General features: G+C 51.8%; 2 protein-coding genes across 4 annotated transcripts; one reads left to right on the top strand and one right to left on the bottom strand.

Annotated features, from left to right (window-relative positions):
* Nucleotides 1–1,455: 1,455 nt before the first annotated feature.
* OTOG (otogelin) lies at nt 1,456–84,974 on the bottom strand. The gene is made up of 55 exons (XM_069554723.1): nt 84,907–84,974; nt 84,430–84,490; nt 81,584–81,662; nt 80,589–80,681; nt 80,273–80,427; nt 77,677–77,795; nt 76,024–76,229; nt 75,058–75,188; nt 74,687–74,793; nt 74,175–74,284; nt 73,655–73,783; nt 72,687–72,795; nt 72,375–72,421; nt 71,748–71,893; nt 69,447–69,579; nt 68,402–68,579; nt 66,611–66,735; nt 65,517–65,729; nt 64,745–64,937; nt 63,329–63,403; nt 63,050–63,093; nt 61,402–61,555; nt 53,593–53,700; nt 52,024–52,162; nt 50,200–50,334; nt 49,761–49,907; nt 49,336–49,455; nt 47,431–47,547; nt 46,586–46,742; nt 42,437–42,463; nt 39,709–39,876; nt 35,185–35,463; nt 32,968–33,085; nt 32,324–32,403; nt 30,035–31,836; nt 29,057–29,225; nt 28,628–28,773; nt 27,985–28,074; nt 25,935–26,118; nt 23,397–23,617; nt 23,042–23,180; nt 21,166–21,360; nt 20,728–20,940; nt 20,052–20,156; nt 19,763–19,870; nt 18,798–18,899; nt 15,661–15,759; nt 14,448–14,488; nt 12,917–12,992; nt 12,613–12,791; nt 11,786–11,890; nt 11,472–11,591; nt 6,277–6,322; nt 3,584–3,663; nt 1,456–3,460 (listed from the first exon to the last, which is right to left on the bottom strand). The coding sequence occupies exons 1-55, from the start codon at nt 84,972–84,974 to the stop codon at nt 3,260–3,262; spliced, it is 8,691 nt and encodes a 2,896-aa protein (XP_069410824.1). The 3' UTR covers nt 1,456–3,259.
* A 4,944-nt stretch (nt 84,975–89,918) lies between these two features.
* On the top strand, nt 89,919–139,429 carry USH1C (USH1 protein network component harmonin). 3 transcript variants are annotated; one of them, XM_070289326.1, is made up of 26 exons: nt 90,301–90,453; nt 101,823–101,890; nt 102,691–102,834; nt 102,977–103,115; nt 107,626–107,734; nt 107,862–107,886; nt 108,079–108,136; nt 108,427–108,521; nt 110,104–110,188; nt 111,126–111,185; nt 111,347–111,403; nt 111,704–111,846; nt 112,901–112,966; nt 113,565–113,689; nt 117,884–117,933; nt 121,741–121,893; nt 122,951–123,067; nt 123,600–124,082; nt 127,295–127,414; nt 128,560–128,610; nt 131,334–131,375; nt 131,850–131,903; nt 132,243–132,342; nt 135,320–135,426; nt 136,792–136,847; nt 138,971–139,429. In XM_070289326.1, the coding sequence occupies exons 1-26, from the start codon at nt 90,418–90,420 to the stop codon at nt 138,981–138,983; spliced, it is 2,556 nt and encodes an 851-aa protein (XP_070145427.1). In that variant the 5' UTR covers nt 90,301–90,417; the 3' UTR covers nt 138,984–139,429. The 3 variants fall into 3 exon arrangements, with proteins under 3 accessions (XP_069410338.1, XP_070145427.1, XP_069410337.1); XM_069554236.1 differs by lacking the exons at nt 117,884–117,933; nt 121,741–121,893; nt 122,951–123,067; nt 123,600–124,082; nt 127,295–127,414 and adding an exon at nt 116,702–116,775; XM_069554237.1 differs by lacking the exons at nt 117,884–117,933; nt 121,741–121,893; nt 122,951–123,067; ... (1 more) ...; nt 127,295–127,414; nt 128,560–128,610 and adding an exon at nt 116,702–116,775 and having other exon boundaries at nt 89,919–90,453.
* The last annotated feature ends 2,119 nt before the right edge of the window (nt 139,430–141,548 follow it).

A 141,548-nucleotide genomic window follows, 5' to 3' on the forward strand; every position in this document is an offset into this window, starting at 1 on the left:
TCTGAGAGCAGGATTGGCTCCCCTCTAAGTGAGGGCAGTAAAATCAGCATGTCGCCTCCAATTTGCTCCGGCCTGACCTTGAACGTGAATCATTCCATCACAATGTCCTTATTGATTTCCACAGGAAGAGGATTAAGCCCAGAAAATCAGGGCGGGAACTTGAGCCTGAAGCACGGAAAATGGGATAGTTCTGGAGCTCAAAACCCCTCGTGTTGGCAAATACGTCACAGGGGGCTGCAGGCTGGACGGCCGCCCAGCTCGGCTACCAGCTTTCTGATGGCCGGGCCCTGGGCTTCTGTTTCCTTACCTGTCTGGTGTGTGGCCTCCAGGGTTCCCTCAAGCTTTAAGTCATGTGCAGAGAGTGGGGAGGAAACCAAGGATGGGGGAGATGCTATAGATATGCCTTGAGGCTCTTCAGGGGTGGTCACTTCAACCTTCTGTATGCAATGGCAGTCTCTGGGACCCTCAGAACCCAACAGGCTATTCCAGAACCAATGCTGACATGGAACCAGCCAGCCCAAACAGCCAGGAAGGGCCTCCTTTGTCCTAAAAACCCTTCAAGGGAATGAGAGGGATATGGTGGGTAGGTGGGGTGTGTGTGTGTGCGTGCGTGTGTGTGTGTCCCTGCATAGGTGCATAAAGGAAGCAGGTCATTCTCTGGGAACTGACCCACAATTTCCTTCTTTCATTGAACATATCCTGAAAAGCCAACCATACCAGTTTATTAAAAGGCTATATAGTATTCTGTGGTGGAGAAGGAAATGGCAACCCACTCCAGTACTCTTGCCTGGAAAATCCCATGGGCGGAGGAGCCTGGTTGGCTACAGTCCATGGGGTCTTGAAGAGTCAGACACGACTGAGCGACTTCACTTTCACTTTTCATTTTCACTCATTGGAGAAGGAAATGGCAACCCACTCCAGTGTTCTCACCTGGAGAATCCCAGGAATGGGGGAGCCTGGTGGGCTGCCGTCTATAGGGTCGCACAGAGTCGGACACGACTGACGTGACTTAGCAGCAGCAGCAGCAGCAGCAGCAGCAGTATTCTATGGTGTGACTGTACTAGGTTATTTTAATCATTCCCTAATGATAGGCATTTAAAGTTATCAATTTTTTTTAACTTAAGACAATGTGCCATAAACATCCTGGCACATGCCTCTTTTTAGGAATTTCTTCTTTAGATGCTGTGTTCATTTCCTGATGCTGTAACAAATTACCATAAACTCCAGCCTCAGCTTCTATCATTGCATCTCTTCTGACACTTATCCTGCTGTGATTCCGTTGGGCCCACCTGAATAATCTAGGATCATCTCCCCACCACAAGATCCTGAACTTAATCACATCTGCAAAGCCCCTTTACCATGTAAGGGACACATTCAGAAGCTCCTGGCACTGATATGTGGATGTTTCTGGAGGACCGCTGCTCACCACAGCTTCCTAGAAATAAGATGACTGAGTCAAAGGGTATGTGCATTTTTAATGTAAATCAACATCTCATAATTGTATCAATGAACACTCATATCAGCACTATGGGTACTGGCTTCTTGAATGCCATTGAGCAGTGTTGATTGAGGTTTGACATCCTCACCTTTCGCTATCTTCCCCCAGTGCAGAGCAGGAAGCATGCTGGTTGGTGATTTGCTTCTTGTTAATCTTTCACTCATGTCTTAGCCTAAAAGAGTTGGTTCCCCAGGAAGAAGCTAGGGGAACAGGACTGGGAGTTTTAGCCACAGAGTTGGGGTGTGAGGTGGGTTTCTAGGAGAAGCAGGCAGGAGGGGGTACCTGGGTGGGGATGGAAACCCAGGAACACTGTGATTCCAGAGACCAGTGTGATCATCATAACGTGTGGCGACCTATAAGTGTATAGTGAGGGTGGAGCAGGAGAAGTCAGGATGACCTCCAGGGTCCTAAAATAGGGTCTTGTCTTCAGAGTTGAAATTCCTTCAGATTCAAAGCAAACCTGACACCTTCAGAGATGCTCAGAGGCCTGATGGGTTCCTGTGGTTTACTGGATGTACAAACAGAGTACAGAAACAGGAACAAAGAGGTGCAGGAACAGCTGGGCACCATCCTGGCACAGGGCCCCGATCCCAAGGGCGCCAGGGCAACCACATGTCTCCAGACATACAGGGCAGTGCTGGGTCAGAACACCCTCATGTTCATACCCTTAGGACCCAGCAGCACAAAGTGGCACGTGGTGGGTTGTGGAGGGAGCCCCAGGCTGGCTTTAGGAAGGACGCTGTGGTTCAGAGACCAGGCTCTGACAGGCTCAGAGATGGCTGCACACGTGTCAGGCCTCACTTCCCACTGACCATTGCTCTCCTACTGGACAGTCTCATGAAGCAGAGAGCTGGGCACTGGCAGAGCTGGGAAACCCACACTTGGGCCACTCCAGAGACCATGTACTTGGGAAAAAGGCACACAGCAGAGCCAGGTTCTGCCCTTGCAGGCTGAAGGTATCATTAAACACCCTAAGGCCCTTGGAGGGATGGACTGTGCAGCCACATGGGGCTGAGTGGAGCTGGACCCTCACGGATGGTCCTCCCATCACACTTCACCAGAGCCACTTGCCAGGGAGGCTGGTTCTGAGGGGTGAGAGTGGAGTTGAGTATGGCCCTGTTCTTCTAAATCCTTTCCTGAATTACAAGATCAATGACAGAATACCAGGGCTCCCCTCTCTGGGCTATGGGAAACTTGAAGGTCACTGAACACACTCCCCAGTCTCTGGACCTGACCTTACAGATACTGGTGAGAGCACATGGACTTGGGAACCCACCCGCTTTGCTTCTGGGAAGCCCTCCTGGACAGCACTGCACAGATACAGGTGTTGCAATTAAAGCCCTCTTTCCTTTTACTGAGTTTGTGGTTCTTCCGTGGTCCAGAGGGCCAAGGAGGAGGATGGGTCATCAGATCCAGGCTCTCTGCTGGGTCTTGGGTACAGCCTTGGTCCCAGCTTCTCAGGAAAGCTGTCTCCTCCTCCACCAACATTGCAGCCAGAGTCTCCAGTGACAGAGGGCCCTTCCCAGACCTCAAGCCAGGGACAGAGTTGAACTCCCTGAGCCCCAAGCTGTGGCACTCTCCCACAGAAGGGAGAGGCAGGATGGGCCAGTGCGGCCGGTTCTGGTCGCTCTCTGTGCTCTGCCCACCATTCCACACTCAGCACTTACCAGCTCTCCATACTTTCAGTGCCCCACCCCCCGCCCACCCTACACTAGGCCAGCCAGAGCAGACAGTGGTCCGGCCAGCCCCTGTCCCCAGGCCTCAGGACCACTGGCAGGCACAGTCGGTGGGCTCCTGCAAGGTGTAGGGCACCCAGGTGGCATTGGTGGCGCAGAAGAGCTGTATGGAGCGCCGCTGCAGGCCCACCTCGCGGCAGCACTTGCAGAAGCGGGCGTAGGTATTGATGTTATAGTTGTAGATGCTGGCGGACGGGCACCTCCCGTCACAGGACACTAGGTTCACCTGGAGATAGGCAGGCCAGTGAGGCAGCCTGTGTGGCTTCCTTCCCCGCAAAGCTCCCTCCATTCCCATATTTGGTTCGCCCCCACCCCACCCCACCCCCACCGTCTCGCCAGGGCCACGCACAGGGGTGTTGCTCCTGCATTCATTCTTGCGGATGGTCATGCGGATTGTCACCTTCTTGCAGGAGCGCCCGTCCTCTTTACCTGGGGGGACAGGGTGAGTGAGGCAGCTACGGTTAAGGAGGGCTCCCGGGGCTGCAGGGTGGGCCAGACTTGGGGGGTTAGTGTCATGCTGGAGGGCCCCTCCACCAGCGTTAGTGCCCCACATTACAGCCCCTCCCAATCAGAGGAAAAGCTCGTGACCCAGTGCCCCGGAAGGACTTGGGGGCGGCAAGGCAGGGGAGATGGTGAGACAGAGAAGGATGCCTGAGATGGCCTGGGGGCTCTGGGCTAGGGGAGAGGAGGATCTGGGGACAAAGCAAGCTGCCCCTCTACCCAAGCCCCAACGCCTATCTCTAACCCATTGGTGACCCTGGGTGTGTATTCTCCACTCTCTGAGCTTTTGATTAGGCATTGAGATTTTGCAGTTTGTGGAGTGAACGGAAGCCCCAGTCCCTAGCATAGTCAATGCTTGCACATAGCAGGATCACTCGGCTTCCATAGCTATCAAACAAGACAGGCCCACCTCACACGGCCATTGCAGAGATAGAAACTGATAAGCATGGACCATGTTTATCACGGTCCATGACACACCCTCTTCCTGGACCATGCTTCCCACAACCAATCACATGGCCCATGCACACCCTCACCTGCTCAAATATTCCCTCACTGAGGCCTTTCCTGATCCTCTTCTTAAACGACAGCATCCTCCCTCCACCCAACCTCCTTCCTTGATCCCTCCCTTCCCTATTTCTACCCAGGGCACTGTCACCATCCTGAGAGACAGATTTGAAATGATGCTCTTGACACATAAGCTTTAGGGTCTTCTTTTGCACAGGCTCCTTCCACAATTTGTTATGAGTTCTCATTCTAAGTAAATCTTCACTCTTGTAAGTTTGGGATCCTTTTCTTAATGAAGCCCACCGCCAAGTGCATAAATTTTAACCCCCATAAAACCAGTTACATCCATCTTACAGTAATTTTACTTGCCATTCTGTCTCTCCCACTAGGCAATATGGCTTCCCTTGTGGTTCAGCAGGTAAAAAGAATCTGCCTGCAATGCAGGAGACCTGGGTTCAATCTCTTGGTTGGGAAGATCCCCTGGAGAAGGGAGAGGCTACCCACTCCAGTATTCTGGCCTGGAGAATTCCATGGACTATATAGTCCATGGGATCGCACAAAGTCGGACACGACTAAGTGACTTTCACTTTCTTTCACTCTCCCACTAAAACGTCAACTCCATGAGACTGTGTCATTTTTGCTCTATCTACAGGGCCTAGAACAAGGCCTGGTGTATTGGTGCTAAACAAACATTTGCCAGATGCATAGACTCCCTCTGTGACCCCAGTGTGCCCACAGGAAATGGGGTGAAATCCTCTCTTCCGGCCTCTGGGCTTCACCACAGTGGGTTTCTGACTACACCTGCTGGAGGTCTTCTAGCCAGAGCTAAGTTCACTTTTTCCTCCTTCTCTGCTCCCAGGAAGCACAAGAACCAAGGGCTGTCCTGGCCGTGGCATCAGGGTCCTGGACTGAGACCAACTGAGTGACCAGCGGGAGCAAACCACTGGGCCTTGGTGGGCATGCGGTGCCAGGAGAGCGGGCACTGCTGAAGCATCCCCATGCAAGCCCAGGGTGCAGCCTGCTACCCAGCATGCACTGCGGGCCTTATGGCCTTTGCCAGAGGCAGGGAGCTGGGGCACCGTGCCCCCCTCCCCCACCCCCAGGGCTTGGGGCTACCTAGCAATAGGGACACTGTCGGAAATAGCAATGCAGCTACATGCCTCCAGTCCCATGGGCTTCCGAGAGGAGTACCTGGGTGGCAGTGGACAATAACACGTGGAGGAGAGGCGGGGCTAATGGGGACCACGGGAAGCAGGGTCCCCGGGAAACCTGGGGAGAGGGACATGGGTCACAGGTCACATGGAGCACCTGGGACATTCAGAGAACATGAGCTGTGCCAGGAAACAGACGCACAGGGATCACAACAGAGTTGTGATCTCAGGGAACAGAGATCAGCCAATGAGGCACTGAGCTCAGTGTCCTTGGAATATGTGAGTTGGACATACAAGGGTCCCATATCCTACATTCCTTCATGGGAGGGCCGAGGGCCCTGGGGGATTGGAGGCATGGGGTCAAAGGTCCTCAGGCTGATGGGAACACGCACACACATGCAGCTGGGGCTGTGGGTTCCTGGGGTAAGGGTGAGGACAGATGCTCAGAGCTCTCACTCAGACCTGGTTAGGAAGCCCGTGCGCCTGAGGCCCACACAGGAGGCACCTCCAAGACAGGGCTCTGGAGCATAGGGAGAATTCACGTAGGGGCATCTGGGCTGGAAGTCATGGCATGCCCAGAGGAGGCAGAGTAGCTGGGGAGTTACTGACCTCCTGGATCCAACATCCCAATGCCCCCCATGTCCAACAAGAAGCAGAGGCCTTTTATTGGGAAAGGGATGTGAGAATGGCCCCTGCCCACCTGCAGCCTTACATCAGCTCTGTGAACACCACGGTGGGGGTGTTATCTCTTCATGTACTCCCCCAGAAAGAGTCACCACCAGAGGTGCCAGGCCGGGAACCTGGCCCTCTGAGCCCCAACATGACACCCTGTACCCCCGACCAGAGCCCCCTCCCCACCCCCAACAGCCTACATTTGCTCACTCACATGTCCTGCAGCATCCTTCCAAGGAAGGTACCACTGAGCCCCCAACCTAGAGGGAGAAGAGAAGAGGTGGGTGGCAGACTCTATCCAGGCCAGGAGCCAAGATGCCAGCAAGAGGCACAAAGATTGCAAGAGTCTTGACTTGTTTCCTCCCATGATGCTCAGGGCAGGAGTTCCAGGAGTTCCAGTGGTCCAGCAGGCCCAGGCCAGAGCGGGAAGGGCCCCTGGGCTGGCCATCACTGAGAGTCACAAAGCCTAGCCTGACTGGTTGGGACACTGGATCTAAGACTACCTTAGCCTCCAGCGAGGCTGGAGGCTGGGTAGAGATGGGGCAGGGTGCCAGGGCCTCCTGTCTGTGTGGTGGTAGCTCTCCTTACATACCCTGCCCCCAGCACTGTCGGCCTGCTTAGTGTTTCCTGCACAGAGGGTCAGGGAAGGAGGAGGGAAGGGACTGGCCCACTTGGAGCAGTGGTCTGGGCTCTCTCTCAGTCTTGGATAAGATACCTCTTTCCTCTGGACTTAGTTTTGCCATCTCTTGCGCTTGTGCTTCTGCTCAGTCACTAAGTCGAATCCATGGACTGTGGCCCATATCTGTCCATAGGATTCTCCAGGCAAGAATATTGGAGTGGGTTGCCATTTCCTACTCCAGGGGATCTTCCCAACCCAGGGATCGAACTCACATCTCCTACTTGGCAGGAAGATTCTTTACCACTGACCTATCAGGGAAGCCCATTCTCCCACCTCTAAAATGGGACAATGGTCCCTGATAGCCCTTCTCCTCTACAGTGAAATGGATAAAAAGAATGGACGTGACAGTTCTTTGTAAATAAGTATGTGTGTGTGAGTGTGGGTCTCAGTATATGTGTGTGATTTTTGTGATTTTTGTGTGATTTTGCATATGTGTCTGTATGAATGAGAAAGAATGATTGAATGTGTATAACTGTATTCTAGGTGAGACTAGAAATCGTTAAAAGCTCAATATTAAGGTCAATGTCCAGGAGTCTCTGGCAGAGGCGTGGGTTGACGGCGGCCTGCATCAGGCTACATCAGGGGCACTGAGTGCAGCGGTGCGTGCATGGAACCTCTTGTGGGATGTCCCCATTATCTTCATTACCTCCACTATAGCTTGGCTTCAGGTCAAACAACAGGGAGGGAACACAGCCCTGGCCATCAACAGAAAATTGGATTAAAGATTTACTGAGCATGGCCCTGCCCATCAGAACAAGACCCAGTTTCCCCCTCAGTCAGTCTCTCCCATCAGGAAGCTTCCATAAGCCTCTTATCCTTCTCCATCAGAGGGCAGATAGAATGAAAACCAAAGTCACAGAAAACTAACCAGTCTGATCACATGGGCCACAGCCTTGTCTAACTCAATGAAACTATGAGCCATGCCGTGTAGGGCCACCCAAGATGGACGGGTCAGGGTGGAGAGTTCTGACAAACTGTAGTTCACTGGAGAAGGGAATGGCAAACCACTTCAGTATTCTTGCCTTGAGAACCCCATGAACAGTATGAAAAAGCAAAAAGATAGGACACTGAAAAATGAACTTCCCAGGTTGGTAGGTGCCCAATATGCTACTGGAGGTCAGTGGAGAAATAACTCCAGAAAGACTGAAGAGACGGAGCCAAAGCAAAAACAAAACCCAGTTGTGGGTGTGACTGGTGATGGGAGTAAAGTCCGATGCTATAAAGAGCAATATTGCATCTGAACCTGGAATGTTAGGTCCATGAAAAGTGAAAGAAAGTGAAGTCACTCAGTCGTGTCCAACTCTTTGCGACCCCATGGACTATAACCTACCAGGTTCCTCTGTCCATGGGATTTTCCAGGAAAGAGCACTGGAGTGGGTTGCCATTTTAGTTCCATGAATCAAGGCAAATTGGAAGTGGTCAAACAAGAGATGGCAAGGATGAAGGTCGACATTCTAGGAATCAGCAAACTAAAATGGACTGGAATGGGTGAATTTAACTCAGATGACCATTATATCTACTACTGTGGGCAAGAATCCCTTAGAAGAAATGGAGTAGCCATCATGGTCAACAAAAGAGTCCGAAATGCAGTACTTGGATGCAATCTCAAAATGACTGAATGACATCTGTTCATTTCCAAGGCAAACCATTCAATATCACAGTAATCCAAGTCTACGCCCTGACCAGTAATGCTGAAGAAGCAGAAGTTGAACCATTCTATGAAGACCTGGAACACCGTCTAGAACTAACACCCAGAAAAAGATGTCCTTTTCATTATAGGGGACTGGAATGCAAAAGTAGGAAGTCAAGAGATAGGTGGAGTAACAGGCAAATTTGGCCTTGGAGTAACGAGTGAAGCTGGGCAAAGGCTATTAATAGAGTTTTGCCAAGAGAACACACTGCTCATAGCAAACACCCTCTTCCAACAACACAAGAGAAGACTCTACACATGGATATCACCAGATGGTCAACACCAAAATCAGACTGATTATATTCTTTGCAGCCAAAGATGGAGAAGCTCTATACAGTCAGCAAAAACAAGACTGGGAGCTGACTGTGGCAGATCATGAACTCCTTATTGCCAAATTCAGACTTAAGTTGAAGAAAGTAGGGAAAACCACTAGACCATTCAAGTATGACCTAAATAAAATCCCTAACAATTATACAGTGAAAGTGAGAAATAGATTTAAGGGACTAGATGTGATAGACAGGGTGCCTGAAGAACTATGGACAGAGGTTTGTGACATTGTACAGGAGGCAGTGATCAAGACCATCCCCAAGAAACAAAAGTGCAAAAAGGCAAAACGGCTGTCTGAGGAGGCCTTACAAATAGCTGACAAGAGTAGCTAAAGGCAAAGGAGAAAAGGAAAGATGTACCTATCTGAATGCAGAGTTCCAAAAAACAGCAAGGAGAGATACGAAAGCCTTCCTTAGTGATCAGTGCAAAGAAATAGAGAGGAAAAAAAAAAAAAAGAATGGGAAAGACTAGAGATCTCTTCAAGAAAATTAGAGATACCAAGGGAACATTTCATGCAAAGATGTGCACAATAAAGGACAGAAAGGGTATGGACCTAACAGAAGCAGAAAATATTAAGAAGAGGTGGCAAGAATACACAGAAGAACTGTACAAAAAAGATCTTCATGACCCAGATAAGCACAATGGTGTGATCACTCACCTAGAGCCAGACATCCTGGAATGCAAAGTCAACTGGGCCTTAGGAAGCATCACTATAAACAAAGCTAGTGGAGGTGATGGAATTCCAGTAGAGCTATTTCAAATCCTGAAAGATGATGCTGCTAAAGTGCTGCACTCAATACATCAGCAAATTTGGAAAACTGAGCAGTGGCCACAGGACTGGAACAGGTCAGTTTTTGTTCCAAACCCAAAGAAAGGCAATGATAGAGAATGCTCAAACTACCACACAATTGCACTCTTCTCACACACGAGCAAAGTAATGCTCAAAATTCTCCAAGCCAGGCTTCAACAGTACATGAACCGAGAACTTCCAGGTGTTCAAACTGGATTTAGAAAAGGCAGAGGAACCAGAGATCAAATTGCCAACATCCACTGGATCACTGAAAAAGCAAGAAAGTTCCAGAAAAACATCTATTTCTGCTTTATTGACTATGCCAAAGCCTTTGACTGTGTGGATCACAATAAACTATGGAAAATTCTGAAAGAGATGGGAATACCAGACCACCTGACCTGCTTCCTGAGAAATCTGTATGCAGGTCAGGAAGCAACAGTTAGAACTGGACATGGAACAACAGACTGATTCCAAATTGAGAAAGGAGTATGTCAAGGCTGTGTATTGTCACCCTGTTTATTTAACTTATATGCAGAGTACATCATGAGAAATGCTGGGCTGGAAGAAGCACAAGCTGGAATCAAGATTGGTGGGAGAAATATCAATAACCTCAGATATGGAGATGACATCACCCTCATGGCAGAAAGTGAAGAAGAACTAAAGAGCCTCTTGATGACAATGAAAGAGGAGCGTGAAAAAGTTGGCTTAAAACTCAACATTCAGAAAACGAAGATCATGGCATCTGGTCCCATCACTTCATGGCAAATAAATGTGGAAACTGAGACTATTTTCTGGGGCTCCAAAATCACTGCAGATGGTGACTGCAGTCATGAAATTAAAAGATGCTTGCTCCTTGGAAGAAAAGCTATGACCAACTTAGATAGCATATTAAAAAGCAGAGACATTACTTTGCCAACAAAGATCTGTCTAGTCAAAACTATGGTTTTTTCAGTAGTCATGTATAGATGTGAGAGTTGGACCATAAAGAAAGCTGAGTGCCAAAGAATTGATTCTTTTGAACTGTGGTGTTGGAGAAGACTCTTGAGAGTTCCTTGGACTGCAAGGAGATCCTACCAGTCCATACTATAAGAAATCGGTCCTGAATATTCATTGGAAGGACTGATGTTGAAGCTAAGACTCCAATACTTTGGCAACCTGATGTGAAGAACTGACTCATTGGAAAAGACCCTGATGCTGGGAACGATTGAAGGCAGGAGGAAAAGGGGATGACAGAGGATGAGATGGTTGGATGGCATCACAGACTCTATGGACATGAGTTTGAGTAAGCTCTGGGAGTTGGTGATGGACAGGGAAGCCTGGCGTGCTGCAGTCCATGGGGTCACAAAGAGTCGGACACGACTGAGTGACTGAAATGAACCGAATGTCAGGAACTCTAATACTTCAACTATAGCCCTAAACCCTCCAGGCAATCCTTTTCCTTTAGGTGTGTACAGAATGACAGCTCCCCATGCTAGTACTGGACACCCATTAGCTCACTGCCGGACCCAACAATACATCTGTGTGATGCATGTGTGCAAGTGTGCCTTGGTGTGTGGCCTGTGCACTGGCCTGATGAGGTGTTAACGGCCCTGTGGAGTGTGTGGTGCCTGTGAGTGGCTGACTGCCCATGTTGGTGTGTTTGTGAGTGTGCTGAGAATGTGTGACAGTATATGTCTGTGTGCACCTGGACACACTTGTGTGATGTGTGCGGATGCAGTATGATGGGGTCAGAGCAAAGATACATGGAGAGATGTGGAGATAGGGTGGAGTCAAGGTGGCTGGACACGTCCGGGTTCCAGGGAAGCCCTCCTTCCACACATCTCCACACCAAAAGACACCCCTGCCCCTACCCGCCACCACCACTAAGACAGCCAGTACCCCTGGCCTCCAGCCGTGCCGTAGGGAGAGGTGGCTTGCACTGACCTTGGCACACTCGGTCTCGTTGAGCGGTGGGCAGCTGATGGGCGAGCGGACGAGCACGGCGCCCAGGGGAGTACTGCTGCAGTGGAGGCGGGTGCAGTCTGCGATCCAGGACGCCCCGGGCTGGGGGGGACAGAGGCGGGTGATGGGGACTTGGGGACGATGGCCCGAGTGAACCAACAGGGCACAGCTCTGAGGACAGGTGCCGCCCAGAACTTGGCACTGCCCGGGACCCCATGTGGACCCAGTCCTGGGAGCTGGTCCCAGGTGTCTCTGCCTGGGACACCTTCCCTGTAGCTCAGTTGAGGGCTGCATACCAAGAACAGGGAGGTGGTGCCATTGGGGAAGGTGAAGAGGCAGGACACGTTCCTGCAGGAGCCGCAGCAGGCTGCCAGGTCCCTCGGGTGCTCGTACTCCTGGTTCTGTAGGACGGGGCGGGACGCGATGGGCTCAGCCCTGGGGCCCACCTCCACCCTGCTGCACTCCCATTCTCTGCTTGTCCCGGAGCCCAGGAACCAGAGGAGGGGCCCTGGAGACGGTTGGGAAGGAAACTCCCAGCCTCTTTCAATGTCGAGTAGGAAGGCCGTCCTTATGTACCCTGAACCTCCCTTATAACCCTTCCTTGACCCAGCCCCAGTGGACCAAGAGACAGCATTGCTGCTAATTAAGGGTTCCAGTATTCATTCCAGATAGACTTTCGTTTGGGTCCCAGTTCCTGGGGAAATTTTGACAAACAGCTGGACCTCCCTAAACTTCAGTTTTCTCATCTGACAAATGGGAATAATTTCATCATCTTTTACTCGACTAATACCGATCCAGGCCTTACTAGAAGCGAGTTGCTGTCCTAGGTACCTGGGCATATAGAAGCACTCAACAAATGGTAGCAACACAAAGACACAAACCAAGATGATAGGGAATGTGCCAGGCACGAGTAGGTGCTTAATAAATGTGTATTTTCTCTGTCAAATGTCCACCCTTGCCAGGCCTGCACTCTTACTATTCCCCTCTGGCCTCGGCACTTTGCACAGGGGGTCTTGAAGGTCTCCCACCATGCCCATTCTCTAGACTTGTCCAAAGAGCTTGGGCGAGCTTGAAGTGCCCCACTGACACCCAGCTCCCCGGGGCCCCAGCCCCCTCCCCCTACCGCCTCACAGTGGACGTCACACAGCACGGAGGTGGTGTTGATCTGGTAGAAGCTGGTCAGAGGGTCGAGCACGTCAGTGCAGCGGGAGGTGTGGCACACGCCGTCTGCTGAGAGCTCCACCACCATCTGGCCCGGCTGCATCACCCCCAGCTCGCGACTCAGACACACGGGGGCCTTCACTGGATGGGCGAGCAGGGTGGTGACAGTCGGCAAAAGCCCAGCACCCCTTCCAGCCCCAGGCTGGCTGGCCCAGCCCTGGGTCGCCCAACCTGCTCTACCTCCCTGGCTTCCCCTCCCCACTCACCGCACTCATATTTGGCGCAGCCACACACGTTCTCCGCGCTGCGCATGAACACCTCGTCCAGCTGGGACTTCTCCCACTGGGTGGGCAGAGGAGGTCAGCACCCGAGGGCTGGGGAGGCCCAGCCCCACCGTCCGGAGCAGCCTGCCACCTGGGGCCCTCTCTCTGTCAGTAGTTTCCTTGCAGTGGGTAGGGAGGGGTCTGGCAGGCCTGTTGGCCAGGGGGGCCCTTGGCACCCTGTGAGTTCAGTCATCCTCTTATAAGGATGCCCAGGTGGCTCCTCCCTGCTGAGGAGTTGCTCCCCAAATGTCCTCTTCTGGGCCTCAGGCCTCTCCTGTTATCCTGAGGACCCACTGGCCATATCAGTGGGGCCCCTGCATGGCTGGTGGCCCAGAGCCCTGCTCTGCTCATACACTTTCCTTCCTCCTAACCCAGTTAAAAGGAGAAGAGGCTGGGATGAGGGAAAACATGAGAAGAGATGAGGGCTGGGTGGGAGGAAGGGAATACTTCTGATCCAGAAAATCATGTAAACAATATAACTTTAAACACAACTTTCCATTTCTTAAAGTATTTTCAACTTTTCCCAGTGGCCATGCAGCCTGATAGTTAAGGGTATGTTTTCTGAAGCCAGATTTCCTGGGTTTCAATCCTGGCTCTGAGATTTACTAGCTACATTGCATTAACCTTAGTTTCCTCTTTGTACTGAGATAATCATAGACTTCACCTCGTTTGGGTTATCATGAGAATTAATATGATAATGTATATAAAGTCTAGTCAAAGCTATGGTTTTTCCAGTAGTCATGTACGGATGTGAGAGTTGGACTATAAAGAAAGCTGAGCACCGAAGAATTGATGCTTTTGAACTGTGGTGTTGGAGAAGGCTCTTGAGAGACACTTGGACTGCAAGGAAATCCAACCAGTCTATCCTATAGGAAATCAGTCCTGAATATTCATTGGAAGGACTGATGCTGAAGCTGAAACTCCAATACTTTGGCCAACTGATGCGAAAAACTGACTCATTAGAAAAGACCCTGGTGCCGGGAAAGATTGAGGGCAGGAGGAGAAGGGGATGACAGAGGATGAGATGGTTGGATGGCATCACTGACTCAATGGACATGAACTTGAGTAAGCTCCAGGAGTTGGTGACGGAAAGGGTAGCCTGGCGTGCTGCAGTCCATGGGGTCGCAGAGTCAGACACGACTGAGCAACTGAACTGAACTGAACTGAACTGAACTGAAACATTAGCTACTGTCATGAGCATCACCATCATCTCCACCATCCCCACCATCATCCCCGCCACCACCACCACCATCAGTGTCTTCCTTGTAGTACTGAATCCTCATCACAACTCTGAACTATGATCAGACCCACTTAACAAGCGAGGGTACTATGCCCAGAGAGCAGAACTTGATACAAGAATGCTGAGTTGCAGTTCAAGGCTCATGGACCAGATGGAAGGAGTGGAGAAGGGAAAGGGAGGAAAGAAAGGTGGGGGAGGGACCAGGGGGAGTGGGGAGGGGCAGGGTCTTCATACCAGATGGCACCGGGGCACTGGGATTGTGTCACAGTCACATTCTGAAAAACAGGAGGGGCCAGGACCCACCTCACCAGCGATGTCCAGGCGGGAGCCCCCTGGGCCTCCCAGATTCCTCACCATAGGTGCGGTCTCTCTTCTAGCCTCCCTCCATCCCCACATGGGGGCTGCAGCTCCCCTGGTTGGGCAGGTGGGGTGTGATGGGCCCATAATTGAATGTGCAGGGAGGATAAGCAGGTGGATGGGTCAACCCCAGGTTCCCTTCCATCATCTGGGCTTCATCCCTCCCAGTGCTTCAGAACCCACTGAGCAAAGCAGAGTGGGGCCTCTTCAAGAAGGAACATGGCAAGGGTGGAATTTCTGATCACTTGTATTTCCCAAAGTATACACTCAGCAAGCTGAGCTCTACCCTGAACCTTTGCCCAGGAGCAGGTCCAGTTCTAAGCTGCGAAGGAGCTGACTTTGGAGGCACTGCTGCCTGTGACATAGGGCTCCACCAGCTCTAGCTTCAGGGGGAGGAGAAGTCAGGGTCACAGTGGCTGTGAAACACGCTTTGGAGTCACCCCCTCATGCATCAAATAGTTTTAAGCACCTATACGCTGAGATTTTTCTGTGCTTTGGGGACAAATCCGTGGATAAGACAAACTAAAATCCCTGTCTTCATGAAGTTTACATTTTAGTAAACGCAAGCAAAATACCCGGATGCAAAACAGAGTTTTGAACTCTTTTGAAAACCATTTTTATATAAAGTTCACTGGTATTCATTACTGATCACTGCCACTCTCCACCTACTTCCCAAAAGGACTTCAGGTGAATTTGAGCGAAATCATGATTACTATCCGATGGCTGCAATAAAGACTTTTTTTTAGGTGAAAAAGTTCCTTTTTGCAACAGGGAAGTTGCTTATTTTCTCCCTTTATTCTGGGGAGACAAAATCTGTCCAGCACTCAGGGAGCGGATGAAGCCAAGAGGAAGGCCACTTGAAGGCTTCCGTCCGGTGACTCTGGAGGAGGAGCACCTGAGCCAGGTGGACAGCAGTGGCCCCGCGCCCGCCTCCCCCGGGCCCTGGGTCTCCGCCTTTGGGGAGGGGCCTGGGTCGCGCCCGCCTCCCCGGGCCTGGGTCTCCGCCTTTGGGGAGGCTCCTGGGTCGCGCCTGCCTCTCCGGGCCTGGGTCTCCGCCTTTGGGGAGGGGCGTCTCCGTGCAGGGACTTACCGCAGGACTTGTAGGGGCAGCAGCGCTCCGGGCTCCACACCTCCACCAGGGCCGTGCCCATGCCGCACTGCACGTGGGGGCAGCGGAAGCTCTCACACACTGTGCAGGAGGGGGCAGGGGACGCGTCAGACACAGACACCTTGGAGCTGGGGTCCTCAGAAACACATTGGCTAAGGAGGGGTTACCTCCCAGCTCCCCCCGAGGCCCCTCAGCGTCCTCAGGCACCCTCTGGAGTCCAGGGGCGAAGTATGGGCTCCTGAAGTCTCCCCATAGATCCATGTCAGGACACCCTAGCTCTGCTCCAGGAGGTATTAGCAACATGACAACGTCAGAAGCTTCAGCTCGTTCAGCTGGGCCTCCCTCTTGGGATTCTGTGTCACCCTGAGACTAGTGCTCCAAGGGTGGTCAAGGACCAAGGGAAGCTCTCCTGATGGACAGTTCCTCTCTAAGAAGAACACACCTCCTCCCATGCTGTGGAGACTTCCTCCTCTGGTAGCATCTCAGCCCCAGTCTGCTCTGCTTCAGCAGATGCTACACACACTCCAGGACTCACACTTCCCCTCGTCCTGCTCTTCAGCAGGTCCCCTCTTGGTTTAGGATTCCCCAGCCGTTCATTGAGAGACCAAGACAAGGAGGAGGGGATCCCTGGACACAACTTTCTGGTGGGGAGGGAAGGTGCCAGGGACAATGCAGAAGGTGAAAGACTGTAAAACTTACTTTATCTACTAAAAAAAAATATTGGCACAGGTAAGAATTATTAATCAATTTTCATTCATGTTGATGTATGGCAAAACCAATACAATATTGTAAAGTAATTAACCTCCAATTAAAATAAATAAATTTATATAAAAAATAAAATAAAATGATCACTGGCAAAAAAAAAAAAAGAATTATTAATCAATTTTCAAAAACCTAACAGGCAAAAGGTGAGAAGGACATTTGTATAATGTCTAAGTGATAGGTTACTTTCTGTTTGAAAGAGGAAATTTGTAAATGTAAAATGGACAGGTCACCCTAATCCAGGGCCAGCAACCACAGAGTATGTACCTCCTGGTGTGACGAAGCTGAAGAATAGTGTAGATTTTTAGCCTGAATCCATGAAGTCTTGCTTCTAATTTCCAGTTTATGGAAGCACAGAAGACAGAGGAGCAATGTAAAACTTTCAAGAAGAGGCAGCCAGGTAAATCCAGAGGGTGGGACTTCCTGCTGGACCGTAACCCAAACTCTACAATTTAGCATCGCGTGGAAGAAAGGGCACTTACTAGATTCAAAGACACTTATGAGACATAATGTTCATGTGTGAGTCTGGCTGGGATCCCGGATTGGACAGACCAGGCAAATCATAGACTGGGTGTGATAGGACTTGAAAATGTATTAGCAAGAAAAGTAAAGGTCATTCACTGAAAATCTGGCTTAAAAAGAGCATGTACGGTATAAACTCAACTTGGTAAAACACATTCATATTGTATAAAGGCATGGAAAATATCTGGAAGAATATGTACTGAATTGGAGGATATTGACAATGGAATACCTGGGAGGTAGGAAAATTGCGTTTTCATTTTCTTGTCTTTACTTGGATTCAGTGCTTTCTACAGACTAAGTGCTTTTGCAAGAAAAGTGTAGTGAAGACTGGGACAAGGTAATATCAGTGGCCTCTGTTTATTGAGGGTGCTCGTGGTACAGAACTCATCTGCCAGTGCAGGAGACAGAAGAGACACGGGTTCGATCCCTGGTTCGGGAGGGTCCCCTGGAGGAGGGCGTGGCAAGCTACTCCAGTATTCTTGCCTGGAGAATCCCATGGACAGAGGAGCCTGGTGGGCCATATAGTCCACAGGGTTGCAAAGAGTCAGAAACGGCTAAAGCAATAGCACGCACTATATGCCGAGCACCATTATATTAAGGTAGTATGTACATAGCACACACTTCATGTATATTATCTCTAATCTTCACAATATCCCCTTGAGGCACATGCTATTATCAGCATTTTGCAAATGAGAAACCTTGGCTCAGAGAAGTCGTACATTGCCCCAGGCCACGCAGCTAGGAAGTGATTGGCACTCAACACAGTGACTGACTCCATGCCACTGTACTCACTCCACATTATTCGAGTCCTTCCCAAGAAACACGAGAGGGAAGCTGAGAAGGAGAGATGTGGGGAGAGGCTGAAGAAGACGGAGGAGAGGAAAGATGCTGACCCTCTGCTCAGATGAGCTTTGTAAACACTTCATGACAAGTGGCCTCTGAGCCCAGGTGCAGCTGCTTGGTCAGGTACAGCTGGGCCTTTGGGGGAACTCTCCTCCATGGGAACCTGCATTGCTTCAAAGGTGGTTCTAGAAATTGATCCCACTGGGGCTGCCCTTGGGGTATTCTGGAAGAGACCCCTCCCCTACAATGCTCTGAATTGGAGGATATTGACAATGGAATACCTGGGAGGTAGGAAAATTGCGTTGGTGTGGTCCACCTCACATTTCTCCTACAGTTGGTATGGAAAGTAATTTTTGTAAATTAAGTCATATTTAAATTTAACCCTTTTGTTAATGTTCATCCAATAGATTTGCTTAAAGTCGATGATGCTGGCTGTATTATGACTATGCTTATTAGGTATTGTATACAGTAATATGTTACTGTAATTGTATACAGTAATATGTTAAGGTACATCCTATATACATACAGATGCTATGTCTTGTAAAAATATCAGAAAGGGCCCACTTTGATTTATCATTGCAAAATAACAGGGCTTCAGAGGCTTCAGAATGCAGCCTTGTGTAGGGACTACGGTAACAGTGGTAGAGACCCTGAGACAGGGGCCTTGGGTCAGAGAATGAGGACTGTGGATCCAGGCTGGGTGGGTGGCAGTGGCCTAAGCATTTGTGCCTCAACCCAGGCTCTTGGGGGCCTCCATGGAGGAGGACAGGGACCTTCTTTAGGAAGCCTCAGAGCCATCTATGCGACAGCCAGACCCTCACCATTCAGCCCAGCTTCCTCAGGTGGGGCCTCCTTCCAGGGCTTCCCCAGAGCCCACCACTTGGGGGCTCCTTGCTGCCCCCTGTTGAATGCCCATGGATCCCAGAGTAAGGACTTTGTGACGGTCCCCAGAGCCCCTTCCAGCCCTGGCCCCCACGTCCTGCAGGGCTCACCGCACTGGTACAGAGGACAGCAGAGCTCCGTGGTGTTCCTGTCCACAGTGAGCGCCTCCCCTTCCTGACACTCGGGGATGGGATCCGGACAGTCTCCACAAGCTGAGGGGAGAGACGGGCCACCCCTGTCACAGGCAGTCCCCGAGCTGGGAAGGGCGGTCCAGAGCAGGTGGTTGTGGGAAGCCCCTAAACCACAGGTGTGATAGGAGCCAGACTCATAGCATTACCAAACCAAACTTGGGTCTGCTCGCCTGCCCGCAGGAAAGCCAGTCTGCTGACACCCAGTTGTGGTGAAGGGAAGTGCCGCGGTTATTGCAGGCCCCAAGCAAGGAATTCGAGTTTGAGCATTAACTGCCTGTTCTCCTTACGGGCTTCCCTGGTGGCTCAGATGGTAAAGAATCTGCCTGCAATGTGGAAGACTTGGGGTTCGGTCCCCGGGTTGGGAAGATCCCCTGGAGAAGGAAAGGGCAACCCACTCCAGTATTCTTGCCTGGGAAATCCCGTGGACAGAGAAGCCTGGAGTCACACACAGCTGAGCAACTAACTCTCCTTGCCTGGCGCCTGCAATAAAGGCTGCACTTTCCTTCGCCACAACCTGGAGTCAGTAAGCGGGCTTTACTGCGGGCAGGTGAGCAGACCCAAGTTTGGCTTGGTAACACTTGCAGCGTGCACAGTCCCACGCGACCCATCCTGCAGTCAGAGCCGGGGGGACTCTCCCTCACCTCCACCTAAGTTCTTTTACTGAACAAGCACCCATCTTCCTGTGCTCAGTAATGTACGGCTTGAAGCAGTGGTAGTTTCCTCCTACACTTCTTCCTGGTCAGGGGTCTCACCCTTCGCCCTGTGTCCCTTCCACCCGAAGATCCCCCACCCTTGCCTCCCAGCCACCCAGGGAAGCAGGGGTGAGGGAGGTGGTGGCAGTGATCCGGGTGGGCCTGCTGCCATCGGAGGGCACGTTCACCCACCACAGAGGTAGGAGGTGCAACACGAGTCCCCCAGGCGGCCCGCAATCAGGATCTGGTCCTGGCGGCAGCTGGGGGCCTGCACTGCCTCGCACAGGTCCGGGTCACATTCTGGGGGAAACAGAATTTCAGGATTGGGAGCAGACTCTGCGTGGCCATGCCTGGGCCCCCACCCTCGCCCTGCTTTCATTTCCAGCCAGAACCCAGTCATTCCCAGAGCTAGCCATGCTCCCCATCCCTGGGTAACAGGCGCCCCACCGCCCCACCCCCAGCCGCACCCTGGGCCTCTCACCACAGCTGTAGCTGGGGCAGCAAGAGTCCTCCTGGAAGTGGGTGAGGAGCCGGTGGCCGGGGCTGCAGGTGGGGGCGAGGCCCTCACACAGACTCTGGTTACACACTGCCCGGGGGGCCACAGGGCCTGTCACCTGGAGGCCGGGACTCCTCCCAGCCTCCAGCACTGCCCAGCCCGTGGACACCTGGCCCCCAGCACTTCTCTCAGGACCCATGTTCCTGGAGAAGGCTTCTGAGAATCACATAGGGTTCAGAACTGAGACAGACGAGCCATCAGCGCTAACATTCACCCAGCGGGCCACGTGCCACTTGCAGTTCTGCTAGACCAGCATCAACTGCTACAATTCTCCTAACAACCCAGAAAGTGGGCACTATTATCAGCCTCATGTTACAGGAGAATGGACCTCACTTTAAATGATCTGCTGGGGCCACAAGGATGCAAGGTGGTAGAAGAAGCGTCCACCAGGCTGCCTGGCTCCAAGCGCACATCATTAAGTCCTGCCCCACCCTGACTCAGAGGGCACAGCTCCCCTCAACCCCGGTGGTCCTCCACTCTCCCCAACACACCCCCACAAGACACTCTCATTTCCCGAGGCCTTATCCTATCCATCAAGGTCAAGGAGCAGAGCTGGAGTCTTTTAACCATCTAACAGTGTAGGTCTAAGGGTGGGACTCACCGCAAACTGTCCCCAGGCAGCAGGGGTCCTCGGTGGGCTGCAGCAGGGCCACCTCCCCGAAGCGTGGGCAACTTTCAGGGCGGGGACCTGGGCAGCCCAGGTCCACTGGGACGATTGTATCTGGAGCTTGGCACTGGTGCTGGCAGCAGCCACTGAGGGAGCTGTTCCAAGTCTCCCCCAGGGCCCGCGGCACGCCTGTGCTGTCTGTGCAGGCTGCAATGGGCATGGTGAGGTGCCAGGGGTTGACGGGGGTGGGGAGACCCAGACCGTCCCAGGCCAGGCCCTCCCTGGGAAACTGACCACCCCCAGAGCGGACCTGGAGGGATGCAGGGGGGCTCAGTCATGGGCATAGGAGGGCGAAGGAGACTCCGGGGTCTACCAGATTCTAGGGCAGACTCTAGGGCAGACTCCCTCTGCCCGGGGAGGGGAGGGACTTACCACACTTCTCCTTGGGGATGCAGAGCCCCGAGTGGCGCCGGTGCAAGATGGTGCTCTCAGAGCAGACGCAGCCCTCGCCCAGCACCTGGCACTGCTCTGGGTCCAGCGGGCCCAGCATCCCATCCTGGCATGTCTCAGGGGGCTCACAGGCTGACACACATGCCTGGTATGTAGAATCGCTGGAGCACAGGAAGGCTGCAGGGGCAAAGCAGCAGGCACCAGGCCCAGCTCAGACCCCAGGAGGGTGAGCAGGGCGCTCATCTGTGCCTCAGCAGACAGTATTAATTCAAAAGGGTTTAGTGCATTGCTGCCTTCCTCTAGATCAGGAGCCAGCAAAGCACAGCCCACAGCCCAAATCCAGCCTCTGCCTGGTTTTGCAAATAAAGTTTTATTGAAACACAGGTATGCCCATGCCCTTACTATTATATTGGCTGCTTCTGTAGTATAAGAGGAGAGTTGATTAATTGTGACAGAAACAATTAAAAGCCTCAACTATTTACTAGCTAGCCCTTTACAGAAAACACTTGCCAACATCTTGCTGTAGATCAGTGCTTCCAAACTTCCTTGACTGTAAAAACTAGATCTTACACTGTGTTCCAATATACACTCGCACATAAACAGTGGTCCTTAAGCCTGACTGCAAAAGGGAGCTTTGGCAACATCATGGCTGGGACCCCATCCCAGACCAACTGAATTAGCATTTCTCACTGTGGGGCCCAGGCATGAATACTTTTTGAAGGTCCCTGAGTGATTTCAAAGGGTAGCTGGGATTAAGAATCACTGATGCATTATAACAAAAACCTTTTTTCACGAAACAATACTTAACCTTTCTAGGTGTAGTACACACTAGGGTTTTGGTTTTTTAAAAAATTCCATTCCATTTTTAAATGCTGATGCCAACCCCCAAATCAGTAGGTATGCTGATTTCATACCCACTGACTTGGGGTCCACAGTCTGAAAAACAGTGTGCGTGTACGCTCAGCCTCTCAGTCGCGTCCGACTCGTGTGACCCCATGTACCGTGTAGCCCACTATACTCCTCAGGCCATGGGATTTCCCAGGCAAGAATACGGGCGTGGACCACCCTTTCCTCCACCAGGGATCTCCCCAACCCAGGGATCAAAGCCACGTATTCTGCAGCTCCAGCACTGGCAAGCAAATTCTTTACCACTGAGCCACCTGGGAAGTCCCTGGAAAACACTGACCTAGATAAGCTTGTCTTTTCATCTTTTGCCTGTCATATTATAGATGTGGTCTTCCTTTGAGCTGTCTCCAGCCTTTCTGGATGTGTTCACATTTACAAATCAAACTATTCTAGGCTGGTCCAACCCACCTACCCCACCAGTGCAAACATAATGGCGGGTGGGGAGGAATGGCTCTCACATCCATCCTCAACGAAGCAGAGGAAAGATTGAAAGAGAAAGATGACCAAAAACTAAGCGAGAAGGGCTAATATTTACTGGATGGAAACATGTGATGGGCCTGTGAGAGGCACTTGGTACACACTATCTCATGTCACCTTCAAAACAACACTCAAGGGACTGCCCCCATTTTATAGATGAGGCAAGGAAACAAAGAAACTAAATAAAAAATGTATTTATTTGATGTGTTCATATAAATTATAACAAAGGTAAAATTTTAAATTTGTTAGTAGTTTATAGATTTATTTAGAAAATACTTGTAAATGTATTAATTGATATTCATTAGTGAATGAATGAATAACTGCACCTGGGAAAGCCCAGACCTGGACTCAGGTCTGTGAGCCTTTCTCCCACTCTAACAAGGGTGAGGGGTGAGAGCAACAGAAGGCATGGAGGAGACCCTGGGGTGCCCCGCTTCCGCCGCCGCGCTCCCCTCTCCCTTCCCCGACAACTCACGGCAGTAGTCGGAGCGCCGCCACTCGATGCACACGTGGAACTTGTGGCACATGGCCACGTACACGGTCAGTGCCACACACGGCTGCTGCACGTACTTGGTGTCCCGGATCCACAGGTCACAGAACGACTCCGGGGGGACCTGGGCCGTGCGTCAGATGGTGCTGCTACTCTGACCCCCCACGTGCCAGGGCTCAACTCCTCCCAGCCCAGCCCAGAAGCAGCAAGGAGCTTCTGCAGGCTCCCAACCCATCCCAAGATCAACACCTCTGGGGAGTTCGCCTTCTGCACACAGGAGCAGAGGAGCTGCCGTTCTCAGCCCGGGAGGTCCCCCCTGCTGGGGCCCAGTGACACCTACAAAGCGGTGGCAGGCACTGAACGTGCGGTTGGACACCATGCGAAGGCAGGGCGAGCAGTCGGCCGTGGCACAGCTGTCTGGACGGAAGCGGGTCTGGCCAACTGAGGTCAGGGAGCTGGGCACCTGCCAGCTGTCCAGAAAGGGAGCTGGGTCTTCGGCCTCACCCACCACAGAACCGTCCTTCAGGGTGAGGTCATTGGCCACATCCCCATCACAGATACCTGAAAGGGGCAGAATCACCCCCGTGGCCACAGCAATCTCTACCACTCCCAGCTCCCCAGCTGTCACACTGAACATTCCTCGCAATAACTCTTTGAGGCTGGTATTACTGCTATCCCCATTTTATAGATGAGAGAAATACGACACAGAGAAGCCAAGAAACTCCCTGTGGAAGAAACTGTCTTCGTTTAGGAACCACACATCAAAGTACCTAAGGATAAAGGGACCCATGTCTCAAACATATTTTCAAACGGTTCAGAAAGAAATGCATTTATATAAACAGCATATGCATACAGAACTGAACATATAAAATGCACATATATATATATAAATGAATAGATATATATACACATGCATATATACACACACAGACAGGTACAAGGAGAGAGAAAGAAAGAGAAGCAAATGGGCAAAATGTGAACACTTGGTAAATCTGGGTAAAAAGTACATGAGAGTTTCTTACACTAGTTTTGCACCTTCTAAGTTTAACATTATATCAAAATTAAAAGTTACTCCAAAAAATCTGCTTTAGTAGAGATTGCTAGCTAATTATACACCTGTCTCCTCTTCCTCCTGGAAGGTCCGCTAGCCTGCTTCTCCCAGGCTCTCTGTGGCTAGCGAGACCACGTGATGAGTCCCCCACCAAGGGAACGTGAGTGAAGGTGATGGGTGCCACTTCCAGGCTGGATGCATAAAATTTGCCAATTCTTTGCCCTACTGTGCAGTTGGAAGCTTGTGTTGAAAATGGCAGGGCCACGGGATGGAAAGAATCTCCATTTAGGAATTTACGTGTGCAAGAAAAAAACCCTCTATTAAGGCATTGAGATGGGACTCAAGTTCATCTGACACAGCTTCTAACATGACCTTAACCTCCAGCTTCATCTCTCACAATCTAGGCTCTGAACACACACTTCCCTGCCCTTGTTTTCCGTCTGAAACATGTTCTCTTTAAGTCCTTCCTTCACACGCCCTTCAGATGCATGGTCCCTGACCTTCCCAATTCTGTGTGACAGGTTCAGTTTGCAGGTCTGTCTTGCTTTCTGAGTACAAAGATTCATTTTCCTTTATAGTTTCACTCTTTCAATATTTCCCCAAGTTGTCTAGCAGGTGCCCAAGACACCAAGTGTTAGTTTGGATAACATAGAGATAAACTAGCTGACTTCTGCTCTGATGCCTCTAGCCACTAATTTCATGAATATAAAGCATAATTTAACACAAAATCCTCAGATTTTTATCAACAGTCCCAATGGTCAGATTTTTGGTGTCTTGGCATTGAGTGATGGAAGGGTGTCAAAAAGGCATCACAGGGAGTAGCTGACCCACCAGAGGTTGACCACAACACCCTTCACCAGTCATAAACAGTGGAAGGAAGAAATGGTGAGAAAGGATGGCAGAGGAGGTGCTGATGGTGGTGGAAGGGTGTGTGCCTGGGCGTGTGTGTGTGTGTCTGTGTGTGTAAGAAGAGATGGTTATATCAGTAGGAGTGGAAGCTTCATAAGACACCTTTTGCCTGTTTTGCCTACTCCCTAGTGGCTGATACTCGGTACATATGTGGTGCACTAATGAGAGAATGAGCAGGGTGCAGACTGACATGTGTTAGCGCATATGTAGAAGGCATTTGCACGGAGTGTGAATGAATAAAATGGGTGCAGATTTACGGATGGAGGGCATGCAAGTATGTGTGTTTAAGTATTCCTGTGTCATCCATCATTACAACCACGGCAGTCTGTCATGAAGTGTCTTGTGGGGGTCCTTCTGCTTCTGCAAGAAGCAGCAGTTCACGCTCAGACTCCTGTCCCCCCTTTTCTTATCAAAATGCATCCAGGCTCTTAGGGAAAGCGCTCTGTAATCATGCTATGGTCTGAAGAGCACCGGTCTGTGTTGTGGCAGCTCTGCTGTGTGATCTTAGGCGAGCCACTTAACTCCTTTGAGTCCCCTTTCTTCCTTAGTCCAATGGCTATCCTTCAGGGCTATTGTGTGAATAACCTGGAATAAGTGAGATCAGTGTGGAAGTGCTTTGTGAAGTGCCCAGGCATATGCAGACAGGGGGGATTATCTGGTATTAGGAGGCTATCAGGGAAGCTGACAGACCATCTTGGCTGAAGCGACAACTGGCCGAGGCCAGAGCCCTGCACCATCTCCCAGCTGGCAACTTCAGCCCCAGGACACAAGACATTAGGTCTCTGCTCCAGTAGCTCCGCTGGTCCCACCTCTGGCACAGCACTCCATCCCAGCTTTCCCTGTTCCAGGGGAACTGGTGTCTGGGGACAGAGGTGGACCAAGGAGTCACCTCCCTCCCCTAGCTGGGTCCCCTCTCACCGCACAGGCCACGGCCCTGGGCCTCGCTGGCTCTGCTGGCCTCCAGGATCATGAGTCCTGAGCTGTGGAGCCACTGGATCTGGATGTGTGACGGCGTCCGGATCACGTACATGTGGCCTGTATCCTCAATTCTGAACTCGTGCCAGCTCACAGGGGGCCACACAGGCTGCGAGTCCACAGACACCTTGTGAGGAGGCGGGTGTTCAACGTGAGCTCAGCTTGTTTGTTCATTCATCCCTCCACCCATCTATCCAACTAGCAGTTATTAAAAATCTGCTCTGTGACAGGCTCTGTTTCAGGTACATGCAGGCAAGACACAGTCTAAGGCGGCGTAGAAAAATCCTGAAATCATTTTTATGAGCACAAAACAATGAAACAAATGCAATAGCCAGAGGCAGGCAATTTCTATATGCCCAAATATGCACAAATCCTGAGCCCTTCCACTCACTCTCTTCTTTCCTGATTCTTCTCAGGTCATTTCTTCTGGGACAAAGCTCATATGTTTAGCTGCTCAGTCGTGTCTGACTCTTTGTGATCCCATCGACTGTAGCCCGCCAGGCTCCTCTGTTCATGGGATTTTTTCCCCAGGCAAGAATACTGGAGTGGGTTGCCATTTCCTTCTCCAGGGAATCTTCTTGAGCCAGGGATCAAACCCGCATCTCCTATGTCTCCTTCATTGCAGGCGTATTCTTTACAAACACTGAACCATGGGGGAAGTCCTTTTATTCTGGGAGATTTTCCCTAAATCTCCAGCCCCTAGGTTGGGTACTCCTTCTCTGGGGTCTTCCCAGATCTGTGCTGGCCTTTAAGACAGATTTGTTCCTTCATCATGACTTTCAGTGGACCGTGAGCTTCTTAAAGGCAGAAACTATGTCTAGTTACTCACCTCTGAATCCCCAGCACCTGCCCTGAGGCCTGACATAAACTGGGGGCTCAGTGCATGTTTGTTAAATATGCAACACTTTAAACTCAAAGCTACAACCCCTGCTACATACAGACAAGGTTAAATTTGTATGTATTATGGATTCTCAGTTTTATTCTGTAAAAATGTGAGATGAAAAGATTAGGATTTTAAAATATTTATAATGACTTTATACCCTCCCACCCAAGCATCACTGTTTTATTAATCACTTGGCAAATTATCCAGTGCATAAACTGCTGTGCTGAATAGAGGGAGTCCCAGCCCAGCAGTCAGAAAACTTTAACCTTGGGGAAGTCCCTGGCTGTCCCTTATCCTGAGCCTTTTGAGCTGTACCAGACAGTGCCATGGGCTCCATGATCCTGAAGCATGTGGGACAAAACCCAGGGAGTATTATGCTGAAGTCTAAGCAGTGGGTTTTTCTGAGAGCCTCAGAAGGCGTGGACCTTGTAATGTTCATGAGCAGATTCTCATAAGAGGGCAGCAGGTCTTACCTCAGAAAGAGGTGGGAAGAGCGGGGACTCCGGGACCTGAGGAGGAGTAAGCCCAGCTCACTCTCCCACTGGGAGAAGCAAAGGCAGGGTCCTTGGGGCGGGTACCCCACACAGCGGGGGGCTGTGCTCAGGTAAAGGCCTCCTTGACAGAGGTGGGCTTAATGGGAAGCCAATGCACCTTAAATTCAGGGCTCCTTGCTTAGACAGTCCCCTTCTTGGAAGAGCCCCTAGTAGTATGTTCACATGGCCTTCTATTTTTGTAAAAATCGCAAAAGTGAGATATTGGGTTGGCCAAAAAGTTTGTTTGGGTCTTTCCATCACATCATCTTACAGAAAAACCTGAATGAACTTTTTGGCCAATCCAATATTTTAACCACAATCATTTAAGGCTACTTTCTCTTGCCATTTAGCTTCTTTTCAGTCACAGTATTCCTCTTGGCACACTTCCTCCCCTGACATTAGAGTGGTCACAAATATCCTAATGAAAATCACCTCCAAGTATATCTAATTTTGTACTACTTTATTCTAGAGGGTCCCTCACCAACTTTACCCCAAGTTATGAATAAGCTTCAAAGCCCCTCCTGCCCCTCACCTGATTGCTGCCCTGACCTGTGGGCCGGCTCCCTGATGCACTCACCTTGCGGTTGAAGCGGTCAATGGTGACCTCGTGGGTCTTGTGAGTCACATTCAGCATCACTAGACAGAACGGGGGCCAGTTCAGGTGCCCCTACAGAGAGAACCCCGCCGTCATCAACCCAGAGGCCAGTGCTGCTGGCTCCTCCTCCTGGGGAGCAGCTCTCCCCATTCCCCTAAGCCAACACCCCTACAATATGCTAAGAGCACCCACTGCAGCTGTGCAGATGGTGCACAGAATCCCACAGAACGCTCTGGTTCCACCTGACCTCCTGCAAGCCCCCCAAAAAGCTGTCTCCTTCCACCTGGCTCATGGGAGCATCCCGGTAGGTGGTTCACTGCAGCCAGCATCCTTGACCACAGACCACATCCTAGTGATGGCATTCTAGCGCCTCTGAATTTCAGAGTATTTCAGTACCTTTCACAGGGGCCTAGGCTGCTAAGATGAGCAGTGAATGGTGCAGGCCCTAGGAAGGGCCAGGAGGTGGCGCTCCACTCACTCTTTCCAGAAAACATCCACCCCGCCCTTGCCTGAGGAGCTGTGGGCAGGGGCCTCTGATAACCCTCAACAAAGGGTTGCTCAGTCTCCCCTCCAAACCTAGTCAAGTCCCGAGGTCCCAGCAGGAAGGGAAGCAGGGGACAGTCACCAGGTTGGCACTTTTGCAGTCGAGGACGTGGACAGTGACCATTTCTTCCGGTCTCTGGCTGAGGATGTAGATGGCCTCTTTAAACAGGGCCACATGGCTCCCATCAAAGGTGACAAAGCTCAGATCAGGGAAAATTGAGCACCGGCCTGGGGAGGGGAGAGATGAGAAGAATAAACAGATGCCCCCAGGGCCAAGGCCACTCAGGAGCACCAGGCCTTTTCTGGGGTGATCCAGAGGGCCTGGGGGCTGGCTGGAGGGTCCCACAATCAAAGGTCACAGGAGTAGGGAATCTGCCAGGTCAGAGGTCCTACTGCGGGTTCATGTCAAAGTTACCCTGAGAGCCGAGAGCACACAGGTGAGGGGCAGAGGTCGGGCTAGGGTAAGGGTATGAGGAAGACACGGGAGGTGCCGGCAGACCCCACGACTCACAGGCGCACTCCCAGATGGGGCAGCAGCGGTCGCCTCCCACCCTCACGGCGAGGCCCAGGACCCCACAGCGCGGGGGTGCGGCGCCCCGGGGACAGTGCTGAGACTGGTTCACACGGATCAGCTCGCCCTGCAGGCAAATGTGGCGGACGCAGTCCTGCTCGGCGATCGGCTGGGGCACAGGGTGGAGGAACAGCCTGAGTGACCCCTTTGGGGCCCCAGCCACTCACGCCCCCTGCCCTGGCCCACCCCCAGCCGTGAGGGCACAGATCCCTACCCTTGCAGGTTCTTGCAGGCAGGGGACCCTGAGGCACAACGACGAGGAAACGGTGCCTTCACCCTCCCTCCACCCACCCAACACAACATCGAGGGCCTGGGGCTGGGCTGAGCGTGAGACTGGAGTCAGGGACTGAGTCCCAGAGTCTACATAACTGCCTGGCCCTGCAGAGAGCTCTAGGCACAGAGGCGTGCGGACCACTAGCTCAGACTCAGAGAAACCCAAAACACGCACTCATACACACTTTATCTTTTCCTACAAACACACAGACATATACCATCTTGCAACAACATACATCACATGCACAAGAGCACACGTGCAGATGGATGAGGGTTCACATGGGAGTCCCACACATGTAAACACAAAAGAGTTCACACAGAGTCCCGCGTGGGCACACAGACATAAACACGCTATGCGCACACCAGCACACCATGCTGTCATACTGGCTGTCCCACCAAGCCATCCAACAGGCCCCTGGGCCCCAGGTGGGGTATGCGGGACCTGCTACGCCATCAGGGGCCCGAGGCGCCTGGGCAGGGGCCAGGATGGTCGCTAAATGGTCATCTGGGAGTCTGGAAGCTGGCTAAGAAGCTGCAGTCAGCTGTGAGGATGTGAGAGCATGATGGTGTCCAGTCCCCGGGGCACAGGAGGAGGGAAGGCACGGACGGTCCACAAATGGGGGCAGACCCTGACAAGTCACTCACGACACAGGCAGCAGATGTATTGGCCTCAGCGGTGGTCACCAAGGCCTCGGCTGAACCCACTGAGACGCTCTGGACTGCAGGCGCCGAGCGCCCGGACTGCTGAGTGGTGGCCTCTCCCTCCGGCACCGCTGGGGGCTGAGGTCCTGCCGAGGTGCTGTGGGCCTCAGCCAGCTGGGGGTGCAGAACGAGTGGGCTCTCTCGGGAGGCTGTCCTGGCCGAGACTCGGCTCAGCGGGTAGGATGTGGGCACCAGGGGCACCGTGCCGGCCCAGGGGCCCTCAGCCCCTGTCATCAAGGTAGCAGCAGCGTGGGCCACCGCAGGCATGAGCTCCGTGGGGCCTCCCTGGGTAGAGCTGGATACCCGGGTGGGCAGAGACACCTGCTTGGACAGGATGGCCGTCTTCTCCGTGGTGCTCTTTCGTGGGGCAGCAGATACTGTGGAGGCTGCCCCTTCAGCCACAGCCACGACCCCAGGGGTTGGCAGTGTGGCTCCCAGGAGCGGGCTTGGAGCCGTGCCTGTTGCCTGAGGGACCACGTGACCGGGCGGGTGACCCTGGGTCACGACAGCCGGGGTTAGAGGCGGAGCAGGACCGAGGGTCCCAGCAGGCAGAGTCGTGGCCGCGGTGAGAAACGCGGCCTGTTGCTGGAGTGGAGGCGTTAGAGTAGAGCCTTCGGGGCCAGGCGTGGCCACTGGGGCGGACGTTCCCACCTTGGCCAGGGGCAGACTGGTGTCAGGAGGCAGGCCAGAGAGGAGCTGGGCTGGCCGGGTGGACTCCAGAGTGGTGAAGGGTGTGGCCCCCAGCGCGTGAGCAACTGTAGACAGGCTGGCGGCAGCTGCAGTCCCCGAGGGCCGAGCTGGGGGCCTGGCGGCTGTGGTGGTGTGCTGGGAGGGGCGGGCTGGGGCCATGGGGAACGGGCTTGGAAGTGGGGCTGCTGGCAGGCCTGTGGGCTGGCTGGGCCCGGGTTGGACCTTCTCTGGGGAAGGCACAGTCTCCACGCTCTCAGTCACCAGGGGATGGGCAGGAATCTGTTCTGCAGCTGTTCTGGCCTCAGCTGGGGGGCTGCTGGGACTGGAAGGGCCCTGGGCCTGTATGGACTGTGGGACCCCTGTCCCAGTCGTGACCTTCGTCATTGCAGGTGTCAGCGAAGCCTCGCGGGCTGCTGAGGAAGTGGGGGGCCTGGAGGTCACTGCCAGCGAAGCCACAGGCCTGGAGGAAGGACTTGCAGGCAACTCCAGGCTGGGGAAGGGCTGGAGGGGTGTCGTCTTAACGGGCAAGGAGCCAAGGCCTAGGACCGTCACAGCTTTGGTCACGAGGGGAAAGCGAGGAGCAGGGGGTGACAGAGAGGAGACTGTGATGTTGGGGCTCTCAGCCAGGATCACGGTCACCCTGGTCGTCTCCATGGCACCTGACCCCATGCCAGATGTGGGCACGTGCTGTGAAACGGGGAGGGATGAGGGCTCTGGGGCTCCGGGGCTAGCAGGGTGGCCAGTGGTCACTCCCTTGCTGGCCGGGGCCTCTGTGGGGTGCTCGGGGAGGTTAGAGGCTGCGACTCCCAGGAGCTGTTGCTGAGTGGCCTGGGCGGGGCCTGGAGACAACGCTCGCCCCACCGTGGCTGCTGTGGGCGGGTTCAGGGCTGTGGTGAGCGGGGCAGTCGGTGTGAGCGCTGGCCTGTGGGATGAGGCCCTGGTAGCTTCCTGTGGAAACTGCGGCTCCCTGTCACTGGGAGTGGGCAGCGCTTGACCGGGAGGCAGGGTCTCATTGCCAAGGGCCTCTGTGGGAGCCAAATCCACAGGCTCCACACCTGGGGCAGACGAGAGAAGAGGCTCAGCCAATGGGGTGACTCCTGTGTGCAGGGGTCATCACTGGACAGGGCTGTGACGGGAGGCTCCTAGGCTAGCATCCTCGGCGAGGGGGACAGGCAGCTGCTGACCCACCCAGGGCCTCTGTTATGTGGTGTCAGATGACTCAAGACATCAGCAGGTCCCTGCCCCACACCTCAAACCCTGAGTCCAGAGCCCAGTGACCTCAGGTCTGAATCTGGCCACATTCTCAGCACAGGACCCCAAGCCAGACTCTTCCCCACATGGGCCTTATTTTTTCTCTCTGTGAAGAGTGGGGTAATGGACTGGATGAGTCCCTGCCCGCTCTAGAGGATCGTCACCTTCCAGAGGCCCCTCTGCTGACTTTGCTTCTCCAGGGACCAGGGGGCTCTGGTGAGCATGACTGGTCAGTGAGATCGGGGGATTTACAAGACTTTGGAGGAGGGGTGAGAAGTCCAGGCCACTCACAGTCCTCCAAGTGGACGCATCTCTGTGTGACTTCATCCAGGACCTTGGGGGTGGCACACGCGGGCACACAGCCCTCCACCCTGAGGACAGAGCAGGGCGCTAGTTAATGGTCTGGAGCACAAGGGCTGGTTATGCACACCTGGTGCCCACACTCACACATGGCACACGTGTCTCCATTTAGGCACATTTTCATGTTTCTTCTCCACACCTGCAGGACTCAAAAACATTCACACAGACACTTATATGTCCACAGTCTGCCAAAACATCAGTGTACACACTCCTATGCACACACACCCAGCTACACCAACACCATGTACTTGCAGCTCATATACAAGTACATACACACAGCTGTGTACACCTGTGCACCCACAGCCACCCTTTACACCCACATGAACACACACAGGGCTCAGCTATATGCACACATGCACAAATCCATATTCACATATGCCCATATCAGTCAGGTTCACCCTGGGTCACACGCATCCCCGTACCCAGTAAACAAAACATATATATACAAGTACATCTGTAAACACACACACGTCAGTACAAGCTCATGCCTAAACTCACGGACGGCATACAAACCCACTCACACAGATGAATGCTCAAACACTGATGTACGCACCTTGACTTCCACGACCCCTCACCTGGGCACATCCCGGCAGCCGGCTGCCCGTGGGTCCCGGCAGGTTTGGAAGCAGGGGCTGGCACAGGCATCATAGTGCCACTCACAAGTGGGGTAGGCAGCCCCCAAGGGCTTGGCATCTGGAAAGGCACCCAAACCCAGGGCCCCGAGACTGAGCGACATCAGGCACCAACTCCTGACCAGGTACCCGAGCACAGAGGCCATCCCAGCTCAGCCCATGCCCACCCTGCCCCAGAGAAGAGATGAATGGACTCATGGAAAAAAACTGAAGACTGAAAAGAAATTTTAAAATAAAATGAAAAGGCAACCTAAGGAGACACTGTATTCTTGAGAGTTGAGGTCAGTGTCTGGGAGATCCTTGGGTTGGGACCCTGGGACCTTGGTTTTATGGGGGCTGAAGTCTCAGCAGGGTGGGACTATGGAGCAGGCAGTTGGGGCTGGACTTTGAGAAGTGGCCAAAGAGGCTGGGACCCCTGACCTTTCCATGAGGCTGCCCTGTCACCCTGCTCCTCTGAGACCCTGCTGGCCAGAATTGCCCCCTCTGACCTTGGTGGCTAATGATAACAACAGCCAACTCTTAACAGCAAGCACTACACTCAACATTTCACAGGTATTTACTCACTCATCCTCACAAGTAGCACTATTTTAAAGATGAGGAAACAGCACAGAAGATGCTGGGAATATTAAACTTTCCCAGAAGTGATTTCCTCCAAAAAGGCCTTGTAGCCAGTGCCTTGACAAATGAAGGATCTTCAGGGAAAGTCTGGAGACCATGGGGGGGTTTCGAGGTAGTATATTAGTCACTCAGTTGTGTCCAACTCTTTGAGACTCCATGGACTGTAGCCCAACAGACTCCTCTGTCCATGGGATTCTTCAAGCAAGAATACTGGAGTGGGTTGCCATTCCCTTCTCCAGGGGATCTTCCTGACCCAGGGATCGAACCCAGGTCTCCTGCACTGCAGGCAGATTCTTCACTGTCTGAGCCACCAAGACCCCAGACCACACTGGCACAAGTGACCAGTCTCTGAAACCGTGGCCTGAGCTGGGAGGTGTGGGCAAGCTCCCCAGGCTGCAGGGAACAGCCCCATCCTGACTCCCCAGTCCCCAACACTGCTGCTGACTGTAAAGAAGCCTGCTTTTCTAAGATCCTTGAGACCAGAACTAGGAATTTACATCTGAGGAGCACCTACTGTGAGCCAGGCCCAGAGCAAAGCCCAGGAGACAGTCAATCCTCACAACAACCTTCTGAGGCAAATGTCCCCATTGTACAGGTGAAGAAACAGGGAGAGGGGTTCTGGGGCTCTTCCAAGTGCCAAGGACCGGGGTCAGGATTCAAACCCAAGGCTGTCTGGTTTCATAGCCTGGGCTTTTTTCACTCTGCCCTGGTGACTTCCAGCAAGGGACACAGTCCTGGCATCATAGCCAGTGATGAATCCATGCTGGGTGGGGTCCCTAGTGGACTTGACAGGTGACCGCTGAGTATAAGAATGAGCTGGGCCCGCCCTGGGCTGGGAGGGGCAGGGGATGGTAAAGGAAAGGCTGACTGGGGACACTTTTACATGCGTGTGCATGTGAACACATCAATTCATACAGCACTGGCGCCCACACAAGCACAAACATGCATGTCCACATACAAGACAGGCCAGCCTGGAGTGGTAAGGACACTATAATCACTGTCGCCATGGTGTAGGCAGAGAACAACTACCCTGGGGGCAGACCCACCTGGCAGGGGTATGGCAAAGCCTTGGAAGCCATTGGTCTCGGCTAGAAAGGGCACGAAGCTGCCCCATTACCATCCAGGGTCTGGGGCCTCTCAGCGGGATGAGGGGTCTGCGGGCTCCTTGTCTGTGCCCCAGTGGGCAGTCTTTGAGCTCACAGGGCAGGCATGTGCCCCCATCAGCAGGAAACCTGAGCCAGCAGGCCACGCAAGCTGCGGCCAGGATGATCACTTTCCTCCTCACTTCCACAAAGGCCGCCCTATTTTTAGACCATGTAAATGGCCTGTGGGAGTAGGCAGACCCAGGAGGCTGGCTGGGCACCAAGCTGCACTGCCCAAGGCTCCCTGGGCCACCAACACAGAGACCAGGCCCCCTCCCATCTCAGAGGTGGCACCCTGTGGCCTCCCTGCAACAGGAGAGTGAGGGTCTTGTCTCTCAGGGGCAATGGGAAGGGTGAGGTGGGGAGAGGGCAGGGAGGGTGAGGCAGGGTAGACACCTACCCAGAAGGCGGAATAGCATGCCCCGGCGGAAGGCCTCCGTGTGCTCGTACGGCCGCAGGGCCAGCACTGGGCCCGACACGTAAAGGAAGGCCCCGGGCTCTGCCAGGGACTCCAGGGCCACCAGGCCTGCCCGCCACGTCCCCCGGTGCAGCGAGAAGGAGGCATGGTGGCGGAAGGCATCGCCGGCCTGCCACTTAGCCAGTTCCAGAGACCCATTGGCTGTGACGTGGAGGAAGAAGTTAGGTCTGTCTGCTGCCTCCAGGGACACCACATCTGGGTCTGCAAAGAGCCACGGGGTGGGGGTTAAAGTTGGCAGAGAGGGATCCAGATGGGCGGGGGTGGGGCAGACACCCAGGCACCGTCTGCAGTCTCAGCGACCCAGGACTGGGCCCTGCTCCTCCAAGCCTGAGCCACCTCCCCTCGGCCCACCCGTGGCCACCCCTCCGCACACACCACCTCTGCCTGGGGGCTGGCAATGGGGGGAGTTACAGTCCGAACTGCAGAGCCTTGTGCAAGTAACCGAACCACCCCCTCCCTCCCTTTCTTCCCTTCCCCCTTTCCCTTCTTCCGCCCTCTTTCCCTCCCCCATTTTCCCCTTCCCCCTTCCCTCCTGCAAGCATCTCTGAGGCCCCTCCGTGTGCCAGGTGCTATTCTAGATGCTGAGAAAACGGCGGGGAGCAGGACAGAAAGAAATGGCCGTCCCAGCGGAGTTCCGTTCCCTGGGGCGTACTGGACAAGCTGGGCTTTGCTGATTTGCCAGGCTTCAGTCTCCATGATCCTGCCCCTCACAGAAACCCAGAGGGCCAGCGCTGGGGGACCTGGGGAGTTGACTCCAACTCATGGAGGGGAAACTGCTCCAGACCTGGGCCCCTCTGTCCTCTCTCCTGTCTCCACAAAGGCCTATTTCTAGAGAGTGCATTGTTGCTGGGTGGATCCTCCCCCCAGCCACAAACATGCGCGTGCACACACACACACACACCACACACACACACACACACACACACACACACACACAGGGCCCTGCAGGGTCAGGACCCAAATCCACAAGCAGGTGTCCGGAGTCCCTGCCCGCCACGGCTGGCATGTTGTGGGCAAGTGAATTAACGCCTCCAGGTTGTGAAGGATGAACAATGTGTGAAAGCCCAGCACCCAACCTTGTGCGTCTCCCCCATCACCACCCCTCCCCTCGTGGCCCCAGGAGTTCCTGTTAGACCTCCCTGGGCAGCTGTGAGAAGACCTGAGATAACTTGAGGAAGAATTCATTATTAATGTCAACAACAACTGCAACTGATCAAGGACTTACTCCATGCCAGGCGCAATGCTAAGCAAGTAAGCCCTCTGCTTGCTGCTTGTATTAAATTCCAAGAGAGCCCTGTGAGGTAGTGAATTCACTCATTCAGCAGCTAATATTACTGAGGGCCCATCATGTGCCAGCCGCTGTTCTAGGCACTGGGGACACAAAAGAGAACAAAAGGACAAAACCCCTGTCCTCATGGAGCTGACATTCAAGTAGCGGCTATGGAGGGGCATGGGGAGTAAACTTAGAGAAGAAGCAAATTCTGTATAATAGCTTAGACGGTGATGACACTGTTATTCCCATTTTACAGATGAGAGAAGCGAGGCCTAGAGTCACACTGATGGTGGACGAGGGAGGCAGGATTGGCGTCCAGACTCTTAACCACCATGCAGTCAGCCCTAGGGATGGGATCCAGGAGTGGGCATGGGGCACCCCAGAGGTGTGGAGTGTGAAGTCCCTTGCTGTGTGATCTCAGGCAAGTCACTCCCCATCTCTGAGTCTTGGCTTTCTCCTTTGTGAAGACTGGGGTTGGCCTAAATCAAGTTTCTCAATCATTTGTCCTTAAGTCCTCCTAATAGGGGAGAGACTGAAACCCAAACCTTGAGGTACAGTCATCCCTCAGTACAAAAATCTGCAGATGCCCAAGTCTGTTATGTTAAATGTCCTAGCAGTCATCCATCCTGATCTGTAGGTTTCACATCTGAAATTCTGCCTGCAGTTGGTTTTAATTTATGGATGTAGGACCATGGATACAGAGGACTGACTGTACAGTCTTGTGTTTCACCTTAATGAATCAAGTGATTTTCACCTTCCACATTCTAAATTTTATTTTTCTTTTAATTTCTCTGTTGGGAGGCAGCCTATCAAAAAGTGGGCTGCTGTCACTTCCAAGTGATGTGCCCTTGGGTAAGTTACTTAACCTCTCTGGGCCTCAGTTCTCACATCCGTAAACTGGAAAAATAATTTAAATGATAGCACCTACTTCCTAAGACTGTTGTGAGGATTAAATGAGTTATTACAGGTGAAACACTTAGAACAGTGCCCAGCACATGGTAGGTACTACAAAAGAGTGAGATATTATTAATAATAAATCTATTATTAATAATAAATAATAGAATCAATAATAGATAACCTCCTCTAAAAATCTTGAATGAAAACTGATACTCCAGGGAGATGTGCTGCCGGGTTGTGGCCATGTGTTCCTTCAGTACATTCCACAGGCGCTCAAGACTGCCAGCGAGAGGCTTAGGCCTAAATGACCGCTGAGTCCTCCTCTTTGTGACCTTTTCACATCTGTGACATTTCTTTCCATCACAGTCTTTCACATTCCTCAACGCCAAGTTCAAAGGACACCTCCTCCATGTAGCCACCCCAGAGCTTACCTGGAAGGGACGTTCTCTTCTGCTACCCAGTACTCTGGGCTCAGCACAGGGAAGGAGCACAGGATGGGGTAGGAGGGGAAGCGGGGTCCTCACTAGGTCCTGCCCCCAGCTGCTCAGGAAACCCAGGTCTGACGGAAATGGAGGCTGGCTTTCACAGCCTCGGGGCATCCCATCCACAATGACATTCTCCAGGGTCAGGCTGCTCTAGGTTCTGCTTAACATGCCATAAAACCACTGGAAAATCAACACCCCCTCTCCACTAGGCCTTACTTACTGGACTAAAATACTGACTGGGGAATAGAAAGTTCCCACTAAGCAGATGGTGCATTACATCTGGAAGGTTGTAAGACACCCTTAATTCTTCAAGCAGGACCACACAGATCTGAAGGTCAGGAATGTCTAGAGAGGAAGCGTTCTCTTTGGGGGATACTGGAGGTGCTTCTGGCCCTCCCATAGCCTAGTCCCTGGCTCCTCATGCCCATGTTTTGCCTTGCACTGACGGGATTCCTCCCGGCACCTACTCCTGTACCCCTGACTCACCCCACCATGGACATCACCCCGAGCTGTGCTGGGGTGTCCCTCCTCTCCTTAAAGCCCTTCCATGGCCCCCCACTGCTCTCAGGATAAAGACCCACTTGGATTACAGGTCCCTCCCTGGCCCCTTCCAACCCCTCGAGGAACATATTCTAAGAAGCCTCTCTTGACTCCCCAAGACTGAGTTGGGGGCCTCGCCTTCCCACAGACACTGTAACTGCCTTTGTGTCCCCTGAGTGGGACGGTGGGTTTCTGGTGGGCAGGGATGATGTCTCGGACACCGCTGGTCCCCTGGTGCCCAACTCTGTGCCTGGCATGGGAACAGGGCTCAATGAAAGGGAGGGAGGCAAGGGAAGCTACAGAGGAGAGAGAGGAAGGAGGGAGGAGGGGAGAGAAATAGAGAGGGGGGAGGATGATCCTCATAGCTAGACAAACCACAGATCCTAAGAATATGAGAACTTAAATTCTCAGGCTAGATTGAACTCTCTGAGACGTGTCTTGGTTCAAGACTCCAGTCCACGCTGGAATTGGCTGTGTGAACCATCCTTGTGATTAGGAGATACTGACTAGATGGGACCAACAGGATTTGGGGAAGAAACTGATCACAGAGACCACACGCTGGGTCATGCAGAAATGGTCACAGAGGAGAAGGTTTCCCAGCACCGGTGAACTGAGGCTTTGGCTGGCCCAGGACCCAACACAAATCCCACCCGGGGGTCACTCCCCACCAGGCAAGGTCCTGCCAACCCTCAGGCACTATTGCATTCTGAAGAGAAGACGGTGCCCACTATAGCTAAGCCTTCGGGTCTGCTGATGGTCTGAGACTCAGGAGATGCGCTGTGTGCTTCAGTCTGTGTTAACCCCAAATCCAGAATTCCGAACCGCAACCTGAGCAAATCAAGAACCCGCTCCTCCATTCACAGGAGAAGTTCCGCTGGAGTCGAGACATTAGCCAGCTCCCCCCTGGCATTTGAAGTCTGTCTAATCTTAAAAATAGAGGGGGCAGAGGAGGAGGAAGAGCGAGACAGAGGGGAGGGGAGGGGAAGTCGTAATTATTGCCACCCGGGTTTTCTGGACCATAGCTGTTGTGTGAAGCAGGGTGCACAGATTCATCGGGACCCTGGCCTCCCTGATCTCTCAGGAAGAAGATGGACAGTGTCTCTTGAAAGAGGCTGAGAGGCTGACCCAGAACCCTGTCTCAAGTAGGAAAGGGGCGCCTGTTGGAATCCCACATTTCTCCAGCTACCAGAGCTGGCTTAGGGCCATAGCATCTGCCCCTTCTTCCACCAAGGGCCACGGGGCGGGCCTTACCGTGGGCCTTGGCCTTGTACAGCGCAGCCGTCAGCAGGAAGTTCACAATGTCCCCCGGCGCCACGTCCTCTGCCCTCACTAGGACCAGGGCACCACCTGCCAGCTTCAGGGCCACCAAGGCGCCGCCAGCCACCAAGCTGGCCAGCTGGTAAGGGCCTTTCCCTAGTGCTGGAGAAAGCGGGCCCAGTCATAATCCCTGCCTCCCTGGGCCTCTGCTCACCTCCTATCTATCCCTACCTGCCCAGACTTGCTGGAGAGCAGGGAGAAGAGAGGCCCAAGAGCTCCACTGGGTCAGGTCCCTCACCCCAGGCCCTGGGGACCTTGATTTCCAGAAGGAAGGGACGGGAGGCCCAAGCTGCCAGCCACTGAGGAACTGACCCCCTTCATAGCCCCTGAATCACTCTGCGGGAAGCCTGGAAACAAGGCCACCCCTACAGGGGTGGGGGTGGGCATCTGGGTCCCCCTGCCTGAGGCTCTACCATCCCAGCTGCTGTGCTGGTCAAAGTTGCCCCTGGGAGAAGACATCTGCCTAGTCTCTGCCCACCAAGGTCTGGAGAGTAAAGGCCAGAAAGGCCTGGGCTCAGCGTTAGCGTCTATCCACTTCTTTCAAACATGTGTCACTTCTGGGTCTCTTGGGTTCCTGGGGTTGTTGGCACAGGCAGGACAGGGGCATGGGTTTCCCAGACAATCACAACAGCCCTGTAACCAACCTCACAGGCTCTGGTGTGCCCTGCCTTCCAGAGTCATCTTTCCAGTCCCTGCTGCAATTCCTCAACAGCTCCCCTCTGCCCTCGGATAGAGTCCAAGAGCCTGGCCTGAATTCAGGGACCCCTCAAGCCCCAACCCCTGCCCCTGCCACACCGAACTTCTGCTCTTCCCTGTAAGAACCCTACGGCGCTCCACCTTCTGTCTCCACCCTGCTGTCCCACCCACTCAGCACAGTCCTCCCTGTCTGTGCCTGCGACCAACGCCTCCTCCATCTCTGGGGCCCAGCTCAAATGCCGCTGCTGTGGTGCAGCTCTCCCCGCACCCTCTCACACGTGAGCACCCTTCCTCCCCTGTGCTCCAGCAGCGCCAGTGCATGGCACACGCTGATCACAGCTCTTACGTGGAGGGTCTCAACTGGGGAGTCCACATCTGTCTCCCCTACCAGATGGGACACAGGCAGTGCTGTGCTGGGAAATGGTGAACAGTCAGCACTCAAAAAATGAATACACAAACCCCCATTTGGTAATGTTTGCTGATCTCCATGGTGTGAATACTCCCACCAGTGGTCAGCTTCAAACACCAACTGAATGTGGAGTGAAGAAGACACAGTGGGCTCTAGAGAGTCGGGGTGGGCTGGCTCCAGAGCTCCCCTGGGACAGGTGTCATTAACCATTGCATCCTCAGCACCCGGCAAGGGCCTGGACCAGAGAAAATGTTGGCAGAAAAGCCGAGCAAGGAATGGATGGGTGGGTGGGTAGGTGGGTGGAGGATGCTAGAAGCAGCTTGTCCTTTGTCAGTTACTGCCACCCAAAATGCCACAGAAGGGAGAAAACTCTGCTCAGAGCTGTCTTGCTGAAATGTCTTGCCTGGTGTCAGACAGACCCTGCCTGTGAAGGGACTGCAGTCCTCCCAGTACAGATTCAGGCCTCCAGGAGTTAAAGGTCGGGGGCTATCAGGAGCCCCTTGAGGCTAATATTTTCAGTCACAGCAGGGACTGCAGCTGGAAAGAAGACCCTGGAAGGCAGGGCACACCAGAGCCTGTGAGGTCAGCTACAGGGCTGCTGTGATTGTCTGGGAAACCCATGCCCCTTGAGCTGCCACTGCAGCTATTGTGAATGATCATGCTGTACCTGGTCCACCTCTCATCTCATGGACCCCCTACCTGGTATCCTTGTCCCTCTAGTCAGGCCCCCACTGTTTTACCTGCTATACTCCCTCCAGGGGATGTTTTGCAAACCAAAATCTGATCATGTGGGTAACAAAGGAAAAATCTTGGGCTTGTACCCATATAGACTTGTTCCTGGCAGGATGGTGCCTGGAAGCAGGGGCAGAGGGGACCTCAGAAGTCAAAGGTGAATGGCACCAAGGACCAAGGACTTGATGAGCTTTTAATTCGGCCAACCTGGCCCCACCGCACAAAGATCGGTGCTGAAAACTATTCCTGGGCAGCCCTCCAATCCCATCCAACCCCAGTGATTAAACTGACTAATTGGTTCTAACACAGGACATTAACCTTCCTGGAGTCTTTAGTCATGACCTAGTTAATGAGAAGTTGGAGCGTATCCCGTTACCCTGTGACCTTGGTTGAAACTGAAGATAAATCTGACAGACCACGCTGGACCACAGGTTTTGCCCCAACAAAGGAAGAGCAGTTTGCATCTGCCTTTGCCAACTCAAAACTTCAGGAAACCCAAGACAAGAATCCATGGGCCTGATAAGCCAGATGATAAAGGCTATGGAGCAGCACGTGGGTGCAAAAGGGGTTTCCATTTCCTGGTGAAGCTGCCATGTGAGCAGGAAGCTAGCCTGGGAAGCTAGCCTGCCCTGGGCTCTGGACAGAGGCAGCAGAAGCTGCTGGGCAGAGTCCCAGGGCATCTCTGGGCCCTGCACTGTCAGGGCCCTCTCTGCCTGACGGAGTCTTCCTGCCCCACATCACTCAGGGCCAGCAGGGCCTCAGGAGGGCTGAGCTGTGGCACCAGGGCACAGATGGCAATGCCTCGGCTTTCAAGGCTGAGCTTACCTTTGTTAAAGAAGTCACAGTCGTAGGCTGAAAGACAGAGAACAGAGACCTCTTGAGAAGCCTGGGACAGATGGACAAGGCTAAGGGCCCTAGCATCCCAACTCTCCCTCCTTCCCCAAGGGCTGGACCTGGCCTGCCTCCCAAACTCCAGGATTCAGACATGGTGGTTGATCCAGATGTCTTAAAGTGTAAGAAATACAACGGCTCCTCTCTTTGCCCCCAGCATAAAGCTCAAAGGCTGGCCGAGAGTAGGCATTCAGCATGAACTGAATGAATGATGACTGCTAGGACAGAAGGGTGTATTCTGTGTGATCCCAAAGGGCAAGAATAGAATCAAGAAATGGAAGCTCGGTTCAAGAGAGAGGTGACATATGTAAGCCTGTGGCTGATGTCTGGCAGAAACCAACAAAATTCTGTAAAGCAATTATCCTTCAATTAAAAAAATAACAATGAAAAATTTTTTAAAAGAAAGAAATGGAAGCTCCAGTCGAAAATGTGGAAGGTAATAGAGAAATGCAAGCACAAGACAGAAGCTAGTCTTTCAACAGCATGGAAAGGGACCCAAAGGCCTCCAGGATCCAGGGCCCTGAGTGCAGTTTCCATCAGACTTTGATGAGCTCCGCCAAGTATGTGCTCCATACGCCCTCTAGTGGCTTAGCACAGCACCACAGCCTGTTCCCTTGGCAAGTCAGCCATGGATCAGTCCATGGGGATAAGCTGGGGACTTTGCAGGGGGCTTCCCTGGTGGCTCAGAAGGTAAAGAATCTGCCTGCAATGCAGGAGACCTGGGTTCGATCCCTGGATAAGGGAATGGCCACTCATTCCAGTATTCTTGCTTGGAGAATTCCATGGACAGAGGAGCCTGGTGGGCTACACAGTACATGGGGTCTTGCCCTTTGGCATCTTGCCCCATGGGTCACAAAGGTCACAACTGTGCAACTATCACTAACACTTTGCAGGGGGCACCTAAACCCAGGAGCAAGACCATGAGAAGTCAGTTGACCCAGTAGATTTGGGATAAAGGCCTCCCTCACTCACAGACCACCAACTCCACCCCACACCCTCCACACCCCATGATGAACATTATTCCTCTGCATTTGGCACTGCCCTCTGGAAAGAGCACTAGGAATAAGTAGACTGACCCACCATGCGGTTATGGGCAAGTTTGTGCTTTTCCTCACTTGTGGATTCAGAAGATTGAACTTAAAACTCAGATCTCCAAGTCTCTGTTTTCAAGCGTGTACCAGGCTGCCCCAAAAGCCAGCTATCTAGAGACCCACAGACCTGGGTTCAAATCCCATCTCTCACTCATCAGCTGTGCATACTGGGGACAAGTTTCTCAACCTGTCTGAAATTTAGTGTCTTCCTCTGTAGGATGGGAACCACAAGTATTGCCCCACAGACCAGTAAGGTCTGAACTGGACTAAAGCAAGTGGTCCTCTCAGGTGCAAAATTTAAGGGAACCTCAAAAAACACTCAGTAATCAGGATATGTCATACTTTAATACAACTTTTTAAATTTCAGAATTAATGAAAAATATCCATGATGAACAACATATCAAAATTTTAAAACAAAGACAAAAATCAGTGACAGCACCTTGCTGAGCCATATTGGAGCCTGAGGCAAAAAGAAAAATCAATAATATTGAGCCTGTTATTACTAAAATTGTGGTATTTTATTCATCGAAGATGTTCTTGCATTAGTTTTGATTTTTAAAAAGTACTGCCTGAAAATGTGATTTATCTTGATTACTGAGTCTTTCGGTACTCCTTAAAATCTTAGGCTCCAGGCACTGGCCTCACTTGCATTTCCCTCATCCTGAATATTAAATGATTTAATGCACAGAAGGCACAGAGCCTGACACACAGTGGATCCTCAATAGACATGTTCCCTTCTCCTTCCAGAAGAGCATGCGCAGTCGCTTCAGTCCTGTCTGATACTTTGTGACCCCATGGACTGTAGCCCACCAGGCTCCTCTGTCCATGAGATTCTCCAGGCAAGCATACTGGAGTGGGTTGCCATGCCCTCCTCCAGAGGATCTTCCTGAGCCAGGGGTCGAACTTGCATCTGCCTGTGTCTCCTGCATTGCCAGTGGCTCCTTTACCTCCTGAGTCACCAGGGAAGCCTCCTTCCTGAAGAACTCCTGCCAAAGTAGAAGGAGAAGCAGACCGCACGAGGACCTAAGGCATCTGCGGTGGGTCTCAGGGTAAAACAGGCAGAGAAAGGGGAAACCAAAGGTGATTCTGCTCCATCTTCCTCCTGAGGTCATCCTGCCTGGAGCTCCCCGGGCTCAGGACATGCCAAGCACCCATGCCCCCACGAAAAATGACAGTAACATCAGCTCTAGCACTAGTGCTGTGTCCCAAAGTGAGGCGTCTTGTGCCCGGAAGATCTTTGATGTGCAGGAACAAACAATAAATCATTCAAATTTATGTGTATTTTACTCCATCTTTTAAATATTTATTTTTGTACCTGTTTTGTGGCATACTTTACACTACTAATATTATATACATGTACATGTACCTATGTATATGTACATGTACATATATATGTATATATATGTGTGCTGCTGCTGCTAAGTCGCTTCAGTCATGTCCGACTCTGTGCAACCCCATAGACAGCAGCCCACCAGGCTCCTCTGTCCCTGGGATTCTCCAGGCAAGAACACTGGAGTGGGTTGCCATTTCCTTCTCCATATATGTATATATATGTATACATGTGCGTGTACACGCATGTGTGTGTATGTGTATGTACGTGTATATATATATATATATATACATGTATACATGTACATGTACAAAGAGACATTACTTTGTCAACAAAGGTCCATCTAGTCAAGGCTATGGTTTTTCCAGTGGTCATGTATGGATGTGAGAGTTGGACTATAAAGAAATCTGAGAGCAGAAGAATTGATGCTTTTGAACTGTGGTGTTGGAGAAGGCTCTTGAGAGTCCCTTGGGCTGCAAGGAGATCCTACCAGTTCATCTTAAAGGAAGTAAGTCCTGGGTGTTCATTGGAAGGACTTATTTGGAGCCAAAACTCCAATATGTTGGCCACCTGATGTGAAGAGCTGACTCATTTGAAAAGACCCCGATGTTCGGAAAGATTGAGGGCAGGAGGAGAAAGGGACAACAGAGGATGAGATGGTTAGATGGCATCACCGACTCAATGGACATGAGTTTGGGTGGACTCTGGGAGTTGGTGATGGAAAGGGAGGCCTCGCATGCTGCAGTTCATGGGGTTGCAAAGAGTCAGACACAACCGAGCGACTGAACTGAACTGAACCTATGTATATATATGTATGGGTGTGTGTGTGAATGTGCATATGTTTTTACTTGATAGGAGTGTGCAACCAAAAGCATTTTGTAGACCACCAACGGTCAAAAAACCCTACTATCTTGTGGTGTCTCTGATAGGCCTTAATGTGTCTCAGCTGACAGGGGCTTTCATACTCACTGTCTCCTTTGACCCCTGCAATAAACCTTGTGGGACAGGTCTATTCCTATTTTTCAGATAAAAATAATTGAGCCCCAGAGAGGTTGGAGATCTAGTTTGAGGTCACACAGCTTGCAAATGCAGCTCTGAGTCTGGAACCCAGGGCTCCTGACTTATCAGGTGAACTGGTCAGGAGCACAGTCCTGGGTTTGCACCCAGACCACATGGAGATGAGCCCTGGCTCCTCCACCAACCTCTGTGACCTTGAGCATGTTACTGAATCTCTCTCTAACCCATTTCTCCAACTGTAAAACAGGAATAAACAGTCCTGTTTCACAGGGTACATGCGTGCTAAGTTGTGTCAGTCATGTCTGACCCCTTTGCCACCCTTTGGACTATAACCCACCAGGCTCCTCTGTCCATGGGATTCTCCAGGCGAGGATGCTGGAGTGAGTAGCCATTCCCTTCTCCAGGGGATCTTCTGGACCCAGAATTGAACTTGCATCTCTTATGTCTCCTGCATTGGTAGGCGGGTTCTTTACCACTAGAGCCACCTGGGTACTTGAAAACTTGAGGAATTATACAAACAAGCCATGCTGATGCCTGGCACATGGTAAGTACTCCACAGATGCTCACCAGAGTGATGGGACCCCTCAGGCCTGCCCAGAGAGGGGGCCCCACTGTCCCCCTCAGGTGATGGGTCTGGACACTCACGGCAGAGGCGCGGGGTCCTCCAGTCGACGGCCACCCCATGCTGGCAGCACTGGTGGGCATAGGCGGACACACTGGCACAGAAGCACTCACAGTCGCCACCCCGGCTGCACCCACACGTGTCTGTCAGGCAGTTTGAGTAAAACCAACTGACGTCGACCTGGAGGAGGTCAGAAGTCAGAGGTCAGAGGACAGGCCCTAAATGTTAGCCCTTTAGCTTCTGGGCTGATGCCACTCAGCCCCAGGGAGCAGCACAAGTGTGAAGGATGGTGTGCGCTGCCCATGTTGGGTGAGGGCAGAAGGCAGGCAGCTCAGAGGGAAACGCTAACTCCATGGCCTGGGCAGACCCCGCTTTTGAGAACTAAGCTCTCTCCTTTCTGGGCCTAGGCTATAGGATCCAGAGCCTCAGGGTGCGGCTAAGAAACAGATGTGGGGGGTGAACCCCCATCCAGGGCCAGACACAGTCAAGACGGGTCTGACAGCAGCCTTCGAGGCCCCAGAGGGGCCCGTGCAGAGCTGAGCACCAGCTCTCCTCTGTCTCCCCTGAGGGCTGCTGCTGCAGCATGAGGGATCTGTGTTCACCATTCAGAAGAACAGCCTGCTTGGGAGGAAGAGACATAAGGAGATAGGCTTGAAAAGGGCACAGAAGCTGTGACTGTCTGTCTGTCCTGGGTTGTCCGGGGAAACAGGACAGAGTTATCTGAAAAGGCCAGAGGCAGGGGATGGCAGAGGTGAGTCTCTCCTCTAGACCAAGGCACGGCAGAGGGTCTGAGGGCAGAAGGGACTCCAGGGAGGTGACGGGGCGAGGGGGTGAGTCTCAGGAGCAGCAAAGCCCGGCATCCACTCACCACAGGGTGGCAGGTCTCAAACACCTTGCTGAGCAGGATGCTGCATTCCTTCTTGGCAAAGGGTTCTCGGAGAGGATTCAGGACACAAGTGTCTCGGGGGTCAAGAGTGTCTGGGCACTGACGGGGCAAAGGCAGCACAGTTGATCTCCTGACCCCTCACACGCCCACTGCCTGATGTGGTGGAGGGACTCCTAGAGCATCTCCCTTGATGCTGGCCTCCTGTGTTCATGTCCTTGGATAATCCCCTGCCCTTGAATGTGGGAGGGACCAAACTGACAGCCAACAAGAGATGGGAAAGGTGATGCGTGGATGTGGGTGTGTGTCAGTGACTGCATATGATCATGTTACGTAAGCCTGCAGGGCCCATCTGGCTGGAGGCCCTCTCTCGCCGACTGTGAATGGCACATGGCAGGAATTGTGGGTGGTCTCTAGGAGCTGAGGGTCATCCCGGGCCAACAGCATGCAAAAAAATGAAAGTTCTCTCAGATGCTGTCAACAGCCACATGAGTGGTTGGGAAAGGAGAGCCCTCTCCAGGGACACCTTCAGACGAGAGCCCAGCCCTGGCTGGCACCTTGACTTGCAGCCTGTGATACTGTATGCAGAGAACCGAGTCGGAACCCTGACTCCTGAGCCACAGAAACTGTGAGATAATTCGCGTGTGTAACTGGATGCTGTTAAGTCTATAGGTATGTTGCGACAGTGAATGAATACAGATCACCCTGACGTCTGCTGAGCCTCCACCCTTGGGCCTACATTGTCACTTGAGCATCCTAGAGTGTGCCCATAGGAATTATTGAGAGAGAAACAACATTAGGGGGTGGGTAAGAGGAGGGAAGTAATGAAAGTTAATCACCCATTCAGCTTTTCTGTTAAGAGCACACTTTTTTGAGGCTTTGAGAAAACATTAGTCCCATCTCAGGATTTCCCTGAGCTCCATGCCATGACTAACTGCTCCCCTGACTCCAGTCTATACAGGCTTCTCTCCGTCTACTCTCCAACAGAGAATCAGGAACGGAAGACCACTCAGTCCAGGAAAGGCAAATATGTAACATTCTCATCACCACCCTCTAATGCAGCATCCATGGCAGACATAACTAATCAATCGCAGTTCTTCCCGATGATCCTGACACAAGGGCTGGCATTTCTCAGCCTGGCTTCCCAGGCAGCCTCATCTGACTGATCAGATTTGTCACAGGAGGTAAAATCTATCCACCACTCCTCTTCCAGCTCCTTCACTTCACAGATCACAGAGAAACTGGGGCTTATGCAAGGTCACCAAGCAAGTCCCTGGATGGTCTAAGACAAGAACCCAGGCCTTCTGCTCTCAGTTCAGTGCTGTCCCCTCGCCCCTCACAGCTTGGCAGCCTCAGTCAGACATCTTCCAAACCTCAGAGACATCTCCTATAATTTCTGCCTCAGATAATATTGTCCACCCTCTCAGAGGTCTTCTCTCTGATACATTCAGCCATCCAAATATGGTCTATCTTTTAAGTACCACACTAGTCCCGCCACCTTCAGAAAGTCTTCTCTGATTGCCTCAACCCATGTAGCTCTCGCTTGGTCTCTCCTCTGTGCTAGACCTCACAGAGATGGATAGAATGGTCCTGCTTCAACAAGCCTCATCTTCCCTACTAGGTGGTCACCTCTCCTAGGGCAGAGACTCTGCCTGCTTCCCTGCCCCAGCTCTCCCACCACGTCTCGGTCCAGGGACTGACTTGAGAGATGGGATGATGGTGCCTGCCCTCAGACCACAGGGCTGAGGACACCAGCTCAGAGGCTGACAGCGGGCTGCGGGAGCAGCCTTGCACCGATGTCCTTCTGCCCTGACCTGTGGCCAGGCTCTCTCAGTGCTGACTAGGGTCCATCTGCAGCGGGGGGAGTGAGCCAGCCTGGAGAGGCTTTACCTCGACTGCAGCCCAGCTGCCACCAAACTCCTGCGGGTTAGTCAACTCTAAGTTCTCTGGGGTCCGCAGCTCGTTGACCGTCTTTAAGTCAAAATTCCCACAGAGTCCTGCCAGCTGGCCCTGAAAGAAGAGAGAATGATCAGTTTCAGGCATTCCCAGGGTGAACCATAGGTGGCAGGGGCGTGGCGGGGGGGTCGCTATGAGCCCAGGAGTCTGTCATGGGCCTAGAAACAGCTACTGGGGTCACAGAGTGCAGAGAGATAGGAGAGTCAGAGAGAAGGGGCCCAGGGCAAGGCGGGGCAGAAAGGACAGAGGTATGATGCACCTGGCTCTTTGGCGAGGGTACAGCTCATGCAAGGACACCCACGGGCTCTTGGCTCTGGGAGGAGCACAGCACCAATAAGGGTCACTGCTCACGTGACTACCTGCCACTGTGGCCCGGCCTGGACGTGCACCGTGGTTCTCTGGTCCCATAAGAGGGTGATGTGCTCCCGTGGGAAATGCACCAGCGTGAAAAACCCTGCCCGCCACGTGTGGACCTCCTGCTTCTCATCCAGAAAGCTCTCGGGGCTCTAGGGGGACAGAGATGGACATTCTTGAGGCCAGAGCATCCCCCAGTAGCTGGGTCAGCTGGGCCTGGCAACAAGTCACTGCCCAGCCCCAGGAGTTCACCAGTTCCTCTGCCTCCCTCATGTCCTGACAGTGACCTCGGGGTTCTTGGTCATGACCAAGGAACTCAATCTGGGCTGATCACTCAGTGGCTCCAAGAGAAAGTGCTGTGATAAGGAAGCCAGTCCTTAACCCCCTTCTGCCCCCATCAACGGGCAAACTGTTGATACAACCTTCACCTGCACCAGGCCTTACGGGATTTCCTGAGTCGTCATCGAAGATAATGAGTGAGTTCCCCACGTTGATGGAAATAAATTTCCTGCAGATGATGCCAGAGCTGTAGCAGTTTACATTTTCTACAATCACAGAGAAGCTGAAATCCGATGTGCTCTGGGGGGAAATAAGTTAGCGCAATAAACCAGGGCGAGAAGAGATTCTGTTGAGAGGCACAGGGTAGAGGGATGCAGACTCTGACGTGGTTTTCAACCCACTCCTGCTTCATATGAGTGGTGTGATTTTGGGCAACTTACTTCAGTTCTCTGAAGCTTAGTTTTGTTTTGGGTGCCTGGTGCATGTAGGGGTTCTCCAAAAAGTGTTTGATGAGTGAATGAATATATAATAGGGATGACTGGTGCTGACGGGAATGTGATGGAAGGAGCACTGTCTTACAGACACTGATGACGGTAGTGTAAGCCTTTTTGGAGGGCAATCTGCAGGCACCAGACAACATTCTAAAGGGATAACTTTTACAGAAATTCTACTTCTAAGAGTCTAGGGACACATCCACACAAATATTCATTGAGTATTTAAATACTGGTGGATAATAAAACAAACTAGAGCACATCCTTTCTGTGGAATTCTACAGAAAGATGAGAAATTTACCAACCATGAGATAATGCCCAAAGTATACTATCAAGTGATGAAAGCAAATTGCGTAATCCTACTCATGTTCCTCCAGGATTCACTCCTGTCTGTTATGAGTGCTTATTCAGCAGGCAACAGGAACAGAAGAGATGTGAAGAGGGATATTCGTTTTTAACACATGCCTTTCCATTGTTTTAAATGTTAGCGAAGAGCATGCAAAGCCTTTAAGATTTAACAAATAAAATAAAACAGGGTCTATCATCTTAGTCTCGCGGAATCATTTAAATTATATGAAAAACCCCAGCACAGTGTCTGCGCCATAGATAGGGCTTATTCCATAAAAAGTATTGAAAGTGAAAGTCGCTCAGTCATGTCTGACTCTTTCTGACCCCATGGACTATAGAGTCCATAGAATTCTCTAGGCCAGAATATTGGAGTGGGTAGCCTTACCCTTCTCCAGGGGATCTTCCCAAACCAGGGATCAAACCCGGGTCTCCCACACTGCAGGCGGATTCTTTACCAGATGAGCCACAAGGGGAGCCCGTAAAAGGTATTACTATTACTATTATTTGATGGGATGGGCAGGGCTTTAGCCAAAGGGCCTGAGGCCTCTCCCACCTGCCCTGTTGGTACCCTCTTCTCCTCCTGGAGGGGATCCTGCCTCTAAGATGCTCTCCTACATCACCATTCCTTTTCCTCTGAGTGAGCTGGTGGCTTTAACACATGACTCCTTTACACATCAACTCTCCAGTCAGATTTCTTGGTTCCAGCTTGACCCCAATTCTGTCACTGACTAGTGTGTGAACCGGGTGAGATACCAACTTTCCTCAGCCCAATTTGCTCCATCTCTAACACGGGCTCAACAAACTCTCTCATTTAGGGTTGCTGTAAGAATCAAGTGAAATAATGCTTTAAAATGGCTTGGTAGACCACCAGGCATCTAATGAGGGCCCAGAAGGTATTCATTTTTACTATAACAGACAGAAAAACCACTGACACCCAAGAAGGGCAAGGTTATAATGTTGAGTGGACAGGGATTGGGGTATTTATAACTGGTGGGCTCTGTCCAGCCCTGATCTTGCTCCTCAGCACCTCTTTGAGTCTCTGAATTGCCGAACGCCGGGGCTTAGATCCTCCCGCCCCAACCATCCAATTATGCATGAGTCGCTCTGGGGACCCATGGAGCCAACTGTGCAGACACACGCGGGCGCTCACCTTGACCAGGTGCACTTTGCACGCCCCCACGAAGTCAAATGGGAGCCCATCAAACGTGCGGTAATGCCGGTCACCATAGGCCGTGCAGGTGGAGGCGCAGGGGTGGAGGGTGCACTGGAACGAGCCGCGCTGGCACACACTGAAATACACGTGCCCAGACCCCTCACAGGGCATGCCCCCCCCGACCCTGAGCACCCACGGTGGGGCCACTGCCCATCAAGTGCCCACTGGGTACCCCTGGGCTGAGTGCCAACAAACATCATCGACCTCCAACAAAGGCCCAAAGGATACGAGGGTGGGTCCCCATTTTATGCAAGAGACACTGGGGTTCAGAAGGTTAAATCAATCAATAACAGAGCCAAGACTGACCCGAGATCAATTCAACTCCAATATCCACAGTCTCTTTGCCACTCCAATCATTCATTCATTCAACAAGTAATAAGCATCTACCATATCCCAGGCATTATTATAGGAGTCTGAGCTACATCAGTGAACAAAACAGCAAAAAATCTGCCTTTGTGAAGCTTGTATTCTAAAGGAGGAAGACACACACTAAATAATAAAAAATAATAAGCAAGCATGAGTAGGTAATGTGTGTGTGCTCAGTGGTTCAGTTGTGTCCGACTCTTCGTGGCCCCATGCACTGTAGCCCACCAGGTTTCTCTGTCCATGAACTTTTCCAGGCAAGAATGCTGGAGTGGGATACCATTTCCTCCTCCAAAGGATTATCCCAACCCACGGATCAAGCCTGCATCTCCTGCATTGCAAATGGATTCTTTCACGGCTGAGCTACCTGGGAAGCCCCGAGTGGGTGATAGTTAGAAGGTAATGAGTGCTATGTGGGGAAAGGAACAAGATAAAAAGGACTGGGAATGTGTGTGGGGGTGGGTTGCAATTTTAAATAAGATGGACAGAAGGACAGGAGAGCAGAGATTTAATGGTGTGAGAAAATTAAGTATATGGACATTTGGAAAAACAGTGTCCTGGGCAGAGGGTACAGCCTTTGCAAAGGTCCTGAAGAACACTCCGGAAGACAACATGGCTAGAATAGAGACAGGAGGAGGAGAAGAGGAACTCAGGGAGGTAACAGAGGTTCTGATCCCGTAGGTCCTAGAAGGCCACAGTAAGAATGGTAGCTGTGCCAGCAGTGAGACAGGGAGCGTTCAGAGGATTTCGTCATGGGAATAACACGATCTGAATGTCCATCTTTTTCACGCACATGAATGTGCATACATACTCATAAGTGCAGTCTCTGCATTTTGAACATGTACTGACACACACCCTATAAATATGCAAACACATCATCACGGTTACAAACACGCATGCACACACATTCAAATACACGTATGAACAAACTCACATTGATATTTATAGTTACGAAAACATCCCCTCAAATTCTTTCTGTCCATATATTTGTATATATACACAAACCCCTACAGAGCACACAATCACACAAGATAAATATGAACGTGGTTGAAGGGGGAATGCTAGACTGTACTCACAATCACACATCCCATATCCACCCGCAGCCCCAACAAAAAGTAGAGCCTGGACGGGGCCCTCACTTACCAGGAATGGCAGGGAGACATGACCTGGTCCCCAGGGTAGTACTCCTTCCCTTTCCAAGTGCATGGGCACTCCTCTGGCAGAAAGCATGCATCCCCGTGTCTGAGCAGGCTGTAAGGACACAGCAGGCAGACGGTCAGGAGAGCACCCTTCCATCTCTGCCACCTGTGGACAACCTTGTAGCCGCATGGATGCCCTGGGATGGCTCTCAGCATTTACCCTGGAAGACAGTGACCATGTACCTACCACCATCCTGCTCCTGCCCAGTGAGGTTCAGAGCTGCCTCAGCAACTGGAAAATGAGAGGCAGGCTTGGCCCAGCTCAAAAGTTTCTGCCATCCATCGGGAAGCAAGGCTCAGCTCTACCAGTCACACCTCCCCGGCCAGGCTGGTTGCCAGCTGTCCCGTGGACACTAGCTGTACACTAATGAACATAGCATGGGCATGGGCATGGACCCTTCTACCCAGGTGGCTCATGGAGTAACTAGTAGACTTGCATTGTAAAGAAATGCGAAAGGGAATTTTTCAGGAAGATGGAAACTCAGAGCCACATGAAGGAATGAAGAACTCCCAAAGTGGAAAATATGGTGGTAAATATTTTTTTTAATTATTTCTTAATTTCTTTAAGAGATAACTGAGCATTGAGAGCAAGATTAATGTCAACTGGACCTGAATTGGGCTTCCCTTGTGGCTCAGCTGGTAAAGAATCTGCCTGCAATGCGGGAGACCTGGCTTTGATCCCTGGGTTGGGAAGATCTCCTGGAGAAGGGAAAGCTACACCACAGTATTCTGGCCTGGAGAGTTCCAGGGACTATACAGTCCATGAGGTCACAAAGAGTCAGATACGACTGAGTGACTTCCACTTTCACTTAATGTCAATTAATTGTGGGGTTCTAACACACGTAGCAGTAAACTGTGTGATAATAATAATAATAAAAAGGACAAGAAGGAAGTAAAGGAAAGCAGACTGTTGCAAGTAGTCTACATAAAGTGGGAAAACATTAATTCATAGTAGATGGTGATAAATGAAAGATACATATCGTAATCTTTAGAGAACTACAAAAATAAAACAAAAAATATCAGGATATAGGAACGTCCCTGGCAGTCCAATACTTAAGACTGCACTTTCAATGCAGGAGGCGTAGGTTTGATCCCTGGTTGAGGAACTAAGATTCCACATATCATGCAGTGCAGCCAAAACAATAATAAATTTAAAAATATACAGATTAAAAATACTAATATAGATATATTTTAAATGAAATAAAGGAGAAAAAATAGAAGACTAAATTTACTTAACCCAAAAGAAGAAAGAAAAGAAGAAAAAACAAAGACAAATAACAAATAAGATTGTAGTGTTAAATTCAATCTGATTATTAAAGGCAAATGCATAAACTGTCTAATTACAAGGGAAAAACTGTAACACTGGCTAAGAAAGCAAGACTCAACTGTACTCTGTTTCCCAAAGATATAGTTGAAATATTAATATAATAGCACAAATAAATGAAAAGCAAAATGATGGGAAAAGACACCATGTAAACACTAGTTATAAGAAAGACAGAGTGGCTATATTAAACTTACATAAAGTATGCTGCTAAGTCACCTCAGTCGTGTCCGACTCTGTGCAACCGCATAGATGGCAGCCCACCAGGCTTCCCCATCCCTGGGATTCTCCAGGCAAGAATACTGGAGTGGGTTGCCATTTCGTTCTCCAATGCATGAAAGTGAAAAGTGAAAGTGAAGTCGCTCAGTTGTGTCTGACCTTCAGCGACCCCATGGACTGCAGCGTTCCAGGCTCCTCCGTCCATGGGATTTTCCAGGCAAGAGTACTGGAATGGGGTGCCATTGCCTTCTCCAACACAAAGTATACTTCAAGACAAATAACATTAACTCTAATAACAACGGATATTTCATAATAATAAGAGTCAGAGATTTCCCTGGTGGTGTCCTGTGGCTAAGACTGTGCACTTTTATATTGTAAAGTAATTAGCCTCCAGTTAAAATTAATAAATTAATTTTTTAAAAAAATCAGTTTATCAGCAGAACATAGGAATCTTAAATGGGCATGCACCAAGTATTAGAGCTTCAAAAACAGAAGCAAAAACTCACAGAACTAAAGGAGAAAAAAGATAAAAGCACAATTATAATTGGAGATTTTAACATTCTTCTCCATTAATGATAGAACAAACAGGCAAAAAAAAAATTATTATTGATGTCCCTATAAATTTGACAACTTCTATGGGATGAACAGCAAAAACACTAAATATCTATAAATAATTCAATGACAAATGTGTAAACCTCTGGGTAAAAACTAGGAAACACTGCTGAGAGAAATTAAAGAAGGCCCAGGAAGTGGAACAATAGTGACCCACTTGTAGATTAGAGGATACACTAGTATGAAGATGTCAGTTCTCCCAAACTGATCTATAGGTTCAGCACAATCCCAATCAAAATTCCAATGGCCATTTTGTATAAACTGACAAGTTTATCATAAATTTACATGGAAATTCAAAAACCTAGGAGTGTCCAAAAAACTTTGAAAAGGAACAAAGTCAGGGCACTATCAACTTCTGATTTCAGGACTTACTATAAACCTTCAGAAATCAAGACAGAGTGATATTGGCCTAAGGATAGACAAATAGATCAATGAAACAGAAGAAAGAGTCCTGAAATAGACCCACATTTATACAGTCAATTGATTTTTTTTAAGGTGCCAAAACAATTCAACAAGAAAAGTCCTTCTTAAATGGGGCTAGAACCACTGGATATCCATCAGAAAAAAATACAATGAAGTGACTCCATGTTACAGCAGATACCAAAATACAATAACTTTAGATAGACTATAGACCCAAATGTAAAAGCAAAATTTATAAAGCTCCTAGAGGGTATATAGAAGAATATTTTTGGAATTGTGGCAAAGATGTCTTAGGACACAGACAGCATCATAAGGAAAAAAGTGCCAAGGTAAATATCACCAAAATTTTAAACCTCTGCTCATCAGAACTGTTTGGACATATTAAGACATTTTAAATAAATGAACAGACAAACCACAGACTAGGAGAAAATATTCGCTATACATATATCCAACAAAGGACTTGCATCCAGAATATATAAAGAACTTCTGCAACTCAATTTTTTAAAAAATCAGCTAAATAAAAGTGAGCAAAAGACTTAACTGGACACTTTACAAATGAAGATATGCAAATGACCAAACAACACATGAAAAAGTACTCATCACTAGTCACTAGGGAAATACAAATTAAAACCATAATGTTATTTGACTATGTTCTCACTAAAATGACAAAAATGAGAAAGACTGAAAACATTGAGTGTTAATGAGGATATAGAGCAGCCAGAACTCTCACACAATGAGAGTGTGAAATGGTACAAATTCTCTGGAAAATAGTTTGGCAATTTCTTACATAGTGAAATGTACATCTACCCTACCACTCAATTCCACACCGAAGTGCTCTTCCAAGAGAAAGCAGCCTTATTTAAAATAGCCCAAACTGCAAATAACCTAAATATGTATCAACATTTGAGTGGATGATTTAATTATAATACATTCATACAATGGAATACTACTGAGCAATAAAAATAAACAAATGGCTGGGAAATGTAACAATGGATCAGTAGATACTGTATGACTATTTTCATGACGTTCTGGAACAGATAGAGCCTATTTATGCCAAAAATAAAAAACTACAGTGAAGGGGTACGGGGAGATACCAACTGGGAAAAGACACAGGGCACAAGAAATTTTTTTGAGGGGGAAGAAGTTTTCTATATCTTGATGGAGGTATGGGTTACAAGAGGGTATAAATTTGTCAAAGGTCAGCAAACTGTATGGGGCTTCCCAGGGGGCGCTGGTGGTAAAGAACCTGGACTCTGTGGGAGAGGGAGAGGGTGGGATGAATTGGGAGAATGGCATTGAAACATGTATAATATCATATAAGAAACGAATCACCAGTCCAGGTTGGATGCATGATACAGGATGCTCGGGGCTGGTGCACTGGGATGACCCAGAGGGATGGTATGGGGAGGGAGGTGGGAGGGGGGTTCAGGATGGGGAACACGTGTACACCCATGGCGGATTCATGTTGATGTATGGCAAAACCAATACAATATTGTAAAGTAATTAGCCTCCAATTAAAATAAATAAATTTATATTAAAAAGAAAAAAAGAACCTGCCTGCCAATGCAAAGAAACACAAGAGATGCAGCGGCATTAGATCCCTGGGTTGGGAGGATCCCCTGGAGAAGGCAATGGAAACCCACTCCGGTATTCTTGCCTGGAGAATCCGATGGGTGGAGGAGCCTGGAGGGCTGCAGTCCATAGGGTCGCAAAGTCGGACACTACTGAAGCGACCAAGCTCCCACACACAGCAAACTGTATACTTACGATCTGTGTGTTTTACGTACATACTGATTGGAAGCTGCATATTTAAGGGGGGCCCACCATTTTGTTGAGGATGCCCCAAAATGTCAGTTTCTGGAGAAATTTTTTTTTTTTTTTTGCCCAGCCAATTTTCAGGATTAGAATCCTCTTCCATTTCTGACCTGAGAGGCAAAAACTTTGATGCCACCATCCCAAGAACCAAGCTGGGGAAGCGGGCTGGGCCGCAGTTGGCTTTCACTCATCTCCCTGTCGTCACTCTGCGTCTCATCCCTGCCTCTGTCCCCAAGAGCAAAATCTCTGATTTGACTTTTCTAGAAACTCTTCCTCTCTTTCTCCTGCTGGATGGGGTAAGGGAATCTGGACATTTAACTGCTGCTTACACAGACTTGCCACATATCCCACTGTCTTGCTCCCACTACTGCCTCTTCTGAGATGTCTGGAGCATCCTGTTCCTGAAGCTGTCTACACCATGTAGCCTGTTTCTCCTTGGCCTTCCCCTCTACAAGCATCAGCGTCAACCTCTGTTCTGCAGGGTCAGTTTCTACACAGCCACCCTGGTTCCTTCTTCAAAAACTATTGGCCCATCTCATGCCACTGTCATCCCATTCTCGTTCCCTTTGTCCCTGGTGATTTATACATTTCTTTTTACTCCATTACCAACATTTCATTGTGGTTGTGACAGGAAAAAATAAAAAAGCATGTGGTTAATCCACAATGTTCTACCTGAGGCCACTTAACCTTTCTAAGTCTCTGTTTTTTTCATAGGTAAAATGGGGATGATGACACCTTCTTCCAAAGGTCATTAAGAGAATTTAATTATAGACCTGGGCACACTGCCTAGCACTTAGTAGATACACAATAAATATTGGTTTCTTGTCCTTCCTTTCCCCATAATTGAATCAGACACCAGTGATGGACTGGCTCATCACCTTCCATCCTCACCCTCAGGCCTTTCCTTGCCACCCACCATCCACCACTCCCTCTTGGCCTTTTGCAGACCTGTGTGTATCCTCAGCACCTTCTGTGTGCCCACCACAGACAGGAATATGCAGGGAGGAGCTCTGGGCCTCAGTTTGCTCTTTCTCCTTAACTGCTAAGGGAGTCTCTCCTCAGGGGCATTTGCAAATGCATAGGATCCAAGTAAAGGACAACAGTGCTATCACTCATAGAGAGTGCTTACTCTGTGCCATTTTCCAGATGAGGAAACTGAACCTCAGGGAAGTTAACTGGCCCATCCAGTAAGAGGTGGAATCAGGACACAAGCCTGCCCCAGAGTCCATTCTCCTAACCACTATGGTACATTGCCTTGTGATCCCAGAGCCCTTGGCTCAGCACCAAGATTCCAAAAAAATTGGGAGCAGCACAGACAGCACCAGATGCCTGCAGGGGCCCAGGAGCAATACACACACCCAGAGATTCTACGAAACACTAAGGAGGGTGGCAGGGGGACCAGGGACCCAGAAGGCCCCAGGCAGGGGTTGTTACTTATCACGGGCAGCCCTATCCCAGCTCCCAGGAGAATGTTCCATGATGCCCGGAAGTGCCTGTCCTTCCTTTACAGTTGCGACTGTAACAATTTCCCTTTGACAAGCCCCTGTGGAGTGCGGAAACTCCTCAGAGGGCATTTAACGCAGAGCATGAGTCACTACAGCAAAGATGCCAGGAGCTGATAGGGGTTCAGCACTAACAAGGGAAAGAAGACAAGCTTCTCTGGAGAATTTAATGTGCCCAGCTCCTCACAGCTGCTGTCTTCATCAGATCTCACTAGAGTCCTGCACGGTGGGTGTTACTACCCTCAAGTCACAGAATGAGCAAACTCAGGCTCATAAACATTAAGCAACTCGTCCAAGATCACATAGCTAGTGACAAACACTAAGCCCTCTGGACTGTGGATGCTCTTGGCACAGCACCAGGGCATGGGTTGAACTTTGAGAGGCTTGGAGCAGAGGAAGAAGATTCAGGTACTGTCCACTCAGACTAGTCTTGCAAACAGCAGCAGGGCCTCACAGATAAGAAGACTGTCGCCCAAGTGGTCATGTCACTTGTCAAAGGTCACCCAGCCCTGGGAAACCTTCACATCCTAGCCTACCCTTCACAGCCTGGGGATTGAAAAGGGAACCCCACTCTAGTTTCAGGATCTTTTGAGTTAAACTAATCCCTAATGTCAGGCATTGCTTTACAGGCTTGTTCCTCAATGTATGGCCCCCAGACCTGCAACATCAGCACCTCGTGGGAGCTTGTTATTTATAGAAATGCAGAGTCTCAGGTCTAGGATCCTGTGTGAGTTCTCCAGACCTCACAGGGGTCCCTTGCGGATGCCTTTGTGTGGGAAACGGCAGGCTCATGACCTATATCGTGACCTCTGTGAAGGGGACTAGACCCAGGCCTCCCAGAGCCAGCATGCCCTTTCCGAAGGGTAGGGTTTGGACTAAGCAGAGTTGGATTCGGGTCATGGATCTTTGGGCAGACCACTTCCCTCCATCCAACCCTTGGCCTCAATTTCCTCATCTGCAAAATTGGAATAATGATCCTCCCCCTCCTTTCTCCCAAGGATGCTCTGCGATTGAAAGACATCACTATACCAAAGTGTTTTATAAATAGCAAAACTCCAGCTGAACGTTCCCTGCCCTCTGCACCCTAGAAGCCCTGACCCTCTTCTCACTTTCTCTGGCCACCAGGCCTGGCCTGGGACTCCCAGCTGAGCACTGAGTTCTGCACAGGTGGAAGGACACAGCCCCATGCTGCCAAGTCATGAGACGAGGCACCCAGCTGTCTTCTCAGCCTAGACCTGAAGTAAGACCAGCATCAGGAGTGGGCAGAGTGAGGCGCTGGGCCCTTGCAGTCACCTTGGCAAGCAGAAGACCCATGGGCCAACCCATAAAGTCAGTGCAGGCAGATCACACAGCTGTGGTGTCAGCATCTCAGACACCCAGGAGGGACAGCTTCCACTGGGTGACGCTTGAGCCTGGTCAGAAATTTGCAGGGAGGAAGGCTGAGAGCTAAACATGGGTTTCCTCTCTCATGGTCTTCAGCCCATGAGACCTCTAGGGCAGGTTTGGCACCCACCCAGTGCGTCCCCTTCAGCACTTCATTTAATTCTCACAACCATTTCTTGAGGCAGCAGGTATTATTACTCTTCCCATTTTACAGATGAAAAGCTGAGCCTCAGAGGAGCGAGGCCCCTTCCTTGTCTAAGATCACACATTGGTGAAAAGCAGAGGGAGGCAGACACCACTCCGGCTTGGCTCCCCGCCCTCCTGTTCTTTCTCACTGGTTATGACGCTGTACCTGGGCAGCCCTGGGTTGGCGCCTCCCTGCAAGACTGTGTGAGGTTTTCTCTGCCCCTCACTCCACCCTGTGGTCCCTGGTTCTGCCAGCCTTTCGGGGATGGAAACCCAGGGCAACACGGAGACATACCCCTGAGGACAGGCGCATCCTGAGAGGCAGGGCCCACGGGCTGGCACACTCAGGTTCAGCAGCTGCTGCTCACACGTCCTCTCTCTGCTCAGCTCAGGGTCGGCATGCAGGTCGCTGCAGTTCACAAAGACCTGGCCCGCTGGGCAGGCAGCAGCTGGAAAAGGAGAGGGTGGTGCTGGCCAGAGCCTGGACCCTCAGAAGGATGCTTGCGACACGTGGGCCTGGGGTGGGTTCCTGGGAGGCAGGGGGTGGGGCGGGCAGGGAGACCTGGGGACGAGCCTTTGGGGGATGCAGGCAGAGATGGGGCTCTGAGGCTTTCTGCTGCCCAGGCTGCCCCTGAGACATCCCTCAGGTTCCCAGGAGCACACGACTGTGGTTCCCAGGACAACCACCACTGGTACCAATCACCGGGTATGTCCTTTCATGGGTACTGCTCCCAGCTCTTCACCTGCATTTTCTTATTTATCCTGCCACAACTCTGCGAGGTGTTACTATCTCCCGCTTTCCCATATGACAGAGAGAAGCCACTTCTGCTTTCAAAAGACATGATAAAGAAAGAAGAAGCATCCCAGAGGGACCAGAAGCAGAGCCAGGAAGCGGACAGCCATGCAGTGTGACAAAGTGGCCGGGAACGTTTAACAACAGAAAGTCAACTTCCCGTTCACCTGTATTTCTGTGACATAAACCCACTCTCTCTCCCAGAGCCTTCAGACAAGTTGGCCTTGTACACTTATACCATGCAAGTGATCTTTCTTAAGGAAATCAATAAAACAGGGCTGAGTTCTATGCCAAGCCTGGGATGGAACAGAGAGAAAGGGACAGACACAGGAGATGAGATAAAAGTCCCAAAGAGAAGAAATCTGAGGACAGGAACTACAAAAACAGGCACACTTTCAGGGATACCCAGGAAACGTGGGAAGAAGGCAGGCATCCAGGTTATACAGCAAGAGAGGAAGGGAAGGCTCAGAGCGGTGAAGGGAGTTCCTCAGGGCTGCACAGGTGGGGAGGGCTGGGCAGGATGTGGAGCCAGGGCTATCTGAGTCTGGGGGCCCTGCTCTTAGCCCCCTGCCATGTGATTACTCTCTGATCTTCTCTGTGCTTGTCTCCATACTTAGCAGCATCCTCTGCCCTCCAAGGCCCTCCCTAAGGGTTCCAGCTCCCTGCCCATCCAAGACACTCACCGGCCAATCCACTACTGTGTCATCCAGCACCCCCACCCCAACTTCCACTGTCTGTGAGGGTCTCAAAGACCCAGCCTATCCTTCCCACTGCTGTGGGCCCCACATCCCACATGGGCTGGATACAGTCAGCCTCAGCAGACACGTGATGGTTCAGATGGAGGAAATCCAGGGGAGGTCAGGACTGCCCAGATATCCCAGCTGGTCACCCCTGAGGGAGACAGAGTCTCGGCATCTCCTTGACAAGCAGGAGGGACAGCCTCTAGAGTGGAGCTGAGGTTGGGACAGGATCTCACGACGCCATGCTCTAAGCTGCAGCCTTTCCCGAGAGGACAAGGACTACAGAAAGCTTGGTTTGGCACGAGACCTGGGGCAGGCTCTCCTCATCCTGGCCTGTCCTCAAGCTCCCAACCTTCCTCTCCCCCATCCCACCACCATGAAGGAGCCCCTTCCCTCCGGATCCCCCTTACCCGGGGCTCCGCTATCACAGCTCATGACTCCATCTTTGCAGTGGCTGCAGAGAGAGAGAAGCACTGGGGTCAGCCCACCAGTCACTGCAGGGCCCAGAGACCCCGAGTCACTGCACTCAGCTCATTGCGGAGTTCAGACAGACACCCCACTGCTGTCTCTGGCTCCCTGTAGAGAGGGAGGCTGTCACTTCATGGAAAGTTCCACACAGCTGCATTTTCTTTAGTCAGCAACTTCCATTTAAAGACAGGAATAATAATGCTGCTGTCTAGAAAGCTCACCAGTGGCCCAGAGTTGGGATGTCGCTGTCTCCAGGGGGATAATCCATTCCTTGGAAGTGGCAGGAGCACTGGTTCCTAGAAAAGCCGGGAACGGAGAAAGGTGAGGTGACTCCGGAGTCAGGGCAGGGACCACCAAGGACAGGGACCCCGCCCTGCAGCCAGCCAGGGGCATTCACACCCAACATCTGCTCTGATAGCTCGGTGCCTATACCACACCCAGGTATAGGCCCCCCCAACATCAGGCTAGGCACCCCCTTTCTCTTCTTTACAGGGGGTCTGTAAAGTGGGGATCCTTATGCTACCCTCTTCATAGGTTCCTCTTTGTAGGTCATTTGAGGGCAAAGACTGTGTTTCCTCCTCCCATACCTCAAACAGTTGGTTACAGCCAAGTGCAGGCCTTGGAACAGAGCAGTTGAGGGCTGGATGGGTTGTCTGTACTCATCCAACCCCAGTGTTCCCCATCTTCTCCCTCCCTAACTCCTCCTCCATCCCACATAACCCTCACAGGCTCCCCTCACTCACAACACTCAACCTCAAGGGGTGGGGCCACGGCGCACATCTGGATCTCAAGTGAGGACTCCAGCTCAAAAGGGGCTCTGAGTGAATCAGATATGTCCCCCATCATTCATGTTGATGTCCCCCACATTCAGCTGAATGTGATACCATTTTACAAATTAAAAAAAAAAAACACACAGGCCTGGAGGGGACCTGGGGTCTTGCCAGTCAACCCCAAGATCTTGTGAGGTCACCACCTCCCACCTGCCCCTTCCACTCTGCCCTCCAGCTGCAAGGAGAACGCCCGCAGCCAGGTCTCAGGGTGCTCCCCGAGTCCCCTTCGTCTGGAGCACTCCTTCCTCAAATCTCCGCTCACGTGCCGCTCCTCAGAAAGGCCTTTCTCCCAGGTTCACCTCATGTGACATAAGAGCAACCCCTCCCTCCCCAGGACTCCCCAGGCTCGCTCGGCTGTATTTGGCGCTGTAGCTCTTGTTACCACCAGATCCATTAAGTTTCGTTTATTTGCTTATTTTATCTGTCTCACCACCTAGAATGTGAGTTCTTATGAAGGCAGGATTCCGTTTTGCTTGTTGCTGAATTGTCTAGAAATGTCTGGAACATACCAGATCAATCGAGATGTGTGGAAGGAGAGGGGAGATGAGGGTAGAGACCCCCTCGGCTCTGTGGGGTTGTCCTGTCTTGTGGCAAAGTCAGACTGGACCCAAGAGCCAGAGTTGGGGAGAGAGGCCTGGGTGGAAAGTGGGGAGGGCGTCCGATAAGCCCAGCTTATCCTCCGAGGCCTGCCCTGCGACTGAGATGAAGGAGGCACAGGAGAGGCCCAGGCAGGTACCCAGTTTCATATGCTCTGGAGACCCCCAGCTTCACTGCCCCCTGACACAGAGCTCAAGTCAGCCTCCTCACCTCGGGACACAGAGGTCAGCCTGGGTGTCCAGATAGGTGTCTGGTGGGCAGGCACAGCCCTCCACACACTCGTCCCCGCTGAGGTCACTGCCACCATGAACCCCACAGGCCTCAGGGCCAGCCAGGTCCTGGCAGGTCTGTCCACACGGAGCCACACACGGGCTGTACTCCTTGGTGGCCTCACAGGACAGCGCTGTAGGGAGAAATGTGACCGTGCTTTGCCTCCCTCGCACACCCACAAGTTTGTGGAGTGGGGTCACCATTATAAAGAAGAGAACCCAGAGCCAGAGAAGTTAAGACATTCGCCCAAGGTCACACAGCAGGTCAAGGTTACAGCTGGGATTTGAACCCAGTCTGCCTCCCACTGCCCCGGAATGGCAGAGACGCAGAGGTAGATCCCATCTCCCAAGTTCAGCCTGGACCCTATCATTGGCATTTCCTTCTCTCTGCAGGGCATTCCTCTTAGGTAGTGATTTTGTGGGGGGAGCGGAGGTCGTCCCGATAGTCCTGCACTCACCCCACACATAGACACACATACACAGGTGTGTAAACACACACACACACTCTGCCTCTCTCACTTCTATGGGCTGTGAAGATCAACCGCAGCCTCTCAGGGGACTTGACTTGGGGCTGCCCTCTCTTTACCTGGCCACCAGCCCACTCCCTGGGGTCTCCCACAGCCAGTCAGGGGGCGGGGGCAGGTGGACACTCAGATCTGGAGCTCCAGCTCCTCCAGTGCCCTCCCAGGGCCACACTAGTGTGGGGCACTCACCGCAGCTTGGCAGGCGGGCACGGAAGTCAATGGGGAGCCCGTGGCGCTGGCACAGGTGGGCGTAGTGAGCCAGTGTGGCACACAGGCAGGGCTGCCCACAACGGCAGGCATCTCGGCGGCACTGCTCAAAGTAGGGCACGGGGCTCAGGTACGCGGAGCAGGGCGCAAACAGCTCCCCCGTGAGCACACTGCAGGCTTGCAGGGCAAAGGAGGCTGGAGACAGATGAACGGGCGAGGGTCAGGGGTCTGATTTGCCTGGTGCTCTGGGCCCCAGCTTCTCCCTGCCTCCCCACAGCAGCAGGGACTGTACACAGGAGTGTGTGCGCATGCGTGTATGTGTATATATTTGCGGTATATACGTGCGTGAGCATGTGCAGGCACTCACGCAATGCATTCCTCATGTCAGGAGTCACAGGCGTGGACAAAACCAGAAACAGGCAAAAGTCCCTGCTCTCATGTAGGAGACATTCTGGGTTGGGGAGACCGTCCCTAAACAACTTAAACAGTAACTTCAAGGTAAAGAATCTAAGGAGAGAAAGTTGAGAAGGAAAATGGGGGTTGCAAGGTGGGGATGGAGGGGAATTGTGATTTTAAACCCAGTGGTTCGGAAGGCCTCAGTGGAAAGACGTTGTTAGACTAAAACCTTGAAAGAGATAGAGAGTCAGGCATGTGTCTATGAGGAAAGAACATTCCAGGAGAATGGAACAGCAAGTGCAAAGACCTGGAGAGGAGACAGACCAGGCTGGGTCTGAAGAAAGCAAGGAGGCCAGTGCTGCTGAGCTAGGTGAAGGGTGGGTGCATGGAGGAGGTGAGATAATGGGGATGGGAGGAGAGTTCAGGGCCTGGCGGGGCCACTGTGAGGACCTGGACTTTTGCCCTGAGATGGGGGAGCCAGTACAAGTCTGCGTGTAGGTGACAGGGGCAGAACGTGAAGTTGGCTTCTGCCTGATCCTCACCAGAAAGGAAGGCCCGTCCCCTCCCGACAGCTCCTCCTTTCTGATCACTCCTACCCAACGTGGTCAACCTCCTCACGCCCAGGTTCCCAGCTCATCTCTCTCAAACCAATCCTACCCACCACCCCCCAACCACCTCACCGGCTTGCGGATGCACGTCGCAGGGGTCCAGCGGGGAGCCAGAGACCAGAGGGGAGCAGGCGGACAGTGTTTTCCAAGAATTGCCAAAGAGCTGTGGCGTGCTCTCAGGCACACCCACTGGGGACCTGCAGGCATGGTAGAGCCACATTCACACACCGGCCCATGTGCACCCAAGTGAACACACAGCATACACCCAAGTAAGCGTCCACCTGCCCACATACACAAGCATGTTCACACACACACAGGCAAACATAAAGCGTGAGCACCCACATTCCGATGCATACGTATCCTCCCACATATATAACATTCATAGGTTCACATATACCACCAGCACACACACACGCACATGCACACACACACACACACCACAAATATATACAGACATGCAAACAAAAAGGAGATCTACACAGACACATTCAAACACATACAATTACAAACGTGCAGGCATACATATATACATCACATTTAACAGGCTCCATATGGGTTTGGGGCCATACACTAGCTCACACTCCCTACCCACCCTTGGGTCTTCATGTCAGAAGGAGATAAACAGGGAGACCATGAACCAAACTTCATCGAGTAAGGATTTCTTTCACCCTCCTCCATGGACAGTTCCCCCAAACTCCTTCCCCCCCCCCTCCAGGTGGGAAATAGTCACACGAGGGGCAACAAAAGGCGGGAGATACTCAAGTTTCCTAGATATCATCAGTCTCCAAGGGTTACTGAACTGGTGTAGATGGTACAATGGCCAGAGGTCATAGGTCCATGAGGGGCAAATTCCGCCTGGCGCCCACCACATGCACATTCCTGCTCCAGAACTGTGAGAATACAAGTTACACAGAGCACTATTTCCACCCAGGAGTCACGGCTAGGCATATGGCAAGCAGCACGCACACTAAATAAACATGGTCTGCTCCCCTCATTCTGACCAGGTGCCCTGACACCAGGCAAGGAGCTGTCCACCAGGCAAGGCGCTGTCCACCAGGCAAGGCAGAGTAGGATGCTACATTTTTAAATGTACCTGCATGGAAAAGCTCTCAAGTTTTTTGTATTCTTGATTTTCCAAACAAATTCTCATTTCTGGCCGAAGAACGCCTCTCACGTTTCTTTCTATATCACCCAATGCGTGTAACTTGAAGGACTGACCAGAACCTCCAGCCGTCAATACCAATCATTTGTTTTCCTTTCTGGAAAGTCTGACTTTGTCCCCTCCCAAGTTCCCAAACTGTGTAATGCCGAGGAGTCAGCATTTTCACAAGCTCTTGGGATGACTCTTTGGCACAAGAAAGACTGTGAACTCCTGCCTTAAAGAAACACGTGCAGTGCTTAACCGCTCAGTCCTGTACGGCTCTTTGCCCACTGTCCATGGGGATTCTCCAGGCAAGAATACTGGAGTGGGTTGCCATGCCCTTCTCCAGAGGATCTTCCCAACCCACGGATCAAACCCAGGTGTCCCACGTTGCAGGCAGATTCTTAACTGACTGTGCCTCCAGGGAAGCCCAAGAATACTGGAGGGGGTAGCCTATTCCTTCTCCAGAGGATCTTCCAGACCCAGGAATCGAACCAGAGTCTCCTGCATTGCAGGTGGATTCTTTACCAGCTGAGCTACCAGGGACGCCCTAAAGAAACATACTTAAATTTAAATGTAGAGGAATAAACAACCAACGATGCACGTTTTGCACAGTGAGAACCCATGGGGGTTCTGGAGAAATATTAGACAGTGTCCAGGTGCACATAGTCTTTAGGGCCCCGCCTCCCCCTCTCCTTCCGGTTCCGGGGCAGGGCACATACAGGAAATCGTCCTGCGTGTTGCCGTTGAAGGTGCCGCAGAGGCCCACGGTGTCCTCCACCCATCGGTGGTCCACCTGCAGGTAGAGCCGCAGTCCTTCGCGGTCGTAGAGCACCCGCACACCCACGTTGGTCCTCACGCGCAGGAACACCGAGGACAGCCTCCGGATCTCAAAGGCGTCTAGGCACAGAAGGAGAAGGGATGTAGGAAGTTCGGACAAGATCACCCCATCCACCGCCATCACCTGCATAGCCCACGCTCACCCCATACCCAGCCCAGTCTTCACACACAGTAAAGCTCTGCCACAAAGAAGTGAAGCTCTGGGTTCGTTTGGGGAGCCCTGAAGAAATCCCGGTCAATGATGAAATCAGGACCCAGGGAGAAGCTACCGCAGCAGCCCCAGATGAGAAATTTCTTCTGGCATTCAGTGCCAATAAAAGACTTGCCTCCCTAAGCAACTGGTATGTTTCCTTCTCTAGCAAAAAAGAATTCTGTAACTACCCGTTTTGCGGTTGTTTGTTTTTTTCACAGTGGCCACTAGGAAGGTGAAAATATGATTTCAGATTCAATTGTAGCCATTTTAAAATTTAGATTTAGTTGTAGTGAATTGTACATCTTTTGTGACTTGCTTTTTTTTAAACCCCTTGCATCTTCACTCTTCTCAGCCTTGAGTCCTTATTCTTTTTTTCTTTTTATTTTGATGCTGTTTTATTTCTTAGTCGTTCTGCCATTTTTGTTAGATTTTGTGCTTCCTACAAGCTATCACAAAGCCCTTGTGAAATCAGAAAGGATAATAATAGAGTGGAGATGGAAGAGAGCTCCATTAATATCCTTAAGTTAGGAGAAGCCATCATACTGCCATGAAACCCACTGCAGGGGGGGCAGAGACAATTCTACAAGGCCAGAGTCCATGTTCCTGGGACCAAGGTGTCCCCTGGCCTGATTCACCCAGTACTAGAATGTGGGCTCTTGCCCATATAGCAATGCTTTTGCCAGAAGAGCCTGGGCTGCTAACTTTCAGCTAGCTCTTGTCCACCAGGGCCGTACCGTCTGTGTAGGGTGGGGTGACCTTGTACTGATCAAACAGAAGAACATCCCCTGCTTGGGTCAAGGTCACCTGCCTCCGAGGGTCCTGATGCAGAATCACGGACACTGACTGGACACAGACTCCATCCTGGTTCTAGTGAGAGAGGAAGGCCAAATGGGGAGGGTTAGTCTGTCTCCCTGCTGAGCCCAACAGAGCCCTCCAAAGGCAGGGATTTCAGCACGGTTTGAGGCCAGGGGCAAGCTCCTCACAGTGTCAGAGACCCAAGGGACATTAGGGGTCCTCTAACCAAATGCTCTGATCTGCGGAATGAGAAGGCAGAGGCCCAGGCTGGAGAAGGTTAATGGCAGAACTAGGCTAATACAAATAAAAGTGGTAGTCAACCCTCAGGCTATGGCACAGAGCAGAGTTGGGCCCCAGATGGCTCAGAGTCCAGTCTTGGAAACACTGGCCTCCCCACTTGACTGCAACGCAGGACTTTAATTTCATCCTTTTATCAGTGTTTGTGTAGCTCTTTCCATGTGTCACACCCTGTGGAATATCAAGCTCCACTCATAAGCAGGCAGGAAATGAGCTAATATTCTCTGGGCCTCAGGGTCTCATCCCCGAAATGGGCAGTACACATTGGGTCCATTTATACTTCCCTTCCACACAATCATACCTGATGAAAGTGATAGATATAGTCCCTGACCTCATGAAGAATACATACTCATGAGGGATACAGATTTTAAATAAGAGATTACAAAGTTGGTTAATTGTGATCAGTGCTGAAAACAGGTGTAGGGTGCTAACGAGACTTAGCCTGCAGAAATAGGAAGGGGCATCCTGGGGAATGATAATAATAATGTAAAAATAATCACAACAATAATATAACACGTAGTAATACTATCGATACAATACTATTATAGGGCTTCCCCAGTGGCTCAATGGTAAAGAATCCGTCTGCCAATGCAGGAGACAGGGTTTGATCCTCGGTCCGGGAAGACCCCACGTGCATAGAGCAACTGAGCCCCACAACTATTGCACCTGTGCTCTAGAGCCAGGGAACTGCCACTCTTGGAGCCCATGTGTCCTAGGGCCTGTGCACAGCAACAAGAGAAGCCACTGCAATGAGAAGCCGGCGCACCACAACTAGAGAGCAGCCCCTGCTTGCCCCAACTAGAGAAAAAGCCTGTGCATGCAGCAACGAAGACCCAGCACAGCCACACATTAAAAAATATGCTCTAAGTCTACAAACAGTAAACGCTGGAGAGGGTGTGAGAAAAGGGAGCCCTCCTACACTGTTAGTGGGAACGTAAAATGATACAACCACTCTGGAGAACAGTATGAAGCTTCCTTACAAAAACTAAAAATAGAACTACCATATGATCCAGCCATCCCACTCATGGACACAGCCCAGGAGAAAACCATAATTTGAAAAGATACAAGCCTGTCAATGTTCACTGCAGCACTATTTACAATAGCCAGGACATGGAAGCGATATGTGTCCACTGACAGAGGAATGGATAAAGAAGATGTAATACGTATATACAAGGAATATTACTCAGTCATAAAAAAGAATGAAATAACGCAAGTTGCAGCAACGCTGGATGGACCTAGAGATTATCGTTCTAAGTGAAGTCAGTGAAAGACAAATACGATATCACTCATATGTGGAATCTAATTTTTAAAAAATTATATAAATGAACTTAATTACAAAACAGAAACAGATTTTGAAAACAAGCTTATGGTTAGCCAAGAAGAAACGTGGCATAGAAGGAGGGATATATTAGGAGCTTAGGATTAATATACACACACTATTGCATATAAAATAGTTAACCGACAAGGACCTACTGCATAGCACAGGGGACTCTACTCAATAATCTGTAATAACCTATATGGGAAAGGAATCTGAAAAAGAGTGAATATATGTATATGTATAACTAGATCACGATGCTGTACACCTGAACCTATCATAACATTGTGTATCAACTATACTCCAGTAAAATTTAGAAAACAAAACCAGAAAGAATGACTCACTTTGCTGTACATCAGAAATTAACACAACATTGTAAATCAAATGTATTTCAATAAATTAAAAAAACAACAACAACAACAACAATGGCCAGGACAGGGAAGTGACTCAGCCAACAGATGCTCTGGAGCCAGAACCCAGTCTGCTGTCCCCTGGTTCTGCCCAGAAACAACAGACAGCAGGGTGGGGCTGTGGGAGGACCTGAGCCCTTGCCCTAAAGCCCCAGCCTCTCTAGGAGGCGGCAGTCAGGGGCAGCTGGCTGGCTGGAGCCTGGGGTCCCAGCCCTTACCAGGCCACATGGGGCGTTCTGCAGCGTCACTGTGAAGGTGCCCGAGGAGCGGCTCTTGGCCAGGATGTACTGACACGTGGCGGGGAATGTGTAGCGGCGGCCATCGAAGGTCGTGAAGTGGATGTCACCAGTCACTGAACACTCAGCTGAGCGGCAGAGAGAGGCAGCTGACCTGGGAGGCTGCCCCACAGGGTGTGCCTCTGCCCTGCAGCTCTGAGCACCCAGAGAAGACGGCACCCATCCTCAGGAATCAGGGGGGTGCCTGGAGCTCTGGCCCTCCCTTTGAGAGCCCCGGTTACTGGGGAGAAGTCCCCCAGGTCTGTCTGAAGAGAGATGCAGCTCTCCCCTCCTCTCCCTCTGATGGGAGACCAGGCCCTGAGCATGGAGGCCAGTCTCGGTCCAAGCCCGCTACACTCAGGAGGGACCCCATGAAAAACCCTCCCTGCCAGGGCAGAACAAAACCCTTCATCAGTCTGAGCAGTTCTGAGAACACAAAGAGGGGCAGGCGGAGCCAATGGGACTGAGTGAGCGCCCCACTCCAGCAGCAGGCCCGGCCCTCTGAGCTCCCCGGCCCTAAAAGCTGAGGGGTTGAGAAAAGGGGTGGAGTCCAAGTGGGGCCAGACGTACCTGGGCAGACAGACGTGCTGCACACCCACTTGCCCGCAGTGCATGTGCTGAAACACAGAGACCAAGGGAGTAGGGACTCAGCCCTTCAGGGCGAGGATAGATGCTAGAGGGTTGCAGAGCTCCTTCCCAGCCCTCAGTCTTCCCAGCTCTAAAATGGGTGGAGATTCCACCCACAGAGTGGATCTGATGAGATCTGTGACTCAGAGGTGCTGAGTGAGTGCCCCATGTGGTCAGGCTCCTAGACTGTGGAGGGGTAGCCCTGATGGAAAGCCCCAGAGGTCACCATTCCCCTCCCCAGCAATGGACACGGACCAGGAATTGCAGTCTTCTTTCACCACAGAGCCAGTCGGGTACAGGGTCCCATGGAACTCACAGGGACACTCAGCCGGTGCCACACAGCCCCCATCCTCGAAGATCAGCCCTAGGGTGACAGCAAAGGCCCACCTGTTCACCTCCTCCTGTTCACAAACCTATCATGGCTCTCCAGGGCCTGTGATAAAAATCAACTCATCCACACTCTCTCACCACCCAGCTCACTTTCAAACTTTCTCCAGTGTAAATGCATGGCTCAGGCCAGATCTGAATCCCCTTTGAGCAAATAATCCCACCTCCAGACCTTTGCTCTGAGAATGACTCACCCCACACAAAGTACATACTGACTAGCTTCTCCTCTCCATCTCTCAGAAGCCTGTCACCGTATCTAGAATCAGCTAAAGGGCCACCTCCTCCAGGAAGCCTTCCCTGATAATCTCTCCCTACAAATGAATACCTGTATCTTTTCTTGTCTGAACTCCTGAGCTGGTCCTCACCATATTATGCCTCAGACTGGAGTTATATGTGTAAGTGTCATCACTGCAACCAGACTCAGATTCCTAAAGTCAACAACTGTATCTTTGTATTTTTTTATCTCATCCTCACCAAGCAAGTTCTGCACCATTAGATGTGCTGCAGATTTATACACCATGAAAAGCAGTACACGGATGAAAGTTTAAACAAATACACGTGTGATAAATGAATAAGTGAATGACTGAATAACTTGTCCCCATCTACACACCTTAAAAAGCTCAGTCTCAATGAAATTAAATATCCTGATGAATCTTCAAGAGCTACGGCTCTGCCCCTACCCTTACCTCCCTTAAGCCATTCATTCACTCGCTCATGTATTGTTTGTTCCTTCCTTCCTTCATTCTACAAACAGACATGCTCTGACCCCTGGCTTCACGCTCCTCTATGCCAGGCCAGAGAAATGCTGCCGGGCATCCACTGAACCACTAGCATACCGTCAGGGCAGTAGCAGCCATCCACACAGGCTATCTCGCTGTCCACACAGGATGTCCGTGGCTGGCAGGAGGCCGGGCAGCAGGCGACACACTCGTTGTAGACAAAGGCCTTCTCCTTGCAGAGCACCACTTGGAAAGAAGGCAGCATCGTATGGCCTGCCCGCTCCCTTCTGGCCCCAGCTCTGCCAGGACACAACCAGGGCCTACCCAAGCCCTAGGGTGGGGGTAAGAGGGCTTTCTTGGTCCCAGTGGGAGCGCTGGGTGACCAGGAAATAAGTGAGAACCTGGGAGACCCTGAGAGTCACTTTCATCACACTCGGTAGCCCCAGGTCAGTCCCTCCCTCTCTGAGCCTCAGTTTTCCCATCTGTCTCATGGGGATGGAACCTCAGGGCTTAATACTCTTGATCACTGTGGTTCTCAGCAGGACAGGACATTGACTTGAGGCCTGGGAATGCCACCCACAGCCTCAGAACAGAGCTTGTCTGTATCCCTCCCTGCCCACAATCAGGCTGCACCTACTGCATGACCGGAGCTGGTTCCTCCACCCCTGCAGTGGCCGACCTGCCTGGGCACACGCCCGTGCATACTCTGCCAGTGCCCGGCACCAGGTGGCTTCATCGCCTGCTGATCTGTGCACGGAAGCCAAGGATATAAGATTCAACCTGCAGCCAGCCCCCAGCACCCAATAGAGTCTGCCAGGGCTCAGACTCGACAGCTGGGAAAGGGAGCCAGGGGAGGCAGCTAGGTATACAGACCCCTAGACCGGAGGTCAGAAAATCTGGGCTCTCGTCTCAGCATTGCCCCTGACTGATGAGAGCCGGGGGTGGTCAGGCCCCATTTCTGGGCCTCGATTGAATGAAGATGGTCTGTCCCACCCGTGCAGATATGTAAGCATTTCAGAACTTTGGGAAGCATATCTGTTACTGCCTGGGATCGTCAAGCTCAGTGGCCCACGTGCTGAGCCCTCACCCACTACTGGGAGAGGTCTCCCCACAGCCCCGTACCACCCTCGCTCCTGGGTCCCCACTCACTGGCAGAGATCGCTGGTACAGCTGGCCATGAAGGGCAGAGGGCTGACGTAGGCATGGCAGGTGTCAAAGGGGGGTCGCAGCAGTGCCTCACAGCGATCATACACACCCTGGGGCGAGGGCCAGGAGCCAGAGCTGGAGGTTGGCAGGGCCACACACAGCCCTTTGACTTTACCAGTCCCATGAAGCACCCCACTTGGGCCCAAGGGAGAGAAGGAGGAGGATGGAGAGGAGACAGAAGGGGTGTGGACACCAACAACCTTGGTCCCCTGCAGCCAGTGACTATCCAAGAAGTAGACAGGGAACCAACCTAAGCCAGACACTAGGGTTGGGGTTAGGGGGCTGGAGTAGGGGGGTCAGACCAGGAGCCACACCTGCATGGTTCCTGGGCTCTGCTGCAGGCATGGGGGGCGGGGCAGGGAGGAGGTCGTGGGACCTGGAGGCTGGTTGGGAGCCTGCTCCTGCCAGCTGTGCACGAACTCCACCACATCGTCCGTCAGCTTCCCTGTAGGGCAGAAGAAGCATGACCGCAGGTGGGGGCCAGAGGGGAAGCAGGTGGAGCCGAAGAGATGCCAAGAGAAAGGCAAGGCATTGAAAAATCAGCCTCCTGAGCTACCATCTCAGTCTGCATTTCCCTACAGAGCCATTCTCCTGAAAGAGTTGTTTGGTAAGCATAGTCAAGAATGCTCAAGACCCTCAAGGTTCCAGGGAGCGGCTCCCTGCCGCTCTAAACTCAGAAAAGCAGCACCATGCCATCGAGAGGGAATGAACGTGTGAGTCTGAACAAGCTCTCATGCCTCTCTGAGCATGAGGTTCCCACGTGTGAATAGGGCAAACCATCCCCCTTGTGAATTTATTGCAAGGACTACACGAGACGCTACAGGTAAAGTGTTCAGTGTGCTGCGGCTGCTCATAGGTCACTTTCTCTCTGGCCAGAGCTGCTATGATTTGGTCTAAACTCTTCACTTTAACTTCCTGCCTCTCTAGCTGGAACTTTTTTCTCCCTGGCTCCCTCTGGCCCCTGCACCCTGCAGTCCCCTCAGCCCCTCCATCCCCAAGACACCTTGCAGGGCCAGCATCACCTGGCAAAGTGTCCATTAGATCCTCACACAACCTAAGTAGAAATTCTCATTACAGCTATTTTACAAATGAGGAAACTGAGGTCCAGAGGAAAATGCGGAAACCAGGTTAAAACAGACTTGGAAGAGGCCTCTGACCTCCCCCCAGTCTTATACCATGACCCCAGGGTTCTGTGCCAAGTCCCTTCCCACTCCTCCCAGCCCAGCCTATCCCCCACCCTGACCAAAACCCCTTTGGAGGCCACCTGGCCTGCGCCTCACCATAGCTGGTCACCAGGTCATCCTGGGGGTCGGCATTGTTGTTCCCACACAGCCCATGGGTCCAGCCTAGGAACTCTGGACTCATTTTAATGTAAACAGCTGAGGTGCCATCCCAGGCAAGCGTGAAGGCCGACTGATGCCGCACGAGGACATAGCCAGTAAGCTGTTGTAGACGCAGGTTCCCCATCACTTGAGGCAGCTGGAGCCTGCAGGATACAGCCCAGAGCTTCAGGGCATCCACATCACCTCCACCAGCCCAGGCCCTTCACCAGGGGACCACCATCCTCTACCCGCAGGGCCCACCATGTGCACAGGATCAGCCTCAGCCCCTGGCCACCGACACCACAGGGTCTCAGGCCCCTATTTTCCTTTCCCCTGACTTCTTGGGTGCTTGGAAGTCCATAGTTAGAAAGGGGTTCCTTGGTTTTCAGAGTTTTAAAGTTGCTTTTCAAAACTATAATTTCCCTTGATATCTGGTATCACAGTGAGGACAATCATGGGATTTTGAGCACTAATAGTGGTGACTTTTTATACAAAAATTATTAACATATATTTTATTGATGGTATTTCAATAAATAAAGGGCAGTTAGTTAAGCAGAAAATAATACTTAAAAAATAAAACTGCAATTTCTCTGGCAGGAATAAATCTTAGAGTGACTGAAATTGCCAGTTCCTTTTCCTAGACAGGAGTGATGGTATAAACAGACATCCACTTTGCTTATATTTTTGGTGGGAAGCCAGAAAGGAGTTGGAAGAGAAAAAGGAAAAGCCAAGAGAGAAGACAAACGGGACATGAAGGAAAGAGTTCAGGGCTCCAGCAATCTTGATATCCTCCCCTGTTTTACTGGCACAGACTCTATTAGCCAATCTGGAATTTGGCAACATTAACACAGCTGAAAATCAGGAAGAAAGCAAAAGGAGTGTCTAACCAGTCAAAGCTGGAACCAAAAGAGCCATCTACCAAGGCTTCATTCACAGGGAAACACTTTGGATCTTCAATTCTACACTCAGCACGAGAAAGTTTGCTTACCCAGTTTCCAGGTCTGAAGCAGGAAATGAGAAAGGGATAAGGGTCAGTGCAGGAGGGCCCCCCTGACAGCAAGATGAAGTGGCAGTGGACAGCCAAGGAAGGAGAGGCCAGTGAAGAAGAGATGCAAGAAAGATTTCCGAAAGGACCACAGTCTGGGGACTTTTGATGTAGGAAGCTGGGACTTCACCCCTTAAATAGTCCCTCAGTCATCCCTGAGGTCCCAACAAGGTAAATGACATTCAAATGACCCCATGCCATCAGAAAAGGGTGAAAGTGTACTCAAAGTCTGCTCTGATGAGGCTTGAACTATGTAGGATACATTCAGGAAGATTTCCTTCAACTTGTGAAAGCAAAAACCCGTTAATAATGCATATACAGCTCTGGGAAACTTCGCTTATTGCCTGAGAATGCATTGTCTGGAAACCCACAGGGCCTGAGAGTTCCAGAAAATCATGAGGGACTCGTCTTTCTGCATCCCAGCTGACCTGCCAGTATGTTTCTGCCATAGTGGTGGAGATTTTGTTTGCCCCTAGAAAACAACTCAAGAAGGGCAGATGCTCAGCCTTCTCCCACCACCCATGCCAGGGAGTAGGGGAGCTCAGGGCAGAAGGTGTTGGAGTTACCTCATGCCTCCACGGGTGACCTCCTTGGCCAGCTGGATCTCTTGCTCGCCCGCAAAGAAGAGGCTGACCGACCTGGAGCAGGTGTAGGGGAAGGAGCCGCACTGCGGGTCATTGTGCACCTGGGGGGGATTTCAGAGGCCACTGTGCAACCTCCCGCCACTCACCTGGCCCCCAGCTTCGGCTATGGGCCCAGAGGCACCCTGTTGAGCTCCCACCAATGCTGGACTGCCTGCCCGCTGCATGCCAAGCACCTGTCCTCTGTCATCTCTCCCAGGCCCCACAGCACCACAGGGAGGTCAGAGCTATCTTTACCTGCACCTCAGAGAGGAGGTGGCTCATGCTCAGAGAGGTGAAGTGACACGGGTAACACACGCACAGCCAGGGTTCCAATCCAACTGTGCTGTCTCCCTATTTCTGGACTTTTTTGTTTATCCACCCAGCTTATCCCATCAGATTGAAAGCCCAGTTAGACACTCATACCATCTCACACTCATAATGAACACAACACACATCTCAAATAGGTACATCACAGGGCACTCACTCACAGGGCACACACTTTCAATGCTCACACTATAAACACACACTCCTACCACCACCCTGGTAGAGGCGGCTTAGCTGCCCCCCACACGTATCACTCCTGAGTTGCCTGACACATGCGCGTCTCCTCTGCCCCGGCTCAGACAGAACCTACACCTCCAAAGCCACAGGACCCAAGGAAAGCAGGCAGGGGCTCGCAGAGTTTAGGGAAAAGTCTGAAATGTATCTCTGCCAAATGTGAACATCCATCCCATGAGTGAACAAACCTTCCACTAGATTATTGTTAAACATGGTTAGGCAGGCTGGAGCCATTTCAACTAACAGTAGGACCTGTGAAAGCCATCCCATAGCCTAAATATTTTTCAAACTTTTGCAACCATGACCCATAGTGAGAAATATATACACATATAAATTAAATAAAACAAAAAGTTTTACAAAATAATATTCACCACTATTGATGTGCAAAGCATTCCTATAATATTTTCTATTTATATTCTATTTTGTCTTTTTTTTAATGCTGGTTATGACTTATTACTTACGCATTTCATAACTCATGAGTGTGTGGCACCCCACTGGTCTAGGTAATCATAACGCCTGTGTGTTAGTCACTCATTCATGTCCAACTCTTTTTGACCCCATGAACCATAGCCCACCAGGTTCCTCTGTCCATGGAATTCTCCAGGCAAGAATACTGGAGTGGGTTGCCATTCCCTTCTCCAGGGAGTCTTTCCAACCTAGGAATCAAACCTGGGTCTCGTGCATTGCAGGCAGATTTTTTTTTTTTTTTTACCATCTGAGCCACCATGAAATGATACAGTCATGATGTGTGATACCCATGATACTCTGAGGTGAAGAGGGTCAGGGTTCCTGGCCCATCCAGGGCCTGGCCCCCAGACAGTCCCTTGGCAGGGCTATGCCTGAGACAGAAGGGGCACACCCAGCTGGCAGAGGGGTGACACTGAGCACCATGCTCTCCCCCATCTCCCAACCTCTCAGCCTAACTCCACGCTGGCCAAGGTGCCCTCCAGCAGAGCAGCCCCCCCCAGCTAGACTCTTCTCCAGGTAGAGACTATACCTTCAGGTGACTGCCCACTTGACACACAGGGTAAATGTGAAATCTGTCTGACCATGAGACTGTGACTCTCAAATGTGTTCATACACAAGACAAGCTTTTACTGAGCATTAATCCAGGTACTGGGAACAGCAATGGAAAAGACACGATCCCTGCCTAGAAAACTTACATCTGAAGAGGAGACCAACCCAGAAACAGATTTTTGTAAAAGAAACACAATGATAGGGTAATGGTGTGGAACTCTGGTTCCACAGAAAGGAGCCCCTGAGCCCACTCAGGAGGTCAGAGCATACAAAAAGTCTTCTTAGAAGAGGTCACCCTAAGCTGAGTCACTCAGGACCTCTACCATTTCCTCTGTGGCACCACACTCTTTCTTATCTAAGGTTCATACCACAGCATCCAATGTTCCTTTGACCTAGAGTGTTCTCCTGTCTGTCCCTACCCCTTCACTTGTCTAGCTCTAATTCATTCTTCAAATACCAGTGTAAATATCACTTCCTGCAGCAGGAAGCCCTCCCTGATCACCATCTTTCCCAACAGGCAAGGTTAGGTTTCCATCACATGCTCTTCTAACCATTTGACATTCTCCTCTATTGCACTCAGTGACACTTGAAATGATTCATTTGACTTGATGTCTGTTTTCCCATTAGACTGTAAGTTACATGAGGACAGAGACCACATCTGTGGTGCTGTCCACAGGGCCAGCACCAGGCTTTGTGCCAGGAAAAGAGTATAACTATGCACTTAATAAATACTTGTTGAATGAGAGACTAAGTGAATGAGTGGCCAGGGGCAACCAGAAGTGAGAGGTTGAGTGAGAACCAGGGAGCCTTCAGCTGCCTCCAGGTGCAGAAGCCCTGGGCAGGAGCTGGGAGGGTGAAGGAAAGTGCCAGCCTCTTTAACTCTGCCGAGCAGAGCCCAGGCCAGCCAAGCCTTCAGGGCCTAGAGGAACCCTCCCGGACAGGCAGGGGGCAGTGAACACCTCACCTGGACTGAGAAGATCTGCCCCTCAGGTTCATGGCGCCCCACCAGAGTGTAGCTGCCCTTCCCAGACAGGTAGTAGTAGAGGCCATCAAACGTCTCCACGTGGTGCTGTCCCCACGCCCGGCAGATGCTGTCTCTCTCAGGGCCGGCATTGTACACTGAGCCAGGGACAAAAACGGCATCTCTGTGCAGCAGCAGTGGACACTGAGCCCAAGGCTAGTGGGTTCCGTGCCCACTCCCTCTAGCCCAGACCCCTGAGTCTCAGGTCCACAGATTTTCTTAAACCTGTGGCCCCTCCCAGAGGGGAGTCCAGACTCACCCATCTGGCAGCGCGGCCCGGTAGCATTGAAGCGCCTGCAGTCACAGAAGGCCGGGTGCACACATTCGCCCCCATTAAAGCAGGAGAACAAGTCTGCAAGAGGGACGCAAGGCATCGCCCATCAAGCTGAGAATGGCAGAATCCATTGATGCAGCACCTCCGTCACGATGGGACCCCAGGCCCCCGCCCTCCCAGAGCAACATGGAACTCAGATCCCCATCACAGCGAGCCCCAACTTTCCTCAGGAGCTGGCTTTGATGCGGGCAGGAGCAGGGTGCCTCGGACAGCTGCCCCACCCTCTCCCTAATAGGCCGTGAAGTCTGAGTACTAACCTTCGGTATGTATCCATGGCCCCAGGCCAGCCCCACCTAGGCCTTCAGTTTCCTAAGCTAAAAGTTCCTGGCCACCAGGCATCAAAGCTGTGAACACGGAGCGTGAGGGGTGAGCAGGAGCCTGCCCAGAGCTTTTCATGGACTGCTCTTCCTCATCGCTCCATAAGCTTAGGCGAAGAGTCCATAGCGTAAACCAAGGGAAGCGGAGGGGCCTCGCCCTTGGAATGTAGTAGAAAGGAAGGCCGCCGAGGATGAGAGGACAAAGCAGGGTGGTGTGTGGCGAGGGAGGGAGCCACAGTGTGAGAAGAGGGACCACAGACAGAGACCAGGTGAGGGGAGAGGCCACAAAATAGTAGAGAGAGGCTACAGACACAGAGTGAGATCCAGGGGGAGAACCACCACTAAACAAGAAGCTCAGCCTCACTGGAGTCAGACAGTGTGAGGGGGGACAGCCGCAGGGGCGTGGTCGTGAGAACAGGACACTCCTCAGGCAGGAAGGAGAAAGCAGAGTAGAGCTGGGTGCTGGGGCTGGGGACGGTGGAAAGAGGACCCCTGCAGGGAAAAGAGGTCCCAGGAGGCCCCAAGACAAGCCCCGGGCTTCCCTCACGGGCCTTTCTGCAGGCAAGGGCCTCCCACGAGCCCCAGGAAAGGAGGGGCACTTACAAGACGGTGCACATTTGGCCCGATGGAGCCGCCTTTCCCAGGAAGACATAGCCAAGGAGTCCAGGACTTCAGCTTCCTCCTTTTACAGAGAGGAGACGGAAAAGAATTCAATCAAGGATGGCAGGCTTCCTGGAGGTCACAGCCCTTCCTGTTCACTACCTGGAGGGAGGCAGGCCCTCTGCTGCTGGGTGCCCCAGTTACGCAGCCCAACTCTGAGACTGAGAATCCTGGAGGCAGGATTTTCAGGTGGCGTGAGGCCTCCTTTACACCCTCCCGAGTGGCATCTCACTGGCAGGCTGGGGAGGCCTATAGCCTGAACACAACCCCCTCCCCTCCCCCCTCCGCAGTGTCCCCCGGCCTCCCCCAGCTCCCTCCCTAGTAAACCTTTGTATGCTCCACAGCCCAGCACAAAACCCTCTTGTCTGGAGAACAAACACAACACCTCCTCACCACAGAAACCATAAGGGACAGAGCTGGGAAACAAAGGCAGCCCCTCAATCCAGGGCAGGGGAACATCCCCCACCCCAACTCAGTCTTTGGGCTCTATCAACAAAAAAATGCCTCTAGGATCACAACCCGCCATTCTCAGAACTCGTCCGAGTCAGAACTCTCCCTGATACCACACGTCTGAGGACAAAGGCAAAGCCCCGCTGAGATCCTGTTTTCCAGACCAGAAACCCCATCCCATGGTCTCTTGAGATATGAACATCTGAAATCAGGACTTTCCCGAACATCATTTCACTGTGTTCAGTCCCTCTCAGCACTCCAGCCTGAGGGTCTAATGTCACCTAGGACTGGGACCCTTGGCACAGTAGGATCCTCACTCTCAGGGCCTAAGTCCTCTCATTTGTACAACTTCTGGGACTCAGGGCCCAGCCTGGCCCAAGTACAGGGAACAGGTGCACGTGATCTTGCTCACAGGGCTGACAAGGCACTAACCACACTGAGGGTGTTTGTCTCATGTATTTTCTCCCTCACTGTCACCTCCTCACCCCTGAGCTAAGTCCCCAGCATCTAAAAGAGACTAGAAACACAGAAGTATCCAGAACCCTTGGTCCCTTGGAGCCCAACCCCAGCTCTTTGTCCTTCCTGTGGGTTGTATCTCTCCACCTCCTGCCTGGCCTGTGCTGCAACGAATTGAGGCCATTTCTGGAGAAGAATTTAAATCCTTTCCAAATGATTCATCTTCAGTATAGATGGGGAGTTCTTAATCATTTTTATGCCATGAATCCCTCTAACAATCTCGTGACAATTATGGGCCCCTTCTTGCAACAGATGTTTCTAAATACATAAAATAAAACATAAGATTATAAAGGAAATCAAACATATTGCAATGCAGTGATCAGATATTTTATAAAAATGAGTAATGGTAATATTTGTGCTTCTTTATTAATACATTAAATCACAGGACCAAGTGACAGGCCACTTTTTAAGTAGCCTTATTCCTGCCCAGCCTCCTCCAACTCCAGTTGCCTTCAAGGATGGCCATTCTAACCCCATGTTTGTTCTAAGGAGTAATGTGAGAAACCTACTGGGGTTTCCTGGTCTGGATGCTTCCCCAAGGAAAAGAAGGGGAGGCCTACCCTGGAATCCAGCAAGGCAAGAAGCCCTCTAGGGGAATGAAGTGCTTGGGTAGGAGGATCACTACCCCATTAAAATACAGGGATCCCTGGAGTCCAGTGGGGGCATTTATGATGCGGTGGAACATGCTAGCTAGAAGACCTTGATCTGCCTGTGCCCTAAGGGCCCAGCAAACCATCCACCTGCCTCAGTGTCCCCATCCATAAAAAGAATGATGAAAACATTTTAAAAATAAAACAAAAACTAAATAAAAAGAATGACGACATTATCTTTCAGTTCAATCTGGGGCCTGGAGAAATGGGGAAAAAAGATACAAAACCCCCACATAATCCAGACATTCGAAAGTAAGCATGCCTCCTCCTTCCTTGGGATCTTCATATCTATTTCAAAAGGGCAGGTATTTGGGACACACTGTTTTCTTTTATAAAAGATGCTTCCATCCTGCTGGCACAAGGAGCTCCCCAGAGCAGATCCCAAGGGCCAAGGTGTGTGAACTGAGGCTCAAGATTCTCTGGGGGACCTGCTATCGGATGGGCTGTGTTTGTATCATGTTTGTGGTTGTAGAAAGGAGACAGACGCAAGCCAGGACTAGAAAAGGAACCTGAGTCACTTGATCCAGGGACCGACCAAAGTTTGGCAAATAGAGGAAAGCACCACCTCTTCCTAAAGTACAGAGGATCTGATGTATGACAGAAAATCATCCTTCAATCAAAAAAAAAAAAAGTAATAAAGCACAGAGGACCTGGGGAGGGTGGGCAACAGGGAATGGTCAGGACTAAGAGGATGGCTCTGCTTCTCAACCAGCCCTTCCTTGCAGGCCCCACCAGGTGACCCAGTTTTGTCTCTCCCCTCAAAGCATCATTGCTGGGGCACTGCTCAGGGGATGAAGAGGGACCTCTAACAGGGTTTAGGCCAGGCAGGGAATAGAGAACTCCACTCTCCCAAACCCTCATCTTCCCGCTTTCACCCAGGAAAGGAAAGAGCTCAGCTGTCTCCCAATGGCGACTCTGTGCCCTCTTCCTCTAAAACACAATTTATAAATAAACAAAAGTTGGCTATAGCGCCCCAAGAGATTAGGAAAGTGGAAGTAGAAATATCCTATGAATTTGCACTCTTCAGACACATACTAAGAATCTTGTTGGTTACCTTTTGAATAACTGTAGAAACATACTTCCTGCCACCTACAAAGCTCCCAGACAGCCTCAAACCAGACAGAAATAAGACCCTGCCCAATGAAGCGCCCTGTTCCCCAGACCTCCCCTTACCTGGCCTTCCATCACCGTGGCAGCATCCTCTATGGCAAGGACTGCCTCCTGATGGCTGTGGCTAGGTGGGAAACAAGCCTTGTGTGGATGAAGGGAGAGGAGTGGGCCATGCCCCCCTACGACCCCCAGGCCCATCCCATCCCCTGTGCTAACCCCTGAGGTCACCCATGCCAGGAATGAAGATGGAACCAGTGAGCAGGGTAGCTACCAGTTCTTGCCTACTCACCTGGGATCCTGGGCTGGCTCAGGCTGCAGCTCTGCATTGCCCCAGGGTGTGGGTGCTGCGGCTAGGGGGTGAGGGGATTACTCTCCACTCAAGTTATGCCTCCCACCCCTTCTCACCCCGTTCCCCACCTGCTGGGAAACCTCTCTCATACCTGGCGTCACCCCCATTCTCTCTCCCTGCAGCCTTCTCAAATCCTTTCTCCCCCTCCCTGGGGACTCTTTTCCAACAAGGGTCTCCCTCCTCCTTCTTACTCTGCGCCCCAGTTCTCTCTGGTTCCCCCTCCTTGGATCTCTTCCACGCTGCCCAGGTTGAGAGCCATTCCCCTGACTGCGGCTGGCCTTTCCTTCCTTCTGCGGTCCCGCTCCCTGGCTGTCCCCCTGCCTTCCCTCAAACCTTCTTTCTTTCCCCTCTCTCCAGCTGGCCCAAGTCTGTCCCTCTAAACGTTCTCCCAGGTTCCGGGCCTCCCCTAGTCCACACCTTTCTCACCGAGAGACTGCAGTGGCAGAAACTCCCCCGCTGGCTCACCCCGGGGCAGCCAGACGCAAACTAGGAGCAGGCAGAACACTGGCGCCGGGGCCCCCATAGGGGCGCGCGGGGACTGGGAAGCCTGAGCGCAGGACCGAGTCCGAGTCCCTCTCCGGCAAAGGTAGAGTCACACTTCCACTGGTTGGAAGCTGCCGGGCCTCTTGCTCTCTTGCCCCAAGATACCCTTGGCTCCGCCTCCCAGGCACTTGGCTCCGCCCAGAGCTAGAGAGACAGGACCGCCCAACTTATTACCCTAATTTAGGAGCCTGACGGGTGTTGGGGGGGTGGGGCGTGGCCGCCTTTGTTCTCCTTGGCCTATGGCTGCCCTTGCCCGAGGCAGGTTGGGTTCAGATCACACTTAGCGCTAAGTCCCTTGGGGGAGCAAGGAGGCAGGCATCTGTGCAGCTTCCAACATCCCTTGCTCCTCAGAGATCCCTGGCTCAGGAACCTGGGTTCCGGAAGCCCCTTACTGGGTTCTTGGAGACCTAAGATGCTGGTATAAGTCTGGTCCTATGCACTCCTTTTACACAGGTCCCAGGAGGTGCAACCCATGGCTCAGGCCTGCAGAGTCCTAGCCTGTGCTTACACCATTTCCCACTACAGCCTCCTGGGTCCCCAAGACCACACTCTACCCCTTGTTTTGAGCTAGGGATGCAACCTCTAGGAGTTGAATCATGCCTTAGTCCTCTGTGTGTCCAGCACTAGCTCAGGCCCCAGTTCAGGATATGTTGACTAACAGAAATGCCTTACACTGAGATATTATTGGTCCCATTGAGGCCTGACTTTGACAAAAACAACTTTAGTTTTGTGAATAAGATACACTTTGCCCAGGAAAAATTTTGGAATGGCAGAAATGCGGGCCTGAGAGCCTTGGGAAACTTTGCATCTTTCACTTGGCCAACTAAGTGTTAGAACACCAACTAGACGCCAGGCCTTGTAGATGGTGATGATGATAGTGTCAGCTTTCATAGGCCCCTGGGCAGAGGTGTATATCTGGGATGCCCTTATTCATTCATCCTGTCAACAAGTCTATTGAGCATCTACTCCTCGCCACACACTGTTCTGGAAATACAGTGGTAAATAAAGCATGGATAGCTATCTCCACACAGCGTATTTGAAGCCATGGGCATAGGAAAAAGCCTATGAAGAGGAAAAAGCCAAGGACGGAACCTTAAAGAACACCAGTTAAGGAATGGGTGAAAGCGAGATTGTCTTAGAGAAAGCTTGAAAAGGAACATTCATGGTGTAGTAGGGAAGAACAAATCTGACTCCATATTGAATCTGTTTCCTTTATTTTAACCTTTGTATTCACTCATCTCACATGCTAGTAAAGTAATGCTCAAAATTCTCCAAGCCAGACTTCAGCAATACGTGAACCGTGAACTCCCTGATGTTCAAGCTGGTTTTAGAAAAGGCAGAGGGACAAGAAATCAAATTGCCAACATCCGCTGGATCATGGAAAAAGCAAGAGAGTTCCAGAAAAACATCTATTTCTGCTTTGTTGACTATGCCAAAGCCTTTGACTGTGTGGATCACAATAAACTGTGGAAAATTCTGAAAGAGATGGGAATACCAGACCACCTGACCTGCCTCTTGAGAAATCTGTATGCAGGTCAGGAAACAACAGTTAGAACTGGACAGGGAACAACAGACTGGTTCCAAACAGGAAAAGGAGTACGTCAAGGCTGTGTAGTGTCACCCTGCTTATTTAACTTCTATGCAGAGTACATCATGAGAAACGCTGGGCTGGAAGAAACACAAGCTGGAATCAAGATTGCCGGGAGAAATATCAATAACCTGAGATATGCAGATGACACCACCCTTATGGCAGAAAGTGAAGAGGGGCTAAAAAGCCTCTTGATGAAAGTGAAAGAGGAGAGTGAAAAAGTTGGCTTAAAGCTCAACATTCAGAAAACGAAGATCATGGCATCTAGTCCCATCACTTCATGGGAAATAGATGGGGAAACAGTGGAAACACTGTCAGACTTTATTTTCGGGGGGCTCCAAAATCACTGCAGATGGTGACTGCAGCCATGAAATTAAAAGACGCTTACTTCTTGGAAGAAAAGTTATGACCAACCTAGACAGTATATTCAGAAGCAGAGACATTACTTTGCCAACTAAGGTCTGTCTAGTCAAGGCTATGGTTTTTCCTGTGGTCATGTATGAATGTGAGAGTTGGACTGTGAAGAAGGCTGAGTGCTGAAGAATTGATGCTTTTGAACTGTGGTGTTGGAGAAGACTCTTGAGGGTCCCTTGGACTGCAAGGAGATCCAACCAGTCCATTCTGAAGGAGATCAACCCTGGGATTTCTTTGGAAGGAATGATGCTAAAGCTGAAGCTCCAGTACTTTGGCCACCTCATGAAAAGAGTTGACTCATTGGAAAAGACTCTGATGCTGGGAAAGATTGGGGGCAGGAGGAGAACGGGACGACAGAGGATGAGATGGCTGGATGGCATCACTGACCTGATGGACATGAGTCTGAGTGAACTCCGGGAGATGGTAATGGACAGGGAGGCCTGGCGTGCTGCGATTCATGGGGTCGCAAAGATTCGGACATGACTGAGCGACTGAACTGAACTGAACTGAACTGATTCTGCTTTTGCTCTAAGTCAAAAATGTAGCCAATAGCGTGAAATATACATGATAACCCATTTTCAGGGCTCTGACCATTAAAGGTCTAATACTTTCCCACTTATATAGAGATAAAAGTTTCAGAACAGAGAATAACATTTGTCTTGTTTGATGCTTACAGGAACGTTGAGACCCAAGCTATGTGAACAGCTATAAGAACAAAGGATTCCAGCATTAAGAAATTTGCAACATCCAACCACACTCCCTCCCTCTTTAGTATAAAAGATGCCTGCTTCTTCTTTCAGTATAAAAGAAGCCTGAATTCTAACTCAGGGAAGATGGTTCTTTGGAACTCTAGTCCACCATCTTCTTGGTCTGCTGGCTTTACAAATAAAGTCCCCAACAAGTCATCTCTCAATTTATTGGTCTGTTGTACAGCAAGCAGTATGAGCTTGGGCCCGGTATCAATGGGAAAGGAGAACCAGGACTCAGTTTTGTCCCTAAAACCAAGAGGGAAGCATTTAGAGAAGAGCACTGTGTGGGCAGTGTTCAGGTAAAAGAAGGATTGGGGTGTCAACGGATGTCATTCACCGTCATAAGGGCATTTGCTGCTCTGCCTGAAGTCTATACATGAAATAAATAGCCATATGACATAGTTATGAAATGCAGAAAGTCAGAAGAGTCAGTTGGAGGGGAATTTATTTTGTGCACATTTCCTAGACCTTTGAAAATCCCAGAAGTCTTTTTATCTCTGACATAACTAATTAATACTAAGGGGAGAATATGGATGCTATTTTAAGGTTCTTTTCCAGAAAGGATTTACATCTCAAATTAGGTCATAATTTAGACAAATAAAAACAGTCTGCTGGCAAAACTTCAGCTATTGTGGGTGGGCTGCAAAGGACGGGGTCTCTAGGTGCCTCTGAAATTACAGTAATTTGCTGATTTGGGCTGCAGTCCATCTCCTGTCCCCTCCCCTTTGACATGGTGCAAACAGGGCAGGCCCTCGCCCTGGGTGGAATGCAGAAACAAGTAAACAAATTTGTAATTAAAGGCGCCCACTCTTTCCATTCACAACTGTCTTTATCACCCTCACCCCCTCTGTGCTCTCAGTCTGTCTCAGGCATAGTACATCACTATCTTTGCACCCCAGCACTAGACCTGATTTGGGTGGGGCAGCAGAGACTGGTGGCCTGAAACGAGAGCTTCATTCCCTGCCCAGGAACTGAATCTGGGTAGCCTGGGTGAAAACCAGGAATCCTAGCCACCAGACCAGCAAGGGCTAGAGGCTAGAAGTTTTCCCTGGATCTTTGCCCCCGTGAAAAGTGCATTCATCACAGAGGCAGAAACTGTCAATGCAGGTACAAAGTTTGTTTTAGAGACATAGCACAACAAGTGGGAGAGCGCATAGAGAAACAGTTTGTTTAGTTGAGATAGAAGCAAGGCTGAGATGCACACCCAGAGAGAAAGGGTGTGGGTGTCCCCCTAATGAGGAGGAGTACAGTACAGAGGCAGTTAAATCATTTATATAGGTCAGTATTTCCGGGCCTTTGTCTTCTTTCAGGCCAATTGCCTGATTTCTTTTCCCATACCTGGCCTACCCTGGGACCCTCCCCTGGGGTGTGCACACACCCCATCAGCCAAGATGGATCTCGAAGTGAAGGCCTCTGGGAGGAGCAAGACTCATGTGGCCTGGAGTTATCCCCTGACTTTTAACTCCAAGGAGCCTTTCTGCACATGTGCAGTGTCTCCTGTATCCTCCACTCAGACTGGACTTTTGCCTTATTCCCTTGAGATGTTTACAGGAGACAAAGACTTTCTATTTAACCTGTTTCTGATGTTGCTTCCATTTTTGAGAGCAAACAGGGGGCTGGTGGTCTGTTCCTCAACTGCAGCCCACCTATCTCTTGCCTCAGGAAATGCAAAGAGGAGGCAGGCTGGTTGATTGTAAATGTCCAACCTGGAGCCCGTCTATCTCCTACCTCAGATCTTAGTTGAATTGAATCTAATGAACCAGACGTGGCCTCATCCCCGGGTAAAGGTCGGCTATAAATCAGGATGTCATTTCCAGGCCCTTTCATGCTTGTGCGTTTGTGTGTGTGTGTGTGTGTGTGTGTGTGTGTGTGAGTGGAGGGGAGCTAGGGAACTGTGGGAGAGGAAGTCAGTAGAGAAAGGGCCCTCCTACCCACTGTTCGGGTTCCTGTGGGCTACAGTAAGACCCAGCCCCAAGGAGTTCACAAACAGGTTTCTTCCAAGTTGGAAAAGTCCAGGGAAGCGACTACTATAGAATGTATACCGAAGGTGAGATGCTTGGCAAGGAGTGACAGACAGCTTCCTGAGATCCTTTCCGTTAACCGCGTGTGTTTGGGAACCACTCCAAGGGCAGGGCCAGTCACACGTCCAACCATCGCTGCCGCCACCATAGACACCATGCCGCCACCACGGCCCTCCTGGCCAGAGGCTCTCAGGCTTCAGCGAGAGGCGGCGAGATTCAGGACAGGTGCCTCCCGCCGCCCCGCCCCGTCCGGCCCAGGCCCCACCCTCTCCTTCCCAGGCTCCGTCTGTCACGGGCGCCGCCTCTGCAGGCTGGGGCAGCCCGTCACCCAGCAGCCGGCACCCAAGGAGCGGAACTGTGTAGCAAGCGGCTCGATCCCACCCAGCCATGGATCGGAAGGTGGCCCGAGAGTTCCGGCACAAGGTCAGAGTCACTAGCGGCCCCTCCAGCGCCCCCGCGGAGTCCGGGGGCGGAGTGGGTGGGCGGCGGATACCCACGGCCCCACCCCTCCCTTTGCCAGCTGGTTCTGGGGCTCTGGGTGGGTGGGTCCCTGAGGGTCCTTTGGTTGCCAGCAGGAATCCCCAGTAAAATGAGGGAGGAGCATTGGGACTCTAGGTGTAGAAGCCACTAAACCGATTTCCTTCCTGAAAGTGTCCTTTTTCTTAATACGCTGCGGGGGTGGGGGTGGGGGTTAGAATTCCTTCCGATCTTTTGGCTTGAGATGGGATATTTCTCTGAGATGCCTCATAGTGGGCAACGCCCACCCGCCCTGCCCGCTCCCTCCTAGCGCCCCCAGCTCTGGGGTGTTGGAGCGTGTGGAGAGGCTCTGGGATAGTGTCTGAGAAGTGAGGACTGGGAGGGAGGGCAAGCGGATGCCTCCATCTGTCTTCTGACCTGAAAATTCGAGTTGGAGGCATGTCAGGCAGCCCACTCCCCGCCTAAGGGCTTTTCTCAGGACCTGAGAATTAGTGGAGGGACTGCCCAGGGGGCCGTGGGAGTCAGCCAGACCCTTCAGGCTCTCCACCGGTGAGGGGCCTCATTGGTGGCCCAGGACTGTCAGAGACCATTGCTGGAGACCACTGGGTTTGACCCAGGCTTCCCAGAACTGTTTCCAGAGCTGTGCAGGAGTTGCTGAGGCCCTGAGGTCAGAGAGGACCCTTTGAAGAGATCCAGTGGACCTCCCCACTAGGCCTGAGGATGCCTCAGAGCCCAAGGGTGCAGCCAGCGGTGTCTGGAGCTACCCACAGGCCCTGCCTGAGGGAAGGGTGACTGAGCCTTGAGACTCACCCAGAGAGGCAGTGTCTTTAGACCCAGCCAACCCACTTCCCAAGCCTGAGCAGGCAGAGCTCAGGTAGACAAGGTCCGCCGGCTTGGCCCCTCTCTCACCACAGAGAGGCCCAGGGGAGCTCAAGGGGCTAGCCAGTATGGAGGCCACAGGGACTAAGGGTTGTGGCCTGGGACTAAGGACCAAAGGTCAGTTGTTCATTTAAGAAACATGTTTTGAGCACCCAGTCTGTGCCTTCAAGTTGCTGGTCATGTGGGTGGGAGACAGACCCTACGCTAATAACTACCCACACCTGGGTGCTGAGTGTTGGAAGCAAGGTTTGGTGGGGGCACAAAGGGGACAGCTCCTGCTGGCCGGAGTCTTCTAAAAATGAGGCCTTGGGATCCCAGGGATGAGAGATAACCGGAAGTTCACGCAGGAGTATGGGGGCTGGGAGATAACAAGGGGAGTGTGAGACAGTGTTCACCAGCGCATCCTGTTGCAAAGGGACCCGAGGGGAGAAATTTCAGCCGCCGGGGACATTTGGTGAGTGTAGATTTCAGGCAACCCACTTGCCCGTCCCCTACCCCAAGATGATTCATGCTTGAATTTCACTTTCCTGCCCTGGGGTTGAAAGTAATGTCGGGTCCTCTTTTGTCTTCTCATGAGGTACTTTTCTTTTCCTCTTTGAGAGAGTTGTTTCTGGGGTCCCTGGTGTCTGACTCAACCCCTGGGTTAGCCCGTTTCTCTTCCCCAGGCCCCATGGGCCCCAAAGGGCCCCAGGCCTCTGTGTTTCCACCGCCCTGTTCTTCCTCATCACAAGAGTCATTACCTATTAATGCCCTGAGCGTGCAGGCGGGGCGTGCTGGGCAAGGCGGGGGCTGGACTTTGTGCCCTGTTGCTTCGGAAGCCACAGCAGCCTTCCCCTCCCAGGTTGGAGATCATCTGGGAACTGGGGAGAGAGGATGAAGCAGCCGAGGAGAGACCTTGCTGTTGATTGCTTTCTAGATGCCCCTTCCTTATTGTTTCAGAGCAAATTTACCCCCTTGAGAATGATTTGTAATCTAAATAAATCCTTAGTCGTTGGAGGTAGCATTAAAGGTAGTGTGTTGTCATGGAAAGTGCTGTGTGACCTGGAGAAAGTTATTAACTTCTCTGTGCCTCCGTTCTCCAATTTGGTTAATGAGGATCACAGTAATACTTAACTAGTAAGTTTATTGTGAGAGATAGATGAGACCTACACATGTGTAGAGAGTTTAAATAGAGCCTGTTACTTAGTGAAGCCTCAGTAAACGTCTACTGTTGTCCGTCGTCTGGAGTTAGGTAGTTCTTGTTTGGTCGCTAAGTTGTGTCCGACTCTTTTCGACCCCATGTAGCCCGGCAGGGTCCTCTATCCTTCACTATCTCCCGGAGTTTGCTCAAGTTCATGTCCATTGAGTCAGTTATGCTATCTAACTAAACGTCTCATCCTTGGCTGTCCCCTTCTCCTTTAGCCTTCAGTCTTTCCCAGCATCAGGGTCTTTTCCAATGAGGCAGTCAGTGTGTGTGTGTGTGTTAGTTGCTCAGTCGTGTCTGACTCTTTGCAACCCCGTGGACTGCAGCCCACCAGGCTCCTCTGTCTGTGGGATTTTCCAGTCAAGAATCCTGGAGTGGTTTGCCATTCCCTTCTCCAGGGGATCTTCCCCACCCAGGGATGGAACCTGGGTCTCCTGCACTGCAGGCAGACTCTTCGCCAACTGAGCCACCAGCTGTTCTACACAATGAGGTAGAAATCAGCTCAAATCTCAGTCCTGTCCCTCACTGCAGTGAGACCTTGGGCAAGCCGCTTAACCTCACTGAGCTTTAGTTTCCTTCACTGTGAGATGGAATTCGTTGTGCTCACCTCACAGGATGGTTAGGATGAAATAGGTGTTCAAATACTGGCTGCTCTGTTTGTGCAGCAACCATTTGGTAAATGGCCTCACTATTCCCCACTGATGCCTACAGAGCATCCTAATGGATGACCAAACAGTCTCCAGACCACTGAGCGGGGACTGTTGGGCTTGTACAGTTTCCCCAAGGCCATGAGCAGCACTTGCATGCCCTTCCTGGTCACAGCCTTCAGCCAGGACACCAAGGCAAGGGGAGGAGGTTATCAGAGACTAAGGCTTCCCCCCAAGAGAACCAGCTTTTCAAAAGAAACCTGCTCTTGCACACTGCACCCGCAGGTTGCAGGAACTTGGTTACTCATTTGCTCAAAAAGCATTTATTGACTGTTCAGCAATCACATATTCATGGGCATCTGTAGTGTACCCTGCCCAAAGCTAGGCATCTGGCTTGGGGGTTTGGGGGATAAATAAGGTCAGGAAGAGCCTCTACCTTCTAGGGATTTGCTAATCTTTCATTCATTCCTGCACACATACAATAAATATTGACTCAGTTGCTGATACATGCTCGGCAGTACTCTAACCATTGAATAATAAAACAAAGTCTCTCCCCTCTTAGAGAGTACGTTCTAGTAGGGAAGATAGACGGTTAACAAGCAAACCAATAGAAGTGCCATAAAATGCCAAGTAGTAATGAACGCTATGAAAAAAATTAACTGAGTGAGGTGAAGGGATAAAGAGTGACGAGATAGTACTTTTTCTAGGATAGTCAGGAAAACCTCTCTGAAAAAAGTGATATTTCAGCAAAGACATAAAGATATAAAAGAAATGAGGGAAGGAGTCGTGCAGATATATCAGCATGCAATCATTTCTACCTCATGAGCCAATTTCTACGTCATTGGGTAGAACACCTGGTGTCTCAGGTGGTAAGAAGAACATTCCAGGAAGAGGGAACAGCAAAGGCAAAGGCCCTGAGGCAAGCATCTGGTTGCCTTCTTTAGGAACAGCAAGCAGGATGGTGTTTCTGAGAAGACTTATGGAATGAAGAGTGGTGGGAGATGGATCAGACGGGCGGTGGAGTCCTAATGGGCCATACTCAGGATTTGGGGTTTTGTTCTAAGTGAAAGAAGCCAGCAGGGGAGTGATATGATTGGCTTACATTCTAAGAGGATTGCTCTGACTGCTGGTAGAGAACAGACTGAGAGGGCAAAGGGGAGAAGCAGGAACCTCCCTTAGGAGGCTCCTGCAGTGGACTAGATGGAGTACCAGACCCAGGATACATGTTCAAGGTAGATCTGACAGGCTTTGCTGATGGGATGGTTGCAGGTGTGGAGAGAAAGGTATCAAGGGTGAGACTGTGTTGGGAGGAGGAGGAGTAGGTTGGTGGAGACAGAGCCAGAGGTGGTGGAAACCAAGAGTTCCCTTTTGAATGTTTCATCTTTGAAATACCTTTTAGATCTCCAAGTACAAAAGCAACTGAGATCAGTAGAGGTAGGAGTGTGAAAATCAGAAAAGTTCTCTGCTGGGGATAAGCCTCAGTGAATTCTTTTGGTATAAATAGTATTTAAACCCCAGAGACTGGTGAAGTCACTTAGGGAGACGGTGCTGATGGAGAGAAGACTCAGGACAGAGCCAGGGGCACCCCAACCTGTAGAGGAGACGAGGAAGAGAAGGAATCTCAAGCAAGGCAAGAGAACCAGCAGAAGGAGGGTGTGATCTGCTGAGCCCAGCACTGGGTCAAATGCTACCAACTAGTAAGCATGACACAAGTCTCTTGGAAAGACAAAGGATAATAAAACATGAGTCAGATAAACCCAGTGCTCTCTGGGATGCCCACAGTGGTTATGTTTGGATGTGACAGTTGGACTGTAAAGAAAGCTGGGAACCAAAGAATTGATGCTTTTGAACTGTGGTGTTGGAGAAGACTCTTAGTCCCTTGGACTGCAAGGAGATCCAACCAGTCAATCCTAAAGGAAGTCAGTCCTGAATATTCATTGGAAGGACTGATGCTGAAGCTGAAACTCCAATACTTTGGCCACTTGATAGAAAGAACTGACTCATTGGAAAAGGCCCTGATGCTGGGAAAGACTGAAGGCGGGAGGAGAAGGGGACGACAGAGGACAAGATGGTTGGATGGCATCACCGACTTGATGGACATGAGTTTGAGTGAGCTCCAGGAATTGGTGATGGACAGGGAAGCCTGGCGTGCTGCAGTCCATGGGGTCCTGGCGTGCTGCAGTCCAGAGTCTGACACAACTGAGCGACTGAGCTGAAGGCTGGGATACACACTGTGCAGGCCTGGGTGGAAGTGAAACTAGATCCCAACATCCCAACAACACTTATGGAGGTCCACTCACTGCCAGCTGCTGAGAACACGGATCTTATATTTATTTATTCCTAGTTTAACTAACAAACACTTAGAACCTGCTATTTTCCAGGCACTGTTCAAAGTAACAACTATTCACTCAAGGAAGAATTTTTTAAAAAGCCATTTTTAATGTCTCACAAAAGGGTGGAATCCTATGAGGTACTTTTATTCCCATTTACGAAGGAAGAAACTGAAAGCGCGGAGAAGTGCAGACCCACGTGGGGAAGGGGGCGTGGCCTCACTGCCCGCCTTCCTTCCTCCGCCTTTGTTGGGACCACGTACGGATTAGTGAGGAGACAGGCAGGTGAAGAAACTCACACAGCTTGGTGAGTCCCACGGCAGTGGTGGGGACAAAGTGTCAGCCTGTGCAGAGAGAATGACGGGCAGGCTTTGTGGGGGAGCCTGAGGAAAGGCTTGCCCAAGGGGAGCTGGCATTTGAGGAGACTTGGGCTTCCTTGGTGGTTCAGATGGTAAAGAATCTGCCTGCCACGCGGGAGACCCGGGTTTGATCCCTGGGTCGGGAAGATCCCCTGGAGGAGGGAAATGGCTCCCCAGTCCAGTATTCTTGCCTGGAGAATTCTGCTGACAGAGGAGCCTGGTGGGCTACAGTCCTTGGGGTCACAAACAGACACGACTGAGTGACTTTTATAGGTAGAGGAAGAGCTCACAGGGAAGAAATACTGCTGGTACCACCAGTGCTTATAGCTAAGATTTCACACCAGCCAGGGCTTCAGCAGGAAGCAGGGAGGCTGAAGAGTTTTATGTAGGGACTGCTTACAGAAAGGGTGGGGATGGCTGAGCTGCCAAGGTGGGGGCAAGGGAAGGGTGTTCCAGAACAAAGGAGAGAGTGGCTGCAGAGAGACGCCCAGTCAGACGCTGCAGCCTCAGGTGGGGGCACCTGCCTCGTGGTGGTCTGGCACGGAGAGAGCCGGGGAATCAGAACCCCACTCCCTTTCTCCCCAGGTGTCTTACCGCCCTTCTTGGCTGAACCCAGAAGGAAGTAGAGGGCAGCGAGCCCAGCAAAGATTCCTGGGACACTCCTCTAGATGGAGGAGGCTGGGTTGTGGGTCTGGAGGCAAAAGGGAGGTGACACAGCACACATTTTAGAGCCCTTGAAGTTTCGGAGCCCTGGGCACTGTCTTAAGCACTTTACAGATATTCACTCATTTAATCCCAACACAGCCCTAGGAGGGCAAATGTCACCCAGTGGAACAACATGCATTATTTAATCTGCTTCTTGCTCTCTTTTTCCGTCTTCGGCTGAGTGCATACATGAATTTTCATGAGCAGAAGGTTGTGTGCTTCCTCTGTGAGGCCAATATGAAAGGGCAGTCCGTATGGAGGAAGGCAGGGAGGTGAAGCTGGAGACACCTAAGGCCAAACCCAGAGTCAAGCTTCCAGTGCCCTAGACAAGGGCTTGCACCTTGTGAGGAGGGAGAGATCCCTTACCACGCAGGCCGATAGCACTGAGCCAGCTGAACATGGGCCAGAGAAGGCCCATGCTGGACACAAGATGAGTGGGCACAAGATGAGTGGCCATAGGGTATTGATGTGATAAAGAGACCCCCACACAGTTACTTGTACATGGTGGTCTCCTTAGGGCTTCTGTGTCCATCATCAGGAGGGATCCAAGAAAGGGAAAGGCTTTTTATATCTAGTTAGAGAAAGAAGACGTGGTGTCTTGCACACAGTAGATGCTCAATTAATGTGTATTAGACAAATGCAAATAAGGAGGTTCTACCTGGTAAGTGGATACATGTGGTAGTTTGGAAAAAAGCAAGGGTTTTGGAGCCAGCAGTCATCTCATCTCTACTACTTCTGAGCCTTGATTTCCTCATCTGTCAAATGGGGGTAATCTCCATCCACCTCAGAGGGTTGTTAAAGACAATAAAAGTAAAGAACTTCAGACGTGGTGGCCTGTCTGTGAGCAGAGTCTGGCCCAAATGAGGGAGCCAGTCAAGGGCCTCAGGCTGGGAGGCTGGTAAGGAGGTTCTGGGCTGGGCATGGTCAGGAAAGACTCTAGAGGAGGGGGCTTGGACTCCCCTTAAATGAAAACAGAGGTCAGTGGGAAGAGGGAGGGCAAGTCATCTTGTGTGGGTCTGAGACTGGAACTGAGCTAAGAGGAGACAGATCCAGGAGTTTGTGTACTGAGGAGTGATGGGAAGGTGACTCCGGACTGGCGGAGAGGATAGAAGGAAGGCTCTAGACTAAGGCTGCTGGAGTTCATTCATCATTCAGCAGATACCACTGAGCGCTGAGCGCCTGTTTACATGGCATGGCACTTTAAGACCTACTGTGTACTAGGTATATTACAGGTAGCTGAGCACAAGCTTTTGGGAGAACGGCACACAGCCATTCTGACACACATCCCATTCAGGGACAGGATCCATGAAGCTGCCCCTTGGACTGGTACGGGGGAGACCCTCCTGTGGAGTTTGCTTGAACCTAGATTCCAGGAGGAAGAGACATCATATATGTTTTTAAGATACAAGCAAAATTTGAACTACAGTGGTGATGTTTCTGCACATTCAGATTTCCAGAGAAAGTTCCATCCTTCTCAGCGGTCTTTCTTGGCGTGTGTGTTTTCACTCAGGTGTGGTCAGAGGACAAAGTGATGCTGTTATCTCTGAGTCTTTTTGGAGGCATTCCTGGGTGGGGAATGGTCACGAGACTCCAACCATTTTTATTTATCCCTTACATTGGGGTTTAAAAAATATTCTACATAAGCCAGATATGATTTCCCAGATATTATGGTAAATGGATAACTTTTTTAATGGACAAGTTGAATTGCTGGGGATAGATGGGACAATTCTGAATGAGGTTGAGGCGGTTCCAGTGTGTTAGGGGAAGGTCTGTTTGGCTGCAGCCTGAGTCACACTTGGGAGGTGATAGAGATGACCCTGGAGGGATAGGGAAGGGCAGAATTGAAAGTCAGGGTTGGAGTGACCTAGGCTCTGAGAATGAATGGAGCTAAAGAGCTGAACTTTGCAGGCTGCCTCAGAAGGAGACTGATAGGATATAGTTTCTGGGTGGGGACCTCTGGATGCAGGGGTCAGCATTGGAGGGCTGCCCGCAAGGACCAGGAGCCTGGGACCCCCAGAAATAGGCTCTTTCCTCGAAGAGCATCTCCAGGTGATCTGTGCTTGGGATGCAGAAAAGCAGAACCTTAGACTCTAATACTGGGAATTGCCTTTGTCTTCCATTTTACTTTCCACCCAGTGCATAAACGCTGTCTGCCGAGGACAGTGCCTCATTTCTTACATTAATGATGCAGCAGGAGGCGTTTCTGCAAGGAGGGGTTGCAGAGAGCTTCAGTCATAAGGCCTCAGTCAAGAAGAGATTTCCCTCTCCTCTACTTTGTCTTATGTCACCGCCCATGGCTGGAATTGAGCTAGAAGCCCTTTGGTTGGGCTCTCCTCACTGCAATCAGAGGAGATAGGCTTTTTGTGCTTTCATAGAAAGCAGAACATCCGCAGTTCCAGGAGTCATCCACAAGAGGTATTTTCTTGCTTGTTATAGACCAAACCCAAAGGGATTTCTTAAGAGTGTAAAGGAGAGAGATGGGGATTCGAGATAAGGGGAACCTGCTTGAGAGCAAAAGTTTTGAAATTTTGGCCGGAAGAGTCCCTGTAGTTTTTTCCCTGGAAGTCCTGACTCACACAGGCAGTGGTGTAGCAGGGAGAGCACAGGCTCTGGAATCAGAGAGCATGTGTGCATGCTCAGTCACTTCAGTGACTCCGACTCTTTGTGACCCCATGGACTGAAGCCCGCCAGGTTTCTCTGTCCATGGGATTCTCCAGGCAAGAATACTGAAGTGGGTTGCCATTTCCTACTCCAGGGGATCTTTCTGACTCAGGGATCGAACCCATGTCTCCTGTGTCTCCTTCCTTGCAGACAGATTCTTGACCACTGAGCCACTGGAGAAGCCCCAGAATCAAATGTTAGCTCTGTCTCTGATTAGCTGTGGGACCTTGTGTGACATGTTGTAACCTCTCTGGTCTTCAGTTTCCTCATCTGCAAAATTGGCCTTGTAGGGCGGGTGAGATAAACAAGTGGAGTAAAGCCCAGAGAAGCTCCTGATGCCATCCCATGATGCAAATGTTATTTCCCTTCCCCTTCTGTTCCCATGATTCCCTTCCTCCCATCTGACCAGGAGCCAGGGGGATGGAGAAACCCCTCTGATACTTCTTTACTGACCACATTTTATGCATTAGGCTCGAGAGACTTAGAAAAAACAGACTTCATCTTTCCTTTGTGGGGTTTTTCTGTCTGATGAAGGAAACAAACCAGTTCACAAAAAAGCAAGCCTTTAAATAATTGCAAATTGTGACTGTTGTAATGAAGGAATTGAAGCATATTTGGGGTGATGGAGTAGGTTCTGTTTAGGTTGGTGAGCAGGAAGGCCTCCCTGGGGCAGAGGCCAGCCATGCAGGGAAGGAGGGAAACCATCCAGGCAGAGGGAACAGAGTATGTGATGGCCCTGAGGCTAGTGTAGCCTGTGAGAAACACTGAAAAGAGGCTCGTGTAGCTAGGAAGAGTGGCAGGAGCTAAAGCTGGGCCTCGATAAGGTAAGGAATTTGGCTGTGCCGGGTCTTAGTTGCCACATGCAGGATCTAGTTCCCGGATCAGGGATTGAACCAGGGCCCCTGCACTGGGAACCTGGAATCTTAATAACCAGACCACCAGGGAAGTTCTTGAATTTTGTTTTAAGTATAATGAGAAGCTATTAAGCATGAAAGTGATATGATCCAGTTTATTTAAATATTTCTGAACCTGATCCTAGAGAAATTCAGAATTTTTCTATGCTCAGACTCCTGCACGGCAGCCACATGTGGGCAGTCCAGGTCTGTCTTGGTGTGGCTCCCCACCCCTCTCACGCAAGCCCAGCCAGAGTGCGGAGAGAGTCCAGACTGGGTCCTCACAGATGTGGGCTTTTCGAGGTGCCCACTTCTGTGATGTGTGGAAAAGCCAAGGCTACCACCTGAGATTCAGTGCTGCCCACTCTAGCACGTGCTTCTGTCCCCCGTCTTCTACTGGCCTGGAGGAAAGGGGCGCTGAAGCAGGAGGAAGTAGGAATGCCCTCCTTGGAGCGGGTAGGATAAATTTCTGAAGCCCAACTGTGAGTCAGTGCAGGGCAAGCCTCCTAGCTTATTCTCATCTCTAATCAAATGTTCAGCTTAATTCTAAGAGGGAAGAAGGTACTGCTAGGTGAAGACCAGAAGTCTGCATTCTGTACCCATCTACTCAGGCCAGAAATCCCAAGGGCTGGGGCTCGTATGTCCTCTCTGGGTTGGAACAGACGGATTTCCCCCCAACTTCCCAGAATCCTTAAGAGACCCACAGAAAAGGCAAAGGTGCTCCGATTTTCCTCTGAGGACCAATCAGGTGGGAGCTTGCAGCTTCCAGCAGCATCTTCTCCCTTATGTGGGCTGAGGCCCTGGACCATGCTGCTGGGCCTGGAGAAGGGAGGGATCCAAGCACCCTTCAAGCCCCCACCATGTTCTCTCACTCAGTCCTGGGCTGAAGAGAGAGCTCAGGACATAGTGCAGAGATACACAATGAGCTGTCCCAGGGAGTGGAATCTGGGGCTCCTGCTCTTGACCCTGACCCTGGGCTCCCAGCCATTGACGTCAGGGAAGCTGAAAAAACGTAACCTGATTCTCCCCTTCCTGTGGCAGGGGAGGCACACAGGGACGTGGGAAGGGGAAAGCATGACCAGAAGTCAGGACCGACCTAGCTTAGGCCAGGACTGGACAAGGGAGAATTCAGTGCTAGGGGGCTCCAGCGAGGGGCGGGGAATGTGCTATCTGAGTGCGTGGCCCAAATCCTTTCTGAAAGCAGTCATCCGGCACTACAGCCACCATCAGGTAAGACAGTGGGCTTCTTCCAGACCAGGGAGCTGACACTTGAGTTGCCAGCCTGGACACAGGTGACATAGCCGTGGAGGTGATCGGCAGTATAGCTGCCGCGGGGGAGCATCACCGTCACGAGGGGTTCACAAGTATGATGCGCGTATGCATCTCTCTGTGCATCACCACCCTGGGGACGAAGCTCAGCCCGACCACATACAGACGCGAGGCAGAGGGACTCCTGTGGCCACGTCAGGGTGGTCTGCACTTCTGATGTGTTGCAGTCAGGTGCCAGCCTGGCCTCTGGCTTCCCTCCTCTTCTCACAGCCCTAAAGAGATGCGGAGGAGGGTCACCCCCTGCCGCTGCCGTCAGCGACCTCCCTGTCCTGGGGTCTGCTATGGGGGTGCTGGGCCTGGAGACATAACTCTGCCTTGGGGTTTTCCAGGTGGATTTTCTGATTGAAAATGATGCAGAAAAGGACTATCTCTATGATGTGCTGCGGATGTACCACCAGTAAGTGTGCGGGGTCCAGGTTCCATGGACCAGCCCGGGTACCTCTATCTTCAAGAAGCCCTGCGATGGGTCATTCTGAGACAGGACAACTTCCCTCTTGAATCCTGGGGGTGCTCAGGGAGGCCAATCTCAGTGTTCCTGGGAATCAGATAGACATGCCATTCACTTGTGTCAGCAAATATTTACACAGCCCAGGCAGGTCCACAGTGACAGGTCACGGAGACCCTGAACCTGCCAAAGAGGATGGACTGCACCCTTTGGGCAGTGGGGAACCGTCAAAGGGTTTTGAGAAGGGAGCAACTTACATTTTTAAAAGTAGGTGATGGACTGAGAATAAGCAAGCTGGTAGCCAGAAAAGTGTCGGCCCTAGACGCTGAGGGTCTGAACGGTATGAGGTAGAGGCTCGTGCGATATACTGTGATTTCAGGATTTACAGAGCTCAGCTGCAGCTTGCAGGTGAGAAGCAGGGGTATGAGAGGGCTGGCCACCACCTCACAGACGTTTCCTGTCTGGAAGGACCCTGGGCTTTGGAACTAGGCAGAGATGAGTGAGAACCCTGGCTTGATACCATCTGCCTGATGGCTTAGCAACCCCTACCTGGACAGTTTCCTTGGGATACTTAGATGGGAGAACAAACTCTTCTGAGGCACCTGGCCCAGGGTTAGGGGCTCTAAGCTGTTATCCACCCAAGGTCTGGGCCCAGGGCTGCAGACCCAACCCAGGACTGCTTCCTCTGGGAATCCTTGGGTCTCAGAGGCCATGGCTGTGGATGAGGCTCCAGGGCCCCTGTGTCACTGCAGGACCATGGACGTGGCCGTGCTTGTGGGGGACCTGAAGCTGGTCATCAACGAGCCCAGCCGTCTGCCCCTGTTTGATGCCATCAGACCTCTGATCCCACTGAAACACCAGGTGGAGTATGACCAGCTGACCCCCCGGCGCTCCAGGTGTGGAACAGAGGGAGCTGCGGGCTGGAGGCAGGGGTGGGAGAGGTTACCTTGGGATGGACAGGGTCGCTGACAAGTGAATGGGGCAGTGCTGGCCATCGGACCAGAGCTGGGCTGTCACCGGCCCCTCCTCCCATGGCAGGAAGCTGAAGGAGGTACGTCTGGACCGGCTGCACCCCGAAGGCCTCGGCCTCAGTGTGCGTGGTGGCCTCGAGTTTGGCTGTGGACTCTTCATCTCCCACCTCATCAAAGGTGGCCAGGCCGACAGCGTCGGGCTCCAGGTGAGTGAGCAGGGCCCAGGGGTCGTGGCACCAGGCCTCAGGCTTCCTGTCTCCCCACACTAGGCTGTGTGGTGTAACATGGTCACCTCACCCTTCTGAGCCTTTGGGAGAGGAAAAGGCCTCTGTATCCTGACAGATTGTCCTCAGGCCCGTAGAAATCTGGCTGCAGGCACTTGTCTGTTTTCAATTTTTAATTCTTATTGGAGCATAGTTGATTTACAACGTTGTGTTAGTGTCAGGTGTACAGCAAGTGAATCGGTTATACATATAGATATATCCACTCTTTTTTAGATTCCTTTCCCATATAGACCATTACAGAGTATTGAGTAGCATTCCCTGTGCTATGCACTAAGTCCTTATTATCCACTTTATATCTAATAGTGTGTTGCCTGTTTTCTTGAGGGGAGTGGAGAACCTGGCTTCCAGCTGCTGCTGCCTCTGCTGCTCTGCACCCACCTCCCTTACGTCTGAAGGAAAAGCATAGTTATGCCCTGACACCTGAAGTTCTGGATACATAGCCTTCTCCCTGGAAGGGAGAAGGAAATCCTGGCACAGTGCAGTGCTTCAAGTATAGACTCTGGAGCCAGAATCTCCTGGCTTTGCTATTCATTAGCTGGATGCCTTTGGTGAAATTACTGCCTCAGTTTCCTCATCTGTAAAATGGGATGACAAACAGCCTACCTCATGAGGTTGTTCTGACGGAATAAATGAATTCATATTACAAAGTACTTGTGTCAGTACCTGGCACATAAATGCTATGTGCATGTATTTTATGCTCCTAGAATAGCATGACTTCTATTTGTATTTGTGTGCAGGAACACTCACACACACACCAGTGAAAGGCCGTTACTTGTTGGAGGAGGAACAAGTGGATAGGGAATATAGTGAGAGTGAGTTTTTTACGGCAACGCCGTTTAGATTGTTTGGCTTTTGAATCATATGAATGTATTATTTTTTTCTAAATGGATGTTTTATTGAAGTTTAGTTGATTTACAGTGCTGTACTAATTCCTGCTGTACAGCAAAGTGACTCAGTTATAAACGTTATACATTCTTTTTCATATTCTTTTCCATTACCGCTTATCACTGGATGTTGAATATAGTTCCCTGTGCTATACAGAAGAATCTTGTTTATCCATTCTTTCTATACCGTGTGCTTATTAAACATGCAGAGAGGGAGATTTAATAAGCACCTGTAATGTGCCAGATAACGTGCTGACAATCAGTTCTTTTTATATGCCTTGGCTGGATCATCCCCATTTTACGGAGTTGATAGATCAGGGACTTGACTAGAATCACACAGCCATTAAGTGACAGAGCCAGGATTTAAACCTGGGTCTCCTTATAGCCAAGCCCAGGGATTTCTGTCCAACACCCCAGGGTCCCTCCCTTGGGGTCTCCACACCTCAGTGTCTGAGCAGAGACGGGAAGACCTTCAGGTCTCGCTGCTGCCAGAGCCCAGAGCTGTGTTTTCGTATGTCCAGCTAAAAGAGGCCCTCCCACGCCCTCCCCAGAGCTTCCAGCATGTTTCTCATCAGCACCCCAATCTGGGCTGCCAAGCCAGGGGCTTCAGGGGGCCCGGAGGCTGGTATAAGACTCTGTGGAGCGGGAGGTAGAAACTGGGCGCTGACAGGCAGTGCTTTGTTCTAAATCCCTGTCTCACGGCTCGCCGGGAGCATCTGAAATTTCAGCCCCTTCATTATCCCTCTCCTGTGCCGCACATTTTCCAGCCCAGAAACACAGCCAGAGAAAAAGCATAATGAGCCCCTCTCTTGGCGTCAGCTGAGCCCTTTCTTTTCTCCCAGGGTGAGCTCTCCTCCTAGGACAGGCCATTTCTCAACGACGCTTCTGTGCCTGGGGACTTCGGGGCATTTTAATGAATCTTAGAGTTGTACCTCCCTGCCGTTTCTCAGGCTTATGAATTATTGACCCTTTCTCAGGTTGATGGGCTCATCTCTCCTTTGTGCCGCTCTCCCTCAGATCGTCATTTCACCGTGGCCCTCGCACAAAGGGCCTTTTGCAGGGCTTCATGCAGGGGCGGGAAGGAGAGGAAAGCTGATCCTGCAAATTGAGCTGGGGATTGTGTGGGAATCATCCGGCTGGGGTCCCACAAGTTCCCTTTAGGAACAAGACAGGAAGCTTCACTCAGAGGAGCTTGGGGAAAAAGGTCTGCCTCCACTCACCTGTCTGGAGTTCATGTTTCTGGAGAGATCCCATGCCTCAGGATGGCTGGGGGAAGATTCCAGAAGGCAGGGGAGGGGCATGTTCAGACAAGCCTGGCTGAACCAGAGGCTCTGCTGATTTGACCTGTGAGTCTGAACTCCAGATGGGGTCCTGGACCCTGCCCTGCAACTCCGTCTCCGCTCTAGTCTCCCAACTGCTGCTGCTACTGCTAAGTCGCGTCAGTCATGTCCTACTCTGTGTGACCCCATAGACGGCACCCAACAGGCTCCTCCATCCCTGGGATTCTCCAGGCAAGAACACTGGAGTGGGTTGCCATTTCTTTCTCCAATGCATGAAATTGAAAAGTGTAAGTGAAGTCACTCAATCGTGTCCAACTCTTAGTGACCCCATGGACTGTAGCCTACCAGGCTCCTCCGTCCATGGGATTCTCCAGGCAAGAGTACCAGAGTGGGTTGCCATTGCCTTCTCCAGTCTCCCTACTGGAGGTATTTTATGTTTTTATCCACATGTATCCTGTCTGAACCTGCATCCTCTGCCCTGCACAGCTTACTGTATAGTCCAGGGCTGGAGAATGATCCCGTGTGCCTCGGCTGTCCCGGCTGTAAAATGGACGGAGTAATCCCTGCCTTTCCTGTGGTCCTCAGGGGCTCTGTCAGGCGGCAAAGATCCAGAGACGGCAGGATGCAGGGAACTGCAGCCCAGCTTGGCCAGACGGCCTTCTTTCCTGCTTCCAGACAACCAGCATTTGCTGTCTGTCAGGGAGACCTGACTTCAAATCTCAGCAACACTTTTTACTAGCTGGATGACATTGAGCAAGTCTCCTTATCTCTCTGAGCCTCAGTTCCCTCACCTTATTAGCAGAAATGCAGGTTGTTGTGAAGAATGGGTGCAGGTAGGTCATCCAGCTGTTCTCCTTCCTTGAGACATCCCCAGAAACACAGCGAGTTCTTTAGCAAGCCCCTCCCCTGCCCCGTGTCACCTTTTTGAGCTGCTTGCCACTCCTCCCAGGCCCCTGAGAAGACTGGGGTCTATGTCCAGGTTGGAAGTGTTTGGGTGACAATAGGAAGAAGGTGACTCTGGGGCAGGGATGTTGTAGAGGGTAGGAGTTGGCCTAAGGGACCCCTGAGAGGCTGGATGCCTGCCCAGTCCTTGACCCTCCAAGGAGTCAAGCTGAGTCCCCCGCATGCACCGACAAGCCTCCAAAAGGTCAGCAAATGTGGTGTGAGTTAAGCCTTCAGCTGACCCGTGCTGGTCTCAGACTGGGGAGGGCCTCCACCAACCAGTCCCTCTTCTGTAGCTCAGAACCGTGACCCTGCACAAACCATCACCTCCTGGGCCTCTGTTTCAACTGATGTCTGGGCATCCTTCCAGCCTGTGGTTGTTAAATGAGGAACTTCAGGACTGACCCCCAGAGCCAAGGTGCTTGGGGGAGCCCACAGCTGTGTCCAGCTTGGAACCGACTGATGTCACCAGGGCTGGCCCTGCAGGTCCCTCAGCCCCATCTCTCCCAGTTAATAAGACTAAAGTCCTGAGAAGAGGGATCTGAGCAGAGAGCTTACAGTTGAAGCCCAATTGATGGTAATAGCAACTATTTATTGGTTATTTACAGTGTGCTGGGCACTAGCTGGCTTTACACACTCTCTTAATTCTCATGGCAGCCACAGTATTTCCCCATTTTACAGATGAGGGAAACAGGTTCAAAAAGCTCAAGAGACTTGCCTAAGGTCACACAGCTAAAAAAAATAAAAGCAGGGGGTTGAACCCAGGACATCTGATGCTAGAGCCTTGTGTTCATTCAGTGTTTATTGCTTTCTTCCAGAAGAGGAATTCAGAGGTCAGGGCCAGGGCCAGGGCAGAGTTAAAATGTTCAGTGAGTTTCTGTCAAATGGAACAGAAGAGACTGTGTGTGTCCGTGATGTGAGCTTGAGTCAGGAGCCATGGAAGTTCCTACCCCAACTCAGTTGTGGTGTTGTGGTGCAAGCCTGCTTCTTGGGGTTGGGGGGACAAAGGCCAGGGAAGAAGCGCTTGAATCTGGGTGAAAGGTCGCCCTTTGCATGGGTTCCAGAACCTGATGGTGCCCCCTGGATGGAAGTGACATGGGGTGAGGGCAGCGAGTTCTGACTTTCACCCCCAGTTCTGCTTCCTGCTCTGTGTGACGCTCACCTCCATCTTGGTCCCCCCATCTGCGAAATGGGCAGAAAGACTGCTGGGAAGTGCTGCCTGCCCTGGGGGTCCTCCAGCCGATGGAGGGGGTGTGGCTGGTGACAAGGCGCTGGCCCTGAGCCTGCCCAGCCGCCTGATGCGTGTTCTCTCTGTCTGTGGCCAAGGTAGGGGATGAGGTCGTCCGGATCAACGGGTATTCCATCTCCTCCTGCACCCATGAGGAGGTCATCAACCTCATCCGCACCAAGAAGACTGTGTCCATCAAAGTGAGACGTGAGTGAGGCCAGGACAAAGGGCTGCTGACGGTGGGGTGGGGGCTGGCAGCTGGTGGTACCCAGCTGCGATGGGAGGAAGGAAGGGCAGAGAAGCCATCATAACCCACCTCCCCTTTCTCCCACAGACATCGGCCTGATCCCTGTGAAGAGGTGAGCAGGACCCTCCTCCACAGGCAGACTCTCCCCTGTGCACTCAGGGTCCTGGGGTCGGCCTGGGGTCTGGCGAGCTCTGCCCCTGGGCCAGTGACAGTGGAGGCTTCAGAGAGGGCAGACTTGGATTCTGGGCTGGTGCCTTAACCTTCTCTCCCTAAGGACCCCTCTTCTACATTCCCATCCTATCAGCTCTCCCGATGAGCCCCTCAAATGGCAGTACGTGGACCAGTTCGTGTCAGAATCTGGGGTAAGGTCAGGACCACAGCGGTGGGTCTGGATGGGGCGGTCTTCCAGGAGGGGCAGCCTGCCCAAAGGAGGGCTTGCTCTAGGGAGGTGCTCTCGGGGGCTTCACACAGGCTGCCAGCGCACCCAGAATGGCCCTGTGGGCGGTGGCCCAGCCAGTGCAGACACACACCCCGAGGGCCAGAACGGCAGTCAGGCTTGCGTGGGCACAGCAGTGCTCCCCCTGGAGGCCTTGAGCACAGGAGGCCACTTGCAGTGCGGACACCTGGTGACCTCAGCCTCTCCCTCCGCCAGGGCGGGCGGAGCAGCCTGGGCTCCCCAGGCAGCCAGGAGAACAAGGAGAAGAAGGTCTTCATCAGCCTGGTGGGCTCCCGGGGCCTTGGCTGCAGGTGGGTGGCAGGCGCACCCTGGGGCTCACTCGTGGCCAGCTGGCCTCTCTCACCACTCCCCTTTCTCACTGCTGCTGCTGAGATTTTTGTCCACTAGTAATGTTACTTCTTGGTGCTTGATTTCCCCTCTGAGCGTCACAACAGTCCTGTAGGGCCAGAGGGACAGCTCTATCAGGCTCATTTTACAGAGGAGGAAACTGAGGCCCAAAAGCAGAGCCATGTTCTGTTGGTGGGCCCTCAAGTCACGCAAAAGGAGCCTGTCCAGTTGGCCACCTCTGACACAGTTCTCTTGTCACTTATTACTTTGTGACTTCCTTAAGAGGCAGCCGGGGAATTGCTAACAGACAGAGGGGCTCATGGCACGGTCTTGTTAAGCACATAAGTGCAACGGTTGGAGATCTAGGCTCTGGGCCCTGCTCTGCCACCTATGAGCTCTAGAACCCTGGACTAACTCCTTAAGCACTCCAAGCCTCAGCTTTCCCTATAAATCAGAGGTCACAGTCCTCACCTCACAAGGTTGTTGTGAGTAAGAATGAGATGACAGAGTGAAGCACCAAGCTTAGTGCGTGGCAGGTGGTAAGCATTTTGCAAATATTAGCTATTATTATTTAAGGTATTCTTTACTTTTTCGTTTTTTGGCCATGCCCCACTGCTTTTGGGATCCTAGTTCCCTGACCTCAGGCCCTTGATAGTGAAAGTGCAGAGTCCTCACCACTGGACTTCCAGGGAATTCCCTAAGTGATTCTCCTTACTTCCTTTCTGTCACATTTATTTAACACTTTTCTGCCAAGCATAAGTGTTAAAAAGAAAGTCCCTCCTTTCTGAGAAATTATAGCTTCATATAGAAGCCAACCACATAAATAGTTACAGTACTGAGGGGCTCTCATGCAAGCATGGCAAACAGATTGTCTACTCTGTGCTATCTCTAATCAATTAGTGGTAGCTGCCACCATGGCAGCCCACTCCAGTGTTCTTGCCTGGAGAATCCCAGGGACGGCAGAGCCTGGTGGGCTGCCATCTACAGGGTCGCACAGAGTCGGACACGACTGAAGCGACTTAGCAGCAGCAGCGGCCACCCTGGAGTACTCTTTTGAAAAGAACGTTAAGGCTGTATCTAGGCTCAGGTAGAAAAGAGTGTTTGATTGATTAGTGATGTCTGCCACAGCCCTGGGAGGGGAGGACAACAGTGCAAATGCCATCCTAGCTGTAGGTGTTTTAGGCACACTGGAAGGGGGCAACCAGCTTTATCTTGAGAGAGAATAAGGAGTTCGGTTAAAACCATGAAGAGAAGATAGCATTTGAGTTTTAAAGAAAACATTGGCAAATGCTAGAAAAAGAGAAGAAACAGCACCTGCATGTGTTGGATGAGAGGTTGGGTGTGGGGAGTTAGAAGTAGCTTCCTGTGGTTATTGCCCCAGGGGAATGAATCTGGACTGGTAGACAGAGGCTGAGGAGATACATGGCAGAGGACTTGGGTGCTGAGCTCACATGTGGCCTGGACACACAGGCAGATGGGGCAGGACATTGAATGAGCAAGCACTTTGGAGCCGAGGCTCACCTACACCTCCCATCTCTCCCACAGCATTTCCAGTGGCCCTATCCAGAAACCCGGCATCTTCATCAGCCATGTGAAGCCTGGCTCCCTGTCTGCTGAGGTGGGGTTGGAGGTGAGTGACCCTGGGCCTGCTCCAGGGGGACCCCATGGGATGCCAGATCAGACTGTGACCTCCTAGGGATACAGCACATGCTTTCTCAGAGTGCTCTCTCAGCACTCACTGGCTGAGGATTCCTGTTAATCCCTCGAAGGGAAGGCTTCACAGAGTGGGTGACATTTGACCCTTTCTACAGCTCTTCTCCAGCTCTGGGATCCTTTGGTCCTGAGCTTGGGAATGTAGTAACAATAATCTGAATTGACATTCATTGAGTGATTACTGGATTGGACATTGTTCTAAGCCCTTTAAAACGTATGAGAACTCTGAGAATTAGGTACTATCATTAGCCTCATTTTGCAGATGAGGAAACTGAGCCCCAGAGAAAGTATGTGATTTTTCCCAAGATCATGTACTTGGTAAGGCCGGGCTGGGATTCAACTCTCAGTGGTCTGATGCTAAAACAAGAACTTTTAACCTCTACTTTTGACAAATTACTTCCTTTTTCTGTGCTTCAGTTCCCTATCCTGTAAAATGGGGGTAATAGTCTTCCTTCTAGAGTCATTGTGTAGATTAAATGAACTAACACATGTACTTCAAACTGTGTCTGATACGTAGGGAGGGATCAATTAATATTAGCTATTATACTAATTATGATTCCACACAGAATCTACTGTATGAGAATCTTAAAGGCTCCTATGTCTACAAACTGAGATTTTTAAGCAAATGCATAAATTCAACCAAAGGAATGAACCCCTATTGGTGTAATATTTGAAAGAGATACAGAATGGAGGGGCCCTGGGAGGACCCCATTGGAACACTGCTCATTGGAAAGAGTTGAGGCTCTGCTACTTGAAGAGCCAGTGTCCAATACTGGCCTCCAGGGGGAGCCCTTCCAACAGAGAAAGTGTCCAGATAGAACAAGTATGCTGATGCCTCTCCGCTTCTCCCCCAGACAGGGGACCAGATTGTTGAAGTCAATGGCATCGACTTCTCCAACCTGGACCACAAGGAGGTGAGATGTGGGGTTTTCACCTGCCGGCCACGAGCCTCTCTGCTCTCCTCTTTCCACCCTCCTCTCCCTTGCCACAGAGTCTGAACCCTTCTGTGCTCCCCAGAGGCCTCGGTTGCTCTGGTCTGTCAGGCCTCTGCTGACTGTCTGTCTGTCCCCTGTAGGCCGTGAATGTGCTGAAGAGTAGCCGCAGCCTGACTATCTCCATCGTAGCTGGAGCTGTAAGTCCAGAACGAGCTGGTGGGGGCCCCACGACCCCTACCTGCAGCCCAGCTACTCAGACCCCTGGCTTCTGCCACACTCTCCTGGCCCAGGGGTCTCCGTCCCTAAAGCTCTGATAGCTGATGGGAAGACCCCTGCCCAGCCAGAAATTAGGGTCACAGAGAGCAGGAGCCACATGCCTGACATGGGGGGCGATGGTGACGAGAAGACAACCCACATCTTGGCCACCCCCAAAACTCTGGCTCTGTACTTCTAGGCTCCCCGGGGACTGAGCAAGAGGCCTGTTTTCTCTCCACAAGGGCCGGGAGCTGTTCATGACAGACCGGGAGCGGCTGGCGGAGGTTCGGCAGCACGAGCTGCAGCGACAGGAGCTCCTGATGCAGAAGCGGCTGGCAATGGAATCCAACAAGATCCTCCAGGAGCAGCAGGAGATGGAGAGGCAGTGAGTGTGGCCAGCCAGGGAGCCCCCGCCCAGCCCTTCCAGGCCCCGTACCGTCCCACCTGCTTTGCTTCCTGTCGGCTGGGTCCTGAGCTGACTTCACTCTCTCCCCCGAGGCCTGTCCTCACACCAGAGGGGTTCAGTGATGCTCAGCGCAAGTATCCCCTGCCTCCAGACCACTGGGCTCCACCCTCTTTAACAAGGAAACCCCCTGATTTCCAAGACTCAGAAATATGGAAAATGAGGATTCTACTAGCAGTAGCTAACGTTTGTCAACTACCAACCATGCGGCTGGCATTGCATGAGGGCCTTGATTATGTTCCTTAACTGAATTCCCATAATAACTGTGAAAGATACGTGGTTATTAACCCATTTTACAGGTGAGGACACTGAGACTCAGAGAGGTTACACCACTCGTGCACCAAGTCAGATATGGCCAAGCTGTGGAATTCATACCCCGGCAGTTTGGCCACCCCAACTGTGGTGATTAAGAACTGTCCCCCACCAACCCCAGAGTGACTGAGAATGGGATGATGACTGAGAGTAAATGGAGCTAGCAATTCATAACTCAAAACCCATTGTCAAAATTCCAATCTAGCTGCATTCTACAAGCATAGTAAGAATTTGGGAAAGGAAGGTGGACAGGATCTTTCCATCTTTCCCATCACAGAATTAGCCTGGAGAACCACCCTGGCCTTGGTTAGCAGCCCCAGGATTGCTTCTGGGGTCTGGGGCCCTCCTCTGGGAGGACCTCACTCAGTCAGTTCCTCTTGGTGTTTAGCGGTGGCTGCATGGCATGTGGCCTACCCTGAATGGCCTTCAGTCCCCTGCAGAGGAGCATCTCTGCTCAACAGTGCCAAGCGAAACCACACAGACTTTTTTGGGACCCAGACTTTTTTGGACCCACTTCCCCAGCATCCAAATTTGGTCCAGGCATCCTTGGAAAGGAGCCTGGAAGAAATATTTAAAGCTTTTTCTCAAATCAGAGATTAGCTGCAAGGAAGATTTAACTTCTCTTATGTCGACTCCAGCATGTCAACCTGAATTTGTGTTTCAGAAGGAAAAAGGAAATTGCCCAGAAGGCAGCAGAGGAGAATGAGAGATACCGGAAGGAGATGGAACAGTGAGTGCCTTGGCCCCACATGTCTGCACGCACACATCTGTGTGTGGACTTGGGTGTGCTTGCAGGAGTGTGGCCCCAGAGGCCACTTCCAGGCCCAGTTTACCTGGCCCTGGACAGAAGAGCCTGGCAGGCTGCAGTGCATGGGGTCGTGAAGAGTCAGACACGACTGAGCAACTTCACTTTCACTTTTCACTTTCATGCATCCGAGAAGGAAATGGCAACCCACTCCAGTGTCCTTGCCTGGAGAACCCCAGGGACAGAGGAGCCTGGTGGGCTGCTGTCGGTGGGGTCGCACAGAGTCGGACACAACTGACGCGACTTAGCAGCAGCAGCTTGTCCCCTGGTGGATTGTCCTTTATTTGCAGCCATTCCATAATCCTAGTAATGGGTCTTCCTAGGTTGGGGTGACTGGAACATGGTTTTGTTTGCCAGGGTGGCCTTCCCACCTGATTTAGAATACAAGTGCCAGGGACTTGGTTCCTTCACCACAACTGGAACCACATGGCTACTCCCCAGGGTGGTTGGGGTTCTCCAATAGGCAGAAGGCTGGCCTGTGGAGGTTGTGACTCCAGTCACAGGCATGGGAACCGTATTTCAGGATTGTGGAGGAGGAAGAGAAGTTCAGGAAGCAATGGGAAGAAGACTGGGGCTCAAAGGAACAGCTGCGGTCACCTAAAACCATCACCGCCGAGGTGCACCCAATACCGCTTCGCAAGCCAAAGTGTATGTATCATGTGCTGGCGGGGAGAGGGCTTCCTCCAGGGCCCTGGGGGTGTCTTGACAAAAGTACAGGTATCCCTACACCTACCACCAGCTGCCCAGGCCAGTCGGCCACGGCTGTCTTCACGGAGGGGCAGCCATGTGCAGGGGCTGTCTGCCAGGGTGTTGGGATGGGTGGAGTCTGCCTGCCCACCTTGTCCTGGGGCCTGCTGCCAGGCTCTGCCCCATGACACAGACTCCAGTATGTGCCCTTGGACCTCTGAAGAGGGACTGGAGAGCGGTGGCAAAAGCAGGAACTGCTCAGGGATGATCATCTTCGTATGTCGGGTGTCACGTCCTCTTTTTGCCGGGTTCTAAACTGGGGCTGTGGTGAAAGAGCGGTAAGAAAGCGGGGAAGGGATTCACGTGAGAGAAGGACTCTGTGATTCACGGCTGATGGGTAGCCATGGGAGGAGCTTCCTGGGAACACCCCTAACTCCTGCACGCCTGTGCGTGGACCGCAGTCACTCCCCTCCGAGGGTGGAGTTGGGGAGAGAACTGTGCAACCCTCCGAAGCACCAAGCTTCAGCCATCCTGGGGCGCCAGCAACCTCTACCCTTCCCATCTTTCCTCACCTGTCTTCTGATCCCACGTCCACTTTGAGTCCAGGCCCCCACCAACTGCTCGCCTGTCCACCTGCTGTCCACCTCACTCCCAGGATGTCATGTCTCTTCAAGGGGCAGAGGAGGGGGTTCAGTCTCAGTGCTTCACCTGTGGGCTAGTGGTGGGGAGTCAGGAACAAAGCAGTGTGGGGGCGAGGCAGTCACAGGTCCAGGATTCCCGGTTGGGCCTTTACTCTGACTTTCCAGCTGTTTGGATTTGTACCTGACATGGGACAGAATCTATTCCAGCTGACTGTGCTCAGCTGACCTGGGATCCTCCAGATATGGAGTTGAGTCTGCATCCAAGAACCGAGGTTCCCCCACTTCTGCTGTGCAACAGCCATGTGGGATCCTGTGATGGGGTCTGGACAGATGTGGCCCCAACTGTGGGTCACACTGAGCCCTGGAGGGACATCAGCTTGCCAGCACATGCCACTTGGGTCAACAAGAGGTACAGGGCCTCTGGAGAGTTCCACGTCACCCCTCCCTAGAGCAGGGCAGACAGCCCCCAGCACATTCCTTGCGGACACCAGGGCAGTGTCATCTCGGGTCCTCTCCCAAGGACAAAGCACGCTGTCATCAGTCACCCTATGACATTTGGTGTTAGTTGAGCCAAATTCTCAGTGAATAATCAGTGTTTTAGACAGGGAGCTAATTTGCTCTTAGGAGTGAAATAGGAGCTTCCAAAGGAGAGGAATCAATTTTAATTGCTTCTTATGAAAGTAATCCTAGTCAATTTAGTACCTTCCTAGAAACTGGATCTGGGCTTCAGAGCAAACACACCGTTTCAGGAACTGTAGAAAATAAAAACCCTTTCTCTAGCTATTTATTCACTGCTTTTAACCCAAATCAATCTTCTTGAATAAAAGGAGCAGGAACTTTCCCTTTGCTCGAGATATAAGTGTTTTCTCAGCGGACCCCGGGAAGCACGTGACTGATGACCAGGGCCTGCCAGCTGAGCTGAAGTGGCTACACCTTCATCCACCTCTGTTTGCGTCGGCAGTTTAATTCTGCTTTGCAGATTGGTCAGGAAATATACTAAGGCCTCTGAGCCAGCCCAATTCCTGCCTCTTGCGCATTGCTGGGAGGCTGGAATGCTCTCTTCTTGAGCTGATGGAACTAGGCTGCAGCCTGCCTCTCCCTGACCACTCTTCAGTTTGGGGGACCAGTCAGCTGACAGGTTATTTATCTGACTCAAGTGTCTGCCTATGTGGACCCTGCATTTCTGAACAGACAGGAAAGAGCGAGGAACATCTCTTGCCTGGTCATCCTAATGACCCACTCTGATCTTCTCCCTACTCCCTGTCCCAGGGATCTGGCTGCCTACCCATGACTGACCCAGCAGAACCCTAACACCATATGGAGTCCTCAAAGCCAGGACATGCCATCACAGAGGCCCCAAAATAGCTTTCCTTAGCAAAAGCAACAGAGAGCAGAGGGGTATTTAAGGATCCCAGAGCTGGAAGAAGGCTTGAGAGATAAAGAAGTTTAAATAAGAGCTTTCTAGCCATTTCTCCCTATCAAGGACCCCATCTGGTAGCCCCCACCCCATTAGACCCCATGGTTTAGAAGCTGAGTTTTATTTCCTACCAAACAATTAAGTCATCCTTTTGTGTTCATTGTGTCATTAAGTAATCCCTCTCATTAGCAAGAAAGCAAGTGTTTCACTGTGGAGTAAATATAAACAGACCCAAAAGCAAAGGTACTTATTAATACTTATAACCTTTTCCTTTGATAATGGGAAAGTTCTTCTCACTAATATTTTGAGTATTAATAAGCAGCTCATAACAGACTCAAATATTCCAGGGCCCCAGGGAGGCCAGAGTCTGGGTTAGAAACCACTGGAACAGATGGTTTGGTGTTCTCCACATTAGGTCAAAATCCATGTCTTCCTAAATGCTTTTACTCCTTGGTATCTCCTCACCTCCTTAAGATCCCAACTTCCATCTGCTGCCCATCCACACAGTTCTGACATCCCCTGGGGACCCAGAGCTCCCAGGGTGATCAGAAGAAGCAGGGAGGACCTGTTCTCCCATTGCAGGCCCTTGGTGAATACTCAGGTGTTCCCGTCATCAGCGCCACCCCTCCCGTGTCAACCAAATACCTTGCAAAATCCTTCTCATGCTGCTGTCGGATCAGATTAGCCCAATACAGATAGAGAAATGAGAGCTTCTAAGGCTGAAAGTGGTGCCTGCACCATCCCACAGCAAGAAACCTTTCCTCTGGATTCCTGAGCCCTGTTCCTGCCCCTGACCTCCCAGCTCTCCCATGGAATAAGCTGGTCACAGGCCCCCAGGCTCCCCCAGCCACCTCTGGCCCCTTGGTCTTCCGAGTCTCTCTTGGTTCACCAGCTTCCTCCTCTTTTCCTGGGTAGACGATCTGGGCGTGGACCCCGAGTTTGACCCAGCAGATGACTTGGACGGAGGCACGGACAAGCGGGGAGAGCAGGTTTGCGGCCCCTGCTTCGCTCCCTGGCTTTGCTGCTCTGCTTGCCCTGCCTGCTTCTTCCTGCCAAACCTGCACACTCTCAGCTCTGTGGGGCCAGTACGTGGTGGGGACTCCTGAAGTCTGGGAAGCTCCTCCAAGCCCCCGACTTGGTCCAAGCACTGCCCACAAAACCTTGAGGAAAAGACTTGTGCCTGGGCTGAAATGTTAGCTGGAACCGCTGATTCAAATATTTAATACTCCACAGGCCCAGGTTCCTCCTCTGGTGCCCTGGCCTCTCCCCTAGGGCTCTCTAGACCTCCCCAACATCCAGCAACTAAGAGGGAAGTGCTGGCTCCAGCAGGGGGCTTTCTAGATCCTCTTCCAGAATTCAAGCTGATCAAGGGTGGGTCGTTAAGCCATCACCATTGGCCAGGGAGCTTTAGCCTTGCGATATTAGCCCATCCTTCATGCTGTTGTTGGGGAAGGCAGGGGCTGCGGATCTGGCCTGGCTGGGGATATGCTTTTCTGGGGGCAGTTCTTCTGCCCACTGCTGCCTGAGCATCCTTCCCAGGGCTGACACCCTCCCCACACCCTGCAGAGTCTTCTCTTTCGACATTAAAACCTGAGGACATGGACCACACTGTGAGGCAAGACCATTTTGTCCTGTCTGACAGTCGTTCTAGGCAGAGACCCAGGCTCCCTTTTGTTTTAGGTTGTTTCTTGGATGGAGGGACCCGACACCGGTTAGGAGAGGCCTCACTCAATGGGGCTTTGTGTTTGCAGACTGTGGCTGTGATGGGGAAAAGCTCATCCTTCTACAAGGGGCTTTGTCTTGGACTTTCTGGCACTGACTTCTGAAGCCAGTGTCCAGGGGGAGGCAGTTGACAGCGGCCCAGGGCCTGGGAATCGGGCCGTTTCTCGGGTTGTCTTGGGCCTGCTTTACAACCTGGGTGAGGCCAGGTAAGTGGAGAGTCAGGCAGAGGGTGTGGTTCGGCTGTTGGATTTGCCGGGGCTGCTTTCAGCTCACAAAGCCGCACGTTCCTTGGGAACCCAGCTCCCGGCTGCTGCCTGTGGATGCCCTGGTTAAGGTGATCTGCATCTCATCACTTTGTTCTCTGTGTTCTTATAGCCTTTGGCTGGTTTTATCGATACGATGGCAAATTCCCAACCATCCGGAAGGTAGGCCAGGACTGAGTGCTGTTGGCAGCTGAGTTTGCTGTGGGTTTTGACCTTTCCCATTGTTTCTTTTCCTGTTGTCTCTCAACAGTGTGGCCACCTGTTTACTGGGGGGGCTAACCCCCTCTGTGCCTCTCTGATGGCTGATGTCACAGGACAGGACGCTCTCACAGGGGCACCGTGGGGGAAGTACTCACAGGTGGAGACCTTCCCAGGTACCATCAGGCTCTGCTAGGTCGGCACAAGGCCCACTGGGCACAGGGCAGGGCAGAGCCATGGCAGGAATCTTCTCCTTTGTTTCTCTGTCAAGTAGAACCAGAGGCTAAGAGCAGAAGCCAAGGTCAGAGAGAGTGAAAAATCCAATTGGGTGCATGCAGGACAGGTTATGAGGCTGACTGCACCAGACACAGACTGGCTCCAGGGTGGGGATTTTTCTGCCTTAGGCTGGATTCAAAGGTGCACCAATCCTAGCTCTATCCTAGAAATTTCCCTGCATGTGCCCAGGATAATGCATTTTTCTGGCCTCTGGGGCCTTGAGTTTTCTCTTTAAATCTTATTCCTATATCTCCAGACCCCATAAAGCTCCCTCTTTTTTTTTTTTCCTAAGCCACTTTGGCATTTGATTATGAAAATGCTGCTGTTAATATCTGTAGATTGGACATTCAGAATGACTTGGTATTTGGAAATCAGGCATCAGCATAAATCTGGGTGAACCAATTTAGGTGTTATCATTAGACTGGCTCTTTCTGGCAGGATGTCAGTTCCCCAGAAACTAAAGCACTGGCAGCTGGGTGACCTTGATGATATGTAACATCTCCCTGTCTGGAAAATGGGAATATCTGGTGTGCTGGAAACAACCACCCCCTTCCTGTAACATGGTACTTTTAAGATAATAGATGGCAGTATTACTCTTGACAGGGGTAAATGTCTTTACCTTAGGAGCACAGATAATGATGTGTATGGCACTGAATAAGCACAACAGAGCATCTCAGGGGATCCCTTTCTACACTGCCCCTCTCTCAGAAAGGTCTTGGTCTCATGGGCTGTCCTTTTCATCTTACAGGCTGACTCTAAGGCTTATGATATTTCACTGGGTTCAATTTCTAATTCTTCTCTATATACATACTGTCTCTACTAGACAGATAACACACACACGTGCACACACACATACACACATGCCCCCTCCACAGAGGATCTTACTTGAAAAAATAATAAGAGGAGATGTACAGGTAAATTCTTTTCCAAGCACTAATAACTAGGTAAATCTAAAAGAACTACTGTCTCCTTCACACACACCTCCCATCAGAAATCGCAGCACTTGAGGATCGCTGCTGGTAAAGAGGAAAGCCTGTTTTCCTCTACTCATTAGTCTAGTCACTCCAGAAATCACTTGTGTTTTGGTTTTCATTTCATTTCCAAAAGAGAGAAAAATTATGTGAAGGTAGAAGCAAGAGCATCCCCCACCCCCATCTGCCTGTCCTCTCAGTCTGGACCAGAAGGAACATTTGCAGTGAATTTAACTGACCGCTAAAGGACAACAGAATTATGTCCCTCATGCTGACTCTGAAAATCCACTGACATATTTTTTCTAGAGTTATATAAGATGCTTTGTCTCCAAGCAGCTGGAACCAAGTCCCCAGGTATTACAGGTGGCCTTTGATGGCCGTGATCAGCAATGCACAAAATTCCCCTTATTTGAAAAGATTCAGAGTCTTCCTGGGCCCCCTGGGGCTCAAGAAGCCCAGGCATGTGGCCTCACAAAGTCTATTCCGGTGCCTGAAGGCTTTGTGGTCCTGACTGAGTCCTTTCCCCGGGACTGCTTGAGTAAATTATGCAGACCAACCCTCCTGGTAGGAGCCTGCCATCTGGCAAGAGAGGCAGATTCACACACAGCTAAGTAACCCATACGGAGAAGGCTGCTATGAGATCACTATGCAACGCTATGGGGCAGCTTGCCTTTCTGCATCAGTAAGCAGGTGCTCTTTTCTTGGAGATGGGACAGAAACTGTCACAGCTCCCTTCCCATCCAGGAGCCCTAGCTCTAAAATCTTAACACTGATTTAAAAAAAAAAAACAAACAGTAGAATGGCCATGCCTATTATGATGGTCCCTGTGGGAGGTCATGCCCTTCGTCTAGCAAGCTGCCATTGGGCAGAATGGTTCTGACTCCTCCTGAGGAGGTGTCTGAATCCATAATGCGAGGGTAGAGAGTCATCTATCAACTGAGCCAAGAGTCTAGTGAACAAGGTGAGAAGGAACCAAGCAGGGCTCTGAAGCAGTGAAAACCGTTTTCTCAAGTGGCTCATAGACTGCTCTGAGAGTGGGGCCCCCGTCTGCTAGATGGGGACTATCTCCAAAGCACCTGTGCACAGAGGTGGTTGTTGTCTTTAGGAAGGGAGACAGAATGACTCCGTCACAGGTCCATAATGATCCATCAGGCCCCTCTAGCTGTGAACAAAGTTATGTGTCCATTGCTGGGAAACTCATTTTCTCATACTTGGCCTTGAATGATGGGCTGATTTAGGAGTTCTGAGAGCAGGCCCCACCCAGGAATGCCTGGGAGGGTGGGGGCGAGTTCAGCGAACGTGCGGGTTTCCTCCTTCCCCGTTTCCTGGCCCCTGTCCTCCATGCTGTACGAGGGGCCGACACACCCTCCTGCCATGCTCCCCTTGCCCCAGCTCATCAGGTTGCAGTGGGGAAACTGGGGGACCTGGAAGACTCTAGTCCAAATTCTGGCACCACCACTTGCTAGATGTTTGACACCAGGCAAGGGACTTCACCTTCATCAAGAGAAGGGAGATTGAACCTGGGTCTTCTGCATTGCAGGCAGATTCTTTACCATCTGAGCCACCAGGGAAGCCCCATGGATGGGATAAGCAGTGTAAACCTCTTGGCACACAGGCAGTCCATAAGTCTTAATTCTCTTCCTTCTTTACTCCTTGGCTTCCCTGCAAGCCCATGGGAGAAGCAGCCAGGAAAGCAGACTTTGTGGGCTAATTCAAACAGGAAAAAGAAGTCCATTTGCCCTCCATCTCCGCACCCCCCCCACCCCCCACCGCCTGCCCTGAGTCCTCTGGAACCCTGAGGGCCATCCTTCCTACCTGCCCCTCCACACCAACTCCCAGTCCTGTAGTTTCTCCCTAGTCCACCTAGTTCAGAGGAAACAGTGGGTTTGGACTCTGCAGGAGGAATAGGTCTGGAGTTAAAGCAGCAGGACAAAATTGATGTCCTTGGCTCTGGGCTTCCAGGTCTGAGGCTGCCCCCTTCTCCTTTAGCTCAGGACAGAGAATCTCTGTAAATGAGGCTTAGCCAGCTGTCTCAGACTTTCTCTAGAATCTACCAGGATGCATCTGTGGTGTCTGAACATCCAGATAATGGAGAAGGCCTATGCCCAGACACTGGGAAATAAATACAGTGCCTTTTTAAAATACAGCACTTGGAAGCTTACAAAGTGCTTTCATAGATGTTTCATTGGCTCTAGATGGCAAACCTGTGTTTCCCCCATTTTGCAGGTGAGATTAAACCAGGCCCAGAGAGGTTAAGGAGCTTAACCAAGGTCACACAGCCTGTTAGTGAACCAGTAAGCTAGTTCCTCTGACTGGCACAGGAAGTGTGTCTTGCTCTGTGATGGGTAGCAGCATCCTGCCTGTTCTAAACCTGAAGCCCAGTGCCGAGTGTGACTGAGCAGACCGAGGAGAGGGACTCATGGTGGGGAGGTGCCTGCTATTGTCTGAATGCCCTGTTTGCTGTGCCGTGCCAGTGTCAACACTGCCTTGTAACCCTTGTATAAACAATGCCACATCTGCTCAGAAAGGAAAGGATAAGAAGAAAGCCAAGTATGATAGCTTTCAGGAGTTAAGAAAGAATAAGAAGGAACTGGAGTTTGAGCAGAAGCTTTACAAAGAGAAAGAGGAAATGCTGGAGAAGGAAAAGCAACTGAAGATCAACCGGCTGGCCCAGGAGGTATGATGTGTCCAGCTCCCAGGCCAGGGAGCATCCTTGGGACAGTTTGGTTGGTCCCCACCATGCTTTCGGGGAACCAGCTAGAGTAGCTGTTCCCAGATGGAGTCTGAGGATGGAGTGAGCCCAGCCCCCTCCCCAGGCTGGAGGGTGAAATCTTCCCACCTCCCCAGCGCGAGACTAGCTTCTGGCTAAGGTGTGTATGTTTGGGATTGAGACTCACCTCCTTGCTCAGGAGTTGGCCTCTCTGCCCAGACTGTGGGTCTCAGGTTGGTCTCCATGCACATGCTTAAAGGTCTGTGTCTGTCCTCAATCCCCACCCCCACAGACTGAGCACAAGGCTAGGCCTCTCCTCCTTGGTATGGCCGTAAGGCTGGCCTCCCTGCTCAGGGTTTGAGTCTGAGGCTAACCCTTCTGCCCAGACTGTAGATCTGATGTTAGCCTTGTACTTACCTGTCATTAGATCTGGGTCAGTTTGAGCTCCCTGCCCACCCCGCCCCCGCCATCACCAACTCAGGTTATGCTTCACTTTAAGGCTTCTGAGAATCATAATGCCAAGCTGATTAGATTACAAAACCAGAGAAATCCTGGAAAATGTGAAATGCATTAGATTTGACATTAGAACAAATTAGCTACAGAATTAAAGATAACATTGAGCTTGTGCTCCTGAGGACAAGGCAGCCTGGAATGAGGGGATCAAGAAACAAACAGTAAAGCTGGACTCTTGGAATGTGCCTACAAAAGGACCATTTTTGGAAAATCCTAAGAGCCTCAGAGTTTGTGGGAATCCTAAAGACAGCTAATCCCATGAAAGGCATATGCCCCTTCTCGAATTCTGCCTACACCTGCTGTAAGCTAACACCCCAACCCCTCTCTCTCTTATTTCCCCTCCACTGGGGCCAGGTGGAATAAGCCTGGGGCTTTTTCTAGGTAGTTGACACATTCAGCAGTACTCTGGGTTTTTTAAGAAGTGCTTTGAACTGTTGACTTGAGTGTGCCACCCATGTGTGACTCAGTGTGCCCTCTGTCCTCTCCATTTTGCTCTGGCCTTGGGTCGCAGGTATCTGAGACAGAGCGGGAAGACCTTGAGGAGTCGGAAAAGATTCAGTATTGGGTGGAAAGGCTCTGTCAGACACGCCTTGAGCAGATTTCCTCTGCTGATAATGAGATTTCAGAGGTAACAGAGCCCTTCCCAGAGCCCTTCTGTCTCTTAGACCCTCCTGCTGCCTTTGGAACCACCCACCCTGGGGACAGCGGGAGGCAGCCTGGCCACTGACAAGCTTCACCCTCCAGGGCCGCTGACCAGCCCGCTCCATGCTCCCCTCTTGAGGAGGGAGGTGTGTCTGTATTTCTGGGCTTATTTCCAGAGTGACCTCTAAGTCCCAGCCCAGCAGAAATGATCCGTGAGGCCTGCTGTCCTGGCGTAGTTATTAGGGGTGTATGTCTCCCTGTCATGTGCATTCCAGTTTAGATGGTGAACTATACGGTTGCCTTTTCATCACTCCCATGGGTTTGGGTACCCCCTACTGGCCGCCTGGTATGGGGTCAGCTGGGCACCCAAGTGGCAGAGAATTGACTGCCCCTCCGCTTCCAAGGTTTGGGTTTGAGGGTGGTGGGTCTCCAGCAGCAAGAGAAACAGATGAGCGTTAGACTCGGTGTATTGTGAAGTGGGGCGCTCCTCAGTGACAGAGCTTCCTTGCCACCCCCAGATGACCACAGGGCCCCCTCCTCCCCCGCCCTCTGTGTCTCCCCTGGCCCCGCCCCTGAGACGCTTCGCAGGCGGCCTGCACCTGCACACCACTGACCTGGATGACATCCCCTTGGACATGTTCTACTATCCCCCCAAGAGTGCCTCTGCCTTGCCTGTGATGCCTCATCCTCCACCCTCCAACCCACCCTCCAAGGTCCCCGCGCCCCCTGTCCTGCCCTCATCGGGCCACGTGAGTGCCTCTTCCTCACCCTGGGTGCAGCGCACTCCACCCCCCATTCCCATCCCTCCCCCGCCCTCCATTCCCACCCAAGACCTCACTCCCACTCGCCCACTGCCCTCGGCACTGGAAGAAGCGCTGGGCAACCACCCCTTCCGCGCTGGGGAGACAGGCAATCCAGCAGAGGACTGGGAGGCCAAGAACCACAGTGGGAAGCCTGCCAACTCTCCTGTCCCCGATCGGAGCTTCCCACCCACCCAGAAGGTACTGCCTCTGTTCCGCATGCGATGCAGGGAAGCAGGAAGAGTGGGCCGGGCTGCTGTTTCCTACGCCTTCTGCTCCTGCGAGTGCAGACGGGAGGAAACATCACCCCAGCCCCTTTTCCAGGCACTGGCTCCCCAGCCTGCAGTTGAGAACTTCCTGCATGTCTGTGGCTTCTGCTGATTCTGAAGTGCTGCATGGTATGGTGAATTGCCTGTGATACTTGGGGTGAGCAACAGTGTATCAGTGATGATTGTTCTCTCTGCTCCTCTTGGCTAGTATCGCTGGTAACCTTCACTGTAGCACTTGCAAGTTTGTGTTAATGAAGAGCCAGAGCTCTATTTATATGCCAGGTAGTCCTTTCTTGTTATTAGCTCAGGAAGCCTTGAATGTGGTGAATGAATCCTCTGTTTAACAGGGGAGTGGTATTAGACTCTGTAAATGAGGTGATAACACCGTCGGTCCACTGAAGTATTAAGACATTACCAAACCTTTTTCTATGACACTAGCCAACTATATTAGCTTGAAGCATAATACCCAGAAATTTCTGGCCAACTGCCAGCTACGGAAAAAAAATGAAAATGGATAGCTCGTAGAAAGCTCCAAATTTGCAGCTAAAAGATTAGGGCCCTTTTTCTTGGATGTCAGCAGGCAGAACAGTGATCTTTCTCAAAAAGACATATTCCTCATTAATTGTTCTTTAGCCAAAGACTAAGAGGCAATCCACAGTGAAGACACAGAGCTTTGATCCCTGAGAGGGAAAAACGAAATATTTCTCTGCTCCAGTGGCTGTAAGGGAAGAATTGAGTCAGAACTAGAGCAACTCATGTCGACTAAGAGTGGGGTTTGAGGGCAGGGTAGTCAGTAGTACCTGATCAGCTATTTTTATTAACCTTTGCTGCATGGGTTTGGGTTCCTGCAGACTAAGCATCTCAGAGCATTCGGGAGTGCTTGGAGGAAGGAATTTGGGAACGAAGAAAGTGCCAGATGCTGACAAGGCTGCAACTGCCAGCAGGGGGCTCTCAGAGGCACTCCCAGTGGGGTCCTGAGCCCTGACAGAAGTCTGGCATTCCCAGGATGTCTTGCCCCCAGGCCCAGCCAGAGCAGGTTTGCAGGGGGCTGAGTGCGTCTGGCACAGAAGCCAACATCCTTCTTGAGGGGGCCACCCACCCAGATGGGCAGCAGCTTCTCCTCCATGTATTCAGCTCAGTAATCAGCTGAGCACCTTCCCTGTGCTTCTGTGTTGGGGCCGTGGTGGCAGTGTGCAGGGAGCAGAGCTGAAGACTGCACAGAGACAGTTGGCGCAGTTGTGCTCTCCAGGACTCAGCTAAAGGATTAACTGCTGACCAGGCAGGAATCAGCTATAGCAGCAGCACAGGCTAGGTGCTATGGGAGGGATTCATTCTAATGGAAGGTTGACGGCACCTCTTTAGAGCTAAGCCTTGGGGGATAGTGATACATGTAGGATGGGAGAAGGCTACTGCAGGTGCCATGGACGTAGCAATGGCGAGAAGGAGCTACCCAGGTTTGGATCCTGGCTCAGTCGCTGGCTCTATGACTTTGGGCATGCACTGCCTCATCTGTCTGAGCCTGAGTTTTCTCATCTGTAAAATGGAAATGCTAACAGCACCTACTTATTACGAGGATCAAGTGAATTAACACATGAACTCATTCTAAGTTAATACTTGGAGCACATAGAAGGCGCTCAATAGACAGTACCTGTGATCAGTGACAGATCAGGATACAAGAAAATTTGGGTGAAGCTGCGAACAGGAGGTCAGAGGTAAACTGCAGCCTTCTGAGTTAGGGTCAAGATTCAAAGCCAGGTCCCACTTTCTTGGATTCCTCCAGTCATCATGAAGTTTCCCACTGTTAGTTCCTGATCAGAGCAGAGAGAAAATTAAAAGCTCCCCCCACACAAGGAGCCTCTGAAGAACTGGACCCTAAATGCCTTAAGGGACATAAAAGCCGCAAAGGTTGGGGGTGAGCTGTCTCGGTGAGCTTCATCTCTCCTGCATCAGCACTTGGGTCCATGCACCACTGACCCTGCCCATCCTCCTCCTCCCTGCATGCTCGGGCGAGGGTCATCAGTGCTTCAGTAGGACGTGTGGCATCACACGTCTGCACAGTCAGCCCTGCCCCCAGCAGGTCTCAGGTGGTGGAAACAAACACCCGTGTCCGCCTCACAGGCACCTGCCAGGGGAAGGTTTCCAGGGCACTGTCCGCCCCCAGCCCCGTGCGTCCACTTACCTACTAAGTCCTTCATTTACTCATGTAACTTGTTTAGTGACTCCTACTCTATGCCAGATGCTGTGCTGGGCACTGAGAGCCAGCACAAGATGGACAGCCCGGTCTTGAGTCTGGTGGGAGGACAGCCGAGTCAGCAGGAAATGCCCTCACACCATGACAGATGAGGGAAACGCAGGAGGGGTGGGGAGGAAAAGCTCAAGGAATGGTCCCCAAAGGTGGTGACACCCAAGCCGACACCTGGGCAGGTAAAGCAGGAGGCAAGAGCATGTGCAAAAGCCTCGAGGCAAGGAAGCCGAGCGCTTTGGAGGCTCAACCTAGTCAGCGTGAGGAGGACAAGGAGTGAGGGATGAGATTGCCAAGGAAGGTAGAGAAGCCCCTGGGGGCTGATCCAAGGAGCTTGGTAGGCAATGAGGACCCGTGAAGGGTTCGAGGCAGGGCTGTGACCCGATTTGTCTTGCCCAAGATGATCAAGTGGGCCAGAGCCAAGAAGACATGCTGCATCAGCTCTCCTGATGCTGTGCTTACTGGTCCACCCTCCCAGCCCCCGCCTCCAGGGCCTCTGTGCCCACCCACCAGGAGCAGCAGACGCTGCGTGTGCAGTCCGGGGACTGCAGCTGCCTCCTTAGAAAGAGAAGGGGATGGGTGGCACCCGTGGCCACTGAGGGGGAGCCTTGAAAGTATCCTGTAAGTGACAGTGCCCACTGGCGCCCCCACAACAGGCTGCAGCTCAAGTCCCTGATTCCTCAGAACCACCCAAACGTTTCTGTAGCCTCAGGACACACTGCGGCCGGTGGACTTCTTGTCCCTCTGCTGAAGGTCACACACGTAGCACATCCCGCAGGGCGAGTGGGCCAGGCTGGCTCAGTGCATGGTGTGAATTTGCCTTTGTGTCAAAGTGCCGTGGTTGGCTTGGGTCGCCCACCTCATGACCTCACATGGGCCTCTCTTTAAACTAACCCCTGTAGACATTCTGCCCAAGCCCACAGCCTCCACGAGGCCCTGGCGTGTCCACCATCTCCAAGCCTGTCATGGTCCACCAGGAGTCCAACTATGTCTACAGGCCACCTGTGAAATCCGAGGTCCTGGTAAGCCCCTCAGGTCCCCTGCAAGGCTGCTTCAGAGGAGTGGACATGGGCTGTCCCCCCTGGCTGCTGCTGCTGCCTCTAGAGGAAAAGCGAGGTGGGATTCAAACTCACATCAGAGTCTGTAATAACTCTTTGTAAGGCTAATAACCTTCTCGTTAGCCAGGCGGTGAATCCATGTGGGTATAGGTGGGTGTTGCCACAACCAGTGAAATTCCTGTTCCTCACTTGATCAAACGGCCTAGAGCGCCATCTCAAAGTAAAAATAATAACAGGACTGATTATTATCAGCCTCCATGTGTCAGGCTCTGTAAGGCCCCATTTAATCCTCTCAATAATCCAGCGAGATGGTTCCTTTGCTACCCCTGTTCAACACTTGAGGAAACTGAGGCTTAGAGAGGTTAAGTAGGTTGTCCAAGGCAGAGCCAAGTCTGACTATTTACTCCAGTCTTTCAGACTCCAAAGCCCAAGTTCTTATCTCCATGCCATTTTGTCAAAACCTACAGCAATTCCAGTTGCCCTGGCCTGAGCCCCTAAGGCCTATGGTGGGTCACCCTCATACGGAGCAGTGAGCAAAGCTGACCCATTTCCCTTTTCCATTTCTCGCCTCACTCCTCACTGGGGCCGGGAGTGTGGGGTGTGGTCCTGGGGGGAGGGGGATGGTCTACCCTCCCACTCCCGTCACCTATGACTGAGCAAACGGGGATCAGGTGCACCCCCTCCAGGGGTGCCAGCCACTGACAGGCCGCCCACCCATGGTGGGAAGAGCCGTGCTAGAGTTTATATTCCCCTCTCAAGGAAAGCCTATCCAAATGTCAGGGTGGAGCCACTCTGATACTTACTTTGAGTTTTAGCTGTCCTCTCAGCTCCTCAAAGAGCGAAAGTTCACTCTCCCATGACAGCCTGCAGACGCCTCCGCATTGCGTTTTCAGGCTGATGACAAGGGGTGGTGTCTGCTTGCCTGGGACTGGTAGCTGCTGTGTCTGGGGGTGTTGAGGCCCCTTCCACCATAAACCAGGCTGCGTCTGTCTGGGGAAGGATGTTGGCCAGGCAGCCTCAGGCTGGCAGGCCCAAGGCCTGGCACCAGGGGGCAGATGAGACCTATTGGGAGAGTCCAGCATAGATTTTCTTTTTTTCCCCTCTGGCAGCCACAGGAGATGTTGAAGAGGATGGTGGTTTATCAGACAGCGTTCCGACAAGTAAAGGATCCCCGTCGTGTGTCTGTGGACCTTTGCGCCTCCTTCTGCCCCTCCCGCTCTGGCCTCTCTGGGGGTGCCTGTCAGCTCCAAGGGGGCCCCAAGCACCATCTGCTGGCAGCCTCAGGCCAAGACTGTGTCCCCCATTCCCTGTGGCTCTGGGCTGGGGGTTCTCATATAAGGTGGGAACCCTGGGGTGAGACTCCATGCCCAAGCTGAGAAGGCTGCAGGTCCCTGGGCACTCACCTCTTTTGCTGCCGTTTGTTCGTAGAGGAGCAGGAAGAGGGAACGCTCAGAGTGTCACAGAGGCCAAGATGGCTGCTTGCTGCAGCCTAGAGAGAAAGCACTGCCTGAGGCATTTCCCTGCCCCTGCCCCTCCTTTCCTTCTCAAGGCAGATCACAACTTCAACAAACCCCGCTTGGCCCCAAACCAGCATCAGGAAGAAAGTGGGGCCCAAGGACCTCTATCTGCAGGGGAACACCTGCGCACGGGGCCCGCAGAAGTCCTTGCTGGTCCCTGAGTGGGTTCAGGCAGGCAACCATTTGTCATCCCACCTCCTGGGGCTTATACCGTCAGAGCCAGCCGTTGGTTTAGCCATTGCTGATGAAAGAGCCCAAGATGGAGATCTTGCAGCCAACATCCTCGTGTGTGCATGCTCAGACATGCCCGACTCCTTGCCACCCCATGTGCTGTAGTAGCCTGCCAGGCTCTGTCCATGGGATTCTCCAGGCGAGAATATTGGAGTGGGTTGCCATTTCCTCCTCCAGGGGATCTTCCCAACCCAGGGTCTGAACCCATGTCTTCTGTGTCTCCTGCATTGACAGGCAAATTCTTTACCACTGAGCTACTCAGGAAGCCCACCAACATGCTCACCAATAGCCTAATATCTGACTACAGGCTGAAACAGACTGCAGGCAGGGAAGGAAGGGTTGGTATCAGCTATACAGTGAGACAGGAGGGCCTTCTAAGGAGGCTGTCCCCAACCCACTGGGCAGTGACAGGTACCCAAGGTGTCCTGTGCCAAGCACTGTTTATAACTACTTTATGTATTTTAACTCTTTTAATCTTTACCAGAACCTAGAAAGTAACCGCTTATATCATCCCCATTTTATAGATGCAGAGAGATTGGGAATCATGCCCTTGGTGGCACAGCCAGTGTCAGACCTTGGGTTGGAATTTAACCTAAGAGGTCGGGCTCCACAGTCAGGCTCCTAAATTCTCTACCTCCCTCTTGGGCATGAATGTCACCTCTCTGGGTCCCAGTGTCTCCAGTCTGTTGGATGAAGGGCTAACTCCCTCTTCAAAGGCTGACCAGCGCTAGTTGGTTATAGATCTCTCATCTGAATTCATGCAAGGCACAAGTCCTTGCAATCTGGCCTGTGGCTGAGAGCAGATTCTCAGAGGGAAGGAAAGAGGGAGACCCCTGGCCAGCACAGCTCAGTTTTCCAGAAGAAACAGCCATGGGTAGGCAGAGACCTCTTGGTAGAAGAGAATTGACTCCACGTCCTGCCATTACCCTTCTTGCCCGTGGATTTGCTGCACCCCTTTCTCTCTCTGCTGCCCTGACACCCACATGCCAGCCTGGGAGTGGCCTCAGAGCTGGGCCGGGCTAGAGACCCCCAGGCTCTTTGGGGGTGAGCCTGAGTGATGAAGGCTCATGAGGAGGCAGGGGAGGCAGATGCCCAGGGACCTGTCTGCTGTTCTCTGGCCCCTGTCTTGTGCCCTGAGCTTGGTTGTTCGGTGCTGGGCATGGAGGAGGCTATGGCCACCCATGATGCCAACCACAGGCCCCAGGGGACTCAGTATGGCCCAGGTGACTGTGTGCTGGGGGATGGCTCCACTCAACAAAGCATGTATGGGCATCGGTCACAGGGCTTCTCCTTTGCACCCACCTTGCCAAGGGGACTGAGGCTTGGGGTGCCCAGCCCCTCAGTCTGTGGACCTTGGGCTCCCACTGCCTGTGCGTGACTCCTGGAAAGACTGTGCTTTCTGACTTTGCTTCCCCTTCTCCCTTCTCATCACTTTATTTCTACTTCTTGGGGATGTTGTCCCCACAGCGCCCACTAAGCCAGGTCCTCTGAACTGAGGGCCTCCCTCCTCCTCCCTCGGCTAGAGTTCTGGGGGAGCCTTGCCTTCTAGATAAGCATGACATGAAGAATGGTACTGGGTACTGGGCAGGCTCAGACACCCCCTTTTCCTCTGGGTGCCTTACGTCCCTTCCCCATGCCCATCATGCTGTAGCTGGTTTCCACAGGAAGACCCCTAAGCTGCATCGTCCTTATTTAGGGGCTAGAGCAGTGGGTGGAGAAAAGCTTGGCTTCACCCCCCAGAACCTCGACCTGGATTCCGGTGGGCTTGGAGGGACTGAGAAAGGGCTTGAAAGACCTAAAGCTGTGGGCAACCTTCAGCAAGGCTGCCCAGACCACCTTGACATCAGCAGGTGCCCCTGCCAGCCACAGATGCCCGCCCCTCCAGAACAGCGCAGGGTCCAGGGCTGGGGTCCTTCAAATGCTTCCCAAGCTTCCTGCTTCTCCCAGACATAGATGCTCTGGCTGTTGGGGTGACCAGCCTCCTCCCCACATCCCCCATGCTGGCCACAGCTGCCCCCTTACCCCGCCGCTCTCTCCCTGCCTCCCGCTATTCACTGTCCTCCTTCACCCTAAGCTTATTTCCTGTAGTGCCCCTGGAGGAGCCCGAAGCCCTTACACTCTCTCTTTGCTTCCAGGATTTCCGGAAATACGAGGAAGGCTTCGACCCCTACTCCATGGTGAGAGATGACTCTCCTCCCCTGGGGAGTAAGCCCAGGAGCAGGGGGCCGGGGGTTGTGGTCTATTTGGTGGCGATGCCTTCTGGGCTCTGAGGGTCCTGGGGATGAGTTAGGGGCTGTGAAGAGCCCCAAGGAGGCTCTTGCCTGTGAAGGCTTCTTTCAAACAGCATTCCACTGTGAAGTGTGTGTGTGTGTGCTTTATAACAATAGTTACACTTGCTGAGCACTAACTGCGTACCAGGCACTGTGCTGGTGACACCTGGCATGCTGTCCCCCAGTCCTCGCAACAATCCCAGGGACAAACCATCTCTGTGTATGGGTGTCCATGGGGCCCCCAGTTGATGACTGATAGGAGTGGGGTGGGCAGGGCCCCCTTGTCCATCCCTTCTCCGGGGCCCAAAGTCCCACAGGTGCCTGGCTTTCGCTCCCATCCCTGCCCCCACCTGCATCCTTCACCCCGTCTTCTTCCTCTAGTTCACCCCAGAGCAGATCATGGGGAAGGACGTCCGGCTCCTGCGCATTAAGAAGGTATGGGGCACACGGAGGTTGGGTGGGGACCATGCTTCTCTGTCCCTGCCCCCTCCTGTCTTGGTCCCTTGTTTCTCCTACTCTCAAAATGACTCCTGGGTGACTTCTCAGATCCCCACTCTCCTCCGCCCCCCTGGGGACACCCCTTCCTCTGGTGGGACCACGTGCCCAGGACCCACTTGGTGCCCACGTCCCATTTTCTTGCTGACGGCACTGCCCGTCATTGCCCCCCATGACTTCTCCTGCCCTCTCTGTGGCCCCGACAAGAGGGTCCTGGGTGCCCAGGTGCCCACAGTCTGTTGTCTGCTTGGCTCCAAAGGCCTGTTTCCCTCTCATTAGGAGGGAGCTTTAGACCTGGCCCTGGAAGGCGGCGTGGACTCCCCGATCGGGAAGGTGGTTGTCTCCGCTGTTTACGAGGGTGGAGCTGCTGAGCGGCATGGTGAGTAGGGACCAGCCGTGCTCAGGTTTGGGGATGGTGTGATGGTTATACCGGCTCCTCCAGGAAAGCAAACAGCAGCCTGCTGGGAGCGGGCTGACAGCTCTCAGGAATGCTCTCCCCGCTAGATCCAACCACCAGTCCCACATGTTGCCTGCAGGCACATGATGGTGTTGGGATCTGCGAGCAAAGAGCCACGCAGACACCACTCTGCCCTCCAAGGGCTCCCTGTTTAGGGGTGGAAACATCCTCAGAATCACCGAATGCTGACTGTACCAGTGTGGTGTGCTGCAGGCTGGCCAAGGACTGAGAGGGTAGAGGAAAGCTGTGGGAACCCTGAGGGCCTAACCCACTGAGGGAAAGGGGGCAGCCTGGAGGGCTCCCCGCGACAGTGATACCTGAGCTGAGCCTTTAAAGGTAAGTAAATGTTTGCCTTGAGAAGGAGAGAAGAAGATTTCCAGACAGAGAGGACCACACAAGTAAAGGCAAGAAAGAAACCGCTGAAACTTTACCTGTGCTTTTAACAATGATAAGAGCTAACATCTGTCCAGAACTAGCCTTGCACCAGATGTTATTCTAAGTACCTGCATATAGCCTGTGTCTAAGTATTTCATGTGCATTAACCTGTTTAATCCATATACAACCCTGAGAGTAGATCCGGTTATCACTCTCATTTCACATCTCAGGAAACTGAGGCACAGGAAGGGTTCAGGGCCTGCAGCCAGTAGCAATGGAGGCAGCACTTGGACACAACTGTTTGGTCCTTTGCTTTACTGGCCAGCACAAGTGCCACCCAGCTTGGGACCTTCTGCAGCAGATCTTCTTGCTTTGCCTTGATCCTCTTACCAACAAAAAAACACCCCCTGCTAATGAGTGTAGCCTCTGTGGACCCAGCACAGACTCATGCTTCAAATGATCAGCCCATTCATGTGTCAGTGTCCAAAATGCCACCACTAATGAATTCTTCTTCCAGTCCGGCAGCTTTTCAGTACTCCTGACTCCTTGTGAAGGAATAGATGTCCTTGAAGGAGGAGTCCCTTTACAGGCCAAAGAGGGCTTCCCTGGTAGCTCAGATGGTAAAGAATTTGCCTGCAATGCAGGAGACCAAGGTTTGATCCCTGAGTAGAGAAGATCCCCTGGAGGAGGGCATGGCAACCCACTCCAGTATTCTTGCCTAAGAAATCCCATGAACAGGGGAGCCTGGTGGGCTACAGTCCATGGGGTCACAAAGAGTCATACCTGACTGAGCGACGAACACACCACACACTCTTGCAGGGAATCCCGGGGTCAGATCCCTTCTCGACAGTGCTAGGCTGGAGTCTCTCCCACAAGCTGAGGTGAGAACAGAGGGCGGTGCGGGCCTGAGGAAGTGGGTGGAGTGATGGCAAGGGGACCTGGCCACGGTGGCAGCCAGGCTTCTGTGAGTTACTAGGGTGAGTCCAGCGCAGCCTCCCATGGCCTTCATGAGCTCGCCCCTCACAGCCACACTCTGAGCCTTCATTTCTGCCATAGGCGGGGGTCCTGCTCAACCAGGCAGCTGCCAGGGCCCACCTCTGCCCACCGGCTCACAGCCTCCTCCTCTGCCCTCCTTTCCTGCACCAGCTGAGGGAAGGGTCGGTGCTCAGTCCCACCTGTCTGCCATGTCTAGCAGGGAAAGAGCACCAGGATGGCTGGGTGACTTCCTGGGCCCTCCCCTCCTTATGAAGCCCCAGCCCAAGCACGGTCTTATTGGCCCTGCGGCTCCATCTTGGGTTTGTACAAAATGAAAATCTGAAAGCTGCCTCTGCCCGGGCCCACTGTCCAGAAGAAGCTGCTGTCTACAGTTTGGTCCCACACTGCTTGGACATACAAGCAGCTGGTGAAGTTCCCCCAGGAGCACATGTGTTTTAAGCCACCACAGTCGCCATCTTCAGTAGCACACACCACAGTCTGGTAGGCCTTCGTGTCCACGAGGCTCCTGGGTAAGCTGTGTCAACATAACACAGAATGTTCCGTGGACACCAGGACTGGGAGAAAGTCCTCAAAAAAATAAGAAGAGGCTCTGAAGTTGAAGATGTGTGGGGAAACCACGCATAATCAACTTCTTGGAGAGGCACAATGCATATCAGGATACTCAAGCATACTGTATTAGTATATTCAAGGCTCTGACAAGTCCTGCAGCGAGTACTTCCATTTAGTTTATAACTTCAGCCTTTCTCAAACTTATCAGATCATAGGTCCGCTTATCCAGGAACACCTTCAACCACATTCATTCAAGAACTATCTGTTGAATTCCTATTTTGTTTTAGGTATTTCATTAAGCACTGGATACGTGGTGGTGAATCAAAAATACAATCCCTGCCCTTATGGAGCTGACGGTCTGATAGGGGAGAGCACCAGTCAACAAATAGATATATGATTACAAATTGTGAAAATGCTGTACAGGAAAAGACCAGGAGAATACTATGTTATGAGAGAATAATAGGAAAAATCCACTTGAGATTGAGTGTGGGGAGTGAGTCAGAGACGACCTCTCAAGGGTTTTATCTCAGACTTGGAACAAATGAGGAAAGAGTGAAGGCAAGTGCTCCAGGTGAAACAGCATGTGAAGGCTCTGAGGCAGGAAAGAACTCGGGCTCGGGGACCTAAAACCAACCAGAACGGCTGAAGCACAGAGAGGGAGGGCTCACAGAAGTAGCTTGTGTTTCTGGTTAACCTCACCGGAAATGCAGGTCAGCCTTCCTCTGCAGTCAGAGGGACAAAAGTTGGGTTGGCAGTAATTCATCACTGGTGTCCTGATTCTGCTGAGCTCAGGGGAGGGCGTGTGGATGGGGTGGGAAGGAAGTGCTGCCTTTGAATAACCTGGTCAATTGTTTCCCCTCATGCTTTCTGAACCTATATGAGCTTTCTGAATCCAAGAGTCAGGCCTTTCTGTGGCCCTACAGTGACGCCCTGCTTTCCGCGTACAGCCCAGTTGCATGTCAGCCTTCCTTTCCTGCAGGTGGCATTGTGAAAGGGGATGAGATCATGGCCATCAATGGCAAGATCGTGACAGACTACACCTTGGCTGAGGCTGAGGCCGCCTTGCAGAAAGCCTGGAATCAAGGGGTAAGAACAAACCCCCTCCCTTCTTCCCTCCTTGGTCTGCCTGCCTCAAACCCTGGCCTCTTCAGCCAGACCTTACAGTCAGGGTGCCCCATCCCAGGGCAGATATCCAAGGTCCAGGTAACTCTTGGGTGACACCTGCATATCCTATCTGGCCAGTGATCTTAATCTGACAAAACAGAATTCACAAAGTCAGTTTCTGACCTTGAGTCCAAAAACCAAGTAGCATAAATAGACTTCACCAGACCAGCTGTGGCAACCCACTCAAGGAAAAGACTTAAAGTCTTCATTAAGTACATGCCAAACAGGAATCAAAGAGTGCTTGGGGCTACCAGAAAGCATTAACAGAAGTAGAGGGCCCAGAATGGAGGAGGGGCTGGTGGCAGTCTGCTCTGGCTCATTAGACACCCACCTGGGTCAGGACTGCCATGTAAGGTCTCCCAGGCTGTGCACTGCACAATCAGAGGGGGTGCCCTCCTACAGACTACAGTGTGAATGGTGCCCGCTCATGTTGTGCAGTGCACAACCTGTGCAACTATATGCAGGCAGCCGAGCCTGAGCTATTAAGTTCAGTGCCGAGGATGCTGACCAGATGGGCCTGGGACCCCCATGAAGGGATGTGGAGAAGACAAGACTTACGGGTAACATGATGACTGTCTCTGATTATCTGAAGTGCTGCGTTAGGGTGGAGGGAACAGAGTGTTTTCTGTGATTTTGAGGGCAGAACCGGATTGGATGGAGGGAGGTCCCGGGGAGAGATTTCAGTTCAATATCAGGAATGATTACATGGTAGAGGGGCCTAATGATATTCCACAGAATTTGTGTTGGATATACCCAAGCCAAGGATGGACAATGAGGAACAAGATAAGGATGGAGGTGGTTCCATTGAGGGGATTTAAATGTTAGGAGCAGAAAGAGCCTGAAGTTCCCTGATTGGCTGTGCATCAGAATGACCTAGGGAGTTTGTTGAAAAATGCTGTTTCCCAGGACCTAACCTCAGATTTCTGGGGACCAAGTCCATGAATCTAGAATTTGGAGAAATTTCCTGAGTGATTCTGTGGTTTTTGCCTGACTGTGGTCCACAGATCACCATTTGGGAATCTGGTGTCATTTAAGGACCTGGCAACTCTGGTCTCAGTGGTTCTGAAACCTCAGAGACTGGAAGCTTCCCCAGACCAAAGGATTGCACCGTGAGAGTCCTCCCCACCAGGAGGACCTCCAGCCCCACCTGGGCCCACCTTCCCATGGGGAGAAGATCCCAGCTGGCTGGTCCTGGGCCATAGTGCCCAGGCATGGGAACGGAGTGTCAGGGGCAGACACACCGCGACCACTGAGCATGCCCCAGAGTCACACAGCTTCTCCCCACAGGACTGGATCGACCTTGTCGTCGCCGTCTGTCCCCCCAAGGAGTATGACGATGAGCTGTAAGTGTGTGTGGGCGCCTGGCCCACTCTGCTGTCTTTCTCCTCGTCCGGAATCTTGGCCACTTTCTCTCACCCCAGCCCCACCCCTCTTCCAGCTTGAAGGAATGACCCAAGCACACAACATCTAGTAATAATTGATCCTAGAAAGCTCCCCGTCTAGAACAAGCCTAGAACAAAGTCACAGTCCTCAAGTATTGCCAGAGCTGTCTGCAAGTCCATCTTGTTCAAATTCTTCTTTCCATCTGGAAAACAGGCCAAGTAAACAATGAAGTAGGGACAAAGCCTCAGATTTCTGATTCTCCAAGCAACCCTTCGTCTCCAGCCCCATCACCTGCTAGTTTAAAGACTTCTGTGTCTTTTGTTCTCCAGAAGGTCTTCCTGATCCTTAGTTCCTTTACCTCGTGTAGCCAGGGCCATAGGTTTCAGCCCCACCCTGCAGGTTTTCCTTGGTCCAGGGCCTGTCTTTACGTGTGTTTCATTCCTGTCTCTGTGTATATCTCTCTGTCTCATTCTGTCTCTCTTGCCCCTCCCTCCCATTCCCCCATCCTTCCTGCCCATCTCTCTCCCATTCACTCCTCTCCCCTGCATCCTTCTCGCCTTCATCACTCTCCCCCTTCTCTTGGCCTTCATCCTCACTTCATTACAGCACCTCCCCCACCTCCCTGCTTGCCTGTCACAGCTGTGCCTGCTCGCTCCCCATCCCAGCAGAGGCTGAGTCCTATATGTCCTAGAGAGAAATCAAGGTCTTGTAGCAACTAATTCTGGAACCCAGGGTCCAGGCAGGACCCAAAGCAGGAGCCCAGTGAAGGGAGAAGTCCAGAGGCTCTCTGCCTGGAGTAACCAAGCCCTGTTTTGTGTTTCCTGCTCCGCTCTGCATATGTAGCCCCTCTCTTCCCTCTTCTGCAGCCAAAAGCCCCCAGCCAGTCTGAAAGCTCCTTGAAGACCGTGCTCCCATGCTTAGACATGGGTTCCTCCTGCAACCAGAGCCCGGCAGCCCCCACGGTGAATAGGCAGGGGGGCTGCATGTCGTGGCCGTCTGCTGCCCACGCTGTCAGCACGTTCTTTGGACTGGTGTCTGGGGGATGTGCCATCCCTGAAGTGTCACCTGGGCCTGCTGGTGATGACGCTGCAATTCTGTGGGACTCAGAGGCCCTCCTGCTCAGCAAAGCCGAGCAGAGCCCAGTTTGTAGCATGCTTGAGATCTGGGTGTCCGCCCTCACCACAGGCCTGGGGATCTGCCCTGGGTCCCCACCGCACCCCCTGAGCAGAATGGAGCAGTGAGCACCATTCTCTGCTGGGCACATTCAGCACCTCAAACCAGGTATGATGGGCTGAGAGAGCCCAAAGGAAGCACAGCCTGGATTTCCCCTTCCCTGTGAGCCCACCCCTCGGAGCTCCACCAGGACACTGTCCTGGAGTAGAGCCGGGGCAGTTTAGAAGCAACTGAGGCTGGTCCAGAGAAACAGGGCTGGCCTATCTGACTGGTCCATGTCCTGTTGTGACCTGTGGCCTGAGCCCGGCTCGCCAGACTGTCCTTGGTGCCTTCCCTCCCCCTTGACTCTGGACTCTACCTGTGGGACACTGTGGAGCCCAGCTTGGGGATGTATTTCCTGCCCTGTGACAGGACGGTGCCCATGGACAGAGCTGGTAGGTGGCCGTGAACCTGGGGTTTGGTGTGGCCTAAAGCCCACAGCTGGCAGCTTCTGGGGCAGACCGAAGCCTGGATGTGCTGACTTTTTGGTTACAAGTTTCTCAGAACATTAGAGCCTCATGCTCCCAAGTCAGTTGACCTCAACTGTGCCTGTGGCTGGCGGGGTGGCCTCAGTGGCCCTGTGTTTTCCGTCACTTGCCATCTGGTGTTTTCGAGGGACCTCAGCCCCTTTGACTTCTGGTCCCCTCTTACCTCATCCCTGGTGTCCCTCCTGCTCCCTCCCTGGCTCCTGTGTGCCGCGGCTATGGCTGGGGTGTGGCTGCTCGGGGCCTGCACTGAGAGGGGCATCCGGAAACCAGCAGTGCTTTGTGCCTCTGGGGGTGCAGTGTGTGCTCCCTGCCATTGGCCTTGCCCTCGGCTGAGAGCCCGCCTGCAGGCCTGCACCCGCCTGATTTGTTCCTCTTCCCCACAGGACCTTCTTCTGAAGTTCAGAGGAGAAAACAAATTCACCCCTAGAAGCCAGGGAGCTGCGGCTCCACCCTCCTGATCGTCACGCCGGGAACCATCTGAGACACAGCCGCCTGCAGGCTCCCTGGAAACCCGCAGCCACCCCCCAGGGATGGCAGACTTCCTCTGACCTGGAAGCAGGGCTGCGTAAGGAGCACCTGGGCCACCCTTCTGAAGGCCAGCATGGAGGGAGGGAGCAGCCAGCCGCTCTGAAGAGGCCCTGTGATCCAGACTCTTCTGCCATTCCCCGGGCCCAGTGAATCTGGGAGACTCCTCCCTTGAGCTCTGCTAGGACCTGACTCTTGGGTCTCTCTCTCTCTCTCCCCCCATCCCTCTCCTTCTCCTGATCTCCTTGCTGCTATGATTGATGCCACACCTTACTCTGAACTCATTAATAAAATAAGCAGACTTCTTTTCTAGCTTATAGGAGTGAGTGTGGCTTTGGACAGCAGGTTCAAGGCTGTCAAATTAAAATTCGTATAGTTTTGCCTCCTATTCAAGAATGAGAAACAGATCTGGGTGCCGGGATCTGGGACGGACTTGAAGGATGTGATCCAATGGCTAGGGGCTGGCTTGGAGCAGCGGGCTGGGGAAGCTGGAGACAGGCTGGGCTCTTCAGTGTCTTCTCAGCAGAAGGATGGCAGGAAATGAAGCTCTTGTGGCAGGGACTTTGCTCAATTCCAGAAAGTATAGCTGAAGCCTGCAGCTCCAGAGGGTCACCTCAAGGTGTGAGGTGTCCCAGTTTCTCTCACAGACAGCATGGTCACAGCTATTTCTCTTGAAGTCACCAAGACAGGATGTGAGCAAGGTAGCTTCAGGCAGTCCACTCCATCCATGAAATTACATCTAGCAAATCCTCATGGAAGGAGGCAAGATGTGAGGCAGAAGGGAGATAGCTTGAAGGGGCGGGAGGGGCTGAGTGGAAGCCCTCCTGGTTCAGGGTCCAAGGATGAGCTCCCAGGCTGGCTCCAAGGAAAAGAGTGGTCGGCATATCATGGGGATCCAAGATGAGGAGCCGAGGCTCCCCAGGCCTTCTGAGAAGTCGAAGGTGATTCTGATTTAAGGTGCCTCAGAGGAGCAGCTCTCTCTGGCTAGGCTTCCTGTCTCTGCCACCAGCTTCTTCTGCATCCTTGGAGCTCACTTTGAACACAGCCATCACCATCTTCTACCTAATTCTAGATGGCCTTGCAGCTGTAGCTCCACCACCATTTTCCAATTCTCAATTCCAGAGGCAGAATCTGACTGGGCCAACTCACCTGAATGGGCGGTCTTGGGGGAAGGGGCCAATCTCATGTCCAGTCAGCTGTGGCTGGGGCAGAGTCACATACCACCCAACAAGGCAGCTGAGGCAAGGGCAGACTTGTGGGCAGCAAGTCATGATCAATGAGAGGAGCAGAGAGAGAAGGAAGGAGAGAGGGAGAAACTGCTGGATTTTCCGATCACACAAGAGACAAAGCCACAAGGATCTCCTGACAGCTGGCTCCCAGAGACAGCAACCATGCTGAGGAATTCTATGTTTCCTTATCTGGCTCCTAACCTGGCTCTGGCAACAATTCCAAAGTGAAGGTTGAAGGAAGGGCTCCCTCCTTAGAGGGAAACCTCCTATGTGCCATCCCTGAGCTGGACCCTGGTATCTGCCACCTCAAACTGCAATGAGCAAGATTCCTGCAGCTCCCCCCCTGCCCCACCCTACTGCCACCCCCCACCACCACCAAGGAGCCCAGGGCTAACAGGCAGCACTTAGCATCAGCTGTCTGCTAGGTACTGGTCTTTCTATGGTAAGCTCATCTACTCCCCTCAACAACTCCACCAGGTAGGGACTGCCATCATCAACCCCATCTTATTAAGAGAAGATTGAGGTAGAAAGAGGTGAAATGACTTTCACCAAGTCCCACAGTCAAGAAGTTGTGGAGCTGGCATTCAAAACCCAGGTGCTCTGTCTCAGGAGCCCATACCTTTCTCCACTCTGAGCTGTAGGGGGCAGGGCAACCCTCATTGGTATGTCTCAGTGTTTAGGCTGTTAGCAGGACAATTCTTCCCACAGCTGAAGAGCAATGAATGTTCAGTTCTTCAAGGACGGTTACTACCTCATATGACCTACAATTACTGCTGCTGAGGCCTTCAGCTCCTTCATGCCTGGAATCTCACCCTTTGAAATTCGTCTCCAGCTATTCTTAGTTATTGGCACCTCAGGGTCAATGAGTTTATCAGTGCTTATCAAGACCGGATGAGTGAGGCAAAGAGGGCTTTGAGCCCCTGGTTAGTGAAAGAAGAGCCGGGAGAGTGTGCTATTGGACAGGGCCAGAAGAGGGGATAAAGTAAAGGGAAGCTGCAGACAGGGGGAACGTAAGTCCTGAGCTTCAGCTTCCTTTTCTATGACGCCTGACTCTCATGATTCAAGGAAATCAATTCTCATGTATTGCAAAGCTATTCCAGGTTGAGCCCAAAGTACCCAGCAGACATTGGCATCAACCACTTAAAAACTGGAAAACTTCAGAGAATATGTATAGAAGGGAGGCTTAAAAGTAGTATTTGGCCTGCTG

Source organism: Ovis canadensis, chromosome 15 (genome assembly GCF_042477335.2).
Source record: "Ovis canadensis isolate MfBH-ARS-UI-01 breed Bighorn chromosome 15, ARS-UI_OviCan_v2, whole genome shotgun sequence".
Taxonomy (NCBI): domain Eukaryota; kingdom Metazoa; phylum Chordata; class Mammalia; order Artiodactyla; family Bovidae; genus Ovis; species Ovis canadensis.

What these genes read in the sequence shown, in the direction of transcription:
- OTOG (XM_069554723.1), bottom strand. Translation starts at nt 84,974, where the DNA reads ATGGCTCTCAACCTGGGCAGCGTGGAAGAGATCCAAGGAGGGGGAACC. An exon ending in CGACGTGCATCCGCAAGCCG is followed by an intron (nt 65,730 to 66,610) that starts GTGAGGTGGTTG and finishes ATCTGTCTCCAG; the next exon opens with CCTCCTTTGCCCTGCAAGCC. An exon ending in CAGTGCCCCGGTGCCATCTG is followed by an intron (nt 12,993 to 14,447) that starts GTATGAAGACCC and finishes CTGCCCACCCAG; the next exon opens with TGGGAGAAGTCCCAGCTGGA.
- USH1C (XM_070289326.1), top strand. Translation starts at nt 90,418, where the DNA reads ATGGATCGGAAGGTGGCCCGAGAGTTCCGGCACAAG. An exon ending in GGCCTGATCCCTGTGAAGAG is followed by an intron (nt 107,887 to 108,078) that starts GTGAGCAGGACC and finishes CCATCCTATCAG; the next exon opens with CTCTCCCGATGAGCCCCTCA. An exon ending in GGCTCCTGCGCATTAAGAAG is followed by an intron (nt 131,904 to 132,242) that starts GTATGGGGCACA and finishes CCCTCTCATTAG; the next exon opens with GAGGGAGCTTTAGACCTGGC.